This window comes from Centruroides vittatus, unplaced genomic scaffold (genome assembly GCF_030686945.1).
Source record: "Centruroides vittatus isolate TY-2023 unplaced genomic scaffold, ASM3068694v2 contig_882, whole genome shotgun sequence".
NCBI classification, from domain to species: Eukaryota; Metazoa; Arthropoda; class Arachnida; order Scorpiones; family Buthidae; genus Centruroides; species Centruroides vittatus.
In genome coordinates, this window is record NW_027122574.1 from 1,559,918 (window position 1) to 1,680,663 (window position 120,746).

The following is a 120,746-nucleotide window of genomic DNA, read 5'->3' on the forward strand; positions in this document are numbered from 1 at the left end:
TGCTGTAACAGAGTCGAGTGCAGAACTGCAAATTTCTCGCGCACATCCACACGAAATCCTTCACGAAGATACGCAATATCAAACTTTGTACGAGATGGGTCCTAAAATATCACATACAAACACAAAAAAAAACAACCGCAATCTTGGCCAGTATGCCAAAAACGGTTAGACCACGTTGTGATAGTCGGCAAAACTTGATTTGCATACTAGAAACCAGAAACTGAGCAGCAATCGGCGGAATGGAGACATACCGACTCGCCAAAGACAAAAACACGAACGGGGGCTTTCAATCGAGAAACTCACGTGCCTCTGTTTTGGAGAAGCACACGCAGCACAGAAGATGCCGAAAAACTTCGAGGGGGAAATCTTTGAATGCTGGCCGTGTTAGCCCAGATGTAGAATCTTTAGTTTTTCACCGTTTTCGCATCCGAAGAAGTTTCTAGAAGACAACAATTCGGCAACGACAAAGCGCCGCAGACAATCGCTGGAGGTTGCGTCCGTAAGTTGGCGGGGATTTCTTTGACGAGGACTTGGGAAATCTTATCCACTGCTATAATTGCCTGGACTTCAAAGATAAGTATATTGAAAAATAGCCGTAACTACGTATTTTCCGATATAAATAATTGTATATGTTAGGCTGAAAGACCGAAATCGCTAATTTTTCGCTCGAAATATTTTTATTTACAATTTTTAATTCCTAACAACATCAGTTCTACAAGTTTTTCTAGAAATTTAATTTTCATAATTAAAAACATTTCAAAGAAATAAAATGTACGGAGAAAAATGCGTATTTGATTTTTTTTTTATTTTGCTAAAAAATACTAACGGTCTAACTACATATACTTGTAGGTGCCTGATACACGATGAAATAAAAATCAGCTGCTAAAGTTAAAAACCATTGTGTGACGGATTTATTACGGTTAAAAGCCCCCACACGTTCTGGATGTTTACTAATAACGAGGCGATGATAAGAAAATAAAACTTTCTTTTTCATTATGATTTATTTATCTTCAACCATCTTATATAAATACAGAAATGTAACTTGGTTACTTTTCAACATTTAATCATTCAGGAAAATTGTTGCGGTGCTCGAGATATCAACGTTTTTTAACAACTAATTTACTAAAAATAATTACTTTGATTTATTAATAATCCCGACAGTCATTTTTATGAGAATCGAGAATGTTGCGGAGTTATTTTCGCCGATTGTTTTCGAACGGATTATCGACGAAAACCGAGGTATCGCTGTACAGTGTACACCCATGTACCTAGCATCAATCTGCATTGTTTCTTTAGCTTCTGTTGTCCTATCCTAAAACCCTCCAGTTATAGGGAAAAACAGAATGGTTTTAGGCTAAAACTTTTTCCAGCAAAACTTGTGGCGCGATGAGTAATGAGACCACAGAACGCAAGATAGTTTTACCCTAGATTTACGCTAAATATAAGACTACCCGAAACATTACTCCAATAGGCTGAAATTACTCTAGAAAAGCGCAATTACCCTAGAAACGGCAGCACTGGTCAAGAACAGGCCCGCCGTAAGCGGGCGGCAAATTGGTATTGCTGGCAAGCTCAGCGTATGTAGTCGTAGTTAAACAGGGGCGGCATAATCGGTATTGCACACGGACGCTCAAACAGCTAGCGGCGCTGCTGGTCAAGAATGAACACAATACAAACTCCGCAAGTGTTTGCAATGCGCCCGTTGACAAGTTACAACCTTTACACTCCGAAACCGTGTTTTGTAATTTCTTTGGCGCTCAAACACAAAAAAATTGTGCTACTACTTAAACACTTGGCGTTTTCTCATCTTTAGTCGGTTGATACGAGTATTACTACACGTTTCGGGCCCACAATGCCCCTGTGTGTTTGAGCGCCGAAGTTACAACCTATCCTTCGTATCGTGGTTGCATCAGCTAACGTTAATTGCTTTTCTTAATCGCCACAACGCGTCGTGGTCAAATATCATGAAAGCCACGACACGAATTTCGCTTTGTGGCCGTTTTTTCCCCCTCAATGAGCGATTTCGGTCTTTGAGCCTACCATATATACTCGCTATATATTATAATATTTATATAAATAATTGCAGCTCGACATTGTGACATCGTCACAATGTCTGGCTGCAACGTTTAATCATATTTTTAAATTTATTTCATTTAAAATATATGCCGGTACTTCTCGATTTCGGTAATATCTTGCCCCTGTGCAGTACATCATACGTTTCCTCTTAACAATTGAATCGTGCCGGTCATCTATCTACGTTCTGGAGAAAATTTTTGAATTGAATTGAAATAACTCGTCTACAATCTGGGCCTCCTGTCCCTAAGCTTTCCATATCTGGTCTCGAATTTCATCTATCTAACTCTATTCTCGAGATTAAGGAAGCATAGACAGACAACCGGACGGACGCCAGTGGGAATTATAGGTCTACAATTTGAAAATTGCAGCTCAAAAAACAGTACTTTGACAAACTTATTAAATATTATAATAATGAAAAAAGATTACAGTTTACTAGAATAAATCGGCCTTGGAAACATTTATATTAAATTATTATGAGTTTTCTCTGTTATTGTTGCAGAAGTTCTTTGATACTATTAACAAAAGATTATTACGCAAAGATAATGCAAATTATCACAACTGGGGTGGATATAAGTTGGTTTTAGATTATCCAAATGTTAATGGACATCTTTTCTAATTTACTATCAAATGTTTTTTGATGGAAATAATGTAGATTGTTTCGATACATCAAAAGTACGTGTTTAATATACGTACAACCTTTAAAATTAGAAAAAATCCCAGAGATAAAATAATTTTACAAATTTAATACAGTAACATTGAATGCGTTACGTAAAAAATAGTAAAATTTTTAAGAAATTTGCTAATTTACGAGTTTACGTATCGATATAATTATTATTCCGACAATTTTTTACGTGTAGTCTAATTAGATTAATTTAGTATTAATTTTCCACTACTAAATTAAATATATGTAAATAACGTTCATTGCAATAATTAATTTTTTTTTGTAAATCCGGTAACGTTTATTCTAAGGCAGAAATCAATTTTTATTTGTTTTCATTTCTGTTTCGGCTTCCCTTCTCTCAGTCTGTAATGCATTCTGTTTACTTTATTTTCGTTCTTTTTTGATTCAAATTGAATATAATAAATCAATAAATTTCTCTCACATTATTATTTGGATGATATTCAAAACTAAAAAAAAAAAATGTTTAGATGTATTTTAATGACATTGTTTTTCTATAGATACAATATTAGATTTCTATAAGCGGATTTTGTAAAAGACTTGAAAATATGCTGCCATTTGAGTTTTTTTCTTATCGCTTCTTTTAAGAATTCTTCAGAATGTCACATGCCTTTAAATAAATTGTCATTATTGATTGCCGAGTAGAGAACATTTTTAAAAATCTATTTTAAACTCACATTGAATATTCTTTCACATTCTGATTAACGTTCTAACTTTATACTGTATATAGGCCTATAAATATGTGTGTTTGAGCAATTTCTTAAAAATTAATTCGTTTTACACTTACATTAATAAAAATAAATAAATAAAAAACAACAAATCGAATTGAATTTTATTATTAATTAAATTAACAGTAGGACATCTTGATCAAAGATGTTTTTCGGATGCCCTTTAAATTTCATACATCAATAAATTTGAACACTGAATTATTTAATTAAAGAACATGCGTTAGGAATAACTACACAAATAATTGTGTGCAGATTTTTACATCAATTTGATTGTCTACTATATTTTATTCTCGATTGCTTCTTTAAATTTGTATACATTCGGGATTTAAGTTGCTGTATGCCAGTATTTCACACATTGCCAAATCGTGATGTTTTTCTTACTGATAGTTTACACTGTCCAAGTTTTTTTTTTCTATTTGTGAAATAATTTGAAGTCGTCGTCTGTGACGTGTGAAGCAATTGTCTATAAAAAATAATAGCGAGGTTGAGGCCGAAGTTTTAAACGCGAAAACGTGTACGTCGGACGTTCAGCGCCGCTTTCCTGTAAGCTTAAAAGTTTGACAATGGTGTTTGGAAAGTGAGTGGACTGATTCCACTGACTTTCCAAACGCTCGACATTCCAAACGCCACTGTCAAACTTCTAGGCTTATAGGAAAGCGGCGCTGAACGTCCGACGTACACGTTTTCGCGTTTAAAACTTCAGCCTCAACCTCGCTATTATTATTGTTACTGTACTTGTAACGGTGACAGAGGTATAATAGTTTTACATACAAGATATTGATTTCATTTGTTCACACGAATAATCTGATGAAACTGTGTCGAAATTTATCCTGACCATAAATGAACAGAGCAATCTGTTTTGCATTATTTGTATCCTGTTCTGTATATATTTCGGAGTTGATCTCCAAAGTTTCCTTCCAAAATATCAATGTTCACAGTATCAAACACCTTTGATAAGTATAATAACTACTCGGGATTTATCCACGTTAGTTGTAACATGATGTTTGTAATGTATCAATGCATAAACGGTTGACGTAGTTTTTAAAACCTTATTGATTAGTACGAACAATATTGTATTTATGAAGTTGTTAAATCTCTCATAATATACCTTTTCAAAGATTTTTATGTCAGATATATATTTTAGTACGTCGGCATTAATGCTGTCAATATCGGGGTAGTTTTCAGCAGTGTTAAGGCTTGAATTTTACTATTAGTAAAATGTGAACTATAAAAAGTACTTTTAAATTAGTATCAAAAGAAATTTCTTAGAAAACGGACGCTTCGATAAATTCAGGCATCAATAAGATATACTTATATAAAGACCATTTCACACCGAAAAATTTATGCCTGTCTCACATGACGTGCTCTATACTTTCAGAAAAAGCATTTATTAATTTAAACGAATTTGTTCACATCAGCAGTCGATAGGATATTAACAGCCGGAGTGGGTGGAACTATTTTACAAGCCAATTAATTACGTCATTCATCAAATTTACCAAAGACAGCCGGACAATTTGTTTATCGACTCCACCACATTGCTTTTCAGTTCTACAAGTAATACGACATTGTATACCGAACACTGGTCGTGGGTTCGCGCCTCTCCAACGGGCAAACCACGTGGCGTTTTCCGGGGTTTCTTCACGTTTGTAACAACTAAATAGAGGCCAGTTTCACATAAAAAGTCTTCCCTCTTCGGAAGATCGCCCGCGTGTTATATCAGTGTTATCTCGACAATTTACAATTTCTATAGGAAAGTTTTTAATCGTTTTCCAAAATTCTGTCTAACTTTCCAAGATAAATCGAATTTTAATACAGGGTGAAGCAAATTAGAAACTGTTAGAAATGAAATAGGAATAAAGCAAGAAAAAACAAATTAGTGAATGTTGAAAAATGATTTATTTACTAAAAGAAACATCTGTTCCATCAGCTGCGATAGCAGTGTACATTATACATATTATAAAAATAGAAAAATTGGGAGTAAAGATGATTGTAGAAAGGTAATCGGATATTAACTCGCCATATATACGAAACTTGGTTTCTTTCGAGTTCATTGAAGTCGAGCAACGAGTGAGAATTGTTAACAGGCATAAGTTGATTAAGTCACAAGCGCCAGTCTCTTCTTTCAAGAAGTCAAACTTATACATAAAACGTTAATATTACAATCTTAATTGTGTATAAGTTTTATGGTTAAAATAATAACAGTTGTTTCTAGTGTTAACTGTATTTTAAAAGATAAACAATTGCTTCTTTAATGAATATATGGAGATCTATAAACAATGGCTGTGGTATATTCCTCAGTAATATTCTGTCATTGTCACTAGGTCTATATTTGCCTTTGTATATGTTAAATCGGGAATCAACATATTGTGTATATAAAAAGTGCACCACCGTGTCGTTTAGATAATCTTTCCAAATTTTCTATACTGTATCCAGTAATTATAGGAGGCAAGTTCAGTTTATTGGTCTAACTTTCGGTAATTATTTAAAAAGGCAGTTGTACTTGTTAAGATTTCAAAACGTCTACTATTAACGTCTCTAATATTACATCAAATTATACAGGCTTCTGATTTCACTTATCTTTTCATAATAGTACCTCTTCCACCAGCGAGTAGTTTGTCAATAAATTCTACAGAGGAAAGGCGGATGATGAGATATTTTTAACTAACATTTTATTATTATTTAAATAAACAAAATCTAACACCTTATCTTCGCCGAGAAAGTTTAATTTTAAACAAACGTTTTCAGCCTATTCTATAGGCCATCATCAGGCTAAAAAATCGAATAGTATTGTTCCATAAGAACGAATACAAATATTTGAACTTTAAATTAACAACGGATTAATACAAATATTATATTAATTTAAAGTTTAAATATTTGTATTCGTTCTTATGGAACAATACTATTCGATTTTTTAGCCTGATGATGGCCTATAGAATAGGCTGAAAACGTTTGTTTAAAATTAAACTTTCTCAGCGAAGATAAAGTGTTAGATTTTGTTTATATAATTTTTGCTGGGCACGTTTTATTTAATGTTATTATGGCGGCACCGGTGCGACATTACAGAAGATACAGGAAGTTAACGATTAAGCTGATCAAAGCTAACTGTAAATTGGAGTTTTTAAGGGAATGTTTGAAAAACAATGTTTTTCCCATGTCAATTTTTAGAATCAGCGTCCCAAAAGAATGCCTTTCACTGAAGGTGAGGTTTTGTCTAGCATGCCTTCGAAAGTCTATCAGGGTAGCAAAAAACAGGAAATATGGACTTTTGCGTGAGATTATCGACTTTGAAAATAGTTTATATAATGATGATCCGGAAGAGTTAATAGAAATTAACAAAGGAGTTGTTGGACTAACGGACAAGATTCATAAGAATTTGACGAGGAAATATATTAAGAAAATGAAATGGATTATCGCTAAGCAAGCAGTAAGAAAGAATAAGAAAAATCTTGCAACTTTTGTTGTGTGGGACCAGGTGGAGGTACCAGACAAGATTAGGGAAGTTCTAGAAAAAGGCCCGAACTTCGTCCCTGAGAATCCAAGAAATTGGGAAAAATCGATTCAAGAGATTGAAAGAGGAATCGTTGGGCTAGATTCGTTAGAAAAAGATTATTTTAGGTGGAAAACGGTCATTAAAAACCAAGAACGTTGGAAGCTAGGAGGGCTTAAGAATAACGATATTCGGGTTACTAAGCGTTGGCTGGATGTAAACGATTTACTGGTAACAAGAGCGGACAAAACTAAACATTTGGTGATCATGAAAAGAGAAACTTACAAAAAGGCGATAGTAGATTACATCGAAAAAACGGAATGTGAAAAGGTTAACGTTAATATTATTGAGAGCATTGATAGACGGGTCAAGAAGCTAGAAGGGACAAAGCTTTCTACTGTTTTACCTTTTATTAAGAAGTGCCGGAACCCAAGGCCTGCTATTCCAAGGTTGTTTGCATTCGCTAAAACCCACAAGGAGGGTAAACAAATTAGGCCGATAGTAGAAAAGTGCAGAGGACCGACTTTTGTCTTAGAAAAAAGATTACACAAGTTTATCTCCTCCCAGCTTGAAAGCAACGCACTAGTGGCAGAGGATCCTGGAACTGTGGTTAAGGAAATTCAACACATATCGTTAATGGAAAATGAAGTAGGAACGGTATTAGATTATGAGAGCTTATATCCGTCCATAAGAATTCTATCATGCAAGGAAGCACTACTCGAATTATTGTTCAGCAGAATCCCTGAATTGTTACATTACAACAACGAAGTAGTAGAACTGGCTAACCTGATATGCTACGAATCTATCTTCAGCTATGATGGACAAGCATATAGACAGAAAAGAGGGGTTCCAATGGGAAGTCCGATCTCAGGAATTCTATGTGAGTTGGTTGTGAGAAAGCTGGAGAAAAGAGTTTTGTTTGACTTCCGTAAGGATATAGTATATTTTAAAAGATATGTAGACGACATCTTTATATTATGGAAGAATAACCGTAAGATTAATGAGTTCATTGAAGGCATCAATCGTAATAACGACGGCCTAAAACTGAAATTAGAACAGAAAAGTTCCGTAACAATTCATTTTTTAGACATCAACATCCAGTTCAAGAACGGGCATTTATCTACCAGTGTTTACGTTAAACCAACGCACAGTCCGCTTTATATCCCTTCGCAATCAAATGATCCGTATCATTATAAGATGGCGGCATTCCGGGCTCTAATCCGAAGGGCCTTTCTATATTGTGATAACGTTATGGACAGAGCAAAGGAAATTAACAGAATTCTACTGGTAGCCGAAACCTTAGGATACAGGAAAAGCGCAATAACAGGAATGGTTAAAAGGTACGAGAAGAACGTAGCAAGAGGCTCTAAACAACGTCCCGCTAAGATCACTAAATTCACTTATAACAGATATGCCAAAAGCATTATGAAAGAAATTGCGAACCGCAATGAGACATCAATAATTCTGAAAAGAGCCCCGAACCTTTATAAGATTTTAAGGAATGACAAGGATAGCATTAGGAAGGAAGAAAAAGCGGGTGTGTATAGGATACCATACGAGAACGCACAGCTAGGAATTAAGAAAGATTATATCGGCGTTACGACAAGGAGTTTGAGTGTAAGACTCAAGGAGCACAAGTATAACATCAGAAAAAGCTCCAACGCCACGGTACTATCCCAAATGGCTCAGACCGAAAGCTCGATAGTTAAATGGGATGAAGCGGACATTATAAAACCCGTAAGCTCCCCAACGTTGGCGAGGACCGCTGAGAAAATAGAGATTTACAAGAGCAAGCTGGAAGGGGCGTGTATAAATGCGAGGGACGCTGAGGGCCTTCCATCGGCCTGGAAGTATATGGTTAAGAACTCTGCAAGGAACTCTTAATTTACATGTTTATTTTATGGTTCTATGCTTGTGTTTAGAAGTTTTTCTGAGTTTATTTTTGATTTTTATTTTGTTTTTTATTTTGTTTTTAATTCTATACGTTATTAGTTTATTATGTATCATCTTTTAATCCGTTGTTGATTTTTAAATTTAAATATTTGTATTAATCCGTTGTTAATTTAAAGTTTAAATATTTGTATTCGTTCTTATGGAACAATACTATTCGATTTTTTAGCCTGATGATGGCCTATAGAATAGGCCGAAAACGTTTGTTTAAAATTAAACTTTCTCAGCGAAGATAAGGTGTTAGATTTTGTTTATATAATTTTTGCTGGGCACGTTTTATTTAATATTATTTAAATAACCTAAGACCATTAAAGACATTTCTACTGTATAATAGGGAATCAGATAACAGTGTAAAACATATTTTAACGACTCACGAGTCATTTGACAAACAACGGTTGACACTGCCAGCTTTTTGAATTTTATATCATTCACAATTTTTTGCTTTGTTACCGATTTGGAATTTTTCAAGATTTCTTTTTAATATTACCTCGAGCGTTTATTATCCTAATATCCGTCATAAATATTTAAGATTGCATAAATTAATATATTTAAAGATTATGCTTAATATAAAATTAGTAAGATAGTATTTTATATTCAGAAAACCAGAAACGTTAACATCCCAATTAAAATGATCTTTTCCTCGAGTTTACTAAGCTAAGCGGGGAAAACACATTTACAGGCGAAAGCTACTCCGATTTACGTTACACGAGAATTATTTTAAAACTGAAAAAAATTTTATGACCAGTTTCTTATTTTATATTCAGAGAGGTTTTTGAATGGATATGATAAAAATAAACTCTATACAATTGCCGAATCGAGATTTCTCGAATCCACAAAATTATTATTATTTGTAAAGACATCTTTCAAGTGCTCTCGAGTAAACTGTTGGATTGAATCAATAAAATAGTCGAATATATCCTTACCAAATTCTCGTTTGCAAATAATTGTTAATATAAACATAAATTTACGAATCTTTCGTCATCAGTAAGAATTTTTTAGATGAGCTAACTAAAGATTTAACCAAAATTTTTACATATGACGAAAAAAATCATAAATTTATATTGAAGATTAACAATTTTGGAAAGTTTGAAGATTATAAATCCGAAACACAGTTAAAATTCCATTGAATGTATGTTCGATAAGTTTTATAAAAGATAAAATTGGCCACAAAATTAATTAGAAAGTTGAATAAATTATTTTTTAAATTAATAAGTAGAATAATAACAAATAATTTTTGTTTTTTAGGCATTGAGAAAGGATTAGAAGTTTGTAATGAATCAAATATATTTGCCGAAATTAATGGGCACAAAAATGTTTTATTGGTTTTATTCGTAACACCCTGGCCATCTGCCGAAGGGGAGGTTTATTTTTATGGGAAACTGGCCCTTATTTAGGTGTGTAACTAACACGAAGAAAACCCGAAAAACTCCACTTGGCTATGCACGAACCCACGACCAACTAACAGGTTTAGTGGTTTTTATCCACTCGGCCACTGTGGGCGCCATAAAAAAAAATATATGATACAATCAGAATTTTCCGCCATATTAAACCGGAAATACTCGTTCTGGCAATATTCAGTAACTCGAAATTTAATTTGATTTTAAAATTATTTTAAAGAATTTATTAGTTTCTTTAAAATATTAAATAAAATATCTATATATACAAACTAGCAGATGAGCCCAGCGTTGGTCGGGCAAAAAGTAACCATAGCGAAGATTAAGATGATTGGATTACAGCCGTCTTACTACCCGTTTTAACCGGGTGCAAGAATTACATTCACCCTCTTTCGAAAGTAATTAAAAAATTTTTAGATGGGTTTAAAATTGTGTTTGATTTTTAGCAAAAAACCGCTTCTAAAATAGTACAGTAAAATCCGAATTCAGGCTAATCCTTAACTTTTTCCCTTTCCCGCGGGGGGAATCCCTTCTTAGTGTACATTCTAATGACCCTGTGTATCAAATTTCAACTTTCAACTCCTAATTGTTTGGGCTCTGCTTTTATTATCAACCCATCTCAATTACATTATGAGGACGTTTGTTTGTTCGCTATGTAGGTCCATGCCGTTCGACCAATTACTACGAAACTTGGCAGTTACGTTCAAATACGTTCCAACTTAGAAATTGATATATAGAAATCCAATATTTTCGGGTGAGATATACGGCATTATCTATCTACGATTTACACATAGCACCATCTATTGGCAAAAACTTAAGAAAATAATAATTTATGTATAATTCTTACAAAAAAGAATATAATTATATATATACACATACATTCACTTAATTACTGCGACATTGATATAGCGCAAAATAAACCCACCATTACCACAACAGGTAGCACGTAACACTTACCTGCGTGGAGTGTAGTGTTTTGCCCCTGTACATCATACTACTACTATTAACAATAGAGTCGTGCCGGTTATGTATCTAACTCCGTTCGGGGGATTTTCAAATTGAAATAACGTGACTTTCAGTTTGCACCGGATCTTCATTTGTAGTCAATCGGGGTCTCCTGTCCCTACGGTTCCATTTCTGGTCTCGGCGTTCATGTATATAACTCCGTTCTCGAGATTAAGAAAAGACGGACGTGGGAATTAATAAGTCTACAAGTTTTTCAAATTGCAGCCAAAAATATAACGGAACAAAAGTTGGGACGATTTTTTTTCGGGTTTTCACGTATCGACTCGGAATTGTAAAGGTCGATTAACACACAACAGTGACGTGCCAGCACAGTGACAGTTTGGTGCATAAACATCGATAAATATCACAATCAGAATTTCATCTACTACACGCAATCTGTATTCTATCAATCATACAAGTGTCGTACATGAAATTCTGATTGACTATGTGTGATATTTATCGATGCTTACTGCACTGTGTCGGCACGTGACTGTTGTGTGTAAATCGACCCTAAGGCTGTAACGTCGTTTTGGCAATTTGTCTTCTTTTCAGATGGTTTTTTTTAATTATTAGAGACGAGGGCTTATCTGTCTCCAAAGTGAGAATTATTTAATTTGGCAGGAAGAGGATTTTCGTGAGAAGCCTTATAATGTTGGTTGGATGTTTTTAGTCAATATTTCTATTCCATTCAAACGTAGTGAAATAAAATCATTTCTTTTTGGTTGTGTACCCATTTAAGATAAAATGAAAATTAATGCATTATTTCTTGTGTTTAAGGCCGGATTAACATTTGGATCGAAGAACAAATATAAAACTGAACAACAATACTGAAACAATAAAAACTTGTAACTAATATCTACTTTTCGAAAATTATTTTTTTTTTTTAAATACTTTTCCAGACGTTATATATAACAGAAGAATAGTATGGCGATCGGTCAAAAAATGACCCCATCGAAGTTTTTTAATTTTTGGGCTCAGGACACCTTTAAACGTCGAGAATGCAAAAAAAGTTTTTTTCGTATGTATGGATGTTAGTGTCTGTGACACGATTTTGTTCACCCCTTGGAAGCTTAAGGGTCGATTTACACACAACAGTGACGTGCCGGCACAGTGCAGCACGCATCGATAAATATCACACATATACAAGTGTCGTACATGAAACTCTGATTGGCTATGTGATATTTATCGATGCGTACTGCACTGTGCCGGCACGTGACTGTTGTGTGTAAATCGACCCTAACTCCTTTGCTTTTTTGTCAAACATTTCTGAAATTCTGCAGGGAGGTTTGTTTATTAGGAGGATTGATGCTATTAAATTTTAGTGAAGGTTGAGGGGGAGATAGATAGGATCGTGTTTATCTCCAGTAGGGTCGAACTTAATGACGATTTTACTCGTTATTTGCATTTACAGTTTTTTTTTTTTTTTTTATAAATCTCTTCCCTACCTTCAAAATTAAGATTTTTGCCATTTTATATTTTTAACTGTTATAAAGTTTTTCTTTTTAATCAAACGCTGCCAGGAAAGTTAAGCAACTCGTTGCTGGATTTTTTTTTCTTGTTAGTTATTGACTTACGGGAGCGTTCAATGTGAACTTATTACTCTCCTCCCATAATTGTTGTTTACATACTAATTTTGATTTACAATTAGATTAAGTAGTTCGCATTTCCGAGAATATTAAAATATCCGATAAATTCTGCATGTTAACGTAGGGATATGTATTAAATCCTGTACTGTTTAACTTATGTTTAAATGTGTGCAAACGTTATCTGATACGAAAGTACATACGCAGGCGATGATTCGAATTGTCCAAGTATAAAAATCTTGCAACGAGTTGCGGCTATTTTTTAAATAAAAAACTCAACTTTTACATTATGAAGCAAAAATATAAATCGTGTGTGGCGCCATCTGTAATCAGATTTTGTTATAAAGACTTTTTATATTTTTAGATTGTATTTTTTTTATTTTCAGACTTTTATTACACAACAATGCATATTGTGTAAATGAATCAAGTTCACCGTAAATTATCGAAAAATTTAGAATCTTCTAAATATTAATAGACTTGAGTTTTATTTGTCGTCAGTGTCTTTCGTTCTTATTACGAAACAAATTTAAAACTAAGTGGGATAATAATGAGAACTAGGGAGAGTTTTTACTTTTGGCTGATTTTTTCGTATTTTCTTGCCAAAGATTCCCCAAGTCTGGGAAAATTAGCAACACCGGATCCTTGTGTTTGATATCAAATCTCTCTAATTGCATCATCACATGATTTTGCAGATAATCGTATCAAAGAATTCCTCTTCCCCGAAATATCTAACATTACTCCGAAAATTCACACACACATATATATATATATGTGTGTATGCGAAATACATTATATATATATATATATATATAGTGGAGGTCGGGGTAACTTCGGCATACGGGGCAAGTTCGTCAATTACATTTTCTTTGAAACAAAATAAAAGGAGACTCTCTTTAGAGGCTAGACCAGTGTTTTTCAACCGGGCTGCCGCGGCACCTTAGGATGACACGGTACCACGATTGGGGTGTCGCAAAGTTTAGCATCTTAAGTAAATTTCCAAGAAAATGCCTAAAGTGTAGTTCAAGATAACTCATTGTCAGTATTTCGACAAAATTCAATGGACTTAAATTTTGATTTTGAACACGTAGAAACACTATTTTTGCATTAAAATGCTACTTCAAACTGTCAATTTTTAACATTTTTTTCCCGGGGAGTCCCCTCTCCGGACCCCAACCCAGTGTTGTGCATAATATTCGTTTTCGCAAAAAGTTCATCTCCCCCATTAAGCCCCCTTGTTCAAATTCTAGATCCGCCGCCGGTCAAGGGTGCCACGACTTTTTATTTTTCAATCAGGGGTGCCACTCAATGAAAAAGGTTGAAAAACTGGCTAGACAGTTGAGTTTTGATGACGGCTTGTTGAGTGTGGTGTCTGTGTTGTTCTCCGACAAGCGTAGTTGAAATATCAAATAAGTTGTCTGTTTCATTCAATTTATTATAATATTTTGCTTCCATTTATATAGAATTGGCATGTTTTGTTATAATTGCATAATAACGAAAGTTATTTTTCCTGTTAGAAGGATAAAACATTAACTTATTCACGTGGCCAGATCATGGCTTGGTACCCTATTCTTGGGGTTCAATTTAATGTTTCTAAATCATGACTATTTGGGCATCTTCAGCAGTGTTTCTGATCGTGTTTTGCTATGGTTTGATTTGGCCGCAAACAACAACAAGCAGAAGAAATAACTGGATCCCCATACAAAGCCACACTAGAATCCAAGGCTAAAGTTAAAAAATCAGGAACTTGCGGAAGAGCAATGGATTTGGAGAAATCGGATTCGAAGTTCACTAAAGGAAAGTCCTAAAGAACCGAAAAATGACGATGAAAATACTTATTGCATATATTGCAATGAACAATATAGAACTACTCAGGAAAGTGCTGCAAGTGTGAACTGTGGGCTCATGTGGCTGTACGGATGTGGTTAATGAGTTGGTTCAATTTATCTGCGATATGTGTAGGGCATAAACAATTTGCTGTTAAGCATATTTCATTTCTACTGTTTGTTTGAGTTCACTAATTCATTTATATTGCTTTTAACTTGCATTAGGATGTTTTCATTTATTATGTGTTTGATTTTTTTTGTAATTAATTTTTGTTTACGTTTTCTTTACTTAAATATGCCTTTGAACTTGTATTTCGTAGTTATAATATTAAATAGGTTTTGGACTTGTATTTTTTTGTTTTAATAGTGAATTCCAACTTATACATTGTTAATAACAAATTTATATACCTGACTGTCTTGCCCCATTACTGTTGCCGAGGTTGCCCCTGGTATGGGGGCAACTTCGGCAATTGCTATCTTTTTATAAAGTTGTTGTTATTATTTTTATTTCCAAACTGATTTTAACCAGTTCTATGGTAAGGTTACACTCTGGTAAACAATAAACAACGCTTTTCTTTCAGTTTACACCAGTATTTGTTACACAAAATTTAACTTATTCTTAACGTGCCGAAGTTGCCTCGTCCTCCTCCCTTATATATTATACATACACACACACTATACAGTACCTGTAAGTTTTCACTTGCTCTGTAGCCAGATATATTCGTTTCTTCATTTTTCTTCTTCTAGGAAAACAAACTGACCAACGAACAGAGAACATTTTATGCAGATCTTATCGATATCGTCCTAAATGAGGCTCTACACGTAAGAGTCGCTTTTTTTCGCCTAAAAATAAAACTTCACTTTTTTGCCTAGGGCTTGGAAATTCGGCCGAATTTCCAAGCCCTAGGCAAAAAAGTGAAGTTTTATTTTTCGGTGGGTTTCTGTACACCTACCTATTGTATTTTCCAATTCGTTGTAAAACTATTGTATACATTTCTGTGTGTTTTACTGTCAGTTTATATATCGTGGCACTTTTTTAAAAAACTCTTTCTGCCCTGTGGGCACTAAGAGAGCCTCTTTTTTTAGCAAGCCCATTGTGGGTTCGGCTGAGTGGTGAAGGACAGGGACCGACATATCCGGACAGACCACCCCCGAAAAATTCCTGGGGTTTATCGACCCGGGTACCCCAGAGTAGTAGGCTACCCTCTTGACCGCTTGGCCATCCGGCCATCTATATCTTGGGACTAGAACCATAAGCTCTGGAATTTGCAGTTTTTCTATAATAGAGTATTCATATTACATTCAACACGTTCTATTTGGGACCATACGTAGTTCGCTGTTTTGGTAGACAACTGAAAGTTGGTCTAACTTTCAAATCTCGTTTTCTGAAAATTACGACTTCGTAGTTACAGCCACGTATGGTTCAATATCCACGATATAAAAATCGTTCATAGATTTATTTAGATCTATGGTATCATCATTTACCCATCGACCTTTTAATGGGATTGAAAAATAAAGTTTTCCCAGGGCCACCTCTAACTCCAAAGCAATTATATTGACTCAACTGAAGGTTTGTTTACTCGATGGAAAACCACGTAATTTCTTTACTACATAACTTAATAAAGGATTCAATAGTAACTTATGAGAATCAATTCTTTCACTTACAAAACAGTATCCGTATTATAAACGTGCGTTTGATCTTAAATTTTTAACTTTCCGGCTGTTATAGAACAAAGTATTGTAATTAGTTAACTTTTGATCCTCTGGGTATTTTACAGTTCTTAACGTTTAAAGGTCCTCTGTTGTTTTTCTTTTGAATCAAAGGGAACAATATTCTGTATATAAACGGGTTTGTGTGTGTGAGCGAGTGGATTTTCTTGCAATAAACTTTATCCTAGCTGAGGTACAGTATTTAAAATATGCTAAATGAATTGCATTCATTTTACAGTGCTTTCCAGTTCTACATACAAGCTGAATCCATAGTAGGGAGAGCATAAGACTGTTACCCTCCCTTAACAACTTCGGTACGGCAGGAATCGGTGCGTGTTCGCATTTTCGAACGACTCATTGAAATGATGGAGAACAAGAATGAATAATAAATTTATTTACATTACTATCTGAATATACAACAACTCTTTAAAATACTCTTGGCAACATTTAAAACATCTCTCTACTAGCGAACCATCGGGCGAAACACAGATACTAACGACACTATTGTACTTAAATAGCGGGGAGATTAAGTTAAAAAAACTATACAATACTGATGACGTAGGTTATCGAGGGTCGAATAAGTACAAACGTTACAAAATGCGGGGCTTTTCCTCCGGCGTAAACTAACGACGATCGGATAAATAAACGAAACCAAAAATATTAACAAAACAAGTGATTTGGAATGATTTCTCGGACGGAATTAAAGCGCGGATTTTTTTTTAAACTTCTTTCTGCGTATACTTTTAAGATTTTGGCACTGCAAAGAACTGGAATGGGGAAGTCGTTCGGGGAGAAAATCCGAATCTTTGGCAACATTTCTTTCCGTTATTATTGTTATTGTTATTATAGATAAATATTTGGTATATAGAATAAATTTTTTTTGGTAACAAGATTCCGGGTAAAGTTCCAAAATAAATGTAATTAGGGGACGATAAGTTATTGTCAAAACTAGAAATAAAGTCGGAAGACTACCTCTACTCCGATCTAAGGTGTATATTTTGGCAACTGACGTTCCCACACGGCATCGGTATCTAGTGACTAGCAAAGTACTTCCGTTAACTACGTGGCATTTTCTGTATTGGTCGATTTTATTAATCTAAAGACAAACGAATTATATTAGTCGAATGGAGGAAATATTTCCGTTAGGGGCTGTCCATAAATGATATCCACACTGGAAGAGAGGGAGTGGCTAGGACAAGTCAGACGGGGGAAGGATTGAACTTCAATGGACGGCCATTTTATTTCATTAAATTTTACAGTTTATATATTTTATTACTCAAAGTGATAAAGATTTTGTAGGGGGTTGAGTTTTGTTGGACGTCCGAAGAGGGGAGGGCGTTACAGGCATTTGTACAAACTGGGACAATGGGGAGTGGAAGTAAAAATTTCAAGAAAAATGTAGACATAATTTATGGACAGTCCGTTAATTTGCTGTCTTGCGTTTCACTAACCTGGCAAATATCATGTTGACTAGACCTCTTGTTTTCCGGAGAATGTCGATGATTTCCGATGCTGGCTTTTCTGTAACCATTTCTCCGTTCACCTGCGTACGATAATACTTATAACATCACTCTACTAATCTAGGAATATTTGGAAAGCAATTTAAATATGTTATATATAGTTTTTCCAAATATTTATCCAGAACGGTTATTTAATAGACAGCTACGCATTTAAAATCTACCGTCAACATTTTGAATCGTCTGGTAAATTCTCGAAAACACTGTTTAAATCACCGTTCATCTCGGATACAAATATAATAAAAATCGTGGGCTTCGTTGTTCGATTCTTTCGAATGTGCCGTTTTGTTTTTCTGTACGGAATGTATTACCATTAAAGTCAAATGTTTTAGGCCCAACTTCCGCTCCTGAAATTAATGGTCCGACGGAGTCGTGACATGCCATCTGTTTTTAATTGTTTTCATTAAATTTGCACCGCTTTATTTTAAATACCAGCATTTTTGAGTTCTTAATTAAAGAATAATCGATGATAAGGCAATAGGAAAATCTAATTAAACATTATTATTTTAAAATTGCAACACGAGAACGAAGACACCATATTGGATAGGACCATCGATGGTCCAATCCAATTGGTCAATTGTACGGTTTAATCGAATATTTTTGTTGGGAAATTGTGGGTCCGAAAGAGTTGGAATTAAATGATAATTACCTGAACTAGTCTATCTCCAGCTTTAATTCTTCCATCCCGAGAGGCCAAACTGCCTTCGTGTACGATTTTTACTTCCGGTCCGTTAGGCAATATATTTTCCGTCAGGGGGTCGGAAATGCTAAAACCTAATCGGCCGTGCCATCCTCTATCCAGCTGCACTTCTATAAACTGGACCTATAAAAATTAAATAGTATAAATCGCGTTTGCCATTTTAAAGTACGGCTGATTAAAAACGAAAGCTTACCGCATCTTCGGAAATCTGCCGAGTAGTGTCTTCTCTCTTCTCGTCCAACGTTCCCAAATTTAGTTCGTTTTCGGATTCAGAACCGGTTTTCGGTAGTACGGTTCCTCTCCACTTCAAGAGATTTTTCTTGGTATTTCCTTCGTCCTCGTTCGACGGAAACATCGACGTTTGAGCGTCCAAATTGGTGACTTTAACGCTGGTTTGACGACGAAAAGAAGTTGATTGGTCTTCTGCGGAAGTAAAGTTGGCTAACCTTTGTTTTCTCGTGAACGAGCTAAGAATGTCTAGAGACTTGGGACGCAAATTTCTCTTCAGTCCCGGGCTGTCGTTGGATAGTTCTTCCTCTGATAAGACGTTATCGCTATCGCTTATAAGAAAAGTGTTGTCTTGACTTACAGAAGACGAATTACTTCTGCTTCCGGAACTGCTGAAACTATCGTCGACTTTTGTTCGGACCCTTCTGCGCTCTCTTTTCTTACCCGGCGAATCGTTCTCTTTCTGTCTGGCCCAATCGTTTAATAATTCCACGGCTTCTCTTCTCAATGGTTTGGACAGGGGAGGTTCGTCGTCTCCGGATAGAGGTGAAAGCGGAGGATCCACATGCCGAGATAATTTTAACTTTACTTCGTTGGGTGCACTTCTGAGGAAACTGATGGCTTCTGCGTGACTAAGTTCCGACATGTCCGTATCGTTAACCTGATAGAAATTTCATTATTACGCATGTAAATAACATAAAAAAAACGTTCTTAATTAATTCGAGAGTATTACTTGTAATATCTGATCTCCGGGTTGTATTCTGCCGTCGGATTTTGCAGGTTCTCGAATTAAATCTTTTACGAACAATCCAGGATAGGTACTCTCGCACTGTTCCCTCTTCAGGACGGTGAAACCTAAACTTCCTTCATGTTTCTCGATGACGATTTCAAATTCCTTTAAATGTGCAAATGTTATGAGATTTTTCTCCAAACAAATGAAAAATGTCCGCAATAGCGAGCGTAGATTAGCGTAACTCTGACCGCATTGAATTAAATTATGGATTGGATAGATACAGTTAATTATAAAAATTAGGGTTTCTCATTTTCCGGTCTTCCGGGATAAAAGTGAACTGTTTCCCGGAGTAGAATGAATTATATTTGATTTCATGCTATTTTGTATATCTTAAAAATAACTATTTGTCATTTTTTCAAGTAATTTAATATGTTCTGAAACCTCCAAAATCATATTAATAATGCTGTGTAAGATATATATTAAAAATTACCTTTGAATTACGTAGAAATTTTCACAAATAAAAAAATTTATTAAAGTTTGCTGGAAAATGCTTTGAATTGAGTTGAAAATTTTTTTTTAAATGAACTTAGATCAAACTTCTAACTTAAAAGGTAACTTCCGTTTTTTAAATAAAACATAATACAAAATATTATTGTAAATTTTTATAATAAGATTTTAAAAAGCAAAGATAATCAATACTCCCATCACTCAATCTAATTCTTATTTTAGTAATGAAAAGTCCCGCTACCGAGAATGCCCTTTCCGATTCAATTGATGTGAGTGCAGTCGTGTTTAATGCATTTAAGAGAAGACAGATGATGTGTGTTTTTTCACCTGTAGCCTGGAAGATTTCTAGTTCGTTTTCGAGATTGTAGTACTTCTTTTGCTCTCTAGTATTTTTGATTTGTTTACTTCGTTTGCTTTAATAGAAACATCAGGCTTATAACCCAATAATTCCACAGTTCGTTTGGTTTTAATATTCAGGTGTATGAAGAAAAATTTCATACTTGCACACTTCGTACTCGTTTCAATCCATGCCCAATTTTCACAACCTGGCATTATGCAGTTATTGAAGCCACTGGGCATGGTTAAAAATTAAGACAGCGTAAGCACAATTATTCCAGATATTACAGGTTCTGACAAGTAAAGAATTTTCAGAGTCCTGCCACAAATAAGCTACGTATTGATTATTGACCATTTGTGACATGCCATAAGAAAAATTTAAAAAACCTAATAAGCAGGTTTAAAATTAATAAATACAAACGTATTCTGATAGTTTATGGGTTAATTATACTTTCTATTTGCAAAATTTCCTCAACCTTAACGTAAAATAAGAAAAAAGTGAACTTTTAAGAAATTTGCGGAATTTCCCAGGTTAAAAAAAAACAACAGGGATCCCGGTGGAGAAACCGTAATAAAAATCACGTTGCTTTTATTTTTACTTATTAAATGAAACTAAACTAATTTAGTTTTACGAATAATGCAAATCAATTATTGTCCCTTCGGATGCTGTTCTGTCATGTTAAAACAGCTAATTATGTGTATATTCAAGAGACGGGGTTCTTAGTAGTAGTGAAATTTTCATGGAAATTGCTTCATTGTGTTAGTGTTATGTGATTTTTTCCAAAATAATTGATTAATTGACGTGGTGAGTATGCGAAGTTTCAATTGTGTGTAATGTGAAACTGTTTTCCTGAGTCATCTAACTTCATCAGACCAAAAGTGAATTCGGAAACTAGTTTTTATCAGAAATCGAGCACTCGCTTTCCAAAAGATTAGTTAGCTCCAAGTCCGTTGCTTATCGAGACTTGGTGAATAGTCGTTAGAAAATAATTCCTGGCTTATGGGAGTTACATAACATATATCGATGATGATGTATGCTGTTACAGACGAGCACGTGCACACTAATATGTAAATTTAGTTGAGATTAAATAGAAATTAATGTTATTCACTTCTAATCATCAGTTTGTAGTGTATACTTCTGGTTAGGGTCATACTTTCTGTTGATAGTGCGTGAGGTGATATTTTTATCATTTTTGATGGACTGTCTAATTATTGATATCGTCTTATCACTACTAAATTATGATTTATAACAAGGCAAAAACGTTTTGTTTAGAAGAAATTGTAAAACATACTAGCTATGTTTTACTCTTTCTGTCCTGTGGGCGATAAGATGACCTTTTTATCAGATTCAATAGGGCGGATGGGGGTGAGGGATGGAACCAAAAAATTCTGTGACTTTTTTTCTCAAGTTTCCCAGACCAGTATGCTAACACCATAACTCTCAGCCATTTGGTCTTCACTTAGTTTTTTGGTATGTAACTTGCACCAATTGTTGAAAACAATCATCGTGACATTAATCAACTTCACAGTGAAACTGGTAATGTTGTACATTGTATATATTTCTGTTAAAAACTTAATTATGGCCAAAGATTTTGTATTATTGCTAGGTTATAAACTTAATAATTTTGCCATAAGTATAGAACATGCTTTAAATTAGCAATATTAAGGCACTGGAAATTTATGATAACATGAAAATAGAAATTTACAGTGAAGAACTGCCATGAACCTGGAGACAGAATTGTATCTCAAAAAAATCACGGCAACATATTATTACCATTTTTTATATGATACAATATCATAATATTGTGAAAACTCAATCTGGTAAAAGACTATTTTTAGAAAATTTAATATCTTTAAATTGTGCGCTTTACACATGCATATACTATCATCCAATTAGAAAATAATTGTTTTACTATTATTTTAATGAATTTACTACTACATATAGTTTAGTGATTACTACTAATCATTAATAAATAAAGCAAAATTTATTTATAAACATACTTTAGCAGAATGATTATTTATGCTACTGCTTCTGGACAAAGTATTATGTACTGACGACGATGGAGACTCCAAAGAAAATGATGGACAGGAATCGTCCTAAATTAATGAAATTGTTACTTTGTTATAAAATATAATCTGCAAAAAAGCTGATAATTATATGTTATTGATAAAGCAATTTATAAAATCTATGCAAGTAGCAAATTAAAGTGAACGTGAACTGTTCAAAATGGGTTCTAATTAAAAGATACATTGTTTTTATCTCTAATATACAGGGTGGTCATCAAGTAACTTGACCAACTAATGACAATCTTTGGAGTGCAGGAATTGAGGAATCTACCAAAACTTTTGCAGGATAAATACAGAACATAAGTTTGCAATACATAAAAATTGGAGCAGAACATGTCACCATAACCATGACACATGTTCTACTACAATTTTCATGTATCACGAGTGTATGTTAGTCTGTGTTTATCCTGCAAAAGTTTCAATGGATTCCTCACTTCCTGCACTTCCGATATTGCCGTTAGTGGTCAAGTTATTTTATGACCACTCTAGATATAAGAAGTAGATTAAAAATAAAATTGAGAGGGGTTGTTTACAATTTTAAAGAAATTTAATTATCTTTACTGTAGTACATTTACATAAAATAAGACAGTTTACTGAAATTTTTAATATTTTAATCTAATGCAATTATTTACCCTCATGTTCAGAGGCAGACTAGGAATGATTGTTGGGTCGGGACGGTGGATTTTTAATGTCACATTAATGGGAGCAGCTCTTAATGCATCCAAAGCTTCCTAAAAAGTGTAAAATTTTTTATAATACAAATTTTTATTTTCATCTTATAATTCTTATATATAATTAACTCACAGTATGGGTTAAGTTCAACGTGCTTTTCCCATTTACTTCGATAATTACATCGCCGACTCTCAACTTCCCACATTCCATGGCGGGCTGAAGGGGATATAATTTCCGTATGCGGATCAGCTGATTTATGCATCCCCTCCCGCCAGTATCACGTCCTCCGCAGATGCTCAAGCCAAGACCGCGACTACTTTTTCTGATATGAACATCAAAAGTATTTTCTGAAAAATTTTACATTATTATAAGAGATAATTAATCTACACATAGAATGTGTCAAAATTAAAATATTTTAATATCTTATGTTTCAGTAAAATATTGTATTTAAAAAAATTAGACATTGCTTATTGTAATCACCACTAGTCATTTATCATCATCAAAATTAGGATGTCCCAAAAGAAAATACGGGTTTATAAGTGTATTTAACCTGTTGTTTCACACTTTGGCCTCAATGTGTGCCTGATAATATACAATTGTTATCAATCTTGACCAATGCTTGAAACTAGTCTTAATCTTTTTTTTTCTCACAATACAGTAGTTTCAGTTGCTGGAATTTCTTATTTCAATAATGCATTAATTGTTGTTAAAGATAATCTGGTATTGTTTGCCTGCTATTAAGTTACTTTTAATATAAGAATCAGTAAATCCAGAACCTCCACTAATTGTAATCTTATTTACTTATCCTGGTTTACTTACTATCAGTTTAGACAAGTCCCAAAGTTTCTCACTGTTCTATGTTTTCTGACAGAAAATGCTTAATTAACAATTAGGTTTTAGTTTCGGAATATTTTTTTTCTATTGGAATCACTTTTGTTACCAACATGAAGTCTGGATCTATATATCAAAATATATCTCTAATTAGGCATTATCATAAATTTTAAGTTATTTATTTATTTAAATATAGATTCTAGTTATTATCATTTATGGAACAAATAACAAGATTTTGATACACACTTCTAAATTTTTATCGTTTTATATTGAATGCAAGCAAAAAATAAAAGTTTAGATTACTTCTGCAATAGCAATTGCAATTCAATAAAATGATAGTGATATAGGGTTATTTATTTAAGTATACTTAACTACAATATTTCTTATGAATAGAATCTTCACATTATCAGACAAATGACACTAAAGATTGAAAAATTCTTAATTAATGAACAAGTGTGTAATAAGAAAAATTTTATAATTTTTTACCTAATATTTAAAGTGATTTACAAAATCATAATTATCCTTAGTAATAAAGACAGATTCTTGAAACTGTCCATGTAATAAAAAAAAAAGGTCACTGATAATCTCTGCTAATGAATGTTATCTGAGCTAACTCTGAAATAAGCCTTTTGAACTCAAGATTTCGGATTTTTCTAAATACTCTCCTTAGAAATGAACTATACAAGTTAACAATGTACATTAATAATTACCAACAAAAAATTAAATTAACAATAACCTTTTGTTATGAATTTATAAATATCTTCCACTTTCCTTAATTGTCTGAACCTTCTCTGTGGTACTTTTGGTGCTATCGTTAAATCTGAAATAGTTTAACATAATAAAACAGTAAATTCAAAATCATATTTTAGAAATCTGAGAGAATTAAGTTTACTGAATTATTTTATTACATTCAATTTTCTAACAAAACTTAACAATAGTTTAAGTTACAATTCTGTTTAATTAACCAGTTAGTACTTGCATATAAACCACTAGTATGAAATATTATAACAATTTTGAAATATCTAGGGGAAAAAAATGAATTCAGATGAAATTTACAATGTCTGTATATCAGATATACATTTTAAGATAAACTGTCCTCCAAATAAATAAATTCAGAATTACAAAATCAAATGTTTTGTTATGCCAACTGCAGATAATACAGTACTCAAATATCACTTACAACATTTCAGCATTCCAATGGTACAGGAGGGTCTAATGATGTGTTCACTTGTTTATAATCGATCAGCGCCGCCGTAACTTATCCGTTACAATTCCCAGACATGCACCTGTTATCAATAAGTTGACTGTTACGAGATTGACGGTTGCGATTTGCGCTGATCGATTATAAACAAGTGAACACATCATTAGACCCTCCTGTACAGTATGTTGGTATATAAAAAACAGCATATTGAGTCAAACAAGAACAAGTTAAACAAAATAACCAAATTTTTCTAGATGCTTTATCTGAATTACTATATCAAAAAAATTATATAGAAGAAAACTAAAATGTCTTCTAGCATCTGTCCTGTCTAATCATCAGGAACAACAGTCTTCATTTTGCAGATACTACCTTTTATTGGAGGCTACATCTATGCGCAATTATGTAACACAGTTAAAAGTTCACTGATAAGCCAATTCATTAAAATATACATAATTTGAATCAAAATAGCAGACCGTCTGCCATTTTGATTCAAATTATCTAAATTATTAAACTGTTTTAATAATAAAAGCAGAAGCCTTTTGTAATAACTTATTGTAAGGTAGATTACTACTTAATGACAAAGTTGAACCTTCATTTCTTGTATTTTGTTATTAAAACTTACTGATTATTATTTATACACAATACAAATAAAAGAACTCTTACAAACTAAGAGCATTTTCAAACTTAATAATAATACAATTTTCACTTGACTGAAATATTAACATATTAAATATGTGCTCTTTAATAAACAAGTTTATCTAGAAGCTCTTTTGCTATTCCTTTTTTTCTTTGGTTAAGAAAGTAGGAATGCAATATATTTCAAATATTTAATATTTATAATGATGAAGATTATTGCAAGAATCAAGAAATTTTATTTAAATTTGATAAACATAAAAATGGCATATACTCAAAAATAAATTAGAAGAAAAGTAACTATATTTTATCATTTCAAAATGCTATACAGTCGACTCCGCATAAGTTGACACCCGGATAACTCGACACCGTAGGTTAATTAGTCAGTTTTCTGTGGTCCCGGCCGACTTACATAGGCAATAATGTTATTAATGTTAAAAAACTCTGTTTACTCGACATCATTTAGCTCGTCACCACTGGATAAATCAACATACTTTTTCTGTTTCACACTTTTTAGACGTCTGATAAGTCGACTCCCCTCCTGAAAAAATGAGTTTGCACTGTACAATAAGCTGTGTGGTGTGAACTCATTTTTCAGGGGAGAGTTGACTTATCAGAATTCTAAAAAGTGTAAAACAGAAAAAGTATGTTGATTTATCCAGTGGTGACGAGTTAAACGATGTCGAGTAAATCGAGTTTTTTAACATTAATAACATTATTGCCTATGTAAGGAGGCCGGGACAACAAAAAATTGACTACGTAATCGACAAGTGTCGAGTTATCCGGGTGTCGACTGTATTTATAATAAAATATTTAACAAATAAACTCAATTTGCTGCTAAACACCACATAAAATTGCTAGAATTGAAATAAAACTTTCACATACCTCAAACCTCTGAATTTGTCATTCATTACTGGTATGAACTTTCAATGTCTCTCAAATATTGTTTTTCCCTCCACATCTATTTTATTTTATTTATGTTAGCAACTTAGGCATGACTGCATTAAGTGTCAAAAATAAAAAATGGTTGGCAAGTAACTATCTTTTTTGTTGTTAAAACTAAGAAATATGCTTTAAGTATATAAAAAAACTATTATATACCTTGAACTTTCGAGTTATCTTACTCATTCAACAAAGAAATAATTTAAATTTATTTTTTAAAGCATCTCTCATAGTTTTAGTTGTTTTACTTTTGTTCTAGCTTAGTTTTTACTGTTATGCTACTGTTATGTTGAGATTATTTTTGCATGTATTATAAGTAATTATATCTCTATATTCAAACAACAAATATAATATCAAGTTAAATAGCTATGATTTTTTATGACGTAGTTTTCTTATAAAATAGAATCAAACAAACTGATTTACTGTGGACATGACAGTCATATTTTTGAATATTGAAAAAATAAAAAAAATGAAATCTGAAAGGGGGTATCGAAAGTTTTAAATTATAACTAATTTGTTCTATTAAAATTAACAAAATCTGATTTTGATATAACATATCAAATGCAAACTTACCCAAATCATAAACTTTTGATAAATATCCTCCATTCTGGATTGCCTCAGTTATAGTAACTGGAGTATTTCGATTAGAGTCTGGTAAACTATATGATTTTACAGTTGTATTATTTAATAAATTATTTTCTTTATTAAAATAATCTCTGTTTCTATCTAAAAGTGGGATATCATTTTTGGTTACAAGTGGCAAGGTGCATTTTTCAATGCTGACTCTATAAGTATTACTGGAATCAATCTTTTCTTCTTGAATACAAGGAAATAAAGAACTGCTGCCAGTACTGATTCCTGAGGAAGTATCACAACTGACCTGATCATCTTCTATGCACATTTTATCACAATTTAAAACTGGCATCGGAATTGTGCCTTGCATGCGATCAAACAAATCTGTCCCATCTGTTCGATGATCTGAGGAAGCATCACTTTTTTCTTGTGAAGTTTCTCTTGTGGAATGTAAATTTGTTGTGCGAGACAAAATCTCACAAGAACTGCTTTTTGTTAGCCTGTCCTTACTAGAACGAGTCACTTGCCACTTTTTCATGTTGCCGTCATAAAAACGATCTAGTTCATCACAGTCGTCGTCATCGATATGTAATTCGGACCTGGAATTTTCCTCTTCATTTTCCAAAGTCTTCTCCACTAATACATTTATTACTTTGGGACTAGTTCTTAATAAATCAACTGTTTCATAATATGGCACATTATTAAACTGAACACCATTCACGTCTAATATTTGATCACCTAAAAAGAGATTAAAAACCTTAATCAACATACAAAAATACTGTACATATATATTATAATTGGTAAAAAATTAGTTTTATATAATATTTAGACATGTTTACATCTCAATAATTTATGTACAATAAAGATAATTGTAATTTTTATGGTTTATGTAGACATTGTTAAGAGATTAACTTGTTTACTATAAGGAATTTTAAAGAAAATACACAAAAACATTTAAAAATGCTAAAAATTTTGACTCCCTAATCATACAATTCATTTTAATAGTAGTTAGTTGGTCAAGATAGTAAAAATCACCATCCTGATGCTTGGGATATCCAGATTTGAGTCTAGTTGAACCGATTTGGGTATGTCAAGCCCTTAATTGCACCATTTGTCCAAACTCATAATGGCATGTTTAAAAAGTACCTTGAAGACAGAAAGTGTAAAGTTTTTCTGACAAGTTTAAATAAACTTTTCAATCAAGATTTTTTTGTTTATGTTTATTTTATTTCTTTTGTACCTTGAAGCAATCAAACAATCAAAAGATGTTCCAGCTTAATTCAACCATTAAAAGGGGCTTTTGTTCTAGTATTTTATGAATCTATATTATAGATTTTCTGATATATAATAATTAGACAATTATTTATATACTAAATGATTAAAACTCTTAAATATTAAGAAAAAAAGTCTCATATATCATGATTTTTTTTCCTATTGATACAAATATTTTGAAATTTATTATAAAAGTCTTAATACTCTTCTTTATTTACTGTTTTATAAATTTTTCTATTAACTAAATTTTATACTTATCAAAATTGATTTCTTCTAAAAATATTACATTTAAATGCAAAAACATTTGCAGGAAACTAAAAATATAATTTAAAAAATTCACTTATAGTTTATAAACTTCAAACAGTTGACAATCCTATTGACTCATCATGTTTAAAATGTTCTGAAAAATAAAAGGAGATTTTTTAATCATTCCTCATTCTTCATGGAAAGTTGGCATCCTTAATTGTAACCTGAATTATTTTCAGATTTGTTTGTTAATTTGCTTTTTTAAATTTTTTCTCTTTTCACCATGTGGGAATTAAGAAGTGTTTTAATCAAGCTCACAATGGGAGCAACAGGGTGGTAAGAAACAAGGCCCAACATAACTGGAACAAAAGGCACATGAAAAATTCCTGGGGTTGCTCACCAAGATCTGATCATAGATACCCAGAGTAACAGGCTAAGCCTTAACTGCTCCAGCCATCTGGCTGTCTCATCATTGTCATCATAATCAAGGGAAGGAAAAATGTTTCCAAGTTTTGCTCATCACTTTTTCAAGTTGCTGTTTTTTTTCCACATTGTGTTTGCAATTTACTCTGAAAATTAGCAATTCTGTGAGTCAAATGTTTGAAACATCTTTTAAGGTTTATTACCATTTTGATAATTACAATTTAAACAATATGTTCAAAGATCCATTCAATGTAAATAATTAATAAAATATATCTGTGTGCTACACAATAAAACTTTTTGTTTTAGTTACCAAAATTATTTACATTTTAAAGATACAAAACATTCATTCATTGTTCATAAATGATAAGAGCTCATTTATCAATATTTAACATGTACTGTACCTTTTAATCAGATTTATTTTAATGATAATATGAAAACAATTTTATTAGAAATACAATTAAATATTGATAATAATTATGTCATGAGCAAAGTACTCAAAGATTAAGGAATTAAAAAAATCCAATTATTATTTTTGAAAAATCTTCCAAAAATATTAATGAAAGCAGAATAATAAATTTTCTCCTATATTTTTGTTTAGTTTTATTATTTTATATAATTACTTGATGTATGCAAAATTATATAAAATCACAATTCATCATATATGTTGATATTAATAGAAAATTTGAAATGACAAATAGTACCGTACAATAAGGGTAAAGTCTCACGACTTTAAAATATGAGATTACTAAATTTTATTATATCCTCATACATCTGCCTCTCTACATGATATGTACTCAGATAAACGTATTTTAATACGTAGCTTCATTTTATATATATATATATATATATATATAAAATAAAAACTGGATTTTAGCTACAATCAGACTCACCAGGCTGTATTCTTTCATCTGGTTCAGTACATTCTTCAGAAAGGAGAGAACGTACGGAGATTAAACCTGGAACCGACGTGTCCTTTGCCTAGAGATAAAGTTTGCACTTATCAGTACAGTGACAATAATAGCAATAATGAATTTCATTTATTACATTATTTGGGTTGTTATCATGTTTATCTGTTAAAATTTAAAAAAACAAAATAAAGTATAAAAAATTATTATGCTACAAAGAAATTTTTACAGTTTTAAAGAGAATAAAAATGATTACAAAATTATTAATCATCACTGATAATTCTTCAGTTACATAATTTTATTATTTCTAAATCAGAATAGTATTGATGATAAACTTTCATTACAAGCAGAAAAATATGATTTATGATTTGCAATTTTATAAGTTGTTAATTTATCGATTTTAGAAAATAAAAATGAAATTTAATTAAATTCTATTTTAGATTATTATTAAATCTTTAAAAAACAATAGAATAAAATTCATAAAATTTCAAACAGGTTTGTAATAAAAGAGATGTTTTTCCTATTTATCACCTATTCACTACCTTATCTTTATCTTCTCTAAACAATAAATTTGATGTTAATCTTTCTTTTGTAACAAATTCACAATTTTTGATGTATTCATTTGTCTATGTTAACACATTTAACAAAAAAGTGAATAATATTGATGTATTAAGAGAATGAATAAGAACAAGTTAGGTGAAAATAAAAAACAAAAAAGAAGAATTTTGATATAAAACACAGTATGAAAAAATTTCGGCCTAATTATTCTAATGTTTTTCACTTAATAGCAGTCTAGTTTTGATGACTAGTTTTGCCATTCGATATGTGGGAAACACATATCTAATGGCAAAACTAAAATTTGTAAAATCAAAATGAAGGGTTATTCAATAGAGAATTATCAACAATGTAACCAGAATTTGTCTTTGTTAACAATATAAGCATAATCAAGGTTCAATCAACTATCAGGAAAGTTCGTAAAAGCTGCTCTCTAACACTTAATTGAAGTTATAAATTTCAAATAGGAGGATAAAAGGTTATTGAATAAGGAGATAGTAGTTTAGTAAGGAACTAAGATGAAAGCTGGATGTCAAAAGATAAATTGAAATTCTATCATATAGATAGATAGAGAAGAACAAGCAAGATAAATAAAACATGTAATATAAAACAGTAACGTTACACAAAAACTAAATAAATATTTAAAGAATAAACTGATAAAGTTTCACTTTGCATGTCAAGCGCACGCATTCTAAGTGAACCTTTTGTTTTTCTTCACTAAAAATGTAATTTTAGATGCATTCTTGGACAGTTAACTTGTTTAAATTTGGGCTCAATACTTTCAAGCTCCCTCTATATTTGTCTTTAGAAGGGAACAAATGTTCACTATCATCAGCACATTGAGGGAATTGTTTTCATCTATATTCCATATTTGTTGTACCAAGATTCCCAACTTTATTACTAGCAACCTTTAAGGGGTTATATTAGAATAGTGAAATATGTTAAAGACTAGTGTATCTAGAATAATTCCTCCATTTACATGAATTCGCTTTAATGTGGTCGAACAATTTTTAAATTATCAACTTTATGGAAATAAATGATAGTTACATGAAAAAGTGTGCTTTTTGTTGTCATTAACCTGTTATATAGACATATATTTTAAAAAACTCAGTTAAAACTTTTACTAAGAGTAAAATACTGTATTTGAGAATATCGAACAGATCCTTATTTTAAACAGTTTCTCATGGTTCCATTTACACAATTTTCATTTACGAGCTGTTTTTGTACAACCAATTACTTGCATAAAGGGAGGAATTATACTCTATCTTAGATTATTTATTAAAATTTATTAGTCTAACATATTTCATTTTTGTCATTTAATATTGAGCTCTTGTTCATATTAACTCTTGCCTGTTTATTGGAGTCTTTAAGCCTATATCAATGATTTTATTAATATTAACTATGATATTTAACTAAATTATTCCCTAAAATTCATCAACACATAAGAAAAATGCAGACATTTTCACTTAAAGAGTTATTAGATTGACTTATTAGCCACTCACTATTTATAATAGGATTCTAGTTCTGAATGAGAGAGTCATTAACTTTTTAAATCATTATCCTCTATGATCTACAGGTGACACTTCACAAGATATTTGTACCACAGCAATGACAATGTTCTTCCACTACATACTTTTATTTCCACAAACAAGTTTTTGTCATGCTGGCAATGAAATTTAACTTCAAACATTCTGAAAAATTGAAATCTAAATACAGAATTTGAAGAAAAGGGAATATAGAGAATTAGAATTTGGAAGGCAAGTTACTTCTAATTATAAAATGTTATGTTTTGAATATACAAATTTAGATATAAAATTGAATATTTTTGTTCAAATCTTGAAAACATTTGGCATAAACAAGCATTCTCAGTTTGTATAATCAGACTAGAAGTTCCAAAAATTTAATTTTGCTAAATGTATTTCACAAACACAGTATATTAATGCATATATCTTATATATATTGCACAAAATATATAACTTTGACATCAATCAACAGGGAGTATTCTCTAATAAATGAACTGTCAAATCAACTACCTATTGAAGATTTGCAAAATTATTTGATAATTTTTTTTTTGTACATTTTGTTCTTCTTCCTCAATTTTTTTTCTATATCTTCTTTGGTGGAATAATAATGATTTCTGCAGATAATTGGTACAGTTACGGTTTAATTCAATAGTGTTCTTTGAAGATAAGTTTTTTCAAAATTTTATATATATATATTATAAGTTATTGTTGGAAAATAATTAAAAAAGGTTGCCTAGTAATAAAAAACTTTGCTTGTAGATTTTATTAGGTTTATTTCAGTGTCACTGCCTCAATAGCATTTTGATGCGGTTTCTTTCACAAGCTTTGTCCTCTAAGTTTGTTTTTGAGAAAATGATATCCAAAGTATAAAACCTAATATCAAACTAAAGAAAAATTAGAAATCAGACAGCAATTTTTCAACAATATTTTGCTTATTTGAGGTTAAAATTAGAATTATCCATAAAACAGTTATATTGTTAACTTCTAAAATAAATTCTATATATTAGTATTTTAAAGTTTTTTAAAATTAATGTAATAACATTTATTACGAAAAACAAAACTTATTCTAGTAGTTGTATTTCAGTTAACTGTGCAATAAATATAAAATTTGTATTATTAATACATTCTAAAAGTGTAAAAAAACAGCAACAGAATATGAATTTATCTTTCTAAAGCAAATCACAAGTCTAAAATGTAAAATATAAATGGAAATATAATCAACAGACAATAGGTATTAAAATAAACAGAGAAATGCAAGATGGCAAATCTTTCTAAAATAGAAAAATTCAAAAATTCATACCCCTAAATATACAACTTCTGCACACTAATGAATAGAATTATTTATAACAACATATGTTGCATTCAAATACCAACATCTGTGATGATGAAATTTAAATTATTTTACAAATAAAGGTGTTATTAACCAGATTCTAGTCCACTTATTATTAAATTAATTATTATTTTAATATTTACTATTTATCATAATTTGGCAAATGTACCCGAAGAGGGCTGTGTGAAACAGCCAAAATGCATTTTAGAATAGTCAAAAAGTATACAAGTTTATTGTCTACTTTGTAATTAATAAAAAAATAAAGGAGATACAAATAGGTCTTGATGTGTGATAAGACCACAAATAAATACTAAGAAATAGTAAACAGTAAATAATTAAATAAAAGTGTTTTATTCAGAAACCATTAAAATGATTTTAAGTATATTTTTATATACGATAGCTGCCGAGTGCCGTAGAGGAGATGCTTATTGGCCGTGGACGTAGGAGTCATCTCCAGCCAGCGCCGTTAGTAACCGTGGAAGGTTATATCGAAATTTAAGCATGTCCGCAAGCAATGACTGACTTGGGGTCCGGGTGGCGCAATTGGTAGCACACCGCATGGCAAGCGGAGGCTGCGGGTTCAAGCCCCGCTCCGGGTCAGTTATTTTCTTCCAGAATGTTCTAAATTATTTATTAAATTATTAAATATTATAATTATTAATTTAGTTAAGAGATGTCACCTAATGCTTACCTCTATACCAAATTCATTTGTATTTATTATTTAATTATAGCCATATTTTAGCCTGATTATTTAGGCGTTTGTTGTTTTATTAGTAAATTTTTGTTTTCATTTCAAGCAATATTTATGCAATTATGTTTGATGACACAAAAGCGAGTTACTGACACCTACTCATAGAAAACAAATTATGAAAAACCATTATAATTAAATATGTCCTGCAATATTTTAATATTTTATTGCTTGGTTTCCATATCTGAAATGTTTCTTACACTTCCAGGTAATAACAACAATGAAAATAACAGGCACACAAACTTCCAGCAGCTGAATGATGGAAGTTTTTGGTAAATTCAAATCATTGACATGTGATGAGAGTCACAACATAAAATTACATCAATTGGCATCAAAAGAGTTAAGTGAATTTTTGATTTGTGTTGAATGTAAATGATATAATCTTATAGATAGATACATAGTGTCTTACTAAATTAAAACAGATGGAAAATTATATTAATATAATAAGATTATTATATAATTTCTCCATAGTTAAGAATCCAACATCAAATTATTAATATAATTTGACTAAAAGTTAGGGATGCCACCTTATTAGAAATTTAAAATGTTATATTTTGTTTCTTCCAAACTGAAGAAAACATTGACCAAATATATAAATCAAAATCCTACAGTTTGTTTACATATTTGAAATACAATTTATGCTAAACATCAGTCAAATATTTAATTAATCCAGAATGAATTTTCTTACCTCTAGATCTAAATTTTCCTCCATCTTTTTCAAATCAAGAGAGATAATATTCCCAGAGGGTAACATTTCTATTTTATTTAAATGATTATTCTCATCTTCTATTTCTTTTGTATCATGGTATTGATTGTTATTTTGAAGATCAGAATCTGTAAAAAAAAACACACATATTTTTTAATTATAATAAATACTTAATTTTACATTCAATTGTAATTATTCTCCAAAGACATTACCAATTTCATTATCACAGATTTCCTTACTAGACTCTTCTTGAGATTTCTGCCCAAGTTCGTTATTTAACAGATTTTTGGTTGCAATTTTGTGAACTTGGGCTATAGATTTTGCAATGGTATCAACTCTGTCTGCGTCAGAATACTTTGAATCGTTTGAAGTATAATTTGATTCGGAAACCTTACACTTTTCGGACCATTTCTTTCGTGGTTTGGGAATGGGAGGATCACTTTTAGATGCTTTATAAAATTTTAAAAATTATATATATATATTTATACACATTATTATTTATGTTAATATGTAGTTATAAAATATTTACTGTATATTAAAGTTTCATTTATAGTATTAATAAATTTACAAAACATCCAACTCACTAAGAATAAAATTTGTCTATTATACTTGTGTTATTTTGAATTAATTTTATTAGATTTATATTAAAAATTTCATATTCAGCATATTTCTAAGCTTTTAAAGTCAAAATTGAAGAGAAACAATTTATAATTATTATTATTAATAAAACACAAACAACTGAACAAATGTAAACAAAGACATGTATCATACATTTAATGAATCTTAACAATATCATCATGATGCCAACAATTAGCTACATTTTTAAATGTGAAAAAATAATTCCTGTACTGAGTAAATATTCATTATTGTTCATTAACTAGTAATAATCAAAGTATAAATTTTAAATTAAGTCTCAACTTTTTTATGAGGTAGATTTGACTTACTTATATACGATTTCATACTTCATTCATTACTTAATCACCATTTAATTGTTTATTTCATAAATTTGTAATAATTTTTTGTTTACATAATTTCAATTTTGAATGTTTTAAAATCCAGAAAAATATCTGACAAAAATAGCATTCAATTGCTTCATTAAAACAGAAAACATATTAAAAATTATAGAGACTTTTCTAAATTTTATTTGTTTTGGAGAGAGAGAGAGAGAGAGAGAAAACACACATTTCAATGGTCCTAAATCAAAAAATGCTGTTAGATAATTTTGACTAATTTTGTAACTGAAAACAACAGCAAATTAATATAAAATTTAAATTCAAATGTAAAAATAAATAAATAAATAAGCAAAATCATAAAATTACATTTATTTCTCCTGATATTTTTATTAAAATTACAATATCCAACTCTGGTACAAGATTGTTTTTTTTTTTTTTTTTTGTTATACCAAAGTTTGTAAAGATATAAAACCTTTACTAGTTGTATATAAAATTCATTAAAATGTCTAGTTAGTAATTAACAAAATTGGAATTATAAAAATACAAAAGTGTAGAAAAGTAGAATTAATCATCATTAGTATATTTAACAACAATTATTTATACTTGATTGACTCTTATTCTTGTTTTAATCTGTAGAAGTGAGCTTAATGTTGCTTGAGAGAATATATCATACTAGATAGATATACAGGCTTATAAAAGCCTGTATATATATATATCTCTGTCATTACACATCTCTCTACTTCTAAGTCTCTTAGTAATTCCCACAAAAAAAAAAAAAAATCCTTGCTAATCTGATCCTATCCAATGAGGGATAAAATACATATAAACATCCCTGTAGCTTCCATCATTCTTAATCAACTAAAAAATTGCCAGATATCTTCTAAAACAAATTATATATTGCCTATTGATGAATTTTTCTGATTTACAACCATATAAATGCTAAGTTGTTTTGAATTTGAGAATGTTTGTACAGTCAAACCTGTTTTTATGCGCTCCTTTTATGTGCGATTTTTATTTGTGCGATTTTTTTAATGCGAATTTTTAATTTGTGCGGTATAGTTGGCGACTAGTCTCGTGCGATTCGTCATGTCTTACGTTGACTTATTATAGCTAAATAAACTTATTATAGCATAAATGCACTTATTATAGTAATATTATTGCATGAATATGCGAAAAATGAAATAATTTACTTTTTAAGTCAACAAAACACCACCTGGACAAAAATATGTAAAACAGACGATAGACCAGACGATGCAGTCAAGTGCTGACATCTGTTGTCAATAAATTCTATTTCGTACGGTTTTGAGTTATTTTCTATGTGAGACTTTTTTTATGCGGTCCCTGTTGACCGCATAAAAAAATTATTTTTTTAATTGTGTTGCGAAAACTATTATTTACAGCCATTCGTGAAGTTTCGTAGAGATTTTTTCTATAAACTGCTAAGTTGTTTTGAATTTGAGAATGTTTGTATATTTCAATTATTTTAATGATCCTGAAGGTAGAAAAATATTGGAAAGCACACAACCTTAGTGTTTTAATAAAGCAATTGAATATTTTGTTTTTTCTTGTATGTGAACGTCTCTCTAATCCAAAACTGTATGGTAGATCTACCGAACGTAGTTTTGGATTAAAGAGACGTTCATATACAAGAACCAGTAGACAGCAACCATATTACAGTGTATTTTGTTTTTGTCAACAAAATTGTAATACAGTAGAGTGTCGATAAGTGGAACGTCGGTAAGTGGAACGATTTTCAGTCGGACTGTGTCGTGCTGAATCGAATGTTTTTGATACTAAATTTACTTCTAAAGTATAATTTTCATGTTTTTTATATTCTTTAATATATTTATTTTGTTTGTACAAAATGCAGAAATAATTTTTAACGGTACGATAGCCTCGATGATTATTATAAAAATTTTCGTTAGGCTTAAAATCGACGAAAATTCAACACGAAGCGACACGCAACGGAGAAAAATTCAACAGGAAGCGATACGCAACGGAGAAAAATTTGAACATCGGACAGGTTAATGTATTTTTTCGTACAAAGTCGGAAACTGGAACAAATCATTAACTGGAAGGACCCCAGTCCCCAATTGGTTCCACTTATCGACGCTCTACTGTAATTTATTAAAATAATTTCTGCTTTAGAATTTCACAAGTAGACTCTAATTGCTTTAACACGTTGACTGCCATTTACGAGATGACTCGTAGTTACCGTTTCTGCCTAGGACGCCACCTACGAGTTATATCGTAGTTTGTTTCCTTGCCATATTTGTGCAGCTACGATGTAATTCGTAGTATATCAGTGTAAATATGAATAGATAGCTTCAGGGGCAAGAACAAAAAATCAAGTTTGGCTTACATGAACAGAACATTTATTAATAAATGAACAGAAAATATAATCATAAAAAGTTTATTCAAAATCGAAAGCAAAACAATATTTTTATTGTTAGTGATAATTTATAAAACAGAAATATAAATTTAAACGAACAGAAAATATTATAAAATGTTAATTCAAAATCAAAAGCAAAACGATATTTTTATTGTTTGTGATAATTTTTAAAACAATCTTCTACGCAAAGGGCTGGCTTCTCAAGACAGATTGGACAGAAATAACGCGTTTCTCGCCGTTTTTTAGCTTTGGTACAAATTCGACATGGCTTTGTCGGATGTTGTTTTTTCTGAGTAGATGGGATACTCTGTAAATAGTGGAGCTTTTGCAATTTAATTTTTTTTGAAACTGGTTGAATCTCTTCTCCAATCAACGCTTTGACGAATGCTTCTCTAAACTTTTAGTTTAGAGAAGCATTCGTCATAATGAGAAGCATAAGTTTTATTTTAGAGAAAAAGAGAAGCATAAGTTAGCTTATAGAGAAGCATAAGTTTTATTTTAGAAGAAGTTGCTTTTTGAAAGAGTTTGTGCGCATTATGTATATATATTTCTATAATATGTAATGCAACGTTTTTGGGCCATCTAATAGTCTTTCTTAGAGCTGTGTAGTACGATAGCATTTGATCTGATCGTCAATGCCAGACATTCCATGATTATAATCTCGAATTATATTCGGTTTCATCGAACATTTTCCATTGCGATTGAACACCTCTACCATTTCAACAACGTGCATGTTTGAAATGGTAAGGACTTTTCGTTTGTCTTTTCATTTACATACAGTAACAGGACCATTTTGCTGCCAAATAAACTCCCCCATCCTCACCAAAAATTTTATCAGATTCTGAATCACTTAGATTAGTGTAGTAATCAAGTTATTTTTTAGTCAGTGGTCTTTTCTTATCCATTTTGGAATATTTATAATTTGATTATAAAAATAAATAAAAAATAACACTCTCAAAAAAGACGTAAATGTGATGTGCTCGCCTCTATATCTGATTTATTACTAATGAATTTAGACGCACATCTCCGATTGGCTGTAGCGAAGTGACAGGACGAATCGTGTCTGTGCACGAATTAACTCGTAGTTTGGCTTTAGCGAAGAGCTTTCTGTTACATAAGCCAACTACGAGATAATTCGTAATACCTTTATTTTAAGAAAAACACATTATATATGCTATTTGATTATTACTATATACTCTGATTAGAGTTTTTAATAATATAATATAATTAAATTAAGTTGGCGTTTTACAACAGAATCCTAAAAAGTCACGTGGCAGTCAACGTGTTAATCTAAAAATGAATTTATAGGAATTAAATAATGCTTGCAAGATCAAATTTTTTATATAGTATTTAGTGTTTGCCTTCAAAACTGTTAATGGACTAGAGTACTTTAACAAAATTATTTTCAGTAGATACAAATTTAATTATAAAAGAAAAATTTATTTTTAAATAGTAATTTTATAATCAAATTCCTATATGATCATATAAAACTGATGATATTTTAAAATATCCAAATTAATTATCCTAAAATTTTCAATTAAAATTTTTTTTGTGATTAATAAATATATAAAATTAACTTACATTGGCCATTATGAGAATTAGAAAATGTCGACTTGTTTACAACATCCTGATACTCATCCCATGATGGTTCTTTTAACTGCAGTTATGGAATTATACATATACATACACATTGTATTTAATTTTGTTATTATAGACAGAGGATTTTTTGTTTTAATATTTAATTTATTATTTATATTTAAAAGTTAAATTAATAATTTTTTATTGTCAAAAATATTTGGATCTTTACTTTTATTAACATTTTTAAAGTTCATCCAATATATAATAACATAATAGATATTTTAAAGAAGGAAAGCAAGAATTAAGTTCTATAAATATGCAGAAATATCTAACGATTTACATTTGTTGGATATAAATTGATTTGTTTACTTCACAAAAGATTATCTTTGAAACATAAATGTAGTTCATAATTATATATTTGTTGATATGATAGTGCTTTATATCTGTATTGAACAGAATTCAAACATAAAAATGAAGTATATGACTTTGCATGTTTTTTTAAATACATTTTTATAGTGTAATAAAGTAATGTAATTAAATCTGCACATTTTTATTTATTCAAATATTATTTAATTACTTATAATTGAACAGCGTTATGCTGTATTGATAGTTAAAGATATTATACATTATATATATATTACTGACATGAGTTAACACACCAATAGACTGACTGAATTACGCTAGAAATATTTTGATTAGTTTTGTAATAATTAACATCTGTTAGTATGATCCATTCGTAAGAATTATGTCAATGAGCTTTATAACATGCAGGCTAGTTAATTTGGCAATTACATCTTACTTATCAGAATTATTTATTTAATTAAAAACTTAACTGTTACCTTTATATCTAAAGATTGAGATTCATTCAAAGTTTGTTTATCATCAGATATTAAGATGTTTTCATAATGAGATCGAACTGTTAATTCTACAGTAGGGGGAGAATTCTGGATCATATCAACCACATCTAGATAATGAGCATTTTGTACAAATTCTCCATTAACAGAAATTATATGATCACCTAAAATATAAATATATATTTTAATTAATTTATTTCAAAATTTCAGAACAATGACACTAATTAATATTCCATTAAGTTAGCATTAAAATATTTAAAATTATTTTTTTTTTTTCAACTGGAAATATATCGTCTCTTTTTCTTACAATATTTTTTAAAACATTTCTTATTTTTATTATTTAACTAGGTTTCTTTTGATCTTCTGCAATAGAGTTATTCCCTTTTTTTAAATGTAATTAGCCACTTCAATGCACCAATAATTTAGCAATTTTGTACTTTATTTCTCTCTCATCCATATCTGCCCAAATGATATAATATCCTCTCTTTGTGTTCATTAAACCTTGTTTCCAATGCTCCCACATACTTAGATTTTCATTCTTTTGCTTATAAAATACTTTAGAATATGTTAAGTACGTATATAAAGTTTTTATTTAAATGAAATGAAAAGATTTCCAAGTCATGTTTTTTGATATTACCCTGGAGCTAGAGTTAAAGTAGAAGAAAGTGTCATTAGAGTGAATTTTCTAGATCTATGAATTTATTTGAAATATTAGTATACAAGGAAAAACTATTCTAATGCAAACTGTGACCCTGAAATCTGGAAAATATCTATGATCTGAACAAACCATAGATATTCTCCTGATAACATCTATGGAATAGATGTTACAGATTGAATCAGAACATTTTAAGTTAGCAAAAGTACATAGAAATGAAGAAAAGATGCTAGAAGAAGAAGAAAAAGAAGAAAACCTGATTGACTCAAATTTTGATGAAGGAAATTAAAAGAGTTAAGAGTGTTCCACTACATTTTATCTCTGATTAGAATCCTACTTTTTATAAACATGTAAATGAACAAAGTAAAAACAAGTAAATGAACAAAGAATAAGATCAATATTAAGAAAAACCCCAATAGTTAATCTAAAAATTGATAAATGAAAAATAACTGTAAGTTATATATTTATACGATAACAGCGCAAAATAAACAAAAGAATGAAGAATTTAAATATATAGAAGCAGCCAAAAGAACCTTATAAACAAAGATTAAGGAATTTAAGAATATACCAAGAAAAAATTGTAAAATTAAAACAAATATAGAAAACAAATAGCTATAGAGACAGAAAAACTGATAGGGAGATCATTGGAAAAATTAAATGGGAAGGAGAATGCAGAAAAATATGGATTTTACAAAAATCTGAATTGAAGAATAGTTAATACAAACAATACAATATGTATTCTGAAATAAAATTAACAGATTTTTTTTGATAAATTACAGTTGATTTTATTAGTTATTTTAAGAATTTTAGCAGATTTTCTTTATTAAACAAACAGGCTGACTACACACAAACATATGAAATAGTTTCAGTAGCAATGCCTTAGTTTGGTTTAGCATTTGGCCACTGTATTAAGGAAGTGTCACATTGGTTATGTTTCCATAAAACTTTATATTAAGGCAATCGTTTATTATTATTAATCAGGCTCTAACTCTGCTAATTTAATGATTAATACTAAGTAATTTGCTACTAGAGATAGATGTTAGGTGCTATCTCTTAACTAAATTATAATTTAATTATTTATATTTAGAATCATCTGGAAGAAAAGAACTGACCCGGGGCAGGACTTGAACTCATAACCTCTGCTTGCCGTGCAGTGTGCTTGCCAGTTGTGCCATATGGACCCCAAGCTAGTCTTTTGAGGAGTTGTACTTAGACCATGGGCATAGGAGTCATCCCCAGCTGGCACAACCGGCTGGGGACGACTCCCTGATTAATTGTGTAAGGTTAGATCTAAATTTAAATATATCTGGAAGCAAAAGCTAGCTTCGGGTCTGGGTGGTGCAACTGGCAAGCACACTGCACGGCAGGCAGAGGTTGCGGATTCAAGTCCCACTCCGGGTCAGTTCTTTTCTTCCAGATGATTCTAAATTATTAAAATTATAATTATTAATTTAGTTAAGAGATGGCATCTAATTTCTACCTCTAGTAACAAATTACTTAGTATTAGTCATTAAGTTAATGGACTTATAGCCTGATTATTTAATGCAATCATTTGGTTATGTTTCTATATAATATAGGACTTTGCAATGTTTTTTGGAAAATTTAATTTAATAATTTGTAAATTGGAAATCAGTAAAACAATGAAAACTTCTACTTGGATAATAGATCAATTTTATAAAAATAGTATACGTCAAGGAAATGTTTTCTTATACTTGTACTAGAAGTCATTTCATTTTAATCAAAGCAGGACTTTTGTTGATTTATAATTATTTTTGAACCTCAAAAACAAAATTAGAATTAGGTTATATCTTTTATATCTAAGTCTCGTGCGATTCGTCATGTCTCACGTTGACTTATTATAGCTAAATAAACTTATTATAGCATAAATGCACTTATTATAGTAATATTATTGCATGAATATGCGAAAAATGAAATAATTTACTTTTTAAGTCAACAAAACACCACCTGGACAAAAATATGTAAAACAGACGATAGACCAGACGATGCAGTCAAGTGCTGACATCTGTTGTCAATAAATTCTATTTCGTACGGTTTTGAGTTATTTTCTATGTGAGACTTTTTTTATGCGGTCCCTGTTGATCGCATAAAAAAATTATTTTTTTAATTGTGTTGCGAAAACTATTATTTACAGCCATTCGTGAAGTTTCGTGAGATTTTTTTTAATGCGTTTTTTTTAATGCGGTCCCTATCCCCCGCATAAAAACAGGTTTGACTGTATATGTCAAGGAAATGTTTTCTTATACTTGTACTAGAAGTCATTTCATTTTAATCAAAGCAGGACTTTTGTTGATTTATAATTATTTTTGAACCTCAAAAACAAAATTAGAATTAGGTTAAATCTTTTATATCTAATTGTACCCATTTGATTATCTGTCAGTTCTATTGTGAGTGTACTGAGGTTTAATTTTAGTATCCACATTGTAAAAAAATAGAGCAGAAGGTCTTATCTAAACAGAGATGTATACAGTTAAAAACAAAAGTGAATTTTCTGTGTGTTACAGAAATCATTTTAAGACACAAAATATATATTATCTTGAGTTAGGTTTGAGGCTTTCTAAAAATGAAACAATTGTATGAATTCTTATATTGAAACACAAATATAAATTTTCCATTGGCCTTGAATTAAAAGCAATTTACATTGTAAATTGTTTGAAACTTTCATTCAGTAAGTAAATAATATAAAATTTTTTCTTAACCTATTTTCAATGACCCTTCTTTGTAAGCAGGACCATTCGGTTTAATACTTTCGACGAGAGCGCCACACAGAATAGAATCCAAAGTATTTCCACAGGTGATGGTTATTCCCAATCCAAGCTTTTCGTCTTTGATCAGACGCACGGTTCGACTTTCTTTGTCGCTACAACATCCCGAACATTCTGTTTTAAATTCATATTTGAGTTGACCTAAGAGAAAAAAATAATAAATTGGCATAAACTGAAACATTGTATATTTATTAAAAATAAATTTTCAAATTGACTCACTTTAAACTGTTCTTAATCTAGACTGATATTTAATATAAAATGTACTAATAATTACAATCAAAACTTATTAACAATAATCATAATTTACTAAAAAAAAAAAAAAAAGAAAATTCATTAACTATTACCATCATTCATTTCTTCAACTATTCTTCCCGCATCTTACATACATTTTGAGTGTTTTGTAATTCTATTATTATTTTTTTAAAATTAAAATTAAAAAATTCCATAAAATTTTTAAAATGTAAATTGTCACGAAAGGCAAATGAAGAATAAACAAATGATAACCTTCAGTTTCTTTACAGTTTATATTCAAATTATCAGCAGTCTGCGATATGATCATACATACATTCACACACACACACAAATTACAAAACTCAGATAAAAAGATTTTTAAACTTTAATTACAATATCTAGAATTCAGATTATTTGGCACAAATCAGTATTTTGAATTTTTAATATTGCGTATCTCTACGAATGTAACTTTTATTAAAAATACAAAAAAGCAACTTTGTTTTTATATAAAAGTAAAAAAACACAAGCCATTCCAGAAATGTTTTAAACCTTAATTATTTTAAGAATGAAAATAAATCATCATTTTTAATTTATCAAAACCAAACAATTTGTCTAAATTAATTTACATTGAAGAAATTTATATAAATTAACAATGCATACAAGATTATACATTATTCTCATTAACTAAATTTCACAAAATCCCAATAAAAATACCTTTATTTCTTCATTCTTTGTTTAAAATTTTATCAAAAAATTAAATAGTTTTAAATATGCGTGACAGAGAATTACCAAATACGAAGACAAGTCACACGCAACTCGGAAAAGAACTAATGAAATTAAAATTGATCCAAAGCAATTTCCATAATGTAATTGGTTGTAATGCAATAGAATCTTTAGACTTAAGAGCTTATTTTTTACTAAAAACTTTCATATCAAAAAATAAAACTAGAATGTTAATTTAAAGACACTATTTCAAAATACCAATTAACAACAAATGTACTGTTTTTCACCACTTTGTCTAAATTATTATGTGGGTCATCTTATATAGAAAATTCATACCATTAATTTTCAAAGTTAATACTTTAATAGATTATCTATTGAATTAAATAGCGGAAACTAATAATTGTTACTGGGTACAAAATTATAAATATTTTCAAAGATATTAAATCTAACATTTTTTTTTAATTACAGAAAATTATTAACAATTACTGATTATGTTCCATGAAGCATTAAATGTTAAAGATTGAAAAAAAAAATCTGTTACTTTATTGGAGGAGAAGTAGACTCAAGTTCAAAGTAATTCAAATATAGAACCAACCAATCATAAGCGTTAAAAATAATTTTTCAAATTTAAATATAATAAGACTATTTGTAATTCAAAAACAGGGAATTAAAATACAAAGTTAAGAATCAGAAGTACGAAAGTAATTAAATGTATTCTAAAGCTAATAAACATCGTTGTAAGTTAATATCACGACAAAGCGTTTTGCATTCTTAAAGACAGATTAATATGAAATTGTTGTACGTTAAGAAAACTTTCTATAAATTTAAATTCCGATATCTTTAAAGAACCATCTTAGCTATAAAATGGCAACACGATGTTCTTTAATAAGGGTAATTATTATCTTTTCCATTAACAGATGCTGTAATAAAATTAGATAAATACTTGAGATCACGAGATCAATAGAAATTTAATTAGAGATTAAAGAGAGGCAATTTTTCATTGTAAAGAGGATTTTAGTATGCATTTGATGATGGTTGCTCCATTCCAAAAGACTATTTTCTGATATTAGAAACTTCTTGATAACCAATCTTAAAAGAATTTCATTAGGAATATTGGGGTAAAAGTAGAGGTTAAAAGAAATTAGACATTATATCAAATCTTAGGAAAACTATAGTCTTATGTGAAGTGAGACATTTCAAATCAAAAAAGCAGAAAATTTCTAAATATGTAGCTATACAAGTATAAATCTATCAAATGTATTGAACAGAATTAGAGAATTAGAGCAGAATCAAATGAAAAGACAAATTATAATGATCGTCAGATTGTCGTCATAAAAGATACAGCGACAGTTCTGCTATTCGAGCTGAAGAGACTAATATTGGATAATGAAGTTCATTGAAACAAGGTAAAAATCAATTCATCTGCTCTAATATACAATGAACTTTAAAACCTTAACTACTTCCTTTTTTTAATTATTACTTACATAAAATAACATATTGACTGCAATAACAACCGACCCTGTTATTGTCATAGTTTACTGTGTTTAATTTCGATCGTATTAATAAAGAGATTGTCTCGAAGTAACAAAGAAATTTTCAGAGCATATATCTTAAATGAATACCGAGTCTGATATTCTTTGACTTACTAACCTATCGATTTAAGATCAATTGTATTTACAACCGAGCATTCTTTGCTTCCATTATAATTGATTTTCATAACAAGTAGACAATCTACAGTTTAGAGAACGGCCCATAATTGCATACCATAAGTATTCTATCGATAAATAATGATAACGAGCAATTGATATGTGCACTAACGTTACTCGATTTACGGCAACTTTAACTTAGAATTCTATTTTGATAACTGGATTGCATCACTAATCTGAGTATCTTTAAAATATGCACAAACAAAAAAACATTTTCAGAGAAATTCTTTTGAAATATGTAAAAGCTCTCCATTCCTGGGGAATTTATTTAATCTGTCAAACATAAACAAGTTTTGTAAACAAATTTTAATAATGTAAACACATTTAAACAACCCAAATAATTCAACAAATCAGGATCTAATCTGCCAATAGTTAGAAAACATTCTGGTAATAGCTAAGGCAAATGCAGTAATATAATTTTGTAATCTTATTTGTATTTTTAAATGAAATATTTAAAAAAAATTAAATATTTCATAGTTAAATCACCAGAACAGTTTTAATTTGACAATTTCTTCTGCAATTCAGTACGTGCTGACATTTAACATTTGTAGATAGAAAATCAAAGAAACAAATCATATATTTGAATGTTAATATTAACATACAGATTCCATGCACAATACTCGATATAAATCAAAAGAGTATTATTAACAGTAAAATTTATAACTGATTTTGATGTTATAAAATAATTTAAAGTAGTTTTCCAATTATTTTGATAAATATAAAATCAGGAAATAGTTTAGTTAATTAAATTATAAGCAATTACCTAACCCAATTAATTGTCGGCAACTCCGGAGCAGTAGTAAAATAATTTCTCCCGTTACGATGAGTCAGTATCACACCACGATAACAAATGTTTCATGCAACTTTATAGTTATTATTTAAAGATGTTAACAACAAAAACCCAGGCAATAAAAGAATAAAGAATTTTTAATGCGCTTGCACGTTTCGAAATAAAAATTGGAATTTACCCTTCGACATCACTCGCCACACAAATACTTTAAATATTTATATTTTGATTCACGTTCCTCACAAAGTTAAATTTATAATCATTATAAATTAAAATTCTCAATAAATAATTCGAATTTAGAGAGTAAATATAATTTAGAATCATTCTTATATTTCTGTTTATTTATTTTAAATGTTTTTAACGTGGATTACTCGGTAATAATAATCTAGTTTTTGAAAAATGGTATTGAAAATAAGTAACCTATTAAATTTTATGTCAAAGCATTCCTGCTAAATCAATCAGAACTCAAAAAAATAATTTATTAAACATTTTATAAATTCGTTTGTGCCGAGAAAACTTCCTACTTCACATGTCAAGCATGCAATCTACTTACTCGAGAAGAAATATTAATATATATACAAATTATAACAGTTTATTAAAATTGATGGCTACGTATACATTTACATATATAATTTTTTTAAAGTTCTATCGCTTGGAGCACACAACCTATCGGTTGATGAACAAAGAATGGCAAACCCCGTACACGAGAATGTATTAATCTTCCAGAAAGTTTAACGAGTTACTAAAAAAGGTCAAGAGATAGTCTATTAACGGGTATAACAAAATACCTCCCGCACCTAATTACTCAACGCCTTTTATCAGTTTATAAATAAAATATATTAAAAACAAAGATTATATAAAGCATTTTTGTATCGCATCTAAAATGTATATATGCAACCGCACGATAAAAATGTTCACGTACAATTATCTAAAAAAGCTTTTGAGTCGAAGTAATGAATTAATAAGTTATTTATTCTACGGGCAGCTTTTTCAAGAAGGAAAGCACGAAAAGGAAGTCTTGAGTATTAAAAATTGATTAAAATAAAATACTTTTTCTACTTTCGACACATATTTCGTGCCAGAAATTGGATTAATTTTTTCATTAATTGAAGGATTATTGTAATAAATATTCAAGCTTTATATAAAAGACAATTTTTACAATTTTTGCACGAGCGTCAGATTAATTTAAGCGTTTATTTTCGAGATTTTTACTTATGTAAATATATGTATTTCAATTTACATATTTATAAGGTATTACTTAACCAATTAATATGTAAGGATGAAGCTCTGAAATTTTAATTTTTTTTTTGTTTTTTTCCCAGATATATGGTTTTTAAAAAAATGCCTCATTCTAGTACTAAAGTTAATACAAAATATTATTCAAAAACCAAAAGTAAGGGATTTCGGTAAACAAAATGTAGAAACAAGTTAGATAATAAAAAAACAGACAAATTTAGAAGACTACATAACACAATTTAGGTAAGTGGAACAATTTAGATATTCTGAGATAATTTTTGGGCCGGAGTCAATAGAATACAAAGAACAATCGAATGTCTCCGATCTCTGCGTTCGACATTCGTTACGTAACGTAGCAAATGACGGATCCAAATTGTCGTGTTTTGATTTAAGCATTGGCCGCTAACAAGGATCTTGCACACAAAAGCAATAATATCAAAATATAAAAGATAGCGAAATTTAAATGCATGTTATAAAGTTGGCAATATTTTAAATCAAATTATTTTTCTTTAGAATTCGACTACGTGAAAAAAGTTAAAGGTTCCAATTCAAAGATTCAAATATTTGTTTTTAAGACATTTTTGCTATACGTGTGGTAACATAGATTTGGACTCCCTCCAAGGTATCAATCATCGTAATCGAGCGTAATTACATAGAATAAAGGTCATTTTAATCGAGATTTATGACCAATACTTAATTCCGTATAACCATAAACTTTGATCACATCCATAAAACAAATAGAAAAAAGATCAAAGCGCAAGTTCCGAATAAATTAAATTAAAATTTTTAAAATTATACCATTGACAGTTTTCTATCAATCTACTTATTATTGGCAACAAAACACTTTTGGTTGTTTCTTTCACTGCTCAATTGTGGAAAATTAAATTTCAAAATATAAAGATTGATGTCAAAAGTTTTGAATTCTAAAACAATTGAAAGGTCAAAACCATCGAAGACAGAAAAGCATTTTACTTGTAAATAAATTGTATATTAAAAAATCATTACGTAACAATCAAATGTCAAACTTAATACAGTACTGAAAAATGCCGGTATCAAATAATAACGACTAGAAAGATCACTCTTCATAACACTTGTATAAAAATGTCTCGGTTCAAATGTGAAAAGAAATGAAAACAATTTATTTTTCAATATTTTCACATCCTTTCGCACGTCTAAAAAATACCCGTCAGATTCTAGATCCTTTCCGCCGACGCTTTTAGATTCTTCCGACTTTATCAAAACCAAACAATCTAAAGTCGGAGGAACGTGCTCGATAACACATCAGAAGCAGTATTAAATTTGAAAGCTGTCACAAAACCGAAAATTAAAAAAAAGATATCATAAAATTTATAACTGGTATTAGGTTATAAATTGATTAAAATAAATAATTTAAAAATTAAAAAATACATTAATTATTTTAAGTTTGTATTCTTTCTAATCCTATTAATTCTTCCTACAACTGCTCACTCGGCAATCAATTATTAAACGACACTAAAAGAAAGACTGTCCGACAATGCTTCTTGATACAACTCTTACAAATTTGGCACCAAAAGAAAATAATTCCATCATAGAAGATAAACTATACAACATCCAAAAACTAAAAATTAAGCTTACTAAATAAGAAAAATAAGCATTTACTATTTATTTGCAGATGATTCATACAAAATTTACAATTCAAGAACAAAATTTTATTCTTATTTCAAAGAGGAATAAATAATTTTAATTGAAATCAAATAAAATATTAATAATTTGTTTTTAAAAAACAATAAATTTAACATTATTGAAACTAGTTACGTAACAAAACTAATAAGAAAATTTTACGACATTTTTAACTATCGAAACGAATGCTTCAGACTAAGTGACAGAAAGTGTTATTCGCAACAAAGAATAACTCAAAATTCGTATAAAAAAGAAACTTAAAAAATGACAAAAAAAAAAATTTATTTATCAAACTGCAAGAAACAGATTAGAATTTGTCAAAAAATAAAACCTTTCTAAGCTTGTAAAACAATCCAAAATAGTGACATCAGGTAACAATGGAAGCAAATGGCACAGTAATATCTTGTGTATTCTCATCCCAACATAAGAATTTCCATAAATCCAGGAGGGTGTGAAAGAACTCGTCAGGTAAACAGATTAAAACTTTTTTACCATTCCGCAGAGATAATTTTATTTAACACGTTAAATAAATTAGTTTAAAATACAGAAAAAAAAGCAGAATTAAATCAGTACAACTTAGAACAACATCTACAAAATCCAGTTACTAAATCTCATTATTTCTCCATGCACATACCTAGTATTTTAAATTATATAGATAAGCATCATCGTTACCTACTTAGAACGGACAGAAACAAAACAAAAAGATAAAAGAACGTTATAAGATCCATAAATTAAGTAAATAAATCGACAGATGCGAATAAAAACTTTAATTATAATATTTCTTTAACTTTTCTTTACGTTTGGTGGGACGTATAAAATGGATCTTTCCCAGCTTGGAGCTATTCTCAGTTATTTTATTAACGTCAAAAAATTGACGAATGTACCATTCGGTAATGAAATTCATATCGAATTTTATAGAAAAAAACGCCGTTTAAATTAATCATCCGGATCGATAGCGCAGCATCACCAAAGACGAATCTCGTAAATCGCACAAAGCTAATTTGAATTCGCACGCGACGTTAGCGATGCCCCGGGCTAAACAATACAACGCTGTAAAAAAACACACTTTGATTCCTTCGTCGTTACGGAAGCGCATCTACAACTTTACCGATGTTACGACGATAGAAACTTGCGTTACGGTAATTTTGTTACGTTTAGCGCAAGACGTTTTCGATTTTCTCAACGCCTCCGTACGGACGACGAAGGTAACGTAACGCGGAGCTACTTCGATATTTACGGTAACGACAGTACTTACCCCGGTATGGGAAAGGTAGAAGGTAATTGTGTTACGCGAGAGTCACGAAAAGACGTTTGCCAGCTGGAAGAGGGGAGGGAAGTAGGTCCGGTTGGCCTCGCTCCGGCTCTAGTGTGTGGGAATTGACTCACCTGGACCGCAACAACAGACGCGAGCCACCGCAGTTCCGCACCTCCACATGTCCAGCCACGCACCGAACGGAACCCGGTCGCGGGTACGGTATTCGGGACGTTTCTCGTTCTATACCCTACGGGCGGAGGCGCGCGGTCATCGGGCGCGACGGCGCGCGTCGCCAGAGTTATCGCTTTTGTTCTCGGCGCTGGAGGGTGAGCGACGAATTCCGACGACGCGGGCGGCGGCCTTAGGGATGGAAACGGAGCGGAACGTGTGGATTGGATCCGCCATCGAACGGGGTCGTCGCGACCGCTCCGGGACGTCCCGGAGCGGTCGCGACGCGACGCGCATCCGGGATTTTTCGCCTACCGGATGCGGAAGAGTCGTCGTTATCGCGGACGACGAGGTTAACGCAACACTTCCGGTCTTTCCTCCCGTCGTCTCCGGTGAGAAACGGAGAATTTCCGGTGCGAAAGGCGACGGGACATGACGTGAAGGAAGCCGAAGCGCGCCGGTGGTTGGGGGTAACGACGGGCGGCCGGATCCCGAACCGGCGCCGTGGGGTGAATTTATCCGCGCGCGGAGAAGGGCGGGAATCGTTTCGAGTCGCGTAAAAATTCTCTTCTTCTGCAGATCGACCGGAGAAGAGAGGAGGACCCAAACTCACCTCTCGGAGGTCGTCGAGCCAATGCAACCCGGCGTACGAAGGGAGGCGCTACCATCGACGAGGACCGGATCGAACTCTCTTCCCGCGGCGCGGCGCCACCGTCGTAGACTTTAAAAGGGCGGATTCCGGGCCGCGGCTGCACTCCACTTCCGGTTGGTGTGACGACCGAAACGAAGGACGGGACCTAGACCTTGTAAGAACGGTCAAGGTCATTCCTACACAAGACCCAGTCTAGATGCTCGTATAAACCTTAACAATACTTCGCTGCGTGAAAGCCTTTTCTTAAAATATTAGACTAATTCCCAAGAGAACTAACCCATTACTGTATAGATTCACGTACGTTACGTCACTAGCTTCAACTAAATCGTCGTCATTATCCGGATTACTAGGATGAGATAGATACCAATCTTTGGATTACGATGCGAATAATGAGTTACGCGTAGGTCACGCGACCCAGATAAGCACGCGTAACCTTAAAAAAAAACTTTTGGCCTTCCGACTTAAGAAGGTTCTTCACCTCTAGATTACGTATCATTTTGTTCCATTGGATAATCGAAAGACAAAGCCGTGATGCGTAACGAATAAGTGACTCGGATACGAGTTACTGTTAAGGAATAACGGCCGAGAGTCTACGCTTCCCATAATTACTATAAGTAATAAGGACCTAAATTATTCATAAAAAATATTCCATTTAATATCTAAAAATAATAATTCTTTTCCAATTAGGAAGCGCGAGACGAAGAGTTAATGACGTGTCGCGAATTCTACGCCACACTATATAAATTTACGTATTTCGTACGTCACACTATATATCGGCATCGATATTGAAAGGAAAACAAAAGGGTGGCCGGATCAATTTTTTCCCGACGAAATCGTCTGTTCGATGGATAATCGATAAAGAAAAATGATCTCGGAGACGTTTAAGACACCCGAAACTCCGAAATTGTCGAAAATCTGATCGTCTGTCGGGTTCGAGAACGTAATTTAGCGATTTTAAAACTCTCCCCTTACTAAAGTTTGCTATAAAAATATAAGAAAATTCGCTCTTTTGTCGAATAACTTCGGCTCGTCTAACAGTCGACGACGACACGCAACACGTACGAAGGTTCTGCGTATTGCAAACGCAGAAAACGCTGTCGGAATGTATCCACACTTTCAAAAAACAATCCACCGTGTAATTTTTGTATAAGGACTCTCACCACGAATTAAAAAAACACCTGGCAATTTGCGTTTTTCGGCGCTAATCTTCCATCGTTTTGGGTACGCCAATACAGATACAGCGATCTTCGCGGATTTTTCCACATTACTTAGAAACGATTACGTCAGTACGATGTCAAACCGCACTTCACCCTTATCTAATGAGGATGATCGCGTCGCTAAGATTCGCTTCAGTCGCTCAGCTGTTGACCGCAATGGCACGAAGCTACAACATAATTGGAATGAAGTCGGGCGTAGGCAGAAGATATACGCCACCTCCGATTCGTTCAATCTTGGAATAAAAAGTATTTAATCCATCTCCCGCGATTTTATACGCAGAATTCTTTAAAACGCGTCTCTACGAGCTGCGGATCGATGGAACAAACCGAAATTCCTCTTTATATTACTATCTTCGATCGGTGCCGTGGCACCTCGTATGGCAACGTTTCTCGCATTCTACAGGTCTTTTATGCCCCCTCTCCGCATTCTAACGTTATAAAAATACTCAATAACGTCTCGAAACATCCAAAGTATGTGTCCGGTTAACAAGATTTCTTAGGAAGGGATTGGCTTCTTTTTAGATAATCCCCGAAACGTCGTCGGTCCACGGATTCACTCAATCGTTTCCCGTCGTAATTAAGTCTGAGAAAATTACCATTGGCATTAATGCCTACTTTAATGTAAACGCGATGTTTTCGGATGGATGCGGATATTTTTAATCTTTTATTTAATTATTCCTTTAGGAACAATAGCAAAATATATTCAAAGATAAAAAAGAAGCAGAAATGGATTATCTTTGAAGCAATTCCCTGTACATTTACTAATTAATTTCTTGTTGTAAAGCCCAAACAAAATTTAAATATGGTTACTTTATAAATAAAAATAATAAAATTTAAGCGATTTTCTGGAGATTCATAAAGAAAAATATGCTGTTTTAACAAAGGAAGAAGGGCACACCGCAGCTTATCTGCCAAAATTCGTGTTTTGTGAATATATTTATCGCTTCATTCTTTAATGTTCTTATCTTCGAATCGTTAAAAATAGCGCTTCTATTAACTTTTTGATCAAGCTTTCCTCCAAATTTAACGTTTTTAGGAAAGAAAAATTACATTTTCTCTGATAAAAGCTTCATCCTAAGACAATTCTTATCTGCACTTTATGCATTTTATGGCAGTTTATCGCAGTTTCCACAATATTACTTTATCAATTCTAATTTTTATGAATAAAATATCATTTTTCTATGCATTAATGTAATGAAAATTTGAATTAAACATAACAAGATACTGGAATCTTAAACTGAATATTTTTTTTTTTTGTTACTTCAAAGAAACAATAAATAAATAAATAAAAGCAGAAAAAACACTTAAAAAGTATCTCAAATTCTTTTAGATGCTGTTAAAATTATAAGTAGTGTACATTACATCATATAAGGGATTATTTGTGTTATTATTTAGTGTCAGTTTTCTGTTTGGGTCATTGTTTAAATGTGATTGTATGACTTATAGAATTGAAATTTAAATATCTTGCTACTGTTTAGTTCTAATTTGGAATTAAAAACATTCAATAAAGTTATTCAAATTGTTTTACTTTAAACAGAATGTAAACATTTTGTCATCTATATCCTTTGTTTTCTTGTAGATACAACCAATTTCATGTATTTGTGGTGGTTCCAGCTAGATGCAATGTGCCGGACCTAGCAAGTTACTAATGCCTCTGCAAGGATAAATAAATTTCAGGGAGTACACGAATAAAAAGAAATAACTTTTGCATCAATAGCACCCTTAAAATTTTTCCAACTTTTAAGTATGCGGTCGTTAGTCACGGCAAAAGATTGTTCTTTGTTATTCTCTATTTGAAATGGTCGTGGATCGAAATTACTTTATTAATTTAGAACCAGTTTCGTTCCATTACGTGCCGTGTAAAGCACTTTACTAAAAAAATTTTCTTAAAATTATCTGACATCTTTCTACAGACTGAATAACTTAATTACTGATTATTATATCTTGTAACAATAATTCTGTATGTTATTTTCACTAGAAAACAATTACTGTAGAACTGGATATGGGACTTTGATCCGCACTTACGTAGACCATTTGCACAACTAATAAATCGTCGGTATATTTTAAACTGGTAAGAACAAATTACTCTGGAATAAAAAAAAAATTCTTTGGTTTAATAGTAATTTCTTAAATATAAATTTATTAAGGTTACAGTCGGTGTCGTAAGAAGAATATGACTAATGTGACCCAGTCATTAGTGCCAATTAAATGAAAGTGTCATATTCTATTTCTTTTTTTTTTTACTTTACTTATTAAATCAATAATCACTACATTGATTTCTGCTTTTTGGAATCCAAAACTAAATTAAAATTATAGAATTATTACAGTGATATAGTAACAGTTTTGGAAAAATAACTCAAGACTTAATACATACTTTTACTATGCCAACATCTGTGAAATTTTGTTGCAATGTCACTACTCACAGTTTGTTAAAAGACAAAAAAGTATAACTCGAGTAATGCAAAGCATCTTTACAATGATCAATAATTTGGCTTATAAATAGTTAGGACAATTGCTTTGTTTGTTTAAATTCCTTACTTTCTGATTCTTCATCCAAAATACCACTTTTCTAAAAAAATCAGAGATAAAATATATGCTAAACATTTGATACTTTAACGTAGTGATCATTTTTGAGTTAAAAATCTGAGACTGACAATAGAACATATAACACAATAAAGGACAAATTCTTTTTGTATCTATATCCATCAGTCTTTGCTTGTAGCAATACATTGATATTTTTATTCATTATTAATCTAACACTATCAGTTTGGAATCAAACTGAGTATTTCTACACCAGAACATCACACTGATTCTTATTTACGCATAGTTTGTATTGCATAACAATAAAAAAAAACATTCTTACTTGAACAGCATTGCTATGAATATGAAACAATGACACATGTATATACATATATTTCTGTATATAAAAGAATTTAACTTCTGGAGATATTGTTTCACATATCATTGAAAATGCTATTTGTTTCACTGCATAACTAGTATATTTTAGTGCATAATTTCTGATTTCAAGAAAACTAAAATTTTATAATGTAAGGTTGATTTGAAAAGGTCTAAATACGTTTTACCGTAACATTCGTCTATATTACTTTTTGATTTACATAAAATCGAGATTTAAAATTTAATACCTCTTAATTTCTATACAGTCCAATTGAAAATGTTTATAAAATATATTTTATTTAAACTCATTATCCATTTAACAGATTGATTCATTTCTTAGGAGCAAAACTTAAACAGTGATTTTAAATTAATGTAATAACATACTTTTATGTAAAGTTCCAATATTTTAATAATTACTTAAAATAAACTACACATATAACATCTCAAAGCCCAATTATTATATTAAAGCCAAATAATTACCGGATTAAATCGGCTACATTACCACTATTAATAATTATTAAATCCCAAGTAATTTGGCACTAAACGTAAGCATTAGGCACCATCCCTTATTAAATTTAATAAGAGACGGTGCCTAATGCCTACCTTTAGTGCCAAATTACTTGGGATTTAATAATTATTAGTAGTGGTAATGTAGCAGATTTAATCCCGTAATCATTTGGTTTTAAAATAAACTACATATATAAAATTATTAAAACATAAACTTTATTTTAAAGAAATAATAAAGTTCATGTTAACAATAAAAAATCCTGGGGTGACAGCACTAATTGGCACTTCCTGTATCCATCCAACTCAAAATTTGTATATTAAATATAACTTCATAAAACAAAATCATTACTTCCATTAATATTTATTAAAAAAATTATAATTTCCAAATTCCTGAAAACCATCCAATTATCACAAATATAAGATGGAAACAGCAATTAATACTTATAACACTAACATTAATAAATGGATGTGTAACAAATAAAAAAATAAAAGCATTTTTAACAGGATTTAAGTAAAATAATACACAAAATATATTCATTAATTCTTATGGAACTATGTTTATTCTTAAATAATGATATTGAATCCACTCACCTTTCATCAAAAGATGAAATATAAACTATACTTATTTACTATAATGTGGCGAAACACTAAAAGAAAATTTAGAGTATGAATCAACGCAGTGCGCAATGCCAAAATACCAAAAGGCAGTCTCCACTAAGCAGGATGGAAGATATACAAAAGATGTCACTAGTTAATTTAGGACAGAAAGAAATTTCATTATAAACTGAATGGTAACAAATTTATCAACTTAAAATGTGTGTGACACTTCTGCTTAATTCTTATTATAGAATGTGAAAGTCTGCTCGGGAAATTTCTTTACAATCACCGATCGGCTTGAATGGTAACATTCGTTTAGTTATAAGAGGTTTCAAATAAGTACTAATACAATATAAATATATTATTTTTTTCATTTGAATTTTTAAATGTTTCATTACTCAAAACCGAATGAATTCCACGACATATCATTGCTCAATTCTTGAAAATTTAAAAACAAAGTGTTAGTTAACTCTGACTTTTACTAACTGATGTGAACTGCATCTTAAGCAATTTTTGCCCTATTATTAGATTTTAAACTGAACAGAGTTCGACTAGTTAAATTCATTTTTGATTTAAACAGCTAAAACAAAACTCTGTTCTGTTAATATTGCATCAATATGTTTTAAAAAGTTTAATATTTTAAATTATGTTCAGAACGGATTAATGTGCAAGAATCTAATGAAGGCCTTAAATGAGACCAAAAGTAACCGTTAAATGCAATTTGTGTCAGTTAATAATGTCATTTTTTGTGTTTATTTTCTATTGTATCTTTTAATATATTTATTATTATTTCTTTTATCTATGGAGTTTTTGTTTAGGGAGGCAATGTACCTATTGTAAATTAAATAAAAAATAAATAAAACATTTAAATTAGCTAATACTATACTTTTCTGCTTTGTTTTGAATTAGAAATAAAGATATAATTTATTACATAGTAGAATTTCAAAGAGTTTTATATAAAACAATTTTTAGGGTTTTACTAACATAAAAAGTCTTTTTAAACAAAACTTAAAATCATTTCTTTAACAAATACTATTTTCTGATGTCTGCTTGTTAGCTGTATCAAAATAATTCTCTTTTATACTAATACTTTAGTATAATTTTAATTGATTTATTGACGGGAGTTAAAACCTTTCACATACATTTGATTTTTCAATAAAAAAAAAATAATTTTTACATCATTACTGTATATATGCATACCCCTGGAATCTCTTTCCCAGTTAACAGTTATCCTAACAGAAAGTTTTTAATACTTTAATACCGAAACTTTATAGAATACACATCTATTGATATAATATTTTTAGGTCACTGTTTAGGTAAAATAAAATTCACATTTAATCCCAAAAACTTCATACATTTTTAACAAAATTATTTATAATAAAAGTCTCAAGTTACATTCCAAATACAATCAGTAGAATGTCAGAATGATACACATTTTGAAAAGTACATAAAGTGTCATCCAGTCTAATACTTATGGCATCATGTGCAGACTGTGTGTGTTACTGCATACAGAATAAAGTATGTATTGTAATTTAAGTACTGTACTGTACATATTACTTTAAAAAGAGTACAAGTACTTTACTGTGTTTTAGTTACACTTTAAAGATTGACATTGTTAAATATTATTTTTTCCATTTAAAATGATATAAATACTCTCTCAGTTAGCATTCTCATGAAAAAAAGTCAGATTTTCAGATACAAATCACATATTAAATGGAGAATGTTTGCCTGAATTTATATAGTTTTCAAATGTATAAAAATTTCCTCTAAATACATTTGTCAAAATCACTTAAAACTATTGGAAGAGGATGCTTATGTATTTCCAAAATTTCCTATCAGTAAATGTAGAAAATTTTTTCCTGCTAATTATTTTAAGTTTTAGAATATTGAACAATTTTCTTTACACCAAGATTCATAAAAATATAATCATATTATTTATAATCCATTGTAAATCTGCAAGTCTGGTGTATATCTCAATTGCTTTTTTCTATTGAAAAAATTTTTCACTGTAAAGTATTACATGCATTATATGAACTGCATTGATTCAAAAAATGTATTTCAACTGACTTTATTCTTATATATAACATCTTGAAAGAATGTATGAAACTATGTATTAATGAAATCGACTCGAAAAAGTTTAATTTTTCCAGATATATATAAATATAATAATTATTTTATGTTAGGATCGTAACTTCTAGAAAAATTAAGATGCAATCATCGGTTTCATATAGTTTACAAAAATAAATTTGATAAAATTGATCACTTTAATTCTTGATTTGACTGATTAACTGATCTTTTAATTCACAAATTATAACTGGTTAACTTTCTTTTGCTGGCCATTTTTATCCCAATATCAAAGTATGATGAGATAATCACTTTAATTTTGAATTTATTGAAAAAGAAAAGCTAATTTAATGCTGGTGACAAAACATAATTTAGACATAGTCATCATCTCAGCAGAATGGATGAGGCAGTTAAGATGTCAACCTATTGCTCTGGGAACTTGAGATCAAATCCAAGAGAGCCTAAAAAATCCCAAGAATTTTTGTGAGTGTTCGGTCTGTCCAGATATGTCAGGCTCTGTTCCTCACTATCCAGTCATTCCATTGTGGGTCTGGCTAAATCTGCAATAGGCTTGAAAAAAGGCCCTCTTATTGATCGCAGGGTAAAGAGTAAAACAAAACTGTCACTGTATATGTCACTGTCACTGTCCATGCTTTTCACCTTGAAGTTTCTTTTTAACAGCATCTTCATTCCCTAGGGCTTATTCAAGGACTGGGTTTATTTGTACCCAGAATTTAATTGAGGAAATATGGTAACGGCAGTCAATATTTTCCAATATATGATTTTAAAAATTACATTTCCCAACAACAGTAAAACTAAATCCATGCATTTTTTAAAAATTCTTGTAGTTTATTTACTTATTTTTCTTTATTGGCAGCACAAAATCAGTTTTACAAAGAGTATATATCAATAAAATAGAGCAGTGGTTCTCAATCCGTGGTCTGTGGAACACGGGTGCTCCGTAAAGCCACTTCAAGTGTTCCGCAAAACAACAAATATACAATTAAAAATTATTGCAAAAGAAAGATCAATACAATGTAAAATAATTTTTGTATGGGAATGTAATTAGAAAACACCAATATTGTCATCTACTAGACCGAGTGTGCTTGATTTCAAAAATGTTTCTCACCCCTGCTTTAAAGCTGATGTATTGTAAGCGTTCCGCGGAAAACATGTGAAAGTTTAGTGTTCCCCGACTTCAAAAAGATTTAGAACCACTGAAATAGAGTAAATATCAATGGAAGGCTGATAGTAAAAAATTACTGTTTTCATAACCCATATTAATCTATAAAAATAAAGATATATATATTAAACTAAAACTGAAAAATCACATAGATTTCTAGTTTAAATTTTTAAATTTAGCATACATTAATGTTTATAAAGGAATAAATTATTTTCTAATAAAACAACAGTTTAGACTTATTTTTACACTCCTTTTATGCAAGTTTCCTAAATAATATGAGGATATACATTACACATAAATAGATCTAAATTTGATTCTAATTGTCATTATTATTATTATTATCTTCTTCTAAGTAACTGACTTAATATTCACTAATGAGGAGTGAAGATCAAGAAACAAAAAATTCCATATACCATATTAAACAGAATAAAACAGTGCCAAATTATGGAGACAATAAAATAGCAATTGGAGTAATGTTACAAAATTTGCTTCTGAGTGAATCTTATTTGACAACTGCCAATATATTTGCAATATTTATTCAACTGCAATAATGAAACATATAACTTTCTAAATATTATTTTTTGTTAAATGTCCAATAACAATTTAATTCAAGTATTGTTCTATAAAGAGAATAAAAAATTCAAAACGTCTAGTATCTGCTTATTTAAATTTTGATTATCGTTATAGAAGAATAGTGGAATCTCATTAAAACAAATCCCCAATAATGTTTGTTAAACAAAAAATTCATTGTATTGAAAAATGTACATAAATCATCACATGACATGTAAAACAAAAATTCTTACATATGTTATTTATAATGTTTTTTTACTTATTTCATGTGAATGAGGTAGTTTAGTTCTGAACATCAATTTAATTCACATCTCCAAATCATATTCTTTTGATGCTTTGGTTTCCTATACCTGAGAGGACTGATCAGGAACATAGCTACATTTCCCTCTCGCAGATGTCACATGGTACCATCATACCCTTGTGCCTTAAGTAAAGAATAAGGTAAATAAATTTAAATGAGACATAAATGGCCTTCCTTACACCTGTGCCTATGACATGTTGTGGCTCTTGTTGAAGTTAGTAAATCTGCAAGTTATTAGTTGTTTCTGCCCTCATCTGTCTACTGGGGTAAAGTTGCTTACCAGTTCAAAGATAATAGTGAAGAAGAATGAAAGAAGTTGTGATGAAATTGCTGCAGTAGATAGAAAACTAAAAATTCTAATGCAATGAAAAAAAACTGTTAAAAGTTTGTTGTAAATACTGTATGTTTGTAAAAGTTTGAAAAATTTTGTCATGGATTCCTGTGGAAGTTTAGCTAGAAAAATCTAAAAATTCATTATTATAAGGTTTGTTATAATGAGCTTCCACTGTATTAAATAAAACATCATATATTTATTATAATACAAGATGTTTATGACCCAGAAATCATAAATATGATAAATTTCTTACCAAAAATGTCTTGTTCATTTTCAAAATCTTCATTTAAAATACTATCAGGAGCAGAAGCAGATTTTATGATGGGTTTGGTGGGATCGACCATACCTGAGATAACCTCTTTTTGGTATTTTGTTAGCACAAGAGGTTTTATTGACACAGGCTTCTTTCCTTTCTTTTTGTTACTTGATCTCCTTGGTGTGCTTCTTAAATTTACCAAACTAGAAAACATAATTTAAAATATTTGTTTTAACATATAAGTAAAAATATTATTGTCAACAGAAAACATTAACTATAAATTGTCCTGTGTGATATGTTCTCAACGGCAACATTGTGCTAAGAAAATACATATAAATAAATATATACAAATATACCAATATGTTTAACATGTTGTCTGCCACAAGCAGTTTGCACAAACATCTTCTGGGCACCAATTTGATTATGCAATGTTTATTTTCTGTTTCAAATTTGAATATTTATTTTTAAGTATAATTGTCAGTAATATTTAATAATTAGCAAAAAAAATATTGATGCAAATTATCTCACAGTGAACAGGTAAAGCAACTTTTCTTTTGTAGATGCCAACTACAAGATAATTTTGGTAATATAAATAAAATGTGTTTTTTTATTTTTTAATGTTTTTCAATATTTTTTTCTATGAACTTTTTCTTTTATGACACTAAATTGATTTGTCATTCATATTCCAGGAACAAATTAGCCACTTTGGTAGTATATGTACTATGAAAATATTCGTATCTGGCAATCAAAACAGAAAACTCTTATCATATGTTAAGCTTCTTTATAGTTTTTACTATAATGCCCAATCGATGTGTCATTCTCATTCCCAATGTCCATTAATCAGTTACAACAACTACTTACTATGGGAATAGTTGTATCTGGCAAAACCTAACAGACATTATATGAGTTATCTTGTAGGTGGTGCCTCTTATTCAATTGCCAACTACGAGATAATTCATAGTTGTCAGACAACATGTTAAATTAAGAACATTTTAAAATTAATATTTCTTATTAATCTTAATTACTTAAAAAATTATTTATATATTTTAAATGTAATATAATTTGATATACAATATAGAGGATTTATTAACATATCTGAAAATATGATTTATATAATAAAATTTAGTTAAATATATACCATTTCTTTGCATTGCACTTATTATTTTTTCTTTTCCTTACTGTAAGTTTTTTAGTTGCTATTAACTTGTGAAAAAGTTTTAAAATAATTCAATGTTTAGTAAATTTTGATTTCCAGTTCAGATATGAGGGCAGTTTTTTCAACCTCCGATGATCCATAAAACAAAGACAAGTGTAAATAAGAAAATGAATTTATTACCAAAAGTTAGGTACAAACATGGTTACTTTTTGACGTAATCACAACAAAGATTGAGGCATTTGTCATATCTGTAGATGAGCTTTGCAATCCTTCTTCATAGAATGTTGCAGCAAGTGACTTGAGATGGGCCTTAATGTTATTTTGAAGATCGTCATTAGTCTTGAACCTCTGCCCTCCTAGCCACTTTTTCAGTTAAGAAAAGAAGTGGAAGTCTTCACACATTTTTAAACACCCAGCATATAGCCATGATTTAGAGCCAAGCAACTTCCACCTCTTTCCTGAACCAAAAATGTGGCTAAGAGGGCAGAAGATCGAGACTAATGACAATCTTCAAAACAATGTTGAGGCTCATCTCAAGTCACTGGAAGCAACATTCTATGACAAGGGAATGAAAAAGCTCGTCCATAGATATGACAAACGCCTCAATCTTCATGGTGATTATGTCGAAAAGTAACCATGTTTGTAAGCAACTTTTGGTAATAAATTCATTTTGTTATTTACACTTGTCTTTGTTTTATAGACCGTCGGAAGTTGGAAAAAACCACCCTCATATATAACTTTGTCATCAATCATCAAGTAAAGAATTTTATATCATATTCCATAATATTATTTTTAAAATTTATTTTTAAAATTTCTATGTTACCTTCCTAGATATTTGGCACCTTTTGTGAACTGCTGCCAAGAAAGAACTTGTTGCTGCTGAGAATCCAGCTGAAAATCATATCCAGTTTCTAACGAAGCTTCTGTGTCAGCAATATCACTCGACTCATTAGTGGCAGCATCAGTTTCATAATCTAAACACACAAAGAAAAAAATGATCAATTGTAAGAATTTATATGATTGACACAATTAGATATCTAAATATATAAAGAAAAATGTTTGTTAATTTGTTCTTTATACATTTTGACCTTGTTTGAGTAAATGCAATGAAGCTTTTTAAGGACTATCCTCTCATTCAGCAGGAAGTTAACAACTACTTTTGATTGAATTAACTTCAACTACCTGTCTGCAATAGGTCCTCATTTCTATCTGCAGGATGGTGGCATTAAATAGAAAAATTACTTAATATAAAGTTATCAGTGAGCAAAAAAATGTTTTTAGAAATTTTCAAGGCTGTTAAGTTTAATAATTGATCCATTTTTTGAAATTTAATTGATTGGCTGATTACCATTTCATATTTGGTTTTGAATGGAAGGTTAGAGTTAATATTAAAAATAACTCGTATGTCTCAAATTACCTTCTCGTGCAGATGGAAGTCAATGACTTTTTTCTGTTTAAAAACATCAATTCCTGTCTATCTGACCAATAAAATTATACCATTCCATACCATCTGATTATCAAAATAAACATGACAATGGTAGGCTAAAATAATCAAACCCTTACTATGGCTTACATTTTAATGTTATTCTTACTTTTGCCCAAGCAATGCCAGGCATATCTGCTAGTTTACTTATAAATTATTGCTTAGTGTTGAAAAATAACATTTGTTACATAAATGTTCTTAAAATTTATTTCCAAAAATTTTTAGATTAGTTTAAATACATTTAGTTGCTATTGTATCTGTGCATATAATATATTTTTAGCATGATTTTGACTTTTTATTTTAGACGATAAATTAAAAAAAATATGCACTTTTTTCATTATTAGCAAAGTCAAGACTTTGAAGAGATTTATACAAAGTTATAATTGTTTTGTCTTTTATTTTAGAATATTAGAATTCTAAATTATCTCAGAAAATTAAAACTTTCTGAAGAAATAAATTAAGAATTTTCAAAAGAAACAATTTCAGTTAAGCTTTAATATTTAAAAAATAACAATAAAGTATATTTTTACATAATAAAATATAAGACAATGTCACTAGTGTTTACAAATTTACACTCTCTTATGTAATGATCATTAACATATTTTAATTTATATAATTACCTTCACAAAATATTTCCGAAGCTTTAACTCTGGATTTTAATTTCACATAAAACTGATGATGACTCATTGCTAAGTTGAAAAAACATTTGCTCCTAGAAGAAAACAGAAAACAATTAATATACATATATTTTACTCTAGTAAAACTAAATTAAGCCAAGCCAATTCATTTGTAATAAAATAATCATCATCATCAAATAAAAATTATTAGTTTAATATGTGATTTAATCTAGTCATATGAAAATCAAAACATGCTGTTATTATGATATGCAAAATATGCAATTTTTAATATAAATAATAACAATAATGAAATATCTAGACAAATTTGCTATATTATTATTATTTAAAAAGTTTTTTAATAAGCAGTTTAATTGAAAAAGTTTTTATTATAAAACATATAAGTAAGAAATTAAAAGTAATTATATAATTACAAGAATTTTCAGAATTAACTCTTCATTCATTCATTAAGTATTGAAAAATTAAAATACAAGGTAACACTTTTAATCAGGGCTGTGGAGTCGGTAGATTTTTACATGACTCTGACCAGGGGTGGACTTGTTAACTGAAAATTCTGACATCATCGTGTGGCCTCAAAATATTAGCATCAATAAATATAGTTCTAATAAAGATAGAACGTAGAAACTTTTTATTCCAAAGCTAAAATATTCCTCTAAGTAATGAGTCAATACAATAATTTTTACTTTTCTGTTGTTATATGTAAAAGAGGAAAAGTGTAGCGATCGGTCAAAAAATGATCCCACCCCAAATTTTTGCATTTTTGGACTCGGGACACCTCGAAATGTTGAGATATGCAAAAGATTCAGGATTTTTTCTGTATGTACGAATGTTAGAATGTATGGGAGGCACGATTCTGAATCGGAGTCGGATGGTTTAACACAAGAGTTATTAAGCTTGAAAATGGTTGAACTAAATCGGTTGGTATACATTCTATCATCCGTTTGCACTTCTCTACGTTTCGAGGCTTCCCAAGTCCAAAAGAGTAAAAATCTGAGGAAGTCATTTTTTGAGTGATCGTCATTCTTTTCCTTTGTTATAGGACTATACTGTATAACAGCCGGGAAAGTAATAATGACAACGATTCTGATTATTTTTTAAAAAATACAAAATAAAACGGTTTAAAAAAATTAATTAAACATTAAAATTTGACACATCTACCGAATATATAAGTTCACATTTATTGACTCGTTTGATGATGGCATTGTTATTTGGTAAGCGTGTATGAATAAAAATAGTAAATACATTCTTATACAAACAAATTAGTTTAATAAAAATGTTGTACATAATATAAAAGTATATTGGGTAATATATAAGTATACAGATACATTAAACTAAGTCAAGAATGAGAAATATAATATTTAGACTGGTAAAAAAAAAAGGTTGCTTATTTTGCCACGTTGATTAATTTATTATTTTTTATCTCTGTTATAAACTGAATTACTCCTTACAAAAAAAAATCACTTCTATTAAGTCAGCATTCCCTGAAGCTCTTAAATCATATTTAATAATTTTAAGAGCGGAAAATAAACGCTCTACCGAAACTTGGTTGGTGGCAATGCTGTGACAATCAATGTTGTATTTTGGATAATGTCTGGATAGTGCAGTATTGCCGCTTTAACATCCAAACTCGAAGAGTGGTCAATATGATTTATTTTTTCCAGTGCATAATAAATATCATCTTCAAATTTTGTAAAATTTCCTTTTCTGCCTGTACTCATATTAGAACTCAAGCTTAATTTTGAGGATAGAGACGAGTTTTATAAAAAAATAAAAAATAAAAAAACTAGCAGATGAGCCAGATATTGCTCACGCAAAAAGTAACGATAACGAAGATTAAGATATTTAGATTATAGCCGATTTTACCCATTTTCACTGGGTGCATGAATTAGGTCCTCTCTCTTCCGAGACTAATTAGAGAATTTTAGATGTTTCTAAAAGTATGTTTGATTTTTCACAAAAACGCAAAATACCGCATCTAAAATAGCACGGTAGAAACAGAGTTTTTCGAGGTAATCCTTAACCCTCTCCCTCTTCCCCCCGCGAGAGGAATTTTGAAAAATCCCTTCTTAGTGTACATTCTTATGATGTATCCTAACTGTGTACCAAATTTCAACTCTTAACCATTTGAACTCTGAGCTCATCATTATTATTATTATTACAGTATTATTATTATTATTATTTATTATTATTATTATTAACCCATCTCAATTATATTATAAGATTGTGAATGCTAATAATGAATAAAATATTCATTAAGTCCGACCACACTGGAAATATGACACATGACCTCTTCTATGTCTCTACCCTGTCGACCTTTAATAAAGAACCAAAATTTAATAGCATTAATGCCCTTTATACACATGCTACTGTGCCAAATTTTGTTGTTTAAACTTTACTCATTCTGAGATATTGTTTAATAGTTCAGAACAGAATAAAGAAATTAAATGAATTAGATGCCAACATACATGCGTGGTCACATGAATTTTTCCCTTTATTTGACATTTTTTGGGTTTATAGGATCTCCAAACATATAGATTTGCAAAAAACTCGGAGAGTCAAATGTGACACGATTCAAATACTTTTTCATTTTTTATATACATAACAAATTGGGAAAGTAAAAAGGAGTCTGAGTCGAGGGAACTTTTGACGACTCCGACTAAAATACCAAAACTTCATGACTCCGACTCCACAGCCCTGCTTTTAATCGAATAGGATTTAAAGAAATATAAATGTTTTCTTTTAACTCTATTGCTTTAAATACAAAATTAGAAATCTCTAGTGTGATAAATATTATAAATTATATCAAATCTACAAATAGACTTTTGAAGAGTATTGTGAGTATTGTGAATACTAAAAACAGGTTTGTCTCTAGATGAAGTTGCTTATTTATAATTTGACTTAAGTTATGTTTATCAAGAAACATTTCCAAACATTCAAATTACTCAAGCTTAAAATTTATATTAAGAATAAGCATACCATACTTTCAAGCTTCTGTTTTTTTTTGTTTCTGATGATGAATGGATATTTGAAAATGCTAGAATAATACAGTTTTTCTTTGTTTATTGTTAAGATAATAAAGCATTTCTAAAGTTATTTCATTTTTTATTATTTTCCTATTTATTTATTGTTTAACTATCATTTGATCTTAATATATTCAACTATGTTACATATTGACAAATTTAGTATGTTCACTACCATCCATCGTAAGGCAAAATTGTACTTCATAAGCTGATTTCTTTTTCATAAAATATGTCACTATTTTACATAGATTAAGAATAAAAATTTTTTCATTTTGAGCAATCTTCACAGAATTATATGTAATGATGCCAAATTGAATCAAATAACTTGTGGACAAATAATGAAATTCTACTATAATTAAATATTTTTCTGAGAAACTAAGAAACCATGCAATAAAATATAACCTTAAAGATGTTTCTCACTCTCTAGATAGTAATAAACAACATGCAAAAAATAATGTTTACACCATTTACCAGAAAATTAGTATTAAGATGATACAAAATCACAACATCAGCACATTGTAATGAAGGCCAAATGATGCAAAGGTACAGTACATCAAATTAAATATATTTTTAGATATATTACATTTTTCTGCTTTAAAGATACAAAACTTTAATTTATAAGGCTTAATGTATTAAATAAATACATTAATAATTATAAAATTATTTCTAGAAATTAAACAATATTATTTTAAAGTTAAAAAGCTGATGGGAAACCATTTTGTATGACAGTAAGTCACCCATAATAGTGGTGTAAAGAACATAGACAACACAATATGTTCAGGAAATCCTGTGCCTTCATGTGTTGCCTTGAATTTTCCAGCAAGATAATGCCTGGCCGCACACGGCTAGTATTTCCCAGTAATGTCTTCGTTACTTTGCAAAACTTTGTTGGCCTGCCTGGTTTCAAAATTTGTCACCCATTGAGTATTTATAGAATAAGACGGGATGCCAGCTTTGGTCATTTATGAATGTAAGGAATCTGAAGTGGCAGCTGCAATATCTGTTGCAGGATATCACATGGTGACTATGCTTTCATATCCAACTCTATTGCTGTATGTGTCTAGGTAAAAGGAAGTTCTACAAGGTCCTAAGTGTTGCTTTAAATTGTACTACTGTCTCACAGAAAATTGTTCCTTTCCTATGATATTGCAATCACTTATTACTAATATCGTTTTGTTCACACTAATAAAATTTTATTTATTAGTGTGAAACTATAATTCCAATACCACCTTCTTGAAATTTTTTTATCAATAATTTGTAGTAAGTACTTTAAACTGTAAATTAGTAAAATACAAGTAATTTGTAGACAAATACTAAAATAATTTGGAGTCTTTTTCATTACTTTATATCTTTACCATACTAAAAGAATAAAATTAAACATTAGCAAATGGAAGACTAATACAAAAACACTAGCTTTACCAGTATTTGTGTATTTATTGCACGAAGAAAATATACTCCAAATTACTTTTGAGTTTATCTTCAAATTATATATATTTTATGCAGATCTTTATCTTGGATTTTTATTGTTTTGTAAAACAGTAATTTAAAGTATAAATTTAAATATACAAGTATCATAAAAATATAATTTTTATACGTATAAAACTAGACAATATATTCTCACCCAAAATTCATACTATATAATGAGTTTTGGATAAGAAAATTGTTTAAACTTTATGAAAAATATTAGTATGTTATGTAACAAAACAGTTGTCTCTTCAATTAAGCAATTCTAAAAAAAAGTATATTTTAATCCACTAATTGCTGATCATAAAAACATGAAATTAATATTCTTATAATGCACAAGTTTTCTCAGTCATTAAAAATTATACTTCAACAAATAAGACTCACTTTATGTTATGAGTTACATAAAACTTGAAGTGAATGTGCCAGCCTGTTATACTTTCAGTTCTTGGACATAGAGAAAAGTAATGATTTGTATAAGAGATTCTATATATTTCTTTCCATGGATATTCTTGAATTTTATTTCTTTTATTGCCCTTTTCTTCAAAAATATCAATGCCTTCTTCAAAGATTCCAATCCAAATGTATGATGATAAATGTTTTTTATCCTAAAATATAATAAAATTTAGTTTGTTGTACTATACATATAATACAGTTGCCATAAAAAAATTAATAGTATAAAATTTTTTAAATATCTAAAATTAAACTAGTATACAATTATCAATAGATATGTTATAAGTAATGTATCACATATTTTTATATACAGTAAAACTTCTCTAACTCAAAGCTCCGAGGGGCAGGAATAAACTTTGAATTACAGACAATTTGAATTAGAAAACAATAAAGTGAAAAATGCCAATTCTGAATAGATTTGTATTTTTATCTCTCTTGCATTATATAAAGAATCTTTGATAGCGTTTTGTTTTAAACAGTGCATGTAATACTTCCAGCAAAATGTTCAATGTGATTAATGGAATCTAACAGTTTTGCAGGTACATATTGTTAATATAAAGTGAGAGGTACTACAATGTACTACATTTGTATTTGCTTTGTACAGTGCTACAATGTTATCAACAAATGGGTTTTGGACAGTAGATACAATAAATTGTCTGAAAATTTCATGTAAATCTGATAATTAGGATCACTTTGGCTAGAATAAATATTAAAATTTGAGTCAGGGAAGTTGAAAGTAACATAAGCCAGTATCAGGAAACCATGAAAATCTTTGACTTTGAGAAACTTCAAGTTAAAGATGTTAAATCCCTATGCTATTCCACTGAGACCTATCAAGTGCTTCATTTTTTCAAGGTACAGATGTTTGAGTTAGAGACATTTTACTGTATATTTTAACATGATTTTATAAGTAAGATTTCTGGATATATTTTTTCTTTTTAAATTACGAAATACCTAAATTCTTTCAGTTAAATAAAGCACTTTAGTTTGCCATATAACTTAGTATTGGAGAGCGACAGATTGAATTAAATTAATCTAATTTTGCCTTTTTGTTTTGTATAAGATTTATAAAATACAGCCAAATTTGATTGATTCAAATTATTGTATAATTCAAATCCATTCTTGAAATTTGTAATTCCATGAACATTAAAAAAATGTGACTAATTCAAAGTTAGTGTATTTCATAGTTCGAAATAAAAAATGAAAGCAAAACCTTAAGCATGATATGTACACAACTTTGTCATTAGCTTAAAAAACTGAAGCACATAATGAAGTGAAAAAGAAAATGTGATACTGCTGAAGAATATGGAATACTGAAAAATACCAGAAACTTGCAGAAAACTAGTTTAATTTTTTAACATTGATAATTTAAACTTCTTTTATTTTCTCCTGGTGTTCAATTTAAAAATAATTTATTGTAAATGCAGTGTCTGAATGTACATATTAATGTTATTTTAGTCATGTTCCTGAGTTTTAGCTTTTGTTGCTATATGTGTGTATCTTCAGTTTGGTTGCTAAAACTACAATTGGGTAAATGAAACAAAGTTTTATTTTTATTATTAATTTTATTTGCATACAAGAAAATTAGCAGTTTGCATTAAAAAAAAATTGGAAAGCCATTGAAATATTACTTCATCACTTTCACCTGTATCAGAACTTATGTTGTCAGAATTCTCATTTTCTATTTCATTATCATCAATATCTTCAGCCTCCTTGAACAGTTCACATCCTATGTTCTATCTAAAGGTGTTGATAACCTTTCTTGAAGTCCTTTACAACTGTTTTCATCAACAATCTTTCATAATTCTACTTTTACAAAAATATGTGGAATTTTTATCATCAATACATCCATCTATGCTTTTGTTATGAAAATCAGTTGCATTCAATTAAATTTCTTCCTTTTCAAAATACTTCAGTAAGAAATAAATTCTTTTACAGGTATCTGAGAATCAATCAACATAAATGAATATTTGATTGCTTTCTTAATTTTTACAAATTGCATTTAAATCATACCTAGTTGTTTGGAAAACTCAAAATGATTTATATTTTATGGAGAGAAATATATGTATTGGTGCCTGTAAGTGACAAATTATAACTTATTGCTTCTTTCCTGTGAGTATCAATAAATATATAATTAATAAAAGATATAGAACAAAATCAAGACAGTATCCTACATGCTGGTTGTAGACTACTCAGCATGCACATCACATGAAGGAAAGTAGGCATCATTGAATATTTCATGTGTATTCCAGAAATTATTATTTGTAGCTTAATGACTATCAAAACAAAACTGAAACTTTGTGTTTCAATTTTGCTTGCCTTATTTTTTTTTTATGTCTAAAACACTTTTTGTAAACTCTAAAACATATAATCATATTGAATACATGAATTTATAATTACAATAAAAATTTACACTTTACAATAGAATAAATTTTATGGTAAATTTTCAGCAACCTTCTTCCAATTTTTCACAATGGCTTGAACAGTAGACTTGTAGGAATAAAATTAAGAAGTTACCAAAACTGACTCATGTTGTTGAATACAATAAGAACAATTGGATTAGTTTAGTTGAGTGTTTTTGAACACTCAACTAATTGATCATTTCCCATTGGGCAAAACACTTAGTTTTCATGTGCAATTTGTGGGCAGCAGCACAACTGAGCTAATGTTTAATACTGCTAAACAATTGAGGCACTAAATTTCAGTGTCAGTTTAACTCTGTACATGTACAGTACCACAGACATTTATCAAAATCAAAGAAAACTTTAATCAATCTCAAATATAAGTTAAAGCTTAAATATAGGTCAAGTGCAATTTTTTCCCTGTTAACCCTGAAAAAATAATATTTGACTAATATTTGGGTCATTATTGTATATAAGCTGTTAAAATTAATAACAGATTAAGAAAATAAATTATGGAATCTGTTTAAATTAAGAATTTTGGACATAATGTTTTTCTTGTGTTGTTTTGATTAAACAGTATTTTCATTTGATGTAAATCATTTTGTGTTTTCATCATTGTTTTACAAAAGCTTAATATTTGCAAAATGATTGACATATAATTATAATATATGTTTCATTATTTTCAATTTTTGGTTTAGAGAACATTTGTTGAATAGTGGACAAAATAATATTCAAGTTTAAATTTAATAAAGGCAATGCTATATTTTTTATTTTTACTTTTACTTGTTTATTTTGAAATTATAGATAATAATAATAACAGTTACTACTAAAATAAATGTCATAAATACATAAAAAATTGAAGTATTTCAATAACTTACTTGAATTACTTTGTAAAAATGATATCCATATTCGGGCAACTTTTGAACTCCCTATCAAAAGTATAAACAAAAAAGTATTGAAAGATATATTATTTAAAATAAATAAACAACACAAAAGGAAAATAATATTATATAATATTTTATAAATTTAAATTATTAAATGCCTAAATTCTTTGAGTTAAACTAGTAAAATTAATAACTGTCTTCCTGTGTGTTTTTGCATCTTCATACTTACCTAAATAACAAAATCCCCAAATTTCAAATATTATATGTGTCTAATGTCTCTAATCTGCATCCAAATGATGTTAATACATGACTGAATTTCAGTCCACAAAAACTTTTATATATATTTTAAAAGTAAAATAATACACTAGCCGTTTTTCATATACTTTCAAAAACATTTATATTCTTAAAAATATAAATAACTTTTCTAATTTTTTAACAATCAGTTCATATATTTATACTTTTACAACAACAAGAACATCCTAATTCTGATTAGAAAATTGTACGTATGTTATATGCAAAAAGTAATAGAAATATCAATTGTAAATTAAGATATATTGCCAAAATCTTTTTGTATTTTAATCAGTTGTAATATTTCAGAACTTAATGTTTATATTTATAATCATGTAGTACATTTAATGATTTTCCACATTTGAAAGTTTAAGTTTCTTGCATTAAACTTTTAATATAACATGTAACTAAATAACAAAATATGTTATTTTTGTTAGTCAAATGTATGAAAGAAATGACAGCTCTTAAAAAATAGTATTTATAATCGTGTATATATATGCATAAAAGTTATATTCTTACCTGCATAAATTCCAATTCAGATATTTCTTTAGATAATCCATAATGGATCCCATGAAGTTCTGTAAGCTTCTCTTTAGCTTCAGATCTATCCATTTCGTGAATGATTCTTTGAGGTAGATAATGTTCCAGTAAAAAATAATTTTTATGTACAACTTTATCAAAATTGCCAAATTCTGCCTGGAGGGCAAAACCAGCCAGATTCATGGCTTCATTATCATCACAATATATTCTTTCTTCTAATAAATCTCGTCTAAATTGAAGATAATACTGATGTCGAACACCAGAGTGCCTACATTAAAAATTTTCAGAAAAAAGCTTTAAATAAAAAATAAAAGAAAGTCAAAAGTATTAATTTACTTTAAAGATTTGTTATGAAATCTTGAGGAAAAAAATAATATATATATATACAGGTGAATGCAAAAGTAGGTATACAATTGTTATTATGAAAAGAAAACATACAAGGAGAAAATAAGAAAAAACATTTATTTTTATGTACAAATTAAATCACAAATAAGGAATACAAACTAATAAAAGATAATAAAAATAATAATAATAACGAACACCAAACATTTGTATTTCTCAGATACTCAACTGTATACCCACTTTTGCACCCCCTGTATATAAAACAACAAATATTACTTTTAAAACCAAAAATTATTTTAATAAGTTTTGAATAATATATTAAAATAATCTCTCATATATTATGATTTTAGTGTTAAAAAATGACTAATATTGTTACTAATTTAAATTAAGATGACTAAGAAATAACTTTCTGACTATGTAATTATATTTATAATATTTGCAAGTTAGAAAAAATAATTATTTGATGAATTTGCTTCTTAATATCTTAAATATTTTATAAACAACTGAATTTTAAAATAAAAATGCAAAAAAATGAATCTTTTTCAAAATTATTTATTAGAACAATTAAACTTTATCTTAAACATATAATAGCAAAAAAACGAAAAAAACTGAGTATTTAGATAATATAGATTTGGTTTTTTATCCAAAAGATCTATTGTAGAGTAGATCTCAGGAAACATTTAAATATTACATTTAGATTTGAAGAAAGAAGAATGATTATAATCACTCTCTTTTTTATCATATAAATTATTATAAGAAAATCTTAGACTTATGAGATCTTACAATTATTTACATGAAAGAAGTGAGAATTGAATCAATGCTTATTGTAAGATATTTCTATATTTCTGTAACATATTCAAAGATATATAAAAAGTTATAAATATTCTTAATTGACACTTTTTATGTTAAAAAGTACCAATTAAGAACTTCACTATTTATATTTGTTAATAAATCACATTTTTCTAATTTATAATTTAGACAGTCCCTGACTTTTGTACATAATCTGTTCCTAAAAAGAAATGTAAAAGTCAAATAATAGTTACACAATATAAAGGGATATATACAGTAAACTAAACCTGAATTTTTAATCAAATAATATTGCTGGATTCATCACACCATTGGATAATTCAGTATGTAGATATAATGTAATTTGGACTACCTTTAGTCCAAATTATTTTTATTCAAGATGACAACTTAATTGTAATTTGGTAGTCCAATTATGATTAATTTGTCTTCTTTTATTAAATTTAATAATTAGAATAAAAGTAATTAATTTAGAATATTCTGGAAGAAAAAATAAAACTGAAGCAGTACTCAAATATGCAACTCCTGCAGATATGTTGCCAATTATATTACCCATACATCTGTCCAATCTTTGCTTCCAGATCAACTAATTTCAAAGATATAACCATACTGGTGTCTCAATGCACTCACTAAAGCCATGGATGTGTTAGTTTTATCTAGTTGATGCAGTGAGTGACAAGTATGGTTATATCTTCTAAATTAATTAGCCTGGAAGCAAAGATTGGACAGACATCCATATAGCATAATTAGAAATGCATCTGGATTACGAGCAAGAGTTGTAAGTTTCAATCCCACTCTGAATCAATCTTTCCTCCAGAACACTTTAAATTTATTAATTTAATTGTAATTATTAAATTTAATAGATGGCAACTTAATCAATTACTTTTAGTCCAAATTATTTTATATCTATACATGTAATTAGCTAAGTTATGGTCCAACAAATCTGGTGGTATCAGCTGATTAAGTTATAAAGGGAAAGCTAAAATCAAAAATTATAAAAATTTAAGGTAGAGTTTAGTTTTAGTTTTTATTTTATAGTAAATATGCTATAATGCATAAAACATTATTTAAAATTTCTATTATTATTATTTATAATGTCAAATCTGCAAAACAAACAAAAACAGGTTGAAATATTAATTTTTACGAATGATTTTAGTGTTGCTAAACCAAAACTAGTAGAAAGCATCACTGCTTGATAAATGAAACTTTTTGGTCAGCTGAAAGTGTACAAATGTCTGAAGTTGGCATATGAAATTCAATTTAAAATTATCAAAGTATTATGTATGAAAGAGCAAGTTGTCTAAAAATCAAATGTCCAAAAGTCAAGAGCTTTATTATATTAAAAATCTATTCTATTTCATTTATTCCTATATTGTAATAAGTCTAGAAAAGAATATATGAACACAATCTTACAGAAATCTAATTTAGAAAATATACAAGTCTATGATCATTTAGAGTGGAGGTAAAAAAAATCACAGAAATTATGCTTATGTAATATTCAAATGTCTCCTTATAATCATTTGCATAAATAAATTTTGATTCATAGTTTTGTTGTAAATATTCATTTTAATAAAAAATCTCAATAATTCAAAAATATTAAGTAATTTAAAACATTTTTATAACAATAATGACATAACTACCTTATAAGATTAATATCTTTCAAGTAAAATTTAACTCTCCAGTACAAAGTAAAGCTAATATCTTCATCAATTGCTTTTTTACTATAAGGATTTGACATCCAGCATCTTAAAATCTGTTTAACTAACTTCTCTTGATTCTCCAAAAAAAATACGTCTCCATCTAAAAAAAAACTGAAAAAATTAGTTTTCAGGTAAAAATCTTCATATTTAGAATTTAAATAGATTCATAAGAATTTCATTAAATACTTGAAAGCTATTCTTCAATGACAATTGCTTGTAACAATTAAAACGAAATGGTAAATTAAAACTCCACTAAATTTACGAAGAATATTGTTTTACGAAAGTGACATTATTATCTAAGCAATTATAACTAATTATGAAATATATACTAAAAAATTTTCAAATATAAATGAAATATTAAAAAACAATTAATTCTAAATAATTATATGTTATTTACATAAAAACAAGTTTCAAATTTAAAAATTTTACAAAAAAAACTCAATAATTTTTCAGACTTTAATGTAGAAAAACTTTTTACAATTCATCAATAGTTGCTTTTCTTTCTCCAAAAACAGTAACAAATTAATTTGTCACTATTTAAATGAGTAAAATTTAAATCCAAGCAACCTTTTAAATTTCATTACAAACTAAGTTTTAATGAAAGCAAATGTTTTCAGCCTTATTCAACAAGCCCTCTTTAAGCTAAATTCAATGAAACTATTCTAAAGTTAAACACTCTATATTTTCATATAGTGAGTAGAAAATCTTGTGCATATTGAGGAAAATCTTTCATGATGAATAAGTAATTTAGAGAGTTTATATACATATATGAAAATATACTTACCATGTTTAAAAGCTAATCCAAAAACAGAATTTTCAGGTAATGATAAATGAGCTGATGCAATATTATAAATATCTTTGACCACAACAGATGAATTGCAACTGATGTCCAAATGAATACCATTCAGTAATATCACAGTAACTCGACAAGGAAATATCTTACTTTTATTTACCTGAAAAACAATATGAAACAGCAACTATTAATAATAAATTAACAAATGCTTTTTTTTATTTTAATTTGTTATTATGCAAACAGAAGTTTACATGATAATTAATATTGAAATAAATAAATTTATTAATAATTTATAAAAGTATGTTATATAATGTGTCCCAAAAATATAGATAATATACGTTTTTATTTTTTTTTAAATATTAAATATTTCTTAACAATGCAAGTGGTTATTATTGTTTATTTATAGCACAGTACAATGTCATATAATCGTAAATGTTACATCTTATACATGTCTATGATAATATACCTTATGGATATACAGCCTTAGTATGAAATAATAGAAAGTTTTCAAAAATATATATATATTGATAATTATGTTATACCACTTATATGCACTTAAATACAAAAATACTGTTATGTAGACACTGACATTTAAATACAATAATATGGTAAAAATATGGTACCAGTCCTTGGAAAAACACTTCTGATATATTTGGAAAATTTAGCATTAAGATTAAATACTGCAAATAATAATATCAATTCTTCCATTAAAACTTCTTGTCACTCTTTTTTTAATAGTTTTATAAACTAGAACATACACTTTAATTAATCCATGTGCAACAGCTGAGAAAATATGAAATAGTTCAGTTTAAAAATATTTTAAAAAATCAATACATATGGTAACAAAATTAATATGAACTGAATGTCAATAATTATTCCAAACAATTTTCTTGTGATCTTGATAATTCAACTATTCTTCAACATTAGTCACATTGATTTTGCAACCATATTTAACCCCTTAATTTTTTTTTTAAATTCTAAAAGATAAATTTAAGAAAAAATGGATTAAACTTACCGTCGATTTTTTAGTTTTTGTATCCAGTGATAAAGAAATTACTGGTTTCACACTCATGACTACAAATTCTGGTCCCAATATTTTCTGTTTCGAATTAATAAAACTATATTTTATTATATTTTTAAAACAAAAAACACCAACTACATCAACAATAACATCAAATAAGTATTAATTTCTGAAATTTATTTGAAACCTTACAAATTAAATATTTTCTAAATGTAAATCTGGTATTATTTTAAATAACTTATTATATTAATGTTTTAATAATATTAATAAATATGTAACCATTTATTCTTTGAAGAAAGAATATTTTAATGATATTTTTATTGTTACATTAATTAAAAGATCAATAATTTAACAAATTCTAATTCATAATTTATGAAGGCTAACTTTGAACATGAAATCTAACATTACTTTTTTGAATTGATGGCATATTTCTAAATATTAACTAAAAATAATAATAAGTATATACATTGAAAATATATTTGATATTTGAATCTTTAGCAGAAATCACTGATAACTTTTGTGTTTCAGTGATTTCTGCTAAAAGTAAACTTTCAAAACACAGCAATCTTATTTAAAATTTTGATAACTTCTAATAAATTTTTTAAATTTTAGGTTTTAAAATTAAATTGTAATATTTGCTAATTTTTACATAAATTTGACTAAACAAACAAAATCAAAATTCATAATATCCTCTCTCTCTATTTTTCTATTTTCCTCAATGATATTTGTAGACTGTAACTTTCAGAAATGTTATATTCTGTGATGTTTTTGAACATATGATTAAAATTAATAAATGTAAATATCTTTGATAAAATAAAAATAATACAAATTAAAACATCTTAACAAATCAGAATGGTAGAAAGAAATATAAAAAATAGATATTCTCAATTAGTTTTTAAAACTACCAAGAAAGCAAAAAGTTATAATAATATGATTCTCTTTGGCAATTTTTTAAATTAATTAATTAGCATCTTAAAATCTGTTCCTTATTCATCCTATCATATTTTTGATAATAGATAAAATAATCTTGTATATACCTTTCATTACAGGAAAATGATTACAATCCCATTGAGACATTAGCATTTGATTATATAACAATGAGAATTAAACTAACAAAATATCTTTACTAATATCGATACAATATGAATACAAGGTGTCACAAAAATCCTTGTAAACTCGAAAACAGATTTAGATTTTGTAACATTTAAACATCTTAAGCTTTTAAACTTACAAAAACCCTACTCTAAAGCTTAATTAATAAAGTTCTTTATACATTAGTTTTATGAGTTTAAACTCGTAATTTCCTTTTACTTTTACATTTATTTACCAGCTGAAAACAGCAGATGCCTGTAATATGAAAACATTGCATGTGATATGGACTTTTTTGTGGAGCCACATTAAAAGTTATGCATTCATGAAAGCTCAATTGTTTTGGATAATCTTCAGAAGGGGAATTACAAATGCATTCCATACAGTCAGTCAGAAGGAGTTGATGTTATCACAGCATGAAAGTTGGCTTGAACAACATATGACATGATAATTGTTAAGTCAAAGTTTAAAAATAAATTTTTACTAATTAAAAAACTTTGTTAATTAAGATTTCAATGATAGACTAAAACAAACAAAATCATAAGAATTGAATGTAGGCATCAATGAAACATTTTTGTCCCACTCCACCATTCACATGCTATTGAGCCAACACCCCAGGGTGTTATTTCAACCATTTTCCAGAGATAATGTGGGACTGCCTCTGGCAAGTGGTTATTTATTTGCAGAACTTGTAGAACAGACTACAGTTGGAAATCTGAAGCTAAAATAAAAAAAATTGAAAAAATTTTATGCATATATATATTTGACTCCAATAACCTTTCAGACACTTGTTTTTTGCTATAGTCTATTTTATATGAAGCTGTTAATATTAAAACATATTTTACAATTTTAATGATGTTTATATAGTTCATAATATTTATATATCTTGAATTACTAAATTTACACAACAAAAAAATTAAATTGAATTACTAGTTTGTCTGCATAAAGACATTTGGAATACTTTGAACAGTCAATATTTTTCAAATAATTTATAAGATTACCTTTTTAATGGAATTATTTTGATGAGAATCAGTCTTTTTTGAAACAACTTGGTCTAATGAATAGAGTGGTGTTTTTACAATGTTTTCTATGCGATGATGCCTCTTAAATTTTTTAGTGTTAGATTCTTCTTCAGAGAGACTATCTAAAGTCATATCATTTCTGAAATAAATAGAAACATTATCAATTAGTACTGTATAATAAAAAGTTTTTTGTCTGTATTATTAATTACAGGAAACTACTTAGTTACTATGACTAATGAACAGACTTATTACACTCCCAGCCTATTTAATTAACTTAACCAAAATGCATTTTGGCTTTACTGGCCTATCAATTTGATGACATACAAGGAACAGAATATATGATGACATTTGCCAACATTACAATATGCGTTAATAGTACAATTATTACAAATGAATAAGGTGTATGTAAATACACCTTATTAATAGGATTCTAAATTATCACTAGGACAGTAACACAACAATACTAAACAAGTCCAGTAAAAACTTTGTGAACAGTCCTGTTTTCTTTATGATTGTGATAATTTTCTATTCTTCTGTCTCCACCACATTTGTTGGATATGCTGGTTCAATTTCCTTTTCTTGATTTTTATTTTCATTTGAAATTATTTCTGGGCACATTTTTCATTATGATTATGGATGATCCTATAATGTTTTAGTTTTGATTTACAGATTCACACAGTTGGTTTAATCAGCACTTCAAATACAATAATACTACATGTTTAAAGTTTCTACCACTAGTTTTACTGCTTGTTTCCAATTGGTTAACACAAAATATCTGCTATTAGCTAACAACCAGATGTGAACCACATATGTTTGCAGGAAAGAATTACATGACTATGGAATACATAACAATTAAACAGAATTAATCTTTTATGTTTAACAAGTCATACCATGTATGATTTATTTCCTGCCTGTTACTATCATTAACACGTTGACTGCCAACTACGATATAACTCGTAGTTTGCGTTATTGCCTAGGTTGCCAACTACAAGTTATATTGAAGTTTGTTTCCTTGCCATATTTGTTTAGCTACGATGAAATTCGTAGTATATCAGTGTAAATATGAATACATAGCCCCAGGGGCAAGAACAAAAAATCAAGATTGGCTTACATGAACAGAACATTTATTAATAAATGAACAGAAAATATAATCACAAAAAGTTTATTCAAAATCAAAAGCAAAACAATATTTTTATTGTTTGTGATAATTTTTAAAACAATCTTCCATGCAAAGGGCTGGCTTCTCTGGACAGATTGGACAAAAATAATGCATTTCTCAGCATTTTTTAGTTTTGGTACAAATTCAACATCACTTTGTCGGATGCTGTTTTTTTCGGTAGGTGGGATACTCTGTAAATAATGAAGCTCTTGCAATCTAATTTTTTTTTGAAACTGGTTGAATCTCTTCTCCAATCAATGCCTTGACGAATGCTTCTCTAAACTTTATAAGTTTTATTTTAGAAGTTGCTTTTTGAAACAGTTTGTGCACATTGTGTATATATATCTCTATAATACGTAATGCAACCTTTTTGGGCCATCTAATAGTCTTTCTTAGAGCTGCGTAGTACGATAGCATTTGATCTGATTGGTCAATGACAGACCAGACATTCCGTGATTGTAATTTCGAATTATATTCAGTTTCATCAAACATTTTCCATTGCAATTGAATACCTCTGCCATTTCAACAACATGCATGTTTGAAATGGTAAGGACTTCTCATTTATCTTTCCATTTACATACAGTAACAAGACCATTTTGCTGCCAAATAAACTCCCCCTTTTTCAGTTTTCAATTTACCACATCTCTGGGATTCCCCTTTGTTATTTCGTAGAGTTCCACATACATAAGTTTTTCGTGTAGTCAGTAATTTCGTAAGATCAACAGAATTATAAAACTTATCCATGTATACTGTATATCCCTTATCAAGATTGTCCTCAAGTAAGTGTAAGACAACATCAGTAGTGTGACCTAAATTATTGTCAATTCCCTCAGATTTTCCGCTTTAAATTGTTATTTTCATAACAACACCATCGGATTCACAAATACAGTGTCAAACTATATGAACTATGTGTTTTTTATTTTTAATGTACTGGCGAAAATGCAATCTTCCATGCCATAACATCACTGATTCGTCAATACACATATTTTCATCTGGCACATAGTTTTGGCACATAATATTATTGAAATAATTTAGTATAGGTCATACCTTATATAATCTGTCAGAAGATGGTATTGAGCTGTCAACTAAATGAAAATAACACAGTAACAATTGAAATTTATTTAGACTCATATGTTATTGCTAAAACATTATATTATACAGTTTGTTTGTACTCCAGTAATGTTCTATTAAAGGAAAAGAACAAGAGCCAATTTGTAATACAAGTCCAATAAAAACTTTCATTTCTGCAGCTCTGATGTTTTTCCACTGTGATACCCTTTTAGATTTTTTTTATTTCTTTATATTTTGCAATTTCTTGTGCAGCGTACAAATTTGTTTGTTACCAGTAATGCAAGAAATTCTTCCGAAAAAAATAAGTCCACCAGCATTTGCACCGTAAGATTTGCTGTATCCAATTTCAAACCAATATTTTCTTGGAAAATAAATAGTTTAGGATTTTGTTGATTTTCTGTCCACAAATTATCATTTGGATTTGATGTGGTTGCTTGAGAAGCATCGTGATTGCCTTCAGGTTTGAGAATAGTCTCATCTTCAGGTTAAGAGATGACTTCATAATCACTGTCCTCACTTGAATCCTCAGAAGGTACATAATTGCTACTGTTGTTACCATTCTCGCAAAAAATTTTGTCAGATTCTGAATCACTTAGATTAGTGTAGTAATCAAGTTGTTTTCCAGTCAGTGGTCTTTTCTTATCAATATTGGGTATTTATAATTTGATTATAAAAATAAGTATAAAATAACACTGAAAAAAGATGTAAATGTGATGCACTCAACTCTATATCTGATTTATTACTAACAAATTTAGACGCATATCTCTGACTTGGCTGTAGCAAAGTGGCAGGTCGAATCATGTCTATGCACGAATTAACTCATAGTTTGGCTTTAGCAAAGAGCTTACATTAGCCAACTACGACATAATTCCTAAGACCTTTTTTTTTAAAAAAAAAAACACATTCTATATGCTTTTTGATGATTACTATGCGCTATAATTATAGACTTTAATAACATAATATAATTAAATTAAGTTGGCTTTTTACACTGGAATCCTGAAAAGTACCATGGCAGTCAATGTGTTAATGTTGTTACTATATGTAAATCAAAACCATAACATGTATAGAATCATCCATAATCATAATGAAAAATGTGCTCAGAAATAATTCCAAATGAATAAAAATCAAGGAAAGGAAATTGAACCAGCATATCCAACAAATGTGGTAGAGACAGAAGAACAGATGATTACCACAACCATAAAGAAGACAGGACTGTTCACAAGGTTTTTACTGGATTTATTTAGTATTGTTGTGTTACTGTCCTAGTGATAATTTAGAATCCTATTAATAAGGTGTATGTAATAATTTATAAGAATTGTATTTTTAACATATATTGTAATGTTGGCAAATGTCACCATATTTTCTGTTTCTTGTATGTCATCAAATTGATAAGGGCCAGTAAGGCCAAAATGCATTTTGATAAAGTTAATTAAATAGGCTGGGTGTGTAATAAGCCTATTCATTAGTCATAGTAACTAAGTAGTTTTTTTGTAATTATCAATTAGTTTTACTGTGGATATTAGACTCATTTAACCTATGATCACATGCAATAGTGACAATTTTCTACATCTACTAGCATTTTTCACCAAATTGACTTATTTAGCTGTGCTTCCATGATATTCTCATGCTAAATGTTATCCATCTACTAGGTAAAAATTTTGGATAAGAAGACATTTCTTATCACAGGGCCCCAAAAAAAACTAATGCAAAAAATTGCTAGCTTATGCATGCAGTCACATAAATTTTTCTTTATTGTCATATTATTGCATGATTAATGCATAAATTTTCTGCTCTGACTTCTACAGAGGTCTTACACAATTGCTGCAAGAGGTAGTCATGATGTCATGGATGTTTGTCAGCTCTGCACGACATAACGACATGGAAATTTATAACTTGCTATAACTTTGAACACTACAGACAATATTTTCTTCCAATTATATATATTTATGTTTACTCTGTAGAGTCCACCAAATGTATGATGTATATTTATGGGAGTACTCACTCATCAAAGGTTTAATATATTAATTATTTACTTAAATAGAAAAATTAAAAAACTTTTTTACCTTTTCCACTCTGTAAATCTCGATAATTAAAGAACACTCTAAGGCAGGCCTGGCCAACCCGCGGCCCGTCACGTTAAATTGTGGGGCCTGCTAAGCGATATTATATATTTATTAGAACTTTTGTTTTCCATTATGTGTATACCAAAACAATTAAATAAATGAAAATTTGCATGTGTCATTGTTATAATGCGCAGGTACAAATACAAACTCTTGGTATAACAATAAAATCTTATTCATTTTGTATTTGTTTTACTTTTTTAAAAGCATGTTTGCCTAAATTGTGGCCCACCGTAATGTTATGCATGATCAAAGTGGCCTGCAAAACAATTTGGGTTGGCCAGGCCTGCTCTAAGAGATTCAGTAGTTAAAAAACTTTTTCAATTAAAGCTTGTGTAAGCAATTTTTATGTATTATTCAAGCTGTTTTGTAACTGTTATTTCTTAATATACTTAACACATTGACTGCCACGTGACTTTTCAGGATTCTGTTGTAAAACGCCAACTTAATTTAATTATATTATATTATTAAAAACTCTAATCAGAGTACATAGTAATAATCAAAAAGCATATAGAATGTGTTTTTCTTAAAATAAAGGTATTACGAATTATCTCATAGTTGGCTTATGTAACAGAAAGCTCTTTGCTAAAGCCAAACTACGAGTTAATTCGTGCACAGACATGATTCGTCCTGTCACTTCGCTACAGCCAATCGGAGATGTGCGTCTAAATTCATTAGTAATAAATCGGATATAGAGGCGAGCATATCACATTTACATCTTTTTTGAGAGTGTTATTTTTTATTTATTTCTATAATCAAATTATAAATATCCCAATATGGATAAGAAAAGACCACTGACTAAAAAACAACTTGATTACTACACTAATCTAAGTGATTCAGAATCTGACAAAATTTTTGGTGATGATGGTAACGACAGTAGCGATTATGTACCATCTGAGGATTCAAGTGAGGACAGTGATTATGACGTCGTCTCCGAACCTGAAGATGAGACTATTCTCGAACCTGAAGGCAATGACGATGCGTCTCAAGCAACCACATCAAATCCAAACGATAATTTGTGGACAGAAACTCAACAAAATCCTGAACTATTTATTTTCCAAGAAAATGTTGGTTTGAAATTGGATACGACAAACCTTACAGTGCAAATGCTGGTAGACCTATTTTTTTCGGAAGAATTTCTTGCATTACTGGTTGAACAAACCAATTTGTATGCTGCACAAGAAATTGCAAAACATAAAGAAATAAAAAATGCTATCGTACTACACAGCTCTAAGAAAGACTATTAGATGACCCAAAAAGGTTGCATTACATATTATAGAAATATATATACATAATGCGCACAAACTGTTTCAAAAAGCAACTTCTTCTAAAATAAAACTTATAAAGTTTAGAGAAGCATTCGTCAAAGCGTTAATTGGAGAAGAGATTCAACCAGTTTCAAAAAAAATTAAATTGCAAGAGCTTCACTATTTACAGAGTATCCCACCTACTCAGAAAAAACAACATCCGACAAAGCCATGTCGAATTTGTACCAAAGCTAAAAAATGCCGAGAAACGCGTTATTTCTGTCCAATCTGTCTAGACAAGCCAGCCCTTTGCGTAGAAGATTGTTTTATAAATTATCACAAACAATAAAAATATTGTTTTGCTTTCGATTTTGAATACACTTTTTATGATTATATTTTCTGTTCATTTATTAATAAATGTTCTGTTCATGTAAGCCAAACTTAATTTTTTGTTCTTGCCCCTGAAGCTATCTATTCATATTTACACTGATATACTACGAATTACATCATAGCTGCACAAATATGGCAAGGAAACAAACTACGATATAACTCGTAGGTGGCGTCCTAGGCAGAAACGGTAACTACGAGTCATCTCGTAGATGGCAGTCAACGTGTTAATAATACTTAACGTTAAACTAAAATTTGAATTAGTCAAATAGTTTAAAATTAAGCAAGTATATTATAATATATAGTTAAAAAGTAAATACCTAAGGCTTGCTGATGAGCTATTAATAGTAGCACTTTTGGCTTTGGTACCTCTAGAGCTACTTCTCAGTAAAGATGATTGCTTCTTTGGACATTGTAGTAACATCACTAATTCAGCCAATGTTTTTGGTTTCAAACCTAAAATATATTAAATATACAATACAACATATGAAATATGTTTAAACTACTTTTACTATAATCAAATGCTATAAATAACAAATTTGAAAACATAAATTTTGTCAATAAATTCAACAAGAAGAAAAAATAATATTGATATGTGTATTTACCAATAAAAATTGTTAATTAAGAGATTTTCAATTGTTATTATTTATCAAAATAAATAGTTACAATGACGCATTAAATAAATATTTAATAAATAACAGAAATAAAAATAACTACTAAATAGAATCCTTTCACTATTATTCTCAGCTATAGAAATCATTTTTCAATTTTATTAAAAATTTATTTATTTTCATAATAAAAATTTCAAAAAATTATATATATTTTGTTTCATTTCACTTATATTTTATGAATTAATTTAATATCACAAAATAAAAATCTTAATTAACAAAAATGCAGTTTATGACAAAGAAACTGAAAAAGAATGCCTAATTTATTCATACAATCAAATGTTAGAGAATTCCTATATGTCTACACTTAATCAAAGCTAAAGCAAATGAAATTAACATATTTTAAATAATTTTTCTTGCCTTTTGTTAGTGCTGTATCTTGACTAACAGGAAGAGAACTCCCAATATTGATACTCATTCTTAATAATTCTAACATTTTTCTGCGTTCTGTCAATTCTTCATAAACTCTTAAAATTGAATCTTTCGCTTTATGTTCTTTCCATTCACTTGGTATATCATTATCAGTCAGAAATTTTTCACATTTTCTCTTTGATATAATTTTTCTCACTGCTCTTTTCCATCTTTCTTTTGGATTTATTTTTTCTTCAGGTGATGTTACCAACATTGTTAATGATGATACGGGATTATAACCTAAACGATGACCATAAATAACACTTTTGTCAATATATTCTATGGAGGGTCTTCTACTTTCAGGAACAAATTCATCATCTGGAGGACCTAGCATACAAACAATTTTTTTTTTAATTTTAATTTATTATTAGAAAATATTAAAAATAACTTTTTACATCATATTAATGTGTCATTTGTATTTTATTTTCTCTATATGATATATGAGATGATTTTAAATGAATTAATAAATCTAAAATTAAACTAAATTATTCATCAGTGAAGCACTGTAAATATGAAAATAATTGTTAATAAGCAAATAAAATTTTTATTACAAAAATTTATTGATCACAAGTAATAATTATGCCAGAGATAAGAATCCTACAACAATCAGACCAAGAGACTTTCTGTGGCTTCTACTATTGCTTAATAAAATATACTAAATTGCAAACGTTCAATTTTGCTATTATGAATTTTGAGTTACAAAAAAAATTTTTTTTTTAAATAAATATTTCTATTTAAATATAAAATATGTATATGTTTTGTACATATAAGATAAATGCACAGGGATGCAGATTTCTAAGATTAAGAAAGCCCTCCTTCTATGGATTAGATAATATTGAAGTTTAAAAATCTGATTAAATAACTCATATTGATGACCTGAAAAATCTTTATGTTTATTTTGAATTCATAAAAATAAAAATGTGAAAAAAACTTTACTTACTACTTTGACTCATTAATTCATTTTCCATATTAATATCTTTTTCAACTTGATTTAAAATATCATGCTGAAAAAAATTAATAATTATAAATAACATGTTATATAGAATTATTTAATATTAATAATATTAAAGACTTTTTAGTAATATGTTACAATAATAATTTAAAAATTGGATTAATATTGACTTATTACATTCAAAAATGAGAGCAATTTAGACAAAAGCATAAAATTATACTTATACTTAACTGACCTAAAGAGAAATAAAGCAAAATTATAATGATTTTCATGTTTACATTAAAGGAAATGCATGGAATTATATATAAAAATGTATTTTTTTTTAATATGTATTTTATCCTTGTATATCTGTCTGATTTACTAATGCAAATATCATGAAATCAAACTTTAAATGATAAATGTAACAAAGTTTAAACCAATACAGAGATAAAACAGTTAAGAAATGAAAAATTATGTCAAGAATATATATATAAATTAATATTTAATTTCAAAATGAAGCTATTTAAAATTATCATCTTCAAATTGATTCAAAGGTATGTAGACACAAGTGAAATAACTTTTGCAAAGAAATTTTATATACAAGAAAATAAGAAAGCTTTTTAACAAAAATATACCATTGTCACCAAATTAATAAAAATGAAAATCAATTTTGATGAATTATAACAAATAAAATTTACTTCAATTCATCAAATCTGCCAAATAAAATTTTAAGACTTTACATTACATAGAACATTCTAACAATATTTTTTGTTTATTTTATTTTGTCTAAGTTTCATCCAAAAGTTTTCATTGTTAAATTACAAACTATTGAAACTTTTGAGATGCAGAGCAATACATATTACAATTAATTATATTTTAATAAATTTCTGATTTGTTTTAATTGAATGCTTATAAAGCATTATTAAAAAAATTGAAAAATAATGACTTATATCAGTATTTCCCAATCAAAATATGTATAACCATAGAGTATCATGAGCTATACAAGACATTTGGTTCAATATGGTCAACATTTATTTTAATTTAAAGATAATATATACACAGATATGCAACAAATGATGTATGGCAATAGAAAAATATTTAAGTGAAATTAGTTTTGTTGGAGTAAGAATTATCCTACTTATTTTTATTTTTTAAAAATACTTATGAAATTACATTAATGTTAAAATTCCCAGACTTTAGATTATCATGAATATAATTTTTTTATAGGAATTATGCAAGGTCTTACTGGCTATTCTAAGGGTATGTCTGCCATAAAGGTTGTGAAATGCCAACCTACATTCTTATTATTTGCATTTAACTATGAGGAGTTCTCAGTACTATAGTTTTTATATCATTTAGAAACACAATATCAAAATGCATACCAAATTAAATTTATTAACAATTTTTTGTTTGAAAGATGTATTTAAATTATATAAAATTAAAAACAAATTAGATTTATATCATCAAACTCTATTAAAATATTTAATATTAGGTAAAAATGAGATGCATACATTTTTTAGAATTTAAGATTTTATGACATTAAATTGTCATCACTGATATTTTGTATATAAAAATATAATATTTTTAATAAACTTAAATAAAAATTTGCATTTTAATGGTTAATCTAGAACAAAAAGTTCTGTATTAAAGTTCAACAAAAACATACAAATTTATACAAACACTCTTAAATTACAAACTATAATTATTACCTCAGGAATACTTCCTAAAACTTCTCTATGCAACTGAACTATATAATTTGAAAATGATTTTTCTCCTATAATATTTACACCATGAATATAACACATCTGTAAAATAATAAACTTAAAAAAATCAAACTGTAATTTAATTAAAAAATAACCAGATAAAATAATAAACTATCTATTTTAAATATTAATGCTTATTAAAAAAAACTTAAATTTAATATTCAATTAAGAGTAACTTAAAATATGAGTGTATACAAATCAATGATGATGAAATCTTTAAATTTTTACTATTATACTGTTTTTGAAATAACATTAATACAAATTAAATGGAATCAATATTTTCTGCATTTATTTTTCTGCTGTAAAGAATTTTCAGAATGTCAGAATTTTAAGATTATGATTCATGAGAAAGATAATGTTATGGAGAACTTTCTGTATATATTTTGTAAAAAGTTATCTATTTAATGTGTTAAATAAAGTACTTGTAATGCTTTCTCCCTTCCTTCTCAAGGGTTAGGAGGAATTGAAATAAATAGTTAATATACAGTTTGATAAAGTTCATAATATATTTAAGTACAAAAATATGACTGATGGTATTTACATTTAATAAATATAAAAATATTACGTATATACAAAGAAGAATTTTGCAACAGTTTCTTAGCTATCATTTTAACATACCAGCAACAGTCCACAAAAATTCACAAACATGGAGATGACCTTTCTTTTGAGGCTCCATCTCCATAATAAAATGCAAAAATGGAAAACAGCATCCTCTGACATTCTTGCCAAAATTCACAAAATAATACATTCAAGTAAAAAGTTAAAATATGACAGGTTTGGCAAGATTTTACTGTATATATACATAAGATATACAGTAAAACCTTCCAAAATGAAACTTGGATAAAATGGAAACCTGCTTAAATGGGAAAAATTCTTTGAAACAGAGAAATTTATTTATGTTAGAAAAACCTGTTCAAAATGGAAACATGCCAAATTATAAAAAATATTTGGTACTATACAACTCTGGTTTACACAGTTTTTCACAGTATATTGGTCAATGGTAATTAAAGTGCACCTATTCAATGCTATCTAGAGAGAGATTTAGCTGTCCAGATGCAATAAAATCTGATATGGTGACATGTGTTGTAATTAAATGTTTACATCTTAGTAATGCAGGAGATACTGCTCTATGTTGTCCATTCTGAAAGTGTAAAACCTGAAGTAAACAACTGCCTTCAGGTTTCAATGCATATTCAATGGCCAACCATAATTAATCTTCTGTGAAGCTTCTAACATGCAGTGTGCTACTCTGTCAAATTTTTACTATGTACTTAATTAACCACACATTTTAAGTATCTCCAAAACCAAAACCCTCAATAAATTAAGATCAAGAGAATAAGGTGGCCAGACCAATTGCTCTTTTATCAGTGAAATATTGCCACAAAAATGATTGTAACCAATGTCAGTGTAAGGATAAGTTCTGAGTATTTACTAATTTTTCCAGTATACATTGTGGGTGTTTAGTACAGCTATATCTATGATGTATATGATTTTGTTTCGTTTGTCAACATGATGTTTGATCTATTATAATGTATTGTTTTGTCTGTGATTATATCTCAGTCATAGTATATTTTGCATGTATTGTTTTCAATAATGATCTGAGGTGTATATTTTTAGTATGGTTCCTGGGTATATAGTAGATTGTGTTTGTATGCAAGGTTTTGATGTATTGTATTTGCTATTTGGATGTATGAATGCAACTAGTTTGTTTATATTAAAACTGAAACCTGACTTGATATGTTCTATAGTCTTGTGCATAATGTTCCATTTTCTACAAGTGCTATGTCTTTTAAAATGTTCTTCCCATAGTTTCTTGCATTTATGACCTACTCTTGTATGAAAATATTATTATTATTGTTATTAAACAGTAAATGAAAATATATTAATAAATGATAAATATAATGCTTGTTTATCATTTGTGTTTTTATTTATCATTAAGTGTTGTAATCTTAATATCACTTTTGTAAAATTTTTTTAAGCAAACAGTTGTTCAAAATTGTTTTTCAAATTTGCTTATGTCGTTCAGGCAAAAATGTTCTTTATATATAATGTGCTGAAAGATAAGCACTACTGACTGAAAAACACATTTTGTCTTTAGAGTACTTACATTTGTCAAAGTATAATATTTAAAAACATTAAAATTAAATATAGTTAATATTAATATTTATTTTAAAAATATTCTTTGAAGTTTATAGTCTGTATAACAGTAAATATCTAAAATAAGCAAAGAAATAAAATTGTCTTAAATCATCAAACTTTCAAAATTATAATAGAGAAAAAAAAACGTTTTTATTTATGTTTTATGTGGATAAAATAATTTCTTAATTCCTACAATACATAAAATTGTTACTTTCTATCATCAACACCAAGATTAATGTAATAAAGTAATAAAATTTAAAATTAAATGCTTTAATAAATTGCAATAAACAATTTAAATAAAGATATAAATAACTTAAATTTTTCTGATTACTCACTTCCATGATATCAGATAATTTCATTCTTAAATTAATATTGGAATGTTTCATTGCTTGTATTGTTGAGATCAAAACAGATGAAAGATTTGAATAATACTGTAAAAATAAAAATAAAACAATAATTATGTAAATGATATATCACGTATCTGAAATATTTGAAAATATTTAAAAATATGGAAAAGTTAAAATTCATATTAACAGAGAAAAACCATTTGAAAGATGGTAGAAGGTCTACACCAGAGAACAGTAAAGTACAATTACAGTACAACAGTACAAACAAACAGTACAATTACAAAATTTATAGAATATTTCTATATATTAAAAAATATATAGAAATAAAATCTTCCTTGTATGTAATTTAATTAAATTGATTAGTTTAACAAACTGAATTTTGTTTTACTTACAATAACACAATTTAGAATGCAGGTCAAATAAGATAAATGTACAAAAAGCATTCAAATATATCGAAAATTCTTTATATGTGAAAAAGTAAATTTTATGTAATAAAATTATACTCAAAAAACTTCTACAAATTAAATAAAAATCCAGTGTCTTAATACAAAAAAAAAAAACAACAAAACATGAAACATCCAAGTGTTTTCAAGTTACAATGATCATCATCAGGGATACAAAACAGAACTTTGTTGTTATGAAAGCCAGATGTAACAATATAAAACTTTTAACTCCAGCAATGGTTTTTGTTTATATTTTTACATCTGTCCTTCATAAAAATTGTTTAAATTAATTCTATTCAATTAAATGATAAAACTTTAATCATTTTTTTAAAAAGTATTTAGAACTTAAAAACTTTAGTATTTGAATGCATTTTTGAAATCTAATATTAGTTTGACTTTGAAGCATGATTTCTAAAGTAAGGTTTAGAGTTTTAGAATCATTCTTAAATTAAATTTTTGTTAATTTAGAACTTTATTTGTCTTCAAATAATAATATTCTTTTATATGTTGCATATTTATTTTCAATTGTTATAATAAAAATTCCTGCATATTGCCACATGGACACTAAAATTATTCAGGATAAGATTACAATCCATCATTTTTCAGTTACACTTTTATCTTCAATCAATCAATAACTGACAATTTTCTGTAATATTTTTTCATAATTTTATCATGAAATGTGGATTAAGATTTTAGAGTTATCGATAATTAACTTATTTATATAACCGTCATATAAATTATTTTTGGTATGGAAGATTATGAAATTTTTCTAACATTACATTAATGGATCTTCATTTTACTTATTCACGATAAGCAGGTATTAAAAATATTTTTATTTATACTCACAGACAACCGAGATTCTTGCTGAACATATTCAGTTGCTAAATGCAACGTTTGACCTAAAGTGTACACGTACATCTGTTGGACAAAAATTCAAAGCACTTTTTTATTTAAAAATTTATTAATGGCATGATTAAAAGGAAATTTATCTCTTACCATTTCAATATCTAAATCTGTAGCAGCTGCGCCAACATTTTGCATGTCATTACACCAGTACGGTGTCCCTTGAACATTCTGTATACTGCAACTACTCAGTAATACTCTTCCCATAGCTGTACATTGTAAGCTATTTAAAGTTACTAACTGTTGAGGAATACCATCTTTATGAGCACAACCTATTTAAAAAGGGTAAATATTGTTTAAATTTAAAGATGTTAAAAAACTGAAGTAAAAATACAAATTAAATTATTGTTGAATAAGTGAAATTTACTCATATTTATGAATTCACATTCAATAAACTTTATTTTTAATTATTTATAAAACTTGCATCTGCTTAATAATATTTCATTAAAAAATTAATAAAATAATAGAAATATTATCAACTCGAGGAAGCATATGATTATAAAGATTTAAAGTAGTGTGTGTATGCTTTCTTCATGAACTAAACTCATTACTTTGAATTCTAAGAGATCTGAAAAACTTTCAAATTGTCAAATGAAGTAATAAAAAGTTAGGAGGCAGTACAGCATTTTATAACTAAGGAGAAGAAAAACAAATCATATTTATTAAGTCAAAAAAATTGAACATAAAAATGTAATAAAATTCTGTAAAAGTTATTTATCAAGTTTTATTAAAACAGAGTGAAAGCCTTGTAAAATGATATTAGAATGCTAGGACAATGATTATTAACATTTCAGGAAAATTCCATTACAGGGGGGAAATAAACAATAAGGGTGTGGTCAGCAAGGTCAACTAAATCATTTGGTCAAATCTCATTTAGTCAATCTTTCTCATATTTACACGATAAATATCATTTGTAATGCAGGGTGCAACTTATTTTTCCTTCTATTATCTAAAATGATCAAAATTTTGACCTAATGTATGTAATGTATTGTTGGTAACTATGAAAAATGACAGTACAAGCTATTAAATTTGAATTAATAAAAGTTTGCTGCATTACTAGTCTTATTTTTACTGTCTCAATTCAAAACCATAATTCGTTTTGCTAATGTCAATGTTTTTAATGACAAGAAAAACAAAATATGATCACTAAAAATGTTAAAAAATTAGTATTAAATTCTGTTTGCAAGTAATTTAATATAAAGTTTGTTTAAAAAATCAAACATCAATTTGAATACATTTAAATATCATTTTTATTGGATTTAAATACCATTCATTTCTGATCTGTAGAGAATTTAGATAATAGAATAAATGCCAAGGAGTCTGTTCCGGTTGGGGGAGTCTTTCCCATTGTGGAGGATGTCAAAGATGATTGGACATCTCCTGTATGTAATCCGAATGTGGCATTTGTTAGCGATCTCCATGTGTAACTGTTTAATGTATGCAGTGGTGATATTCGAAATAGTTAACAAAGGGTTCGCTAGTAGAAAATTTTTCCCTGACAATCACTGAGAAACGAAATGGAAGTTTTGGCTAGAAATAAATACAATACCTTTTCTTGCGATATATCTAATAATCAGTGGCGTATTTGGAACGTAACGAGACCTGGGCGAAGACCAGGTAACGATAGTATATTAGTGCTGCCGACCTTTTTTTTTTTTTTTTTTTTTTTTTAAGGCAGAGAAATATTTCACCCCAAATATCACTGCTAATAATAGACTGATGTCAACATCTCTCGTAATACAATATCCATTTTATTTCGCTGTCCATGGCCCGACACGTGTTCCACAGCCATCTTGTATTATCTCGCGCGCTTGAGATTGTGGGATCTCTCTTATTACTGGATCTAGTTTCAAGAACTCTCTTGAATCGATTGCGATTAAACCTCATTTCGGTCGAGATTGAAACGGTAGAGAGAGATCGCACCAAGACATAGTCCCCGACCTTGCTCACAATCTAGATTGAAATGCTCGGTGCGAACCGAGTATAAGGCTCTAGTTTAGTAGTATTACAGAGTATAATACGTATATTTTAATATATTTAAAAAAAACAAAACCACTGACTGTTTCACAAGGTTCCGTGTGTTTAACAAGGTTTGGAAAAACTGAAAATTTTAACAACGGGTTCGGCCGAACCTGTGCGAACCCGTTGAATATCACCACCGAATGTATGGATTAAACATGATAAGGACACATGGTTCATTGTCTTGATATCCTCCACAATGGGAAAGACTCCCCCAACCAGAATTTAGATAAATTATTCATTGTAAACATGCATTAATTGTATAATTAAATTTGCTTTTATTTCAAGATAACCACACATACAGGAACCACTTACCAGTGTTGGAAACGAAAAAATATTGTTAACGTTTTCGAACTTTGGAAGTTCTTCTTCAGACGATAAAAACGATGAATTGCAGATCCAAAAATAGAACGATTATTTTTAAACGAAATCGAACACTTCACGTTAAAGCTGGTTGATCGGACATTCGCATTCGGTGCGGGTAGATGACGATTAAAGGTCAGTGTTGATGAGGGCCGATTAAAGGTCCGTGTCGATGAGGACATGCGCATTCGGAGCACCAGCACTGAATGTGAATGTCCAATCAACCGGCTTATAACGTGAAGTGTTCGATTTCGTTTAAAAATAATCGTTCTATTTTTGGATCTGCATTCCATCGTTTTTATCGTCTGAAAAAGAACTTCCAAAGTTCAAAAACGTTAATGACGTTTTTTCATTTCCAACACTGGTAAGTGGTTCCTGTACATGTGGTTTACATCCCTGGTGTTCCATGAATGTAGAAGCTTTCGAGATAACCTTAATCAATTTTATATTAAAACATGCAAGAAGATATAATGCATCTTTCTTTACGATTTACTGATTCCATCAGTGGTGAGATGTATCAGAATGTTCCCAATACATTGAAATTGGTTTTATAAACCAATGCTCCACTCTCTCTCTCTCTTTTTCAATATGGATTCTTTATATTGTTTTGCCATGGCAGACATTTGAACATGACAATGGACATACCATGCTGTAAAACTAATTCATAGTAGAGACGGAGTATCCTCTCTTCATGTGATTTGTCACTTATGACCATGTAATGTATTGTTGGTGTCACTTTTGGATGGGTACCAACTAGGTATGTACAGTACTTCCAATGTTGGACTGAAAACATCTGTGCCATTCTTCCACTGAATCATTTGTTTTTGCATCTTCAGATTGCTGATACATATTCCACATCTTGAGGGCATAACTTAGTTTCCATCATCCACGACACTGTGTAATTACATATTGTGTGGTGACATTTACTTGGATTCTATATCCACAGGGCATGAAGAAAGCTTCAACTTGCTTGGACAGTAAACTCTGTGACTGATCTGCATAATCTTGATTAATAATACATATGACGAACAACTGCACACCAGGTGTATAAAATAAAATATTACATATATTTGTCGTAAAGGTTTGTATTGGTTTTCATGGTTTGTAAAATAACTGTAAGATGTTTTTTAACACATGTTTCATTTCAGATATTTTATTGTTCATTTGTGAGTCAAATAAAGAAGTAAGCAGAATGACACTCTAAACAGTTTAGCAACTTTGTCTAAAGATTTGAGAGTCCTAAAGTGTTCATTGATAGTGCATTAAGTATTACATTGCCAAACCCTCAAAATTTAAAAAGAAATATTTAATATTATTTACCTATTTTATTGAATTAAGAGTGTTAAGTTTGGGTGATAATTAGTATATATTTGATTTAACCTACTGATATTTAAAATTGGGGTTTATTCTCTGGGGTTTTATATGGGAGTTTAATATCCAATGGATTATTATCCTAGAATACCATTTTTATATAGGTAATGCATATTTTAAAGTATTGAAAGATTTGACATCAGAAAAACTCCAAAAACTAATTAATCACATAATTTGTAGAAACATTTTCATAAAGATATAACACATATTTGAACTTTATCTTTCATCAGTTGAACTATGTAAAATATTTGAAAATGGCAATTGTTGGTGTGTCATTGCAATGTATCGGGTTTTAGTATAGATTTTTATATTTATATTTGAAAATCACAATTCACTACAATATATTATTTGAAAATATTTACCAAATCATTATTTCACTTTATACGACATAGCAAAAATCCTACATTTAGCAAGTCATACTGGCTGATCAGAGAAAATTAATTAAATTTAATGTTTCACTTTTTCTGTTAATATGAATTTTATTAAAAATTTTGGTTAATATATATTTCACTTCTGCCTTTAAGCAATCCCTAATTTCAAGATTTATTTACTTAGCATGTTCAAACCTTTTGGTTCATCTTCAGAACACACTGTTCAATATCTATCTTGAGCTGGAACAAGATAGATACTGAATGAAAGAAAAACATCCAAAATATTCTATTGAATGAAAGTATTAAATTTCAAATATTTGAAGGAAATGGAATGCTCTGATAATGAACTAAAACGTTTGAAAGTTCTAAGTGAGTAAATCTCAAAATGAATATGCTGCAAAGAGCAAAATTAAGTGAAATTTTTAAAAAATTGAAATGACATAGTAATAGAAATTTTGTTAGATAATTTAAATCAATTTTTATAATGTACTTTTTATTACTTTTATTATGTATTAAATGCATAAAAATTCATATTTAGTTATTATTACATTTATTTAATTTTTAAATATTAAAACTATAATTCATTAAAAAATACACTTTAAATTTATGAATTTGAAGATTAATTAATAAATTTTGAATTGCTAAATTTTAAAATATCTTCAAAACAAAACAAATAACTGTCAGAATATTTCATGAAATTACAGTAATTTTCATTATTAGCAACAATAATTAATTCATACCTAAATTCATGTATTAATTTTTATAGTAAAATAATCAAATATAATTAGATTTTGTCTGGGTATAACTATTTAAGTTGGTTACAAATTCTGCACTGATCTTGATTTACATATTCTCAGCAATATCGGTCATAATGTTATGTTTGACATTAAAATAAAAATTTTCTTGACAATTTTAAATAAAAGAAAACAGGATAAAAATAAAATACAGTTCATTTCTATAAAGAAGACTTTGGAAGGAAAAATTCTTCCAAAAGTCTTGAAGTTTAATGTATTAAGTACTTTTGAAGAGCTCCTCAAAAAAATAACTCGTCTTCACCTTCACATACTCTTTAAAGTATTTAATAAACGTCAAGACTTCTGAAAGAAGACCTTATTTTATTTTTAACAGTATTTGGAGTTGTATTACTGAATGAGAAGAAAACATTTCAGTGTTTTCTTCATATGCCATGAAGTGAACAAAATCAATCAACTTTAAACAAATCATCTGAGACACTGCAAATGTTTATATCTTTTCTGAAATGTATCTACAATTAAACAGACATTAAATAGTTCTAACTTTCAGATAAATGATAGGAATAGTAATAAATTTGACATTTTTCATTATTCTATTATAACTATTTTGCAAAACCTTAAATTATATCTTAACAATCCTAATTTAAAAATATGGTAGAGCGTCGTTTATCCGAAAGCTGATCAACCGAAACGTCGGTTAACCGAAAGCTTTCCAGTCGGACTGTGTCGTGCTGAATCGAACGCTTTTGATACTAGATTAACTTTTAAAGTATAATTTTTTTGTTTTTATACTTTTCAATATATTTATTTTGTTTGTACAAAATAAAGAAATAATTTTTAACAATACAATAGTCACGATTATTATTATAAAAATTTTCGTATGGCTTAAAATCAATGAAAATTCAATGCAAAGCGACACGCGACGGAGAAAAATTTCAACATGGGATAGGTTAACATATTTTTTCATACATAATCGGTTATACGAACAACCCCAGTCCCCAATTGATTTGGATAAACGACGCTCTACTGTATTCATAATTAATAAATATGATATAAGATAGATCAACTGAAAATTATTGTTAAATTATTTCCTGATTAAAACATTCATTTTTAAACAGTTTTATTAAAATCTTCATTTAAAAATTATGAAAGTATTGAAACGTTATAATTTTAAAATTAGTAAAATAATATATTAAAAAAAAAAAAAAAAAGACTTTGATTAATGCACAAAATTAATATCAAGAAAGAATTTTTAAAACATTAAAAATTTGGATAATTTTATTATTCAAAGAATAACAATTTATTATATTTATATTTAAATAGAAAATTTTCAACATCAATAACAGAGCCAAAAATGCATATGACATAAATTTTGACTATCTTACAATATTAATTTTCAAATTCAGTTATTATGAGTCACTGTTTGACATAATTTTCTGATTAATTACAGTTTATTTTAAGAATCTACAAAGTATTTCTTTTAAAGAAAAATAATTTATCATGTATACAAGCAATGAATTAAGCATCATTTTAAAGCTATTATCAACTACTTTGCTTTTCATCATATATATAATCAAGAGAAATTAGTGAAATATAATTTTAAATATATTTTTTAAACCAATTATCATTGTAATATTTTATTTTATATATTTGGAAATTCATAAAACATCCTAATAACAACAATACAAAACAATTATTGATACTGCTACAATTTGTATTACATAAAATCTGACAGATAAAATTCCATTAATAATTTTCTAAGGAATAAAAAAAATTGTTTCTTTTTTATCAAAAGAATATTACAACAACAATTACACATACATATATTTAAAACTCATTTTTCTATTGCAATTGTTATGGGCATGCTTCAGTTCATCAAAGAATATTTTCTTTTAGGAAATGAAACTATTATTATGTACTATTATTTATAATTTTCTGTTTGTTTGGAATTTTGGATAGCTTCCAAAACAGATTAACAATGTTTATCCTTATTAATATATTTATAATTTACCTGTTTCATAATTTACAATCTCCTTTTCTGTATTAAAAAAACTAATAGTTAAAATGTCAAAAATGATTATTTATAACTGATGATGTCGCCATACATCAAGTTGATGGCATCATTTTACAGATATCTTACTTTAAATAATGCTATAATATGTGAGAGCCAAAAACTTTTACAAACATACTTTAAGTGTATTTTGTAACTTTGATCTAAATCCAAATATTGCATTTTTGATTTAAAAAAAAAAAAAATCCCTCTTTTATTGACAGAATTGAAGAATAAGAGACTGAATTTTGTTTCATTTTTAGTACAGCATAAAATTGCAATTTGTTTATAGATAATTATGTAAATAATATTATATAATCATTAAAAATTTTTATAAACAGTTATCTTACTGCTCAACGGTGTTGACAAATAAAAAAAAATAATTCAAAAAATATCAATGTTAAATATTTTTATTATTTTCATTAATATTGCCAGGAATTTCTGAAATAATGAAATACATTAAAACATTTAAATCTATACAATTATAATACAAAATAAAGTTTACTATGTACAGTTTGATATAAAAGTTATTACTTAAAATAAAATTTTACAAAATTATCTATTCTAAATTATAATTTCTGAAATTTGCTCTAATATAGAAATAAATTTTCTAAATTTTCCAAGTCTAAGATTTTAATTTCCTTTCAGATTTACAGAATTAATCATTCTTTCATGCTTACTGTCTTAATGAATATCCATTTTAAAAATGATAAACAATTTGAGTTTTATGACATTTAAACTATTAAATCTTTCTTTTTAAATATGGTAAGAAACAATTATTCTATGGAACTGATTACCATTCACTAAAAGTTCAATATTGTATATAAAAAAGTGACTTGTTTTCTTATACATCTGTTAATTTGGATATTTATTAAAATGATTATGATGATATTTTGATTTATATGCTTTAGAATTTTCCTCATACTCTAGTAATAAATTTCCTCATATTCTAAAAGTTATAAATTTGTCAACTTGCAATTTAAATTGAATAATTACGTAATGATTATCTTAATAAAGTTTTTATTTACACTTCTCCAACACTACAAAAATAATACATTAAACAGACTGTCCTTCAGAATTAACAGCTTTTTTTGAAACAAAATATACATGCAAGTTCTTTTGACAAGATATTATTGTCTTCATCAGGTGAGAAATTTTATATTTATATATAAAATTTTTTATGTTATGAAAAAGCTGTTAACACTCAAAGATAGTTTATTTAATATGTTATTTTCATGACTACCTTTTAACATCTCAGCAAAAACTTACAGAATCGATAAAAATATTAATAATAAACAATTTTTCAGTCATTAAATTACTCTTTTAAAGAATAAACAGTTTCATAAATTTTTTTTTATCATTACTCAATTAAATGTTTCTTGAAATACACACAGAAGATCGAATGCTATCTGAAACTTTTGTATTGTGCATTTATAAAAAAAAAATTATTTTAACATTACTAGTTTTAAAAATATTCTTTCAAATGTAACCAATAACAATGTATTTGTTATCAATGCTAATTGTAATCATTGTACAATATTTTATATAATCTTAAATAAATCAATGATGCGCAATGATATAAGTCTCTTAAGTGAGTAAATTATCTTATACAGTATACTTAAACAATTTTAATTAATTAGAACTTAATGATGTGTTTTAATTATTTTGTAACACCAAATAAGTTAATTTGCATATATAATAAATCAATTTAGATTTTAAATTGTAATATATCATCATAATTAAACTAATATTATTGAATAAAAAATGTATGTCATAACAATTGTAATCATAATTATCAAGTTATTTAAATATAATCTGTAATTGGATTTGTATAAAATATGAAAACAGAAGATTGTGTAGTGTTATAAAGGAAAACTATAACTATAGGTGATTAAAAAATCTCATATGTCACAGCTCACTTGTAACTGAAGTGTTGAAAATCATTAATACATTGTTATCTGATTTTAATCTTACAGCAACTGTAAAATGCACTTGGATCTGAAAAAAGATCATAATACTCATCTCTATAGCAAATTTACTTCATAGAAAAAATTATCAGATCGTAATAGCATTGTGTTCTGATAACGTTCAATCTCTAATTGATATTCTATCTTACTTTGAAAAAGAATAAATTTTATTACAATATAAAAATAAAATATTTTTACTAACCTTTCAGAAACAAATCCTGGATAGCTTCAACAGTGTGGTGCAGGACGCTCCATAATTCAGCCTCCGTAAGAGATGAGCCTCTGACCTCCAATATCTCCAATAAAGTAACATGGACATTTTCCAAAACTGGCATGCTACAGTGATAATAAGCCATATCAAGTTTCTGCATAAGATTTTTCCATTTTGGTTCTCGAAGATCGAGACCCAATGGATTATTCTGAAAAACTAATTTACTCATTATAATTACACGAACAAATTAGTCTAATGTCTTAAAGCAAACACTTTTAGAATATGACAACAAAATCATGTCATTGCTTTTCTTGTTTGATATAAAATTCAAATGTAGCTTAGAAAGACAAAATCATAAAATATATAAATTTAGAGAGAGATAACAGATCAAATTGTTACTTCACTCTATAATAATTTCTCTCGGTATGTTTTCCGAAACAGGAAATTTCATAATACTCCAACATTTACTATGGATTTTAACAAACAGGATTAACAATACTGAAGTCATAAGGAATTTCCTGTAGAATCTAAATTATCTAGCAATGCAAAATCTGATTGGTAAATATGTGAATGACAGTCAAACATCTAAGGTTTCTTAATAGCAATTTTGCAGTCTAGTTAATTTTACATTTTGTTGAGACAAATATTTATTGGAAGGCTGTTCATTTTAACAATTGCAAACTATTTTCTAGCTACAAAGAAATTTTTAAATGTATATTTTAAAATTTCTAGATTCCTTTCAAGTTTAATTATTAAAATTCTTATAAAATAGAAACTTTTCATTAATTTTATAAACAATTAGAAGAAAAAAAAACTGATTAAGAAGTCCAAGATTTATGTTCTTGGGACTACACATCCCCATCATCACATAAATTGGAACAAAAATGTTCAAGATGTGTTCTAGAACTTTTGAGCATTACATTTGATTTTATTTTTCTTATTTTACTGCCATCATATCCTGTTGTTTATTATTTTTGTTTGGTATATTTTACATGTTTACCTCTTATTATTTTTATTTTTTAAAGTTCATTTATAGTCTGTTACACAATTGAACTTTTAAATAAAACTTTGAAACTTTCAAATGTTCAAAAGCTTTAGAATACATCTTTGGTATTTTTCTTCCAATTTATGTAGTAGAGTCTGATAATAATATGTTTAATTTGAAAAATGTTTAAATCTGAATAAATGTTGGATTCCTTAATCAATTATAGCATTACACTTTCTTCTCATATCTCACAGTATATAATTTCTTCCAAAGAAAAAGATCAGTAGACTGGAACATTTCTAACTAATTACAAATGAATTCTAATGATAATTCAGCGTGTCTATAAATTTTTGGCTTTTTTTCAGTAACTTACATCACACAAAGAACTCTTATCGATATAAACTTTATTACTGGATGTGGATATGCATTTTGGGTCTTAATGAGCCCTCTTCAGTCCTTATTTTTTATACAGATCCTTTCAAAACAAATAATAGTTTTATAAATTACATCACATATACGTGTTTACAGATATTTACAAAAAAATTTTTCTATTTACATTAGCTGATTGTTGAATACAAATTGAAATTAAAAATTGGACAATTAACTGGATATATTATGAAAATTTCTTTTTAAAAAGGTGTATAAAATAAAATTGAAGTAGATAATTTTATTTATTTAATTTTTTTATTTACTTACTTCAATCTTATTTTATACACACCTAGGCTTTAAAAAATCCACAGAAAATGGTAACAGACACAATCAATGTCTGTGTTTCAAAATAATTAATTTCTAGGTAATAAACATCCTGGAAGCAATCCGGTTGTGTTTAGTTCTCAATTTAGCATTTAAAATATATTCTTAATTTTGGATTAATGTGATATCTAGCAAAATGGTACTAGAATACTTTGCAGATAAGTTTGTATCAAATCTCAGGGATGGCCAATTTCCCATAGTTGTAGTCTGTGTTGATCTGAGATCCATCCATCCTCATTTCCAACAAGTACCTGGAGACTGATCTCCTGGTGAGGGTAAAGTTGGCATTGACATTGGATTAGCCACCCCATTCACTTTTCTGGGAAAAAACAGGAAATTTATATATCTGCTCTGTCTTTCTCTGTACATCTTCATGAAACATTTTAACAGACTTCTTTACATGTATTATTAATTCTACATTCTAAGCAAGTGATTAATTGCTGTTTAAGTAGGCTAAGTATCTGCATAAAATTTGTATTTGCCATATTAAAAGACTTTTTTTAAAAAACAATATTTCATAATTACAAAAGTTTACAAATCACAATATTCATTTATATTCTAAATCTAAATTTCTAATCTAAGTTTATTATTATTTTAAATTTATAGTGGGCATATTAAATTTTTAAAACTTTATCATATACTGTACATGACAAATAAAAGTTCTCAAATAATAAAAATTAAATATTTTATGTCTTGTTACAAACATAAAATCCTCTTTACAACTGTCATTATCACAGAGCAAACATAAAAAACAATTTTTTTTTACAAATATTTCATGCATACAGAAAATTAGAAAACAAAAAATAATTTTTTTAAATATTTATTTTGATATTAAAAAATGTTAATATTTGTTTGTTTGTCAAAATGCACTTGGTCAATAAGTAATGCTTGGTTTGGCTTATTATTATTGTCTAAATATAGATTTATTAGAGATAATTTCTAAACAAAGAGTATATTGAATATACTAAGAGAAAGGAACAGAAATTATAGTAATTTATAGAACCGATAAACAATAATTCTGTAGGGATAGCTCTTAAGTTAATACACAGCATCATCCACATCCTAATTTTCTTAACATAAATATATACAAACATAGCACAAATTTATACACAAAAGTAACTCATAAAGCAGCTAGCAGCTGCCTTAGAACTTCATACATATATTTTCAATCAGATGTTATAATGTGACACAAATTAGCAGCAACAATAGAGTACTAGTAAGTAGAGCAATATTGCAGTCAACAACAGACAAGGTTAAAAATGAGGAAATTCAGCAAATCAAGAATTTAGCACAAGAATGTGGATTTCCAAAAGTAATCAAATGCATTAAAGAAGAAATAAATACAAAAATAAAAACATGCATAAAGGAAAAATTACGATTATAAGCAAATCATTAGCAACAATGGCACAAAAATATGCAAGAGACAGGATATAAGTTAGGAGTAAAAAAGGAATTTGTCAATTATAAACATTCTCAGAAACAAAAAGATAGGATTTGTGGGCTATTGAAGGCAAGTATATATATATGGAAGAATTACAAAAAACAACAAATGCTATTAATCCGTAAGGTCTATGACCAGATCTATAAATAAAAGAGTGCTTTTATTCAGTGATTTCAAGTAATAATACCAATGTCACAGTGCTTATGCAATGAGTTTGGTAAATAAATATAGAAGTGACTTTAAAAAAAACTAGTTTTATTAAAAGAATTCAAGAAAGGAATCCCTATTTGTATATTAGAACATGGAACAAATTGTTCTAATGTTAATTTGTACAAAAGTGAAGCTTGTAAAGTATCATTGAGTGAAACTGATGATGGCTAAATAGTAGCTGAAAATGTTTTTTGTTAGAAATTTAAATTTTGGTCTCCTTAAAAAGCAATTGTCCAAATCTATAAACAAGAAAAAAATAATTTTTTTGAATTAAAAATATTTTAAGTAAGTAGCCATTATATTAATTTCTAAATCATTAAAAATAAAACAAAATTGCTGAAAAAAGCCAAATTAATATCAAATTTTACTAATCACTAGACTGGTTTCAAATGCAAGCATTTGCTTGATAAACAGGTTACAAATGTATAAATCAGACATGTTAAAATTAGCAACAATTCATTAGCAAATTCTATAGATATCTTTATAGAATTTGCTAATGAATTTCCTTTCTATTATTACATTTTTTTGCATCTCCTTCAAGTATACCATAATTTCAACAGAAGAAATGTGACATAGTAAAACATTATCATTTATATAAAGTGAATTAATCATGTGCCACTGCAAATGCTCTTCTTGAAGTAAGTGGTTGTTTAATATTAGTAAACTTCATTTTTTAACAGTTTATCTGTACTTTTAAAATAAGCATAATTGTTTTTACATTAAAAATTATCATCACCATTAATAGAAAAGTACTAAAATCTAAACTGGAATAGATGATGATGTTCATTATTATTAAATTATAACAAGTTTTTAAATATTCAGAAATATCAGTGATAAAGATTATCTTCAAATTTTATTAATACATACCATAATAACTAAGAATGCAATAAATAAATATATAAAACTGTTTTATTATTGGAAACTTATTAGGATATCCTAAATTAATCACATAAATATAAAAGAGAGAAATGATATAAAGCGGTGACTTAATATCAAATAATCATGTTTATAACTTTACACTGGGTTATTATTTTGATTTTTAACAAACATAAAATATTTAATAGATAAATAATAGTCATTTGTTGCATAAAAATCTAACATTCCCCTAATTAAAATGATTTTCAATACATAACATAACAAAAATATAAAAATTTCAGTCGAACTGCATAATTACTTAATTTTTATAAGTGATTTTGAAATTTTTCTGTTTCATTTTCGGTATAAATTAACGCAATAACGACTTCTTCTAGTAACACTGTAGTGCATAACACAGAAACACTATAAAATTATAGTATAAATTAATATTCCAAACACACTATTCTACAATAAAAATATCAAGTTGTAGTGAAAACGGTTAAGTGTAGTGAAAAGTTAAAAAATCCTTGAAAATATTATATATATATATATATATATATATATAAACAATTTACAACTTCTCTAAGAATTTGTTTAAGCTTTTTTTTTAAATGTAGTTAATGCACAATTGATTTCAATTTAATTAATGATGTATTTTTTCCCCCACTAGTAATATTCCCGAGTACCAGTAAAAAAAATTTTTTTGAATGAATTTCCGAAACAAGAGAAAAAATAATGATCATAAATGGTTTATAAAAAATGAAACTTTATTTCTCATACTGACCTCTATTGTTATAATAAAAATTTAAACTATTTTTTCTTTCGACAGGAAATTGCCTCCAATGTCAAGACTTAAAAGCAACTGTTATGTCATCTGATATACTTAACTTTCCACTAACAAAATTACAATTTAAATGGAATTTCTTTAAAGTTTTCACTGAAATAATTTAAATATACATAATTATATTTAGTCTTTTCATGAATTTTATCTTCAAATTTTTATCTGAATAGTAATTTTAATTTAGATAAAATTCAAAGATCAAAATATAAAATTAACAGTTGCAATTTTATAGAAATTGGGATTAATTTTCATACAGATTATGTTAATTACATATTATATCAAGCTGTCAAATATTTTATTGCAAATTAAATTCAAAATATAACAGATGTTTTCTATCAAATGAATACTACTTAACCTCATTAATGTCATATTTTAATTAAATTATTTTTTGAAAGAATAACATGTTTATATAAATATACAATAAAAAATAAATAATTCTAAATGTAATAAACTTGAAGTATTAATTTTGATAATCATTTCATTGTGCTATTCAATTTGCCATGTTAAAATGCAAATGATTGTGTATAATTTAATTTCTAATGAAATTTTTGGTTGAGTAACGATGCAGTTGATTGACGTAGCCTATCCGTCTGGTCTAGTCGCTCTAGAGCAGTGTTTCCCAACCTTTTTTGTGCTATGCCCCACCTAAGCCTTTCTAAAATTCTTATGCCCCCCCCAACATATATGTTGAACTCTTTTGGAAGGTCTCTCGTTGTCGTGTTCGTTGAAGTTTTTTCTTGCACTTAATTGCCGCACTGTTTTATCGTAACCACGATAAAACCCATCCTTTCATCAGTCTTTTGCACTTTCCAGTCATTGCCAAACGCGACCTGGAACACCACAACTCACGTCTGCCCACCTCGAGGTCTGGGCAAAGAATGTTCTTTCTCCTCTTTCACCGGCCTCAGGGCCTCGTTCATCTCTTTGTTCTCAGTGGTTCCCAGAATTGTTAATCCCACCCCAAGGGAAAAGGGTTATAAAGGAAAGTTCTAGAAGGAAAGGGAAACAAAGAAAATTAAAACTAACTTAAATCATTACAATTAATATAGCATACAGTGGCTATACGGTTAACTTAAACTCTGGACGAGTTTCGAATTGCCCCCCTTAAGAATCAAATTGCCCCCTTGTGGGGCGTGGGCCCCACGTTGGGAAACACTGCTCTAGAGGTTACTAATTCAAGTTCAGTTTATATCAAGAAACTGCTCTCGTAATTAATGAATGAAAGTTTGTCGTCAAATATTTTTCTAAAATAGATGTTTTCAATTAACAACTTGTAACTCTTTACAGGTATTACATGTATTAATTTTAATTTATCCTACTTGTTATAATTTAATTCCTACGACAATGTTCTTTAACTTGTTTACCTACCAATAAGTGAAAAGTTAATAAATTAAACTGTTGACTAAATTTATATAATAATTATTATTATAAAAAAAGCTTATCAAATACGCTACAAAATTCCTATCAAGAAGGTTCTATTAATTGTTTTAAAATAATTTATCTTAATAATAATTAAAAATATGAAGGAATTCAGTAACTAAAGTATTTTATTAACTCTACAGTAAAAATGTTAATAGAGAAAATGCTGAATAACCCAAATTATGGTTATTTATTAATTAGTAAATAACCATATATTCCAGCATAAAAATTTAATAACTAATGTTTTTGACCTTATTAAAAGACCTTCATCAGGCATGAAATATCAAAAACAGATTTATGATTCTATTAAAAATTTAAATATTCTGTTTGAAGATCATTCTAATATTCCATATTTTCCAAATTTGTATATTATGTTCAATCAGTAGATTTTCTATGAATGTTTTTCATATTCAATGTAAAGTTTTCTGATGAAGACTTTTTTAGTCCATTTCCTTAAAATTAATTGTCCCTATTTTAAGTGCTTTGAATATTTCTAGTTTTTCAAGACCTTTCAGGTTGGCTGGGTCATCACTGCATTGTAGTAACAGGGCATCCTCAAATTTAACTTGTACATCATTATCAACAGCAAAGAAGCTAATGTGGTAGTGAAAAGACCCTTCTGAATTGTGTATTTATGTTCCTTGATCCTCATTTTTTAGACCATGAGCAGTAGTTCCAATATATTCACATAGATGGTTCACCCTATGATTGCGTACAGGGATAGTATAAACTCATACATACATATCTTCATGCCTTTTCCCTTTCGGGTTGGCAGTAAATGAGTTGCTTCCACACTGTTCAATCTAAACACTTTTCTCACTTCTTCCATGCTCATTGAGGCCTTTCATACACATTTACGCCGACTTCAATCACACATACTCAGAATATTCTTTGCAATCAGCATCTTGCACACCATCTGTCCATCTCTTTGGCGGGCGGCCCCTAGGACGCTTGCCACACACCTCACCAACATAGACATGCTTTAACAGTCATTCGTTACTCATGCTCCATGTGCCCAAATCACCTCAGCAGCCTCCCCTGGGATGCAATTTCTCTCCAATTGGTCCTTATTGTTTCTAATACTAGAAAAAACAATAGGAGATCTCTGTAAGTGATCTCTGTTTATGAGTAATCCTGTTACTCATAAAGCGGGATATTTCCTTGTAGATGCCTGCAAAGACCTTATTATAAGTAATAAGTAAAAAAGACCTGTCATCCAATTGTAATGATTCTGTTGGATGTTCTTGGTGTACAATAAGAGCATTGATAAGGTGTGCAGGGTATCCATGTTGCCTGGCTATGCTTGAAATCTATAAGCCTAAACCTGATGATGATAATTAAAACAGAGAAAAATGTTTGTTTTTCATTTAATTAAATCTAATTCATGCTGGTTGTCAGTAATTATGTATTTTATTGCTTTATACCAGGGTTGTCCAATGTTTTTTCTTGATGATCAAATTAGAAATATATTCAGAGGGCCACAAAAATACTTTATATAAATACATTCTTTTATAAAGTTTAAAATGTAAATATAAAATTTTAATAACAAATACAGTATTTTTTGTAATTATTTATATTATTTATTGACAGTAAAAAAAGAAATTATACTCACACAAAATAAAAATAAATTCAGTGCAATTTTTGACATTGCCTTCCTTTTATAATATTGTCAATGTCTGCTTTTATGGTATTAGCCTTTATTCTAAGAATGTTAGTTAAATGGGAATCACTTGACATATTTCTTTTAGCAGTTTTGATGTCTTTCATGCATGAAAAGAATTGTTCACACAGTATTTACTACCCCACATGCATAACAGTTTTCTAGATAAAATAAATTTCTAGTACCAATTACATCATTATGACAGCAAAGTGTATCCAGTGAAACGAGAATAATTTTTACAACTTGCTTTACCAAAAGAAATGAAAATGTACTGTGCAAAAATTAAAAAGCATCATCTGTAAAAATTGATGTAGTTGGGTGCAGTAGTTTGGGAGTGTTAAAATTGAAACATTTATCAGGTTTAATTTTAAGATTAAAAATGTTTACCAAATAAGACAGAATTTTGAGTTAGTCACTGTTTTTAAAAGTAATATACTTTAATATGTTCTGTTATACTAGTTTCCAGCAAAATATTTTCTGCAAAAACTGTTGTTAAATTACAAATAAATAGGAAAAATAAAGAAGCAAATAAATTTATTTGCATAAAATTTATTAATATAAGACGTAAAATTTTTTTTGTGTGAATAACTTCACAGTTAGATATTAATTTATGCATGCAAATTAAGTTGATGACATTTAATGGAACGTAGTTCTTTTTATTTCTTTCTTGCTTAACTGAAAAGAATTCTTCCAATAAGAGGCTCAGATGCTATCCTATTTGAAATAAATGGTGTCAGTTCATCTGATCAAGATTTAATTTACAATAGCTCTTTCCATAAACAACATAAAATTTAAAAAATAATCAGAAATTGCTGAAAATTAGAAATATAATAGAAAACCAATAAAAGAACGTAAACATGAGAAGTTATTTTCAGAAGTGTTTTTATACTAGACAAAGTTCATAGTTGGAAGAGCAGAGAGGAGTGCCGCTACAAGAAGAGCAAAATTATACACATTTTCAGTTCTAATCATTTTAAATGAAAGTAAACAATAAAATAGGTGCAATATAGCTGATATATATTAAATAACATTCAAGATGACATAAAATGTGAAAGTAACGAATGTGAAGTATCATAATGAATTGGAAATAGATTTTGCCTTAGAATATTCGGTTAATGTTACCTATGGTAGCGAACATGGCGGCTCGTCTCTGACGCAGCTGGGGACGCACGTTCTAACCTAACCTAACCTAAACTACTATTCTAATTAATTACCCCTATTTTAATAATTTGGTTGGCAATAATTATGGTAATTTATTAGAATAGGTTAGGTTAGGTTAGAACGTGCATCCCCACTGTGTCAGAGACGAGCCGCCATGTTCACTACCATAGGTAACATTAACCAAATATTCTGTATAGATAGATGATTTAATGCTATCTAAAGATAACTTTTTAATTGCCTTGGAATGTTTAGATTGCTCTATATTTTCACCAACTTTAGTGATACTTAACTTAGTAAGCCTCAATAAACAGAGTTTTGAGTTTAAACAGTTTAAGAAACTGGAATCTTAGTCATCATTAAGTTAAACATGCAAGATCTTTAACAAAAATGTATAATTAAAGAATTTTCTGAAAAGATTGTAAATTAGAATCAAAAATGAAAAAATTTCAAATATTCAATTGAAATATAATAAAATAATATTTATGCTACATGCTGCATTTAATAATAAATATTTATATAAAGTAATATAAAATAATCAAACAAAAACAGGAATAAAACATAACTTATTTTATTTAACTTGAGAAATATTATAACTTTAAATCTGAGAGAGAATATTATGAATTTATAATTCAATTTTGGAATAACTATTTCAATATATTGACATAATGGCTGTTAGTTAAAAATTACTATATTTTATGGCATATAAGACACAACTTTTTGTCCAATAAAAAAACCAGAAGGCTCAAAAATTGCCTTGCATTTTATATGTATGAAGCTGAGATCTCTCATAGGCTAATTGAAATCTCCAAATGGCCTTCAGTAAGCTACAGGTAACATCTACCAAGCCAATTGTTGAATGAAAATATTATTGTTATTTGCTATATCTAACAGCTTTAGTATATATTCATGTAGAATATTTTAATGGTAAATTTTAATTGTAAATCATTTTTTAACTCCTTTTTTTCTCTGATAAATAAAAGTCTGCATTCCAATTTTACTTTTTTAACCAGAATACAATAAAAAAATTTTGGCCGAGTGCCAAAAGCACAGGATGGCTTAAATACACTAAATACCTATATATTCCTACATACTTTTTTCCTACATATTCTGTACTGAAATGGGATATGTCTTATAATTCCATAAAATATAGTAAGTTTTCAAATACTATGCTAAGATATTTTAAAAATGTGAGTAGGTAAATAATAATATTAGCTTTAAGTTGTTATATCTCTACAATGTTAAGAATGAATGATAGTTGACATTGGTTTACTTTTATAATGAATAGAGGAGATACAAGATTTAGATAGAGAGGATGATGCATCATCTATTTTTTATTGTTGCATTTTTTAAATTTTTGAACAGATCTATTTTATTAAATTTTTAGTATTACATAAAAAATTCTAAAATTTCTTTGTCATTCCTTTGAACTAAAAAAAAGCTACATTATTTTTTAATTTGTGTCTTTACTAAACTCTGCTAATCTTATGACAGTGAAGCTAGTTAGCATATTCTTAATTGCCAGAATACAGGTTTGAAACCTATTCTGGCACAGATGTTTGATTGGATTTAATGGAATTATCCAAGAGAGAAAGCATCATAGCTAAGATGATATATAGCATTACTAATAAATAAAATAACTATTACTAACTATTTTTCAAATAATTATATTAAAATCATACTTAAATATTATACTTGTCATCAAAACAGTTCATTCAACTTTAGCAAAACCTATATGATCCATTCATAAAATAAATTTTTAAAAAATGCAAGTTCTCCTTTTTAATGCATATTAAGCATTGTTTGTTAATATAACTGCAATTTTACAATTTTTACATCTCAAAATTGAAATAAAAACACTACGAATGGCTTTTTAAAATTGTCCAATTCTCGAATATAAGCTACAAGATATCAAATTTGGGAAAATAGAACAATTAGGACAACTTTTTCACAACTAATCATTTTTGAGTTTCTACAAAAATGACTAAACATTCAATTCCTAAAATAATTTTAATAATATAAAAAATAAATAAATAACACTTAAAGTCCAACAGAAAGTCAGCATGACAGAGTTATAAAAATCATTCTTTAACACCCATTTTTCCATTTAAAACCTGATTTATAAATTATTTCAGCTTAATATCATTGAAAATTAATTTCTACACATGACTTACAGAACTAATATCTTTGTTTTATTCCTTCAATTAACTTGATGTCAAAGCTTTTTATTATAATAATGACAATCAAAAATTACAACGTGTCATTGCGGAATTAGCATAGTCATAAGGTGAGAGATGTCAGCATCCCACATTCAACGTTCCAAATTTTATCTGGACAAAGTAGTAAATGAGATCAAAGCACATTACACAATATACTGCCTCTATGTATGTAATTTATTACTGGGTCAATGGAACTTTAAAGGAATAGATCGACAACTAGTATTTTAAATAGGATTTTACGCTTAAGAAAGGTATACTAAGATATATCTATATTAATATCTATAAAAGTGATAATAGACTTAACAAAAGAGGATCTAGATCTTACCCAAGCCGGTTAATACTTATTTAAGATGGCATTCGAAGCGAAGCAAGAAGGAAACGTCTCCTGGATTTGGAATTTCTGCTACGACCTTTCACGCGATAATTGTTTTTGCGGTTTTGTTATTTTCCACAGGAGCAACGGAGGAGAGAAAATTCTCTCGGTCGTCCTCCATCGATCCGCACCGCTCGCCGATGACATTTCTATCCGCGGCACCGTCATTAATCTAATTATCTAAACGACGATTATCTAAACGCTTACCTCGACGACCGATCTTCCGATCCTTCCTCTTTGAAAGCTTTTCTCTACGCAAATTTCTACATTCTGGTTCTTTCTTTTCGACGGGAAGTCGAAACGTCAACCGGCTTCCGCCATCTTGAATTCGTCGTCGAAGCGCCCCCTGCGTTGTTCATTTAATTTTTACTTCTCGTACTGTACGTACAGTTCCGGAAGTATTTTTCGTCGATCCTCGTAAATTGCGTAATTAAAAAAAATGGCGAAAGCGTTTCGCTTGGAAAGCACGTCGTTCGAAAGTAATTTACGCGTAATTTACAGACGTCCTTAAATGACTTTATATCGGACGATAACCCCGCTGTGACCTCCCGAACTACAGTTCTGGTTTCGAAACGGAATCGTAAATGGCGACCTTGAAAAGTTAGAAAGCGCATTACTATATGACCGGAAGTAACAAAAAAAAATATTTAACGCCAGCGATAAACATTAAAGTTACAGATGTAATTCTAGGTAATGGCGGTCGACGAGACAGACGCGATCAATTGAAGCGGTTCCGGATTATCGATAAAATGTTACCGCCGTCAAGCTAGGGACAGCGACACCAAAATGTTAAAAAAAATATCGATAATTGTAGACTAGTAAGAAATTTCTTTTAAAAATGTTTCTCTCCTGTTATTAATTTTTTCGCTATTTAATTTATTATCAGTTTTAAGATATTTATAGAGAGCGCTGTCAAAAAGTAAATTTGAGTGAATATTTTTATCTATATTTTTATTAAATCAATTTTATTAAAAGAATATTTATTAATATATGAAATCGCGCATAAATAATAAAAATAATAACGTCTATTACTGGGCAAACGTTAAGAAAATAATATTAAAATTTTCATAGGAGGAATGACAGTCGTCAGGTGTCATTTAAGGTTCAAGGTCTGCGAGTCTACGACTTATATATAGTCACGTGACATTAGTGGAAGTTTCGATTTTTGGTCCTTGAAACTCGAGAAAATTTTAAAATTTACGATGTAATTTTTTATACGAATAATATATATCAAAATAGTATAAATAATCGTTATTTTTTTAAAAAAACTAAATAAAATATAATTCAAATTATAATAAATAGAAAACTTTAAAGATATAAAATAGCAAATTTTTATAGAATAAAAATGTCAAGTCGAATTTTCGGGTCACAATATGACAAATTGAACAATCACACTATTGTTAATTTATAATATAAATTTTAACCAATCAGCGGAACGATTGCTCTTATTCTTTAAACCCTCTTCGCTTTGCTTCTAAGTACAGGACCAAAAAATTGTTACGTTGCTGAGAAGTAGATTAAATAACACCAAAATAATGTAAAATTATATTATAATTACGGTTTATTTGTAATTAAATTTACAGAAAACTTCAAAATGTAACGCTTGAACTTTTATGTTGAAAAAAAACATTATTATTTAAATTAAAAAATAAGTTTAGAATGACTATTTTCTTTTCAAGTCTGTTTATTCTACTAATTTTTAATTTTTGAATTTATCTGTACTTCTAGAAGCTTCAAATTTTTACGACTTTACAGAGAAGTTCCCTTTCGGACTCCATTTTGTATGAAAACGGACATTTACTTCTTCGATGTGATGCTAATGGATTTAAATTTAATGTCTTATTCTATAAAAAATTTATTTATGTACTTAATAATTTTTCGTAAGTTCATCAAGACTGAATTTATCTACAGATTTTAAAATTACCTATTATAATTTTGTGGAGAGGAAGTCCTCAAGTCTGAATCTTGTCTTGGTTTTCGGAGTTATTTTCAAGAAGACTCTTAAAATCTTAATATTTATGATCAACTGGAATCATTATACAATAAATTACATAATTTAAGCTTATCGAATGAAGTTATTTCTAAATTTATCAACGTTTCAGTCGACTGGATATCGTCTCCTATGGCCCGTGTCGCGACAGTTCCTCCCTATTGGATTTTCGATAATAGGACGTTGAACGACGCTTTTTCCCAATTCTATCCCCTCTTCTAATGTGAAAAATATCCGTGATGATAAAATTTGATTTATACACGAGATTCTCACGTGTGTCTCTAATAGTTATCTATATAAAAGCTTATTTCCTGCTAGAATCTTAACATTTAAAGTTTGATAAGATGAAGTTTAGTACGACCATGCAAATGGTTTCATTTTCGTGCCGTTTCGCTTGAATTCTACGGCATTATAATATGTAAATATGCATTTTTCGTGTATTGCGGGCACGATTCTCGAATGTTTGACACTTCTGTAAACGAAATCCCATGTTTGTGGATTTTTGTAGAGGAGAGTCTCCGAAACCTGAGAGTACTTAAAGATTGCTTACTAAGGCATAGTAAACTCAGTGGCGTAGGGAGGGGGTGCAAGGGGGTGTATCATGCACCGGGAGCCATTCGCAAAGGGGCACCCAAATGGTCTTCAAGACAAACTATGTGTTTTGGAGGGGAAAAGGGCGCCAATAAAGTGTCGGGCGCCAGTTATGTTCGCTACGCCACTGAGTAAACTTTATAATAATATTTTGTAATGGGTTTATACACCTTTCAGACATGCTAATGATTGGAACATGAGTTTGTTTTCAACTTTATTACGAGTGTTTATTAGAATCGGTCAAACGTAACTCTAATACAGATCCCTAAACCGATATACCTAGCCAATTTGGGTTCTCATTCACTTAAATAATTATTGGTTGTGATTGTAATGCAATGTAATTGTTTGTTAAAGATAAATAAAGGTCAAAACGTGAGGAAGTGGAAACCAGAAAATATGGCTAAACCTATCGAAGCCGTTCGAAAGAAACAAAGAATTTAAAGTCCCTCGGGCTACTACTTTAGACATTTTATAACAATATTTGGGCAAAACAAAATGGTATGTCGAGGTTTGGTGAAACTTCTAAACAAAAGGTTGGTTTTCTTTATCTGATAACTTCATTTTACAGTTGATGAGCGTAAATTTTAACAAATAATATGACTGAACGTGAAATGTCGAGAGATTGAATGATAGAAGCTCACTCTGAAGATCGAAGTGAGTTTATATCATGACGTTAAAGTAGTATGAAGAAACATTTTATTTAGAAAAGTAAAATTGGCAAATATTCTTGTGTAGATTTACTCTCGAAACCTTTAAAATTATATTTAATCACGTGTTTCGAAAGGGAACTTCGGTCGAACGGAGGTAGAGGAAGGCCAAATCGTCCGACCCGAAACGGGTGATGTATCGAAAAATCCAACGTAAACAATTCTTAATTAATTGGAATCTATCCAACCACCAGACTTAACACGATAATTGAATTCTTTTAACAGTTTTTGCGCATTGTTCTTGTGTTTACGTAATTAGATTCGTGTCAAACTTTCGTTTCGTTGCGGACAGCACGCTTCTTAATGTCACGAGTGCAAAAAAAATTCCAAAAAAACATGTATTTTTAATAAAATTTTTAAAAAATATTTCTTTCTATACAGTTAAAAACCTTCTAAATATGACACAGATGCAGACTATAAAGGCTTTTAACATGTCTAGAAGATATAAATCCATGTTTGACCTAGTGTGAATGTTTATTAACAAATAATGTTATTTTTTACGTTTAATATAAATTTACGTGTGGTAAGAAGCCCTCGACATACATAGAGCCCTCCTTTATTATATATATATATATATATATTATATATATATTATATATATATATATATATATATTTATTGTACAACACCTGACAAAAAATAGTGTGTATTTAATTGGGTCGGATGTACTGTACAGTCCAGTACGAATAATACAACGATCATAAAGTAGGTTCCTACATACATTTTAGTATATTATTCGTTTGATTTTTAATACAAAAATATTTATACAACTTTTCTAAATAAAGTTTGCTATCTTTGACCTTTGATCTTTAACCTTGAAACATACAGACCTAATTCTTTTCGCCTACTTTTTTATTGCCTCCCTTTTATTATAGTTTAAATGTATGCTTTTATTAACGTGTAATGTCTAATTGATTAAAGATATATAATTATACATCCACAAGAGCCGAATTATCGGGCTAGAGTTGGCTATAATAAATAAATAATTAATAAGACAATTTGGCACTAGAGCTTGGCGTTAGGCGCCATCTCTTACTAAACTTAATAATTATAATTAAATTAAATAAATAATTTTAATAATTTGGAACTGGAGGAAAAGAAATCGGCCCGAAGCGGGAC

The 120,746-nt window shown here is 28.9% G+C and overlaps 2 protein-coding genes across 2 annotated transcripts; one reads left to right on the plus strand and one right to left on the minus strand.

Annotated features, from left to right (window-relative positions):
* Positions 1–6,520: 6,520 nt before the first annotated feature.
* On the plus strand, positions 6,521–10,183 carry LOC136983482 (uncharacterized). Its single transcript, XM_067280237.1, has 2 exons — positions 6,521–8,707; positions 10,166–10,183. The coding sequence occupies exons 1-2, from the start codon at positions 6,521–6,523 to the stop codon at positions 10,181–10,183; spliced, it is 2,205 nt and encodes a 734-aa protein (XP_067136338.1).
* A 6,629-nt stretch (positions 10,184–16,812) lies between these two features.
* LOC136983411 (tyrosine-protein phosphatase non-receptor type 13-like) lies at positions 16,813–117,127 on the minus strand. The gene is made up of 35 exons (XM_067280130.1): positions 116,547–117,127; positions 104,417–104,550; positions 95,415–95,593; positions 95,265–95,336; positions 93,964–94,059; positions 91,436–91,531; positions 89,736–89,799; positions 88,745–89,122; positions 88,037–88,172; positions 81,712–81,871; positions 79,616–79,699; positions 78,592–78,760; positions 77,748–77,907; positions 74,941–75,229; positions 74,128–74,178; positions 70,782–71,002; positions 65,899–65,990; positions 64,619–64,769; positions 62,637–62,842; positions 44,233–44,439; positions 40,846–41,024; positions 40,010–40,085; positions 35,296–35,532; positions 35,066–35,211; positions 30,207–30,294; positions 27,376–28,113; positions 24,763–24,846; positions 23,328–23,542; positions 23,156–23,254; positions 22,458–22,553; positions 19,614–19,775; positions 18,846–19,541; positions 18,602–18,775; positions 17,887–17,978; positions 16,813–17,531 (listed from the first exon to the last, which is right to left on the minus strand). The coding sequence occupies exons 2-35, from the start codon at positions 104,547–104,549 to the stop codon at positions 17,495–17,497; spliced, it is 6,063 nt and encodes a 2,020-aa protein (XP_067136231.1). The 5' UTR covers position 104,550; positions 116,547–117,127; the 3' UTR covers positions 16,813–17,494.
* Between the last annotated feature and the right edge of the window lie 3,619 nt (positions 117,128–120,746).

Bases quoted from the DNA above. Each gene is read 5' to 3' on its own strand.
- LOC136983482 (XM_067280237.1), top strand. From the start codon at position 6,521: ATGGCGGCACCGGTGCGACATTACAGAAGATACAGGAAGTTAACGATT.
- LOC136983411 (XM_067280130.1), bottom strand. From the start codon at position 104,549: ATGCCAGTTTTGGAAAATGTCCATGTTACTTTATTGGAGATATTGGAG. The intron at 81,872-88,036 runs GTATTTACTTTT...TATTTATTTCAG, and splicing joins AGCTCATCAGCAAGCCTTAG to AAATGATATGACTTTAGATA. The intron at 17,532-17,886 runs GTTAGTGAAACG...GTTTGTCTTTAG, and splicing joins GTCAACATGATATTTGCCAG to ATTAATAAAATCGACCAATA.